Source organism: Camelus bactrianus, chromosome 3 (genome assembly GCF_048773025.1).
Source record: "Camelus bactrianus isolate YW-2024 breed Bactrian camel chromosome 3, ASM4877302v1, whole genome shotgun sequence".
Lineage (NCBI taxonomy): Eukaryota > Metazoa > Chordata > Mammalia > Artiodactyla > Camelidae > Camelus > Camelus bactrianus.
In genome coordinates this window covers 15080760-15224938 of record NC_133541.1, presented here as the reverse complement: position 1 = coordinate 15224938, position 144179 = coordinate 15080760, and positions in this window count along the sequence as shown.

Genomic DNA, 144179 nt, shown 5'->3' with positions numbered 1-144179 from the left:
GATGTTAACAGAGTGGATCCTGAGTTCTCAAGACAAGGGAAAAAAAATCTTTTCTTCTTTTTTTTAATATGACTTGATGGATGTTAACTAAACTTATTGTGGTTATCACTTCACAATATATGTAAAGTCGAGTCATGCTGTAGACCTTAAATTTATATAGTGCTCTGTGTCAATTATAAATAAATGTGAATCTCAAGAAAATTGGAAAAATAAAATAAAATACCAAAAAAACCCACCTCACATCAGACCCTCTGCTATGCTATTTCTATATCTCACCTCAGTGATGATAAATAACAACCAATAATTACACATGCATGTGCCATGTGACTGCCTTTATAACAGTCGTGGGCACTGGCGGGATGGTCACACCAGTTTCACAGCTGTGGCCATTAAAGCCCACGAGAGTTCTCTGACTGCCCAGGGGCCACAGCTGGTGGTCTGTCTCACCTCAAAGCCTGCGCTCTCTCACTCTGCTCTATTGCCCCCTGGTTCACCTCACAATTTTAAGGCACCCTTCTGCCCTTCGTCTTCAACTTGTGACAAGTTTTTGGCTTCTTTTAGAGCAAATATCTTAAAGGAAAATCAATTGCTTGCATTGTGCCTCTGGGAAGTGACAAGACATGACATGAGGAAGAGTATCAGATATGCAGGCCATTCATTCAGGCAAGAGCAGGACCTTGGCAAGTAGTAGGGAATTACCTTGGCGGGAAGGAGCCACAGAAGGTGACAGGGAATGTTTTCAGTTCTTTAAAGAGTGCAGAGGGAAATGATTGCATTTCATAATAAAGTCAAAAATTCAATTTTTGCTCCCCACACTGATGAGAAAATATTAATGTTGGCAGAACTTCAATTAATCAAAATCCAGCAAAACAATATACTTCATAACTGCAAATTCACTTTTTAAACTTCACTTCCAATAGAATGAAGTAAAATGCATTAAAATATGTAGGATTATGGTTTCATTACAGAAAGCAAATTCTATTTTTAGTTTCCACTTACTGTTCTGTAAATATATATAGTGGTGGGCTGAATCATGGCGCCAAAGATATGTCAGGATTCTAATCCTCTGAATGGTGGATATTATCTGATATAGCACAAGAATAAATATTATCTTTATTTAGATGTGACTAAGTTGAAGTTCTTAAAAGGAAGAATTTCCCCAGGATTATCAGGATAGGTCCCAAACGCAAACTCTATGATCCTGACACACATAGAGGAGAAAGCTTTGTGAAGACAGAGGCAGAGATTGGGATGATGTGACCTCAAATCCAGGAATGCCAGCAACTCCCAGTACCCAGGAGAGGTAAGAAATGGATTCTCCCCTGGAGCCTTTGGAAAGAGTGCAGCCTTGAAAAATTGTGGTTTGGGATCTGGTCTTAAGAAATGTGAGAGAATGAAATTCCATTGTTTTTTAAGTTAACAGATTGGTGGGAATGCGTTACAGTAGTCATAGGAAACGTACAGATTTTGGTAGCAGGAAGCAGGAAGTAGGGTGCTGCGATCACAAGTACTTAAGAGTCAGGTTTAGAACTAGGTTTTAGGTAATGAGAAGAGACTGGGAGGTGCATCATAGCCAAAAGAAACTAAGACATATGTTTAGATATTTTTAACCAAAGATTTATACATGTTTTTATCAACATGCCCACAATGGACCTTGCGGAGAATACTAAAACTCACAGTAAAACAGAACAAACACCTAGAAAAAAATTAGGCTGCAAAAAAATAAATAAATAATACATGAGAGAAAACTGATGAATCAAACCATTCATTCATGTCAACCACTTTCCTAGTGGCTGCATAGAGTATAACCATTTTCATAACACTGTATAATATACAACTTTGCCTTACCAATATAGTTCATACATACAGATTTTCTTAAATTTCATAATAGCTTTATTTTCTTGTTAAAAAAAATTCCCCAGATTTGTTAAGGTATATTTGACAAAAAATTATACCTAGTTAAGATGTACAGTGTGATCCAGCAGTCCCACTTCTGGGTATATATCCAAAGGAAATAAAAGCACTATCTTGAAGAGATGTTTGCATACTCCTGTTCACTGTGGCATTATTCACAGTGGCCAAAATACAGGAAGTGTTCAGAGACCAATAAATGGATAAAGAAAATGTGGTACATACATACACAATAAACGTTTTCTTAATGTCAGTTCCCATGTTGAATATCATAATTAAACATTGTATGCTTTTTAAGAGCTTTTAGTACTTCTCCTAAGTTTTCTTCAAGAACATTTGTACCAATTACTTCTGACAATAGACAAAAGATTAAATAATTCTTATATGTTCTACCCCAACCATGAATGGATAATATTCTTTAAATTTTTGCCAATTTGTAGACTTCACCATTTTAATTAAATCAATTTGATTAGTAGGGGGATTGAAGTAATTTTAATATACCATGTCTGCCTTTGAAGATGGAAAAGGCATCACGTGTCGAGGAATGCAGATGGCCCCTGGAGGCTGGAAAATGTGAGGAGAATCCTTCCCAAAAGCCTCTAGAAGAAAAGAAACTTTGATGAACTTTGCTTTTAGCCTGGTGAAATCTATTTAGAACTTCTGACTTTTTGGATTTTAAGGTAATAATTTTGGATTGCTTTAAGATGGTAACTTTGTAATATTTGCTACATCAGCAACAGGACCCTAATACCACCTACTACCTACATATCTATAATTGTTTCTGTGTCTATATAATTGTTCTAATATTAAGCTAAACATGACCTCATTCTGTTTCCAACTTTAGTCCAGTAAAACAGGATAATTCTAGCCTTTACTTTTTTTTTAATTGAAGTATATTCAGTTTACAATGTTGTGTTAATTTCTGGTGTACAGCAGAGTGATTCATACATTCATACAAAAGTTTTTCTATTTTTTTTTTTGTTATAGGCATTGCAAGGTATTGAATATAGTTCCCCGTGCTATAGAGTGGGATCTTGTTGTTTATCTATTTTTTTGTATAATAGTAACTGCAAGTCTCAAACTCCCAATTTATCCCTCCATCCTCCTCTTTCCCCTCTGGTAACCACAAGTTTGTTTTCTATATCTGTGAGTCTGTTTCTGCTTTGTAAAATAAGTTCATTTGTCCTACTTTTTAAGATTCCACATGTAAGTGATCATATCATATGGTATTTTTCTTTCTCTTTCTGGCTTACTTCAGTTAGTTTGATGATCTAGCCTTTCCCTTTTGATGATTTGAAATTCCCCTCTCTGACAATGAGAAGGCTGCCCCCTTACAAACCATCATCCATTTATTTGTTCAGAACTTAACACTGCACCCAAATGTTCATAGCAGCACTATTTACAATAGCCAACACATGGAAGCAACCTAAATGTCCATCAACAGATGACTGGATAAAGAAGTTGTGGTATATTTATACAATGGAATACTACTCAGCCATAAAAAGTGATTAAATAATGCCATTTGCAGCAACATGCATGACCTTGGAAAATGTCATTCTAAGTAAGCCAGAAAGAGAAAGAAAAATACCATATGATATCATTCATATGTGGAATCTAAAAAAAAAGAAGACAAATGAACTTATATATAAAACAGAAACAGACTCACAGACATACAATACAGACTTGTGGTTGCCGGGGGGAGGGGGTTGTGAAGGGATAAACTGGGAGCTCAAGATTTGTAGATACTGACTAGTATATATAAAATAGATAGATAAACAAGTTTATACTGTATAGCACAGGGAAATATAGTCAACATTTTGTAGTAGCTTATGGTGAAAAAGAATATGAAAATGAATATATGTGTATTCATGTATGACTGACGAATTGGGCTGTACACCAGAAATTGACACAATATTGTAAACTAACTATACCTCAATAAAAAAAAACTTGTATTCATGTAAAACAGTTTTAAACTTGTTAATGTGTAATCCACATGAAAAAACACAAATACCAACTGAGCAATTGTCATATTCAAGAGTGAACTGAATCAAAGTAAAAATTTCTCAAAGCTTGAAACCTCAAAGTTTTGAGAAAGCAAGTCTTGTAGATCTGAAACACTCTAAGTTTCTTTAAAAAATAAAAATAAAAACAAACAAACAAGCAAACACACACAAACCATGGAACAATGAAGGTCTATTCAGAATTCTTAGTCAAATATAAAAATTCATCCCTGTCCAAAGTCCAGACTAAGGCTATAATCTTTCCACCCAAGCTTTTTTTTTTTTTTTTTTTTTTTTTTAACAAGCTTCGTATTAGCTCTCATTAATTTAAGAATGTGAGGCTTTGTGAGATGGCAAATAAATCATTCTTAGTAATTATGCCAAGGAAAGAACTTTGAGTATGGTTACAGACATGTGGAAGTGACTGGAGTCAAAAAAGTAAGACGATCAAAAAGTGTATGAGGAATGACATATTGCCAGTGAAATACATATCTTAAAACCACCATTTTCCATGGGAATGTCAAAATGACTTATGGGTCCTCAAACTTGAGAAAGTAGGAATTAGGAGAGTGATCATTAGAAATAATTGACAAGGAAGTTAGTTGCTCCCCAGCTAGGTTCCAGGGACTATGGACAGGGTAGTCCCTCCCAAGAGAGCAGATCATGTTCTAGTTAAAAAACTTTCTCTTCTTCAAGATGGAGGATTTGATGATCTGTCAAAGGAGTTTATCCAGTCTATGTACAAAAATGTTTCTGCATTTCCATGCTTCTCTTTTAAATTGAAACTTTTTAGTGCTGTTATTCCCCCCACCCTTACTTCCCTTTGGGGCGTGTATTTTAGGTCAGAGTTTACCAGATCATGGAGAAACCCACAGAGAAGTGTCGGAAGATCCTGGAACGTGTGCACGATGTATTGATTGAATGGGATTTGGGGTTGTTTCCTTTGAGAGAGCTTGAGATTGCTCGAGACACAAAAGGAAAGGCACATGAGGATATCTGTAGAATAGAGGGCAGATTATAGCAGACACTGTCCACCAAAAATTGTAATCTCTTTTCCACAGAACGTATTTATCGCTTGTAATGACTAACCAATCAGGAAGCCCTTTTCCCAGTTCCCTGCTTCCTCTTCCTCACATCCCTCCCTCTCGTTGGGGTTAAATGACTAGTTTGCTGCAATGAACATATGCTGAAGTGGTGTGTTTCACTTCTAAACTGTGGCTGGTGCGAAGTCTGTGTCCCAGGCATCCTCACTTCGTTGCTGGTCAGCTGAGTGTTCATGCGTAAAACTGCCTCCAAGGTCAGATGTGGCAGATGTCAGTTTCCAACTCTGAATAGAGCAGAATTCCTCCCTTTCCTCTTTGTCGAAAAACCGTATGGGTCTGCAATGGGGGCAATAATTAAACTGTTGTTGTACCAAACCTTTTAAATGTAGCAGTCTTTTTTACAGCAGCTAGTATTATTACATAAATATTACAATAATGACACAACATGTTGGTTTCATTTCTCCTTCATATAGTGGCAAGAATCTATATTTTAATTTTGCATTAGTCCTATCAATTTGTAGCTTTAGGCTAACCACAAATAAAGCAAATAAATCAACATATTTTTAATGCTATAAAATCATTGTTGCATACATATATATGGGCAAGTTTGTAAGATGGAAAGAGCTTTCTTATTATTATATATTGTATTTCAAAAGTGGCACACATGAAAAAGTCTTTATTTGTATTTAATCAGAGGGTATTTGATTGATAGCTGAGATGAATTAAATTGCATTGTGATTTTGGAACAAGGGAAATATGCACATCTGTGACCATCTTATAAATGGTAGCAGCTACCAAAATTACATTGGGCTCTTGAGGGTTAGAATGTTATTAAATTAGGGAATGTTTAGCTATTATTTAATAGCAGCATAATCAGTCAAGAGAATACACGTGATTTGACAGTGATCTTTCGAATATGTGTAATCTAGAGTTTATGTGTGCAAAAGATTCAGGCAAAATTATTACATCAGTCACAACATTTTTGGCTATACTTTTTACAAAGGAATTATGAATGTTTCTGTCTATCTATCATCTATCTATCATCTATCTATCTACAATCTGTCTTAATATTTTTTCTGCAAATTGAAAGAAAGTCACTTAGCCTTAGATATTGTCAAGATAATTTACACTTCATAGACGTGTATGTAAATATTGGGCATACTTTTTTACATATTTTTCTTTTGTATGAAATGAAAGTCTTATGACATTAGGTAAAATAATACGTTTACCTAGATTGCCACTACATTTAGTACAGGATGAAACTTCAGTTTCCTTGTCCAAAGAAGTATCGCCTTCTACAAACAAATCAAAAAAAAAAAAAAAATTAGTCGACCCTTAGTACTCAGATGCTGGTTTGCATGTTTCTATGAAACCAAATACATACAGTCAATCTCATAAATTAAAAATTGAAGGCATTTAAAAAGAAAATATTATCTCTGGGAACAGCAGAAATAACTTAAAGTTAAATGCACTTGTTCACAGGTGTTCAATAGACTAAAAACTGAAAAGTTCACTTTTCAATGTCTCACACTAACCTTATTTAAGTATCACTGAGACACTTAAATTTGATTTTATTTTCTTGCCTCTCCGTCTCTGCTTGCCATTTGATCAACAAGCAATCACCACTTGTTCTTGAACTATTTTTTCTTGAAGCATGTTTATGGTTTTTAAAATGTATTTATTTGGGGAGATCTTTCATTTGAATCACCCTGAGGAAAATGGAATCAGAGAAAGATTCTTTATCTTTTTAGTTTATAACTGTCATAAACATGCTCTCTATTAGCTGTTATAGCATGGCAGACAAAAATAAAATTTAAAAACAACCAACCAAACAAACAAACAAACAAAACCTTAAGAAGTTCCTTTAAGAATGCATCCCAAGATCAATTTGTTGGCAGCGCTCATTTCTCCTGATTTTCCTTCTCTTCTCACTGTGTCCCCAGAGGCCTTTCCCCTCTGTGCCTGTGAAAACAGTGTCATTTCCTTTCCTTAAAGGCATACTAGTTGTATTGGACATGGCCGACCAAATGACATCATTCATCTCTACTTACCTCTTAAGAGACTCTATCCCCAAACACAATCACAGTCTGAGGTTCTGGGCGATTATGACTTCAACATATGAATTTGTGGGGTCCAATTTAGACCGTAACAGATAGATATGTATGTTTTTAAAAATTTTAAAAATATTTAAAAAAAAATAATAAAGTGTAAAGAAAGTAGGAATTTCTCAGATGCCAGGAACTAAGGGAAATCAATAACACTGAAAAGCAAGAACACTAAAGTCAGTTTTCGGCATAAGAAATTTTGAGTTTTGTTTTCTTGGCCTTGTGAGAAGCAGGGGGCATGAAACAAATTGCAGAGTTCATACAAGTTCTGGAGTCTAATAGAAACCACCTCCTGTGGAAATATGATTAAAATTTTACATCCTGAATGCAAAAGAAAGCTAAAATGTAAGTGTACTCCCCCAGAGGAGATATAAAAATTTTGGTTTACTTATTTAGACATATGGAAAGGACAGTTGAAAGTGAAAGAAGGTTGATAATTTTCTTTTAATATTCAGTTCTTAGATGGGAATTGCTTAGCAATTGCTTATTTTAATTATTTGAAGCATAAATTATATACAGCATAGTCTACAGATTGTATAGTTTGATAAATTTTACATAGTTATACACCCAACACCTGACACCACAGTAATGATATAGATCATTTCTAGCACCCAAAGGCTCCATAGTGTTTCTTCCTTATCAATACCACACTCCCAAAAGGCAACCAATAGTCTCACCTTTATTACTGTTGATTGGTTTTATCTGTCTTTGTACTTTAATTCAGGACTGGGAGAAGGGCAAGGCAAATGATGCTTTTGGCCTCTAAAACTTCAGTGATCAAGATAAATATTTTAAAGTAATATTTTTTAAAAAGGAAAATTATTGAAAAAAATCTACATGACAAAATACGAAAACCCTAGATTTTGTATTGAAAATCAAATCTTTGAATTTAGCTATGTTGGGGGGGTATACATCGATAACTCAAAGGGAACCTTCATTGCTCTCTTGTTTAATGATGAACGGTTTTTATTTGCTTATTTCTGTTTGACAGCATTCTTTTGTGAAGGGTCTGTCCATGACTTTGACCATTTTTAAAACAGCATTTTCTTATTAATCTGCGGGAGTTCTTTATATATTCTGAATATAAATTCCTTATCAGGTGTATGCATTGAATATGCATGTTCTGGTTTCTTTCTTTTTCATTCATTAAGATTTCATCTTAATCCCTTCAACCTATAAATATATTACTTACTTGCAAAGATGCTGAAGATGTGATTAAAGATTAATTTAAAGGTCTTGAGATATAGAGGTTATCTTGGGCTGTCTGGTTGGGTCCAGTGTAATCATGAAGGTCCTTATAAGAGGGAGACATAATCTAAGAGTCAGAGAAAGAGATGTGACAACAGAAATGAGGGCCGTGATGACACTATGTTGCTGGCTTTCAAGATGGATGAAGGAGTCATGCTGAGTTATTGATTCTCCCCTGGTGTTTTCACAGGAAATTCAGCCCTACTGACACATTGACTATAGGACTTCTGACCTCCAGAACTCTAAGATACTAAATCTGTGGGCTTTTTGGCCATGACATTTGTAGTAATTTATTAAGCAGAAATAGAAAACTAATACAGATTTTGGTCCCTGAAAGTGTGGGGCTGCTGCGAGAAAGATCTAAACATTTGGTTTAGGACTGAATAATGAGTAGAGCATGAGGAATTTTGAGGAGCATGATAGAAATAGTCTAGGTTGACTTGAACAGACTGTTAGCAAAAATATGAATATTAAGAACTCTGCTAGTAAGAACTCAGGAAGTGAGGGCATGAGGGCATGATAGAGAAAAATCTACATTGTCTTAGAGAGTACTTACATCAGCATACACACGGTTTTGGTAGAAATGGGGACATTGAAGGAACTGCTGGTGAGGACTCAGAGGGAAATGAGCAACATGTTTTTGGAACCTGGATGAGAGGGAGTCTATCACACAGTGGGAGAAATCTTATTTAGCTGAATTCCATCTGGTAGTTATATAAAAGGCAGAACTTGTAAGTGATGGACTTAGATAGCTAGCTGAGGAGATTTTCAAGCACATTGGAAAGGGTGTGACCTAGTTTCTTCTCATTGCTTATACTTAAATTCTGCATCCATAGGAAAGGAGAGGAGAACTGTTAAGCAAAAAAGCCGCCATGACTTGATGATAATGAAAAGGATGGTAAAATTAGGAGATGCACTGTCTGAAAGCTGAGGATGTGGCTGGGCAACTTTGGCTAATGTCTTTGAAGGACCAAATTTAATTACCAACAGTCTCTATGAACAAATTCAACATGTGATTCATAATGCCCTCAGCCACATCAGCATAGAAACCAGGAATTGCAGGTAAGATTATCCAGGAAAGATCTATGAAGGAACCTTTTATCTAATGCAATGAATTTCCCTAAAACACACAGGAAACTCAGAAGGGTATTACAACTGTTACACCAACAGAAACACTGCAAGCATGGACTAAAAGACAAAGAAGGAAAACCAAAGAAATCTCTAAGATTCCCAAAGTTCTACAGGAAGGGAACAGGTGAATACAAATTGTCTGATGTAAACACATGACGTCTTCATGAAAAAGGAAGGATGATTCCAAGGCAAAACCATGAGCCAGAGCATGGACCTCTGAACCACAGAAGATTATTACCAAACCTTGAAACTGTTAGCCTAGGCTGATTTCAAATTGATGAGTGACTCCTTTTATCTCTCATTGTTTTCATTTTTGAAAGGGTATTGTATACAACTTGAATACTACACCTGTCCCGCCATTGTATTTTGGGAGCAAGTGACTAATTTTTTAGTTTTATGCTCAACATATGGAGTGCAATTTTGTCCCAGGGTCAGTCTGACCAGAGTCTCATCCACATCTGATTTAGATTATGAGATTTGAGGCTTTTGAACTGATGAATATTAAAGGAAATCTTGGATAAGGAGTTGATGCTCTAATGGGTTGAGACTTTTTGGGATATTGAGGTGAGGTGAATGCATTTTATATGTGGATGGATGTAAATCATTAGGGACCAGAAGACATCTCTGAAAATGTCTACATTTTAATTTTTTGACTCTGTGCATATGTTACTGTCGGTGGAAAAAAATTGCAGATATGATTAAGGATCTTGAGATGCAGGGATTATTGTAGATGATATAATAGACCCAATAAAATCATAAGTGTCCTTATAAGAGGAAGTCAAGAAGACAGAGACAGAAAGATTTAAGGATTCTATTCTGGTGACTTTGAAAATAGAGTAAGTGGCCATCAATCAAGTAACACAGGTGGCCACCAGAATCCAGAAAATACAAGGAAATGAATCCTTCCCTAAATTATCCAGAAAGAACACAGTTTTTCTTGTATCTTGATTTTAGGAATTCTGGCTTTCAGAATTATGAGATAATGTATTTGTGTTGTTTTAAGCCTCTATATTTATGGCAATTTTTACAACATCAATTGGAAACTAGTACTCTCAGGTTTAAGAGACATTTGTTTACTTCAAATCCGTAAGTGTATTTCCCTCCAATAAGAATTTTATTGTTTTTGCCTTTCACATTTAGTTATATAATGCACCTCAAATTGCGTGGACAGTCACATAACCCAGAACTATATCACTTCAATACTCAGTTACAATGGTGTTTTTGTTAGGAACAGATTACTGCACCTTGTCACTCTGTTTCTAGACTCTGTCTTTATTTTGCTGTATTGGTCCATATTTCTTTCCTTACACTTTATTAATTATTGATATCTTATCTCTGATAGGAATTGTTTTCCATTTTTTATGTTATGATTTATATTTGTCCTAGTTATTCTAAGTCCTTTGACTTTACATATATTACATGTATAGATAAAAATGGGAAAAAATAGAGTTTTTCAAAAATAAAACCTACTTAAAAACATTTCAAAATACTCTTCACCCATAATGTTCCACAACACAGAAGGAATGATAAACAAAGATGATGGCAAATATGTCATTAATTCTAAGTAAACATTGACTGTTTTAAACCAGAACAACATATTTATGAGAACAAAATAAAACTAAAATGCATCACAACAATGGAATATATATTCCAGAGAAAAAGGTTAAAGTATTCTGAGTTGGATGATATGATTGAGAATGCTAATGATTATAATCCCTTTTCATTTCATATGCTAAATAAGCCTATTAAAATTTATAGGCTAAATAAAATATTAATAGCAGACTATATAATTTTTTAACAAGTAGAGGTAAAAATTTAATGTAAATAATAATCCAAATAAAGCAAATAAAAGAGAATAGATAAAGAGAAAGCTGAGGTAAGACAAAAAGAAAGCCAAAAATATAAAATATTAAAAATGAACTAAAATGGGTGACCTAAATATAAGGATGGCTGACTGATACCTGGTGAGCATTGATCTTAGCTTCACTAGGTAACTTATATTTTAACCTTTACATATTTTCAAATGATATGGTCTCTCACCACCATACTGTTCATTCTCAAAACCTCAGAGTCTATTAGTTTAGCTTCTGATGTGGAAAATACATTTATAATAGTTAGTCATTAGATTATTTTGGTCTTATTTTTTAGTCAACTGGTTTCTTTTTCTTATAGTCCAGTATTTGCAACATTTTTACTGGCTCCGTATGGTGGCTCATATCCATTTACAGATGCTAAGAGGAAAAAGAAACTAATAGTAGACACTAATTTTGAGAGTACAAAGCATCATGGAAACACATTAAACACATCAAAAGAGTATTCTGTGTTGAAATGATAATAAAATAAAAAACCAAACCAAATCTAAAATTAAGTTCAAGTAATATATGTGCTATAAAATAGTGACGTTATCAAAAATTTTTTAAATATAAAAGAACCTTAATATTACCTAGTCAAATATGATTGTTTAGACAAGTGATTTATGGCTGGATTTTCGTAGTAACACTCATATTTTTGAAATTTCAACAAAATAAATTATAATATAAGAAAGTTTGACACAATTTCTACTACTGAATACAAAGTAAACAACATGTTCATTATAAGTTGCAAATTTTATGGCCACGTTGAGATAGACCTTGTTGAAATGTAATTGACAAAATTAGGTTAACCATTGGGACACGATGTAAAGTTTATTTTTTAAGACTTTTGAGGACTAGAAAAGTGTCTGAATCTCCAGCACAGTTGCTTATATAAAATGTTTTATAGATAAATACTTGCTTAATAAATAAATAGTTCTGTTCACAGATCCAAATGATAGGTTTTAAATCAGATTTTCAGTTGTAATGCTTATGATGTTACAGGTTTTTTCATAGACAGTGTTTTTTTTTTTTTTTTTCCCCTCAATTGATTAGAACATAAAACATTACAGAACACTTAAAATGTGGTGGGGATTGATGTTTTTCGATACTAAATTTTTAACCTGTTAAGTTTATGGAATCATTTTTAAAATTCATGTTTTACTTTTACAAAACAGCACAAAAATGTGGAGAATTGACACCAAATACTTATAAGCCAAGGGGACATTTCTTGAAGTTAGATAAATGATTGAGCAATATTAAATTAGCATCCATTTAGTTTAAAACTATCTATCATTATTTTAACCAACGTGTTTTGGTAGGCAAACACTGTATACATTTTGTGAGAACAATGAAAACAAAGTTGATGTAAAACTCAATTGATGGTAAGGAGCTGTGAGTTTCAGTTTATGTCCCTCCTGATACTGCATTTTGTTTTACTATCAAGGGAAATGTTCTCCACTTCCATGTGTGAAACACCCACAAATGTTAATGCCTATAAAATTAATTTCGGTCTCAGTCATCTGAATGTCCCATTTGGATTTTTCTGCAGAGAAAACAACATATGCTGTAGCACTGTTTTCCTTGATTAGTCTGACTTCTACAAAGCATTCGTTTCCTTTCTTAACACACTTGTTGCTTCTTCTGAAATATTATATAGTTGAGTTGTTCAAAGCCCCAGTAGAACAAAGTATATAAATTTCAAATTTGTTTCCACAGAACTGCTTATAATGGAGACAATCTAGTTCCCCCCTAAGGTTTGATCAACATGTTTTTTTCCAATGGAATTTACCAGGCTGTGTTTATAACACTATGTTTTTAACACAGTGACACTGATATTTCTGTGTTACTCTGGGAATGAATAATACTCGATTACATTCTTCACTGTCATTAACCCTTAAAATATCACAACAGAATATTATCTAAATTAACATTTATATTTTGGATGTGATATAGACACATTTGAAATGTCACATGACAAAATATTTGTCTACACCTAATTTTTCATAGACAAGAGTGAAAAAATGAAAATGTAAAAGCAAAGTATACATAGGAAACTATAGTTAATATCTTATAATAAATTATAATGGAAAAGAATAAAAAAGAATATAGATATATACACATATGTATGTATAACCAGATCACTTTGCTGTACACCTAAAACTAACAAAATATTGTAAATCAACCATACTTCAAAAAATTTAAATTTAAATTAAAAAATTTTAAAATAAATGAAAAAAATACACATTAGTCTTCTTTACCAAATAGACTAGAGAGACAATAATTGACTATTGGGATAAACCAGTTGATTATGAAAGACATTTTTCAAGGCTACTTGTTATGAGAGTTTCAGTTTGTTGTTTTCAATAATTTTGATAATAGTTAAGCACATCTGAACATAGAATACTAATTTTAAAAAAGTGTTTTAAAACTACACAATGGGCAAATAAACAATTTTTAAAAAATCTTAGGACACTAATTCTGTCTGTTTTAACTATGTATTTCTAATGTGACACACAGTGAATAAGGAAGAAATGATAAAATATGAGGCATATGGAACAAAGTATTTCTATTGCCATCAACCCTTCACCAACTTAAAATGCCTTATTTGACGTTGACATATATCCAAATTCAGTCCATCTACTAGGAGCAAACTCAGGGATTATCTCTCAAAGTGAAATTTCCCTGTACCTTTCAGCTGTTTTAAATTCACAAAGAAGAGCTACTCTAAACTACTCTACACTATTAATTTCTCTCTCTCTCCCTCTCTTTCATCAGATTTACAATATTTTGTGAGTGCTCAGTAAAATCAGACTTGAAGGACCAGGAAAAATGTTTATTTAATCCATGCATTTCTAAAGCAACTAAGACAGATATATCATATTATAACTATAATATTTGCTGGGTGACTATGAATATGTCAAGGGACTGATAAAAAGCCTATACTAGAGAGTTATGACCTCATTTTTAAAAATTAAAGGCAAACTTGGGGATCAACACAATATAATTACGATAATTTGCATATTTCTTCCAAATGTGGTCAGTTAAAAAATACATGCATTAGGGCATCAAAGAATAAGAGGTCTAAATTGAAATGTTGTGCTTCAAAATTAAATGGTAGACTAATTCATATACTAGAGCATGTTTTATTATGTGAAATAAACATGGGGAAAATTGTGTGTACCTTGTAGAAACGAAGCTTTGGCCTAGGTGTACCTCAGTGGGCGCGCCCGCTGCACAAGACAGATTGTTGTCTGAGTGGAAGACTCCATGGCTGGAGCTGACTTAATTCCTGACCATGGTAAAAAAGGTAGCTCCTTATATAACATCAGTGAAATGTGTTAGAGTAAACTCTTTGGCAAGATTGAATTTAAAATAATTCTGTGCAATCTGTAAAACACTCCTCCATCTCAAGCCCTGTAGTTGGCATCACTAACTTCCTATTAAAATATGGGCAGCAGTGCTGAGAAAGTAAAGAGAATGCAAGAGCACCAAAAGCCAAAAAACTGAAGTCATAAACGAGAATCCACAAAAGGTGGTTGGCAGTGGTTGATGGCTAATAGGTGTGTGGGGGAAAGAAGACAAGGCATATAGAAAGGGCAGGTGCAAGGGACAGCCCTTTTTTTCTGAATGCATTGTCTGTAAAAATTAATCTGGAAGCATGTTATTGCACTATTCATCATAAGCTTTGCCTGTATTGCCAGCAGAATATTATGTATGTTCATTTGTCATATCAAACACACAGTAATGCCATAGCTAACGATCTAGATACTGACATAGATAATAAAGGCATTGGATTAATTCTGCTCTCTGATGTAATCTTTGTATTCAGAGCTTCCATCGTCCAGGAAAATAAATAGACAAAAGTAGCCATCCCAAATTTGTGGGAATATATTCTAAGACAAAAGGATAATTTCTATCATCTATTCAGATGTTCCAAATCTTTATGTCAATGGTAATAGAAAATAGAATAGCGTTGTGGTATGGAACCAATGTAATTTAAGAAAATAACAAAAATAACTGACCCCCAAATTGTTTGAATGTAGTCCATGCTAGGAGTCAGAGTAGTGGGAATGCAGTATTTTGTATCTGATCCTTTAAGACAACTCACATTTCTGACTCTCTAAGTAAACCAGAGGACCAGGTAATCCGATGGGAGGTAATCTAACATCAGATGATCAGATGCACAAAATAGCACTACTTGCTTGAAATGAGTATTCCTAAGAGTTGCCTTCTAAGCGAGGAAAGCTGGAGTGCCCACGTGACCACAGATGAGCAAAGGACACTTCACCCACTGCACCCGCGGTTCACTGGCAAATGTGGATTCTGCAGTGAAAATGAAAAATTTTAAGTATAAAAAAAAGACAAGCTTTTAGAAATTATCGAAGAGTGTGAAAAATAATGCATGTGAATGGAAAAGTAGGAGTATATTCTAAATTCTTTTCCCCTAAATACAACTAGGGATTTTTTTTTTACTGTTTTCCTTAAAACAAAGAAAAACAAAAGTAGTGTATTTTAGACATGAGCTCTCCACCATCTAAAGGTAATGAGAAAGTATATGGATTACTATTTTTTTTTATATACATACAAGATGCCATTCAAATATAAAGACCACAAAACTGCTTTGGGGATTTCAAGTGAACATAGCCAACACAGCTCAGTGGTAACAGAAACGAACTCTAAAGCCTAGTGGCTTGGGTTCAAATCCTGGCTTTGCCATTTGACAGCTGCCTGAAAACTTTTGGTAAACCACTTCAAGAAAACAAAAATTTTCAAAAAAAAAAAAAAAACCACTCCAATTAAATCATAAAAAAATGAAAACTATCAAAATGGGAAATTTAGAATACATATAAAATGGTGTGGGTTTAAGTTAGTTTGTTAATGGACAATGTTAAGTATAAAAGATTGGTGCAAATATGGGAAAAACACAGTTACTACTTCTGAGGGGTGACCAGTTGTTAAAAAAATGATACATATATAGACAATGTACCCTAATAAAGATCATATTTATTTGCCTTTATCACCAACACACAGGAAAATTATGCAGATTACAATAGATTTTGTACCTACAGAGCCATCTGAAATACATTTGTAATGTTATGCTTCCTTTTGCTTGTTTTAATTAGTAACTGATGATTTTGGTTTTGCTTTGTTTAGTAAAACTCTAGGGCTTGTGCCTAGCCATAGAGTATTTTATTTCTTATTTTATGTCTTCCTTTTTATCATGTATTTGTCTTGATGATTGTTGTCAATGACATACTCACAGCAGTTTCTATGTTCTGTTTTATTTATTTCTTATCCTTCAGAATCCTCCCTACCGAATAATTTGTTTCATTCACACGGGCACATTTAATCATTTTTCCATCAGTTTAATTTATTTTATTTTCAACACAGTCGTAGTCAGAGTCTTCTTAGTTGTGCTTTCGTCCCTGTCACACCATCTGCACTTTTCAGAAGTGATGGAGTAAATAATTTTTGTAGAATCTCTCAAAGCTAAGCAAAACAGAGCAAGCTCCAAGGAATAAAAAATAACTAGATGGCTGAGACAGAAAATGACAATGAAGCATCACTAATATTTGTCAGTAGTGGAAGGAATTGACAATATTTTATTCTGGAGTTTACCTTGGTTTGAATGTAGAAGAGTCAGTGAAGTATATGTTTATCACCATGGGGAATATTTGACCTGATACTTAACATTTCTACCAACACTTTGTGATCTCTTTCTCCCTCCCTCCCTCCATCCATCCATCCATCTGCCTATCCAACTGGAATGCTTTATTTCACCAAATTTAGATATAAAATTGGGTTATATTTTGGTTAATTATCAAAGTATATTAGCTCTGAGATTGTATCAGTTGTAACAGCATAAATTTCATATTTTCCTCTCTGTCCAAATGAGCATTTCTGAGATTCTCCTAGGAGTGTATATCCATCCATTCTGTTCGCTTTTTCTCATCTTTCCAGTCCAATGCCCTACACTACACCCTTCACCATTTTTCCCCCTCTCGTGTTACATGTCTATGGCACTATATCCTGTCCCTTCATGGGGCTTTCCTTGGGGAAGTCTCTCTTCTTGGTCTCCAGAAGGCTCCCTTCCTGCATAAGCTAGCTGCGTACTCTAGGATTTCAGACTTTATCATGCTCTCTTTTTCTCAGACTGTATGTTCACCTGGCTCCTGTTTCATGTCCTCTCCAATTAAAATCATCCATTTAACACCATAGTATTTCACACTGATAATGTTCTTTGCCAATAACTGTCACTATATACATATATATTTATATATATAAAGCACAGACAGGCAGAGAGAGAAGTACATATGTCCCTACAAACAATCATGCACAGCTAAATGTGTGTGTAAATATGTAAACATACTGTGGGCAGGTTTGTGTTTTCTATAAGAACAATGACCATACAGTTTTTTGGCAAGATTAGGACACTTGGCTGAATGTGAAAAGAGTGCTATTAATAATTATGCTATGATTGTGATTAAATCAAACCTGAGCAGGCTGCACTGAAGCATATGGTCATCCTAGCCATGGGTGGATGTTTGTTTCATATGAGCTTAAGTAACAGCTTCATGAAATATGTCCCTCCAAGAAAAGGGTGGTCTCAATGGAGACACATTTTAGACTCTCAACACTTGTTAAAGGCTCTAAAAATGCCATTGTTCTAGTTTTAAATATTTTAAATTTCAGCCTCAAGGTTAAATAATAAACAGAAAAATAACTTTCAACATCTACAGATAGTTTTTCTCAAAATAGATGTGATCATACCTCAGGACACTAACATTTTATTAAAGTTGCTGGGAAATGTTGATATATATGTAAGTGAAAGTGCATTACATACATCATATTATGCTCTTATCTTTTCACTTAAATCAGGTCATAAATATGATGCCATGGCAATTATTACTTTTATATCTGGAGGCTCTGGGGAAGGTACTTCCAAGCTCATTCAGGATGTTGGCAGAATTTAATTGAATTAAACTTAATTCAATTTCTTGCAGTTGTAACTCTCATTTTCTTGAAACATGACCTCCTGGATCTCCAAACCAGCATAGTACATTGAATTTTTGTGCTTCTAATCTCTCTCTGCTTCTGCTTTGAGGGTTTTACCAGTAAAAGTATTCTGGAATACATATATATATATATATGAAAGAGAGATTTTAAGGAATTGGCTTACAGGCTCATTTGATTATGGGAACTGACAAATCCGACATCAGTAGGACTGGCTGACAGGCTGGAACCTCAGGCAGGATTTCTATAATACAATATTGTTTGTAATATAGAAATTGTTTGACCAAACATCTAAGCATCAAAGCCTGGCCAAGACGACACATAAAATTAACCATCACAGGACTTGTATGAGTACACTGGGTCTGCCCAAGCAATCCAGAATAACCTCCCTATTTTAATGCCAACTATTCAGTAATTATAATTACCTTTTCAAAGTCTCCTCTGCATGGAATTACTTTGGAAGCTGTCATTATACTTAATACAATATGACTTAACATACTTTCAATTTTTTTAACAGAGAGCAAAGCACAAACGATACTGAAATGTGGTAGAAGATGACTTCTTATGCACCTAAGAGTCAGAGCATAGAGTGGTCTAAGGAAGTCATGATCGCTCTAAAATATCAATGTGTTTTATGAGATTTAAAGGATCTTTTAAATGGGGCAGGGCACAACACAACGACACTCAGACAGATGAAAGGCAGGTTATCACTTATGTACAGCTCCAAATAAGAGAAGGCTGCCAGGCCTGGACACACAGAAGTCTACACAGAGAAAGGGCAACAGCATACTGGAGCTGTGGGGACATTGTACATATGGGAAGTGGGGTGAAATTAGCTAGTATCAAGGGCTCCATGTGGTTTGGCTGATTTAAAGAATTGCAGTAGGCTCTGAGTCACAGGGACTGTCCCTAACTACCTGGCCCTTGACCCTGGAGCAGTTAAGGCTGGTGTATGGTGGCCGTGAAGTGTGAGAGTTCCATTAGAGGAGTGGGTAGGAGTGTGGACTTAACTGACTGCTCAACCAGGGAAACTGACAACTTCTAGCGAATCATGACAGTACAATAAAAATGTGGAAAAAAAAAAAAAAAACCTCTGTTAAACAAGAATATGATGTTCCTTGTCTACATTTTTCTAAGATGTTGTTCTTGCCTGGATTGTTCAAAGTAATTCATCACTGTTGTCTGCTTTCCATTAAGCAGGACTGGGAAAAAGAAAAAGGGAGAAAGTGCGTTCTCGGTAGACATGATGGAGAAGTTGCACATATTGCTTTTTCTCAGAGAAGACTGAACAGATCTTGATCACATATCCAGATCAAACTATCAAGCATGCCAGGAATTTACAATCTCATCTTGAATATTTGCATAGATCAAAGTCCTATAAACTATCAAAACGTCAAAATAATGAGGGACAAATGCTAGAGTTGGTAACAGTGGTGATGAAGAGAAGTAAGTAGATTAAATACATTTTTGTGGTAAAAGTCATTGGGCACTAAAGCTTCTTGGGTAAAAGGTAAGAGGGAATATCTCAGTATTCTGAGTTATACAATGGGATAGATGATGAATACAGATTGAGATGGGAAACACTGGGTAACAAGTCTGAGAATTAGATTTAGAAAAAGAGAAGCACAAAAAGGCCTTACAGAGGAGGCTGAGAAATCCCTGACAAAGGCAATTAGCAAAACCAACAAATTCTGATGTCAGAGAATATAAGAATTTAAAAAATATGAAATCGAAGTCAGTGGTATAGAATGTTGAAGAAATATTATCAGAAAAGAAGAAATGATTGATACATGTTGAAAGTATAAGAAAACAATGAACCTACAATGATGATTACAATCCTTTCACAAGCAGTGAGTTTAAGTTGATTTTGTGACCAAACAATGTGACTACATTACAGGTAAACAACTAATGAATAGCTGTTTCCATCAGTGAGCAGGAAACACTTTGGTTCACACCATCCATGTCTAATTAAAACATGCTGTAAGATTCTTCCGTTTTAATCATTATTAAAAAGAGTGTTCATGACAAACTATGAGTGCAATTTTTGACATTCACTCTTTTTATTCTTAAACTATGCAAACAGAATTAAAAATTTTCTAAGCAGCATAGAAATGCCCTTTTAAAGCATTGATTCTTCCAATTAACTCCAGGAATCCAAGAATATGGGTGAGTCATGAATTCATTTTGGAAAAAAAAATGTATTTATTTTAACTAACCTCTGAGTGCATTTTAGTATTTCTTTCATTTATCAATAAAGGGCGGGGAAATCACAGCAGAACCTTTGGTTTAATGGAAACCATAAATATTTTCATATCAGATATTACATAGATTATAATATAGCATATATGTTTATCCCTATTTTGAAATTATGTTTTTATTACACCTACCATTAATTTATTTTACTGCATTTATTTAAAAAGTATTTACATTAACACACCATATTTAAAATTTGACATCTATACTTCAGTATAATTAGTTTACTTTGTAATTCCTTGTATTTTATTTCATAGATTTAAAATGGGAAAGCATCCAACCTATTTTAGCAACGGGCCAGAGGGCTTCATGTCACACAAAGAATATGACTCCTTTAAATCAGGAGGCCACCAAAAAGAGCCTCATGGCCCATGAGTAAAGTATGTGTTTATATTTTAAAAAAATAAGTGGCTTTTTTAAAAAAAAAATTTAATCATTGTATATCTATGTTTTTTGATAAAGGATTTTACAGAACTTATGGTGGTATTTTGTGGAAAGCATCACTTGTAAACGTCATTAATAAATCTACTTACTCTGAATTCTTTATTTCTTCCAGAGACCACTTTAAGGGTTATATCGCTTTTCCTCCAAATAATACTGGATAGTCTCATTTCTTTAGGTAATATTGAATTCTGGAATATGGGCCCCATTTCTCACCTCATTTTTTTCCCTACGGCTATACTCATAACTTGAATGCTAACCTCTAAATTAGGTCTCTCATCGGATAACTATAGTTTTCACACTGTGAAAATGTTTTAAAGTGACTTGCAAGCTATAAGGAATCTAACATGCCAGGTTAGCTTTCAAAATATTTCACTTTATTTGAATGCAAAGATTTAAACTTTTCCAAATAAAATATACAGTGTTTCTTTCCTGTTCAGACAGTGATTAAAATAAAAGTAATACAAATTCATAATTGTGTTTTAGAGATTAAGAACATTATTAGAATTTTGTCTTGAAACGTATTCCTTAGTTCAGATCAGTGTGGCACCCAAATAAGGTGAACTTACCCTTCCTCATAGTATATTTGCAATGACTGGAGAATTTTTAGTTGCCATGACTAAGAGTGGTATTAGCAGCTAGTGTCTAGAGGTCAGAAGTGCTACTAATATTTTGCAAAGCACAAGAACAGCATCTTACAGCAAAGAATTGTCTATTCCTCAAAGTCAACAATACTGAGATTGAGAAATTCTGGTTCATATGGTTGAATCAATATAATGAATAAGAAAATCAGTTAGAAGTCCCAATGAATTAACACACATTGCCTTATATGGAATTTCTATGTCCCCTATTAACATCTCTTAACTGTTTCCCTCTCTAATGTCAAATCAATATTTACATACTTGAGTGTGTTCATGCATCTTCCATAAAGAAAGATTTTCATCTATCATATTTCTCCCTTGAATTACCATCTACATCATACTTACCATGGTCTGTGCATCCCACTGTCTCCACTCTTCTAACTCTTACTTACTTCTAAATTGGTTGAGCCTCAATATGCCAATGAAATGTCTCTTGCCAATGTTAGTGAGCTTCTCTTACTAAACCTGAAGGACATTTTCTGATTTGTTTTTCTTGCTTAACCATCAGGTACATTGACGTTCTCTCTCTCTCTCTTTGTTTCTCTCTCTCTCTCTTTAAATCAGGACCACGCTATGTTTATCTTGAAGTATTTTCTTATTTGCCTCTCAAGGCACTGCACCTACCCAGACTTTTTTTTTTTCTTCCCCACTCACTTACATTGACCTGAAACAAATAGACTGCCAGATATTTCACCAGCAAAGATGAGTTTGGTCAGAATCAGCCAAGAATTGCAATTTGGGATCTGCAACCCTGGTAAGCCATGGGCAAGTCCTCTTATCAGCAAGGGAAGGAGAACGCTTCTTGGAGAGGAAAAGGACTTTGGGGGGGCTATAGTAAGCAAAGAGTGCATGGTTTTTTATTGGTTGAGTCCTTCTCAGGGAAGAAGAGGAGTTTTCTTTCTTCCTGTTGGGCTGGACTATCGTCACAGGGGGTGAGCGCTCCCCCTTCTGGTCTCACCACTCTATTTAACTGAGATTTCTGTTTAGTAATTTTTACACTTACTTACATGCTCCTTCTCTGCCTCTTCATCCATGTCCTCATTCTCACTGATCAAACGCAATGTTGACTTTTCTGGAAACTGGATGGATGCCTCTCCTTTTCTCATTCTTCCTACAGCCAGAGTTGATAGCACTTGCTCTGGCAACTTCACATATCATCACCAGAAGGATCCCAAATCCTATTTTGATCTTTATTTTCTGTTTTAGAAATAGACCTAATTATCAAATCATCTGCTTGTGACTACAGTGTAACTATCTCCCAAAGAACATGTCCACAGTGGGACATGTTCTACCTCAAACATGCTCCTATGCCCGTGTTTTATATCTTTATAAATGACACTATGACCTGATTAATGATTTAAACCAAATATTTGGGAGTTTATATTAAAATATACTCAATTTATTGGCCTAGCTCAACTTTATATCTAATCAAGTACTACCAGTCAGACTTCATAGCAATCTCTCAACTCCGTATAATGTCCTATGTTCCCCTTTGCCATGGCTCTGCCATTGCCTACTTTCATTGTTTAATCTTGATTTCTGCAAAACCCTCTGAATGCTCTCTTTGCGCCTTTTCTGCTTAAAAATGATAATTGTCCTCTATAGTCTCACTGTAAATGTCTTATCCTGGTTTACAAAGTCCCACACACTATAGCCCCTAATAACTTTAGTGCCTCAACTTTTACCAACTACTCCACCTCACTCTGTTTTACTGATATACTTTGATTTCTTGATCAAAGACTGAACCCTCTTCCAGGTGACAGACATATTATTCTATTATCTTGGAACATTCTTTTCCCCCATTGCCAAGCTAATTCCAACTTACATCTACTTACATCTTAAGCTCCAACACAAGCTTAAATTGTCCTGGAAAGATATTCTAGTCCCACCATCTTAAATCTGGCTTCAGTGTTCATCTTTCTAAACATCCATAATACTCTCCTTTTCTCTCATCTTAATTTTTATCATATTGTATTTTAAGTGTCTATTTGTTTGTTTATTTTAGTCACTAACTTAGAGTACTTGGACTATTATATGTACTGTTCACTATTTTATTCTCAACATTTAATACATTCTGCTTCCTCCAAAATAAGTCCTTAAAACCAATTTTAATTTTATTCTTATTCATAAAACTTTTATCAGATTTTTTTCAACCTAAACTGATACTACCTTCATTTAAATTCACAGCACTAATGATCTTCCACACTTGCTCAAACCAAATAAAACACTGAGCACCTGTGCTTAGAAAACTATAAGACATTGACACAAGAAATTGAAGCTACCACAAGCAGATGAAAAGATATACTGTATTCTTGGAATGGAAGAATCAATAATGTTAAAATGACCATATTACCCAAGGTTATATACAGAATTAACACTATCTCTATCAAAATACCCATGGGCATTTTTTACAAAACTAGAGCAAATAATTTTAAAATTTGTATGGAAACAAAAAAGAGTCTGAATAGCCAAAACAATCTTGAGAAATAAGAGCAAAGCTGGAGGAACCATGCTTCCTGACTTCAGACTATACTACAAAATGACAGTAATCAAAACAGTATAACAGTGGCATAAAAACAGAAACACACACCAGTGGGACAGGAAAGAGAGCCCAGAAATAAACCCATGCACTTATGGTCAATTAATCTACAGCAAAGGCCACTTCCCCCCACTGTATGTGTGTGTGTGTGCACACACACACACATGCACCCACACAATGGAATGCTTTCAGCCATAAGAAAGAATAAACTTTTGCTGTTTGCAACAACATGGATGGGCTTGGAGGGCGATATGCTAAGTGAAGTAGGTCAGATAGAAAAAGGCAACACTGTATGTTATCATTTATATGTGGAATTGAAAAAATACAACAAACTAATGAATATAACAAAAAAGAAGCAGACTAACAAATGTAGAGAAGAAACTAGTGATTACCAGTGGGAGAGGGAAGGTGGGAGGGGAAATATAGGGGTCAAAGGTAAGAGGTACATACTATTACGTATAAAATAAGCTAAAAGGATATATTGTACCACAGAGGGAATATAATCAATATTTATAATAACTACAAATGAAGTATAACCTTTAAAAACTGTGAATCACTATATTATACACCTGTAACTTATTTAATATTGTACAGCACCTATATTTCAATAAATCAAATTAAAAAAGAGAAAATTCCTATATGTTATATTTGTTTATAGAAATGTGTGTGTGTGTGTATATATATATATATATATATATATATATATATATATACACATATACATATTATTCTTGGTAAAGCATTTCAAATTTATCATTATTTCCTAGAAAATTATAGAAATTAAATGAATTTTCTAACTATTCAATAAATTCAATCAAAAGCATACCTGGTGGATAAAATTCAGAAATTGTAACTCATAATAATGAACTGGTTCTCTATCTTTCATAAGATTTCTAAAACACATTGATTTTATTAAGATTTTTTTAGGATTTCACTTATATAAATGGTACATATTATCTATGATAAGAAATTATATATAAAGAAAGGAGAGGTAAATGTTGAGAATTTGAAATGATCATGGCAGGAGGAGTTAAAAACAGCTTATCTGTTAGCTTGTATAAAGAAATAAGGACTAGGATAGCACAACTCCTGCAAATACACAGATGTACAAGAATTTTTTATTTTTTTAATGAAGTATAGTCAGTTTACAATGTTATGTCAATTTCTGGCATACAACATGTTTAAGTCATACATATACATACATATATTTGTTTTCATATTCTTTTTCATTATAGGTTACTACAAGCTATTAAATATAGTTCCCTGAGCTATACAGAAACTTGTTGTTTATCTATTTTATATATACAGTTAATATTTGCAAATCTCTATCTCTTAATTTATTCCTTCCCACCTCCTTCACCCCTTGGTAGCCATAAGATTGTTTACTATGTCTATGAGTCTGTTTCTATTTTGTAGATAAGTTCATTAGTGTCTTCATTTTTCTGTTTTTACATTCCAGATATGAGTGTATCATATGATAATTTTCTTTATCTTTCTGGCTTATCTCACTTAGAATGAAGATCTCCAGGCCCATTCATGATGCTGCAAGTGGTATTAATTTTTTTTGACTGAGTAGTATTCCATTGTATAAATATACCACAACTTCTTTGCCCAGTCATCTGTCAATGGACATTTAGGTTGTTTCCATGTTTTCTTGGCTATTGTAAATAGTGCTGCTGGAAACATTGGGGTGCATGTATCTTTTTGAATTAAAATTCCCTGTGGATATACACTCAAGTATATGCTCAGGAGTGGGATTGCTGGATCATAGGTAGGTCTATTTTTAGTTTTTTGAGGAATCCCCATACTATTTTCCATAATGGCTGCACGCAACTGCATTCTCATCAACAGTGTAGGAGGGCTTCCTTTTCTCCACATCCTCTCCAGCATTTTCCATTTGTGCACTTTTTAATAATCTATAAGAATTTGAATTATTCTTTTCCTGACTAAGAAATTGAACTGCATGGTGCAAAATTAAAGTCAATTTAATAAGTACAGTCACATAATTGCTGAATTAAATAAAAACAAACAAGCATTTGTATTTCATGAACAAGAATAACACAATCATTTTTATGCCATGCTATTAAAGTATTTGTATTGCTGCATATTATGTATAATAAGTAGAACAGATTATAGACAAAAAAGCTTAATTACTCTTTAAACAAACATTTTTATTTTAGAATGGTTTAAGATTTCCTGGAAAAACAAAGGAATGTCAAGATAGTACAGAATTTGCATATATCACACACCCAGTTTCTCCTATTATTGACATCTAATATTAGTGCTGTATATTTGTTACAGTTAATGAACCAGTACTGATAAATTATTATTTGCGAAAGCCCATACATTATTCAGATTTCCTCAGTTCTTTCCAGGATTCCATACTACATTTACTCGTCATGTTTTCCTAGGCTCCTCTTGGCTCTGCTTCTCTCTAAGAGGTAGACTTTGTCAATTTTCTCTGTTGCTTTCTGTTTTAAATTTTATTGATTTCTGTTCTTATATGTATTTTTTCTGCTTACTTTAGGCTTACACTACATACCTTTTTCCATGTTTTCTAAGGTGGAAAATCAGGTTATTGATTTTAGACTTTTTTAATTTGCTAATCCATGCATTTGATGCTTTAAATGTCTTACAAAATTTTGTTGCAACTAAGGAATTTGACGTAGGTAGCCCCTGACAGTTGGTTTTTCTGTTTTGTAATGCAAGTGCCTGACTTAAGATTTGATGGCCAAAGTATCTACTTCAAAGAGGCATCCACTTTAGAGACTGCTGTCTCAATAAACACATTGCCGGCCACAGGACTAGACTAAGGGCCAGGCCACCTTCCCTCACTGAGGTTCCTTTGTTTTAGAGATTTGGTTGATTTCAGTAACTAACCATTTATACTGCTTGTTTTTCTCTCTTCCTGTACTTTCATGTTTTAAATTCACCAACAAAGAGTGAGCCCGTGAACCCGAAGCCTCTACTTTCAACTCCAATTAAAGAAAAATCCCAGGTGTGCTGTGAAACTTCCAGGACTTACAGGTAATAAAACTCTCTTTCAAAGTTTCCTGATGGCTATTGCTATTGGTGTCTTGCAGTCACAATAAGAACCACGCACACTGGACCAGCCACAGCATTGGTTATGGATAGTCTGAGACCAAAACATTAGTGTAAATTATACTTTCATTTTGTTAAAAAAATTCCTTTGAGACCTCTTATTTGACACATATATTACATGTTATGCTTATATGTTATTTGTTAAGATTATGTTGTTTAATTTCCAAATATTTGAGGATTTTTACACTGTATTTCTGTTTTGGTTTCTATTTTAAGTCCAGGTCATGAGAGATGTACTTTGTATAACTTCTGTTCTTTCACATTTGTTAAGTTATGTTTTCTGGCTTATAATGTGGCCTGTCATGTTGAACTCTCCATGCGTGCTTGAGAAGAATATATATTTTGCTCTTTGGGGATGAAATATTTTACAAATGCCAATTACATACAGTCACAGTAACTATTTAGAAACTATCAATAAATTGGCCTAAATCTTTACATCAGGCCATCACTCATTCTCATTTTAGATGGAAAAACTTGGATTCTTTATTCTTGGATAATGTCTCTCTTCCATTGTCTTTCAATGTCTTCCCAGGCTGAAACAAAAAAGGTGAGAAAAGTTACTGCCAGTTTGTACAGATCTGTGTACAAATTAGAGTCAACATTCAGTCAACTGGGCATAGGAAAATGTGGTTGTTGACTAAGGAAAAAGTGGTCAGACTAAGAACATTGGGAGACTAAACAAGCTTTTCTTGGAACTCATCTCCAGAACTTGACTTGGCATGGCACCACCAATGCTTCATTTGTAAATAATGGTCATATTTTATTTGGGGGCTATGTATACAGATAGAGTCTGCTTTATGACAGACAATTCATGCTTATAGTTATCTGTTATCCAATGTTTAGATATTCATTCTAGCAACCCATGAGTTATGTCTCAAAGAAGAATAATTACTTGCCAAGAAGGCATAACTTTAGAATAAAACTATGGGGGACTATTGTTATGACTTGTGTCAGGGTTTACCAGTGTTCACACAGTGTGCTGTTCTGCCTCAGACATCCTGTGTAATATTGGATCTGCTAGATCAGAGAATGGAGTGTTGAAGCTGAATGCATTTCCACCTTAAACAGAGAAACCTCTTTATTTTTGAACCCTATCAAGCCTAGACACTTTTCCACTTATTCAGTAAAATTATGGGAGAAGCATATCCAATTTTGTATATGTTGTTTTCAAATTCTCACATCTTATCAAGCATTGTATCTCCAACTTAATGGTAGGAAGTTTAAAGTTTAGAAAGCAATATTACTTAGAGCACATCCATTTATGCAAAATAATATTTAAAGACATATTTTTAGAGTAGTTTCAAGTTCACAGCAAAATAGGAAGGTACAGAGATTTCCAATATACCCTATAGTCCTACACATTTGTAGCCCCCTGCATTATCAACATCCCCCACTAGAGTGGTGCATTTGGTACAACTGATCAACGTATATTGACACGTCATAATCACCCTAAGTTCATAGTTTACATATGGGTTCACTCTTGGTGTTGTATATTCAATGAGCTTGGACAAATGTATAATGATGTATTCATTGTCAAAGTATCATATAGTATTTTCATTTCCCTAAAAATCTTCCAGGCCCCATTTATTCATCTCCACATCCCAACTGCTATGTTCTGTATGTTTGTGTCCCTCCAAAATTCACATATTGAAATTCTAAAGCCCAAGGTAACGGTATTAGATTTGGAGACTCTGGGATGAGATTAGGTGATCAGTGTAGAGCTCTTATGAATGGGGATTAGTGGCCTTTTTAAAGAAGCCTCAGAAAGATCCCTTGCTCCTCTCACCACTTAAGGAAAGAGTGAGAAGTAGTCAAGGAGATCCTCACCAAAACCTAATCATGCTAGCTCCCTGATCTTGGATTTCCAACCTCTAGAACTGTGAAAAATAAATTTCTATTGTATATAAGCTCCTCAGGCCATGGTATTTGTTATAGCAGCCTGGATGGTCAAGGATGCCAACTGCTGGCCACCACTAATACTTCAACTGTTACTTAAGCCTCATTTATTCAAGAACTGATAGATATGTCCAGGCTCAGGTCTAAGAATTAGGTGATTGTTATCTTGGTTCAAGATATTGTTGGAATTTTCATAGTTATACACATCAGGAAGGACTTTGGATTTTATGTATTTTGTCATTAGAGGCATAGGAATGTAGTACTTAACAACAGAAAACTATACCAGTTAGACAGTTCTGAATTCATACTATGGTAACCGTATCTAACTTACTTCTACAAGTTTTGACCTCTGTCATCCCTGAGAAAGCCACTGAGTTCAACTCAAGCACAACGCCTTCTACTCTAATTCCAAACCATTAAAGCACCACGCAAATATATTGTTAACTTTCACCAAAGTATTTCTCAAGATTTTCACAAAAGCAGTACCCTTTATTGGACTTTATTAAGGGACACAGTGCAGGAATTAATGGAACGGGCCCCATAAATAATATACTCCAACATTTTTACTGAAGAATCCAGTAAGTAATTGACAATGGAATTCCATTTAATCATGGGCCACTGTTAAGCATATATTTTGGTAAAAACAGGATGAAGAATTAGACAAAAGCATAACAGACATACAAATCATGCTATAGCTTCTGTAACTAAGTGCAAAAATAAAATTTTCAGCCTAATAGATAGTCAAGTCTTTCTTTATTTGATCATAGAATCTATTCTTGCAGATATATTGAAAAAAATATAAATTAGCAAAATTTTGCAATTGCCTTCTCCCTAATTCTTGTCCTTGGGTGTTTAACAGTCAGTGGCCTTGAGGTTATGCAGGTATGTGGCTCTATTTGTGCTGGGCAGTTACATAAGTGGGGGAACCGGGCAGATAGGCGGGGGAGAGGGAGGATGTTTCAGAAGGTGGTGCTGTTTCCTCCTCCAATACAAAGGGACTTTACTTCTAAACCAGTTAGAACCCCACAGCCATGACTGCACGGTAGCAAATAGGATTCAATAGGATGCATCCCAATGTTCATTGTATTATAATTAGCATTACAGTTAGGTTTTTCTGTGTACATCATGGGTCAGAGCAACGCACAGAGGAGATGGGCACGCCTAAGGACTCAAGGGACATAAGTAAACCATCCATCAGTCACAAGAACACACCTAAAGCCAGGATGTAAGGCAGGAGAAACAAAGAATGAGGCCATTTTTTTTTTTTCCTCTCTTGGGTTGGCCTGCCTTTAATTCTTGAAGGTGTACTATACTGATTTTTGCTCTACTAATAAAATTTTTTGTTCATATCACACTTTCCGTCTTCCATTTAAATTCTTTTTCTCAGATAAGACAAAGAATCGAGGTTGTTTCTTCCCTTCCTGCGGTAACAGTTTTATCTTGGGAGAGATTGTAGATTGTTGGGAAGATGCAAAAGGAAAAGAGCTCCCTCTTTCAATGATGTTACGGTGCCTTTATTCAAGGATGGTTTTGGGAAAGGCTCCTGAAATAGTCAGGAGAGAGGCTTTGGTTGTCACAAATAATTCAGTGGGAAATAAGCATTTAGAGTCTTGGCCATTAGAGCATTCTGAGGTCTCCTTCACAGCCCTGTGATTAGTATAAGAATCTCTTATCTGCTCTTATTTTCACACAACTTCCCTGACAAGAATGTGCCTTCAAATGTTCTTATTCTCAACTCTTGGGTTAAAATTGATGCTTTATTTTCGGTTATCTCAGCCCTGTAGCTGCAACTAACACATTCTTTTAGAACTGCCCTAGAAAGCCCCTGGGCTTTAGTAGGCATTCATCCAAGAATATAAGGATGCCGGGCTGTCATTCTCCTCCTTCAAACCATCCGGTGCTTTTCAAAAATGCCATTTCATGTTGAAGTCCCAGATTTCTCTGGGATATATTCTATAGTAGCTGACACAGAATTTCCCCCTAAACCTTGACTCCAATGATCACTTGATTCTAGGTGAACACGGGGAATAATCTAATTATCTGCCTCATTTCTTAAGCCAGACTTCCGACAGGCTTGGTAACAAATCCCAGATTCCTTCCGTTTCCCAGAGGGTCCAGTGCCTGCACCTCTCCCAGCAGCTTTGTTTTCATTCTGATAAATGCTCTTGGTTAATAAAAACCATAACAAAAACAAACCCAGATACTGCATTTTTATTTATTAGAAGAAATTATTTACTTTAAGAGTATCACTGGGAGAAAACATCATAGTGAAGTTTGAAGAAAGGGAGAGATTAAAGATAAGACAATGTGTGGGCATTGTACTGAAAAATGTTTATATTAGTTCAGATTGTCAGAAATGACCAGTGATAGAAAATACCCAAGTAAATCAAGTAGGGTTTTCTTTTTAAAAGGAAAGGAAATGAATGATGCCAGTGTAAACAAGGTGGAGTAAGGACCTCAGAATATCCAACCCTCCACAAAAGATTCAGGAAGAAACTTTGACCTGTCACCTCATTTCCTAAGAGAATGTAAATAGAGAACCTGTTTCAGGAATGGAGAGATCACCGTGGATAACTGAATATGAACCAGGTGTGTGCGCAGGGAGGAACCTAGCAAAGTCTGTATTTAAAATTAATTTCTGTGTCCCATTGTCTCTGCCTGGCCCAGCAAATAGTTGTCTGGCAAACATTTGCTTTTCTGTATATAAATTGCCCTCCTCACCTTTGAAGTCCCAAACTGCCCCCCTCAACAATCATTTTTGTCTTTAGCTGAAGATGCTGTTCAAGGTCAGGGTTTCAGTCATTTTGGTGAGTTACTCAGTTTTCCTAGGTCTCTCCCACGTACATGTTATTAAAATTTTGTTTGACTTCCTGCTGTTAATCTGTCTCATATCAGTTTGGTTCTCAGGACAGCCAGAAGAGCCTAGAAGGGTAAAAGAAAATTGCTTCCTCCCTGACACTCTGATACTCAAAGGTTTTACCCAGTGAACAAACATATTCAAATAGATATCTGCTCCGCGGTCTTCTTTCCTTACAATAACTTTGCACAATTGCCACCTTTTTCTGTGTCTTATATTAGGTGATATGAATTGTTTTGCACTTTCAACAGGGATTGGAGAACAGAACTGCTTTCCTAGCTTCAGGGACTCAGAGTTTCCTTTCCAGGTGTTTTAAGAGGTGATAAAAAAAAGTACGTCTTAGCACTTTTTGCTACTTGCCTCCTCTGTTTCGCGTTCTCACTTTTTTATTTGTTCCACCTCTTTTTCTCCCCTCTGTTATCTCTGTCCGGTAGAATTTAGACTATACTCCTAACACTATCTCTGTAAGACAGGAGTTTGTCCTCAAAGGGAGTTTTTGTTTGTTTGCTTTAGGAATTCATAGTCTCTCGTCAGGTTTTGCTCTTTCCAGATCTCTGGTCCTGTTTTACAACCCCCGTAAAGGGGAACTTGCAAACTTCTGTCAGTTCTAATTCTGCGCTCGGATTATGCTACGTGCTTTTTGGCGACAATCTGTTAGATACTTTTATGTTCTCCTATTCTCAACACCACCAGAAGTTTTTAGTTGAGTTCCCTAAAAAATGTTGAATTAATTGTGAATGTGACCTTATTTGGAAAAAAACATATGAGGTCCTTATAATAGGCAGGCTCTGGTCCAATATGACTGGTGTCCTTATAAAAAGGGGAAACTTTGTACAGACACACACACATACACACACACACACACACACAGAATACCATGTGAAAAGACACAGGGAGAAGACGGCCATCTGTAAGCCAGGATGACAACAGTTATCACAAGCTAGGAGAGGTGTCTGGGGTAGACCCTTCCATGCAGGGGGGAAGAGTCTTGCTACGAATCTAAATATCATCTCATAAGTCACAAACATTTTGCTCATTAGTGCTTACCTATGATAGGCGACATTATCATACACAGTGTCATTAGTAAACGTTCCAGTGCTACGGAATGCACAAACAAGTACTGTGATTCTGTAAAGCCAACTTTATTGTAAAACCCATTTACGTCTCACTCGTTCATTACTATTTATATCAGAGTTAGAAGACATTGTCAAAAACAGGCATACTCTCCTTTGGGCATAGAGAGACTAGACTACACAAATCTTAGTCAACAGTGAACTTAACCTGAGTGGACTCAAATGTGTGAGGTGAAACAGTGAAAATAGAACATAATTTCTTATCGACAACATACAGAAGTGCCTGAGGTCTTTATTTCACATCAATTCAACAATATTTATTAAACTGACATACTCCCTTTTCACTTGAAATGATTAAAAGACACCAGCCATATGGAAAAACTATAATTATAAGAGTGAATGATTTAAATTTTGGCATGCATCAGAGAATATTTCTAAATGTCATTTTCCAAACACCATAAAATGCTGTCACTTGGAGAAGAAAAATAAGGATTTATAATGTCAATATTTGAACTGATCTGTTTCTTATTATAGGAAATTTTCATTTAGTTACCCAAGGAAGAAATACAACAATCGGAGAAATAATTTTTGTGTGTAACTAATAATATCTCTTATGTAGGTGAGCAGATTGTAAGCCATCACAAAAGGCCATTGAAGCCAGACAATTTCACAGTTTTTCCGTAGGTTTTGTGTATATGTATGTGTGTGTGTGTGTGTGTGTGTGTGTGTGTGTGTGTGTGTGTATGGGCATGCATACTATTTTTGCAATGTTGTTTTAAGAAAAATATGTCCAATATTTATACAGAATATTTCAAAAGTAATTTAAATATAATTTAACCTACATTAACATTTGCCCAATTTCCCATTAAAAATAAATCTAGCTTTTTCTAATATACTTTATACACTTGAAAATGAAAACTAAAATATTTGAAGTCTATATGTAAATAGAACATGCAAACTATTTGGTGATATTTGATATTATATGAAAGACATTACTGAAGAATTATTTTTAACTTATATATAATATTAAATAAATTAGCAAATTATAATTTTTGGTTTTGTTTGTTCATTCCCTTAAATAATTCTTCTAATGAAATTTGTTATGAGATTTGTAAATCTATTAATTAGGATGAACAGTTTTATAAAGGGCAGAATTTTATAAACAGATTAAAAAGTGCCAATGGGAGTATTTGGGAACTTACAATTCTTTCAAGGTTCATTCATAATCACAGGCAGTCCTAAATTTGGTAGTTGGTAATTCAGATCACTAACGAGAGAAAACAGGTTTTGAAGCACAGTTAATTTCTCTAAACATATAGATCTATTTTTTTTTCCCAAATACCAGAACTTTATAAGGAAATGAATGAAATGATGGTATGTAACCGATGACTCTGGCTAGTCATTTCTGGTATAAATTTACAGTCTGGTTAAACAATCATGGTAAGTACTTTTTAATGACAATCAAAGTTTGGGGTTAGTTGTCTTTGTTGTAAACGCACATCACCATCAGCAATAAAAACATTGATCACCTCTGTGTCCACCAGCTTATATCTTGATGAAGAGTTGCTAATCTTGGTTTCCTCTGTGTCATGTCACAGACTGCTGTATTATTCCCAGTTGTGTCTAAAGGAAGATGCAAACTCCCTCACTGGTTGTTATGGTGAAAATAAACCAATTAATGGAATGTTAATATTCCTCTCTACATATGAACGTACAGTTTGTAAATAATCTGAGTCTCTTGCCTGCTGCAAAATTTCTAACCAGTTTCCACTTCCAAGGTATGGTAGAATAAGCATAGGCTTTTTTTTTTTTTTAATTGCAAGATTGTTTCTTTTTTTATTGAAACAAATTTATTTACAAAACAGAAACCGACTCACAGACATAGAAAAGAAATTTGTAGTTACTCACGGGAAACCAGGGGAGGGATAAATTAGGAGTATGAGATTAACAGCCATACATCACTATATATAAAATATGTAAACAATAAGGATTTACCGTATAGCATAAGAAACCGTATTCAATATCTCATAATAACCTATAATGGAAAAGAATCTAAATACGCCTAGACTTTTAATACACCACTGAAATCAGCCTATACCTTGTAGGATCCGAAAATTGTCTGTGGACTGCAGGTGGCACTCAATACTTTGTGATACGGTATCAAAGGGGTTTACAATCTTTAGAGGTCAACGTGATTAAATATTTTATCTGCACTTCACCCGTTTGAAATGAGACACACATAATAATTTTCAAAGGAATCCCATAATAATTATATCACACTCTGAAATGCTGCTCATGCTCTAAAATAGCTATACTGTTTAATTAATCTTAGACTAATATAATTTGCACTAATGTTTTTATTTGTTAAAGCTGTTTTTTATTGATATTATTGAGCTGTGTTATAATTCCGACTGGCAAAGATTGATCAGATTCAGCAACTCTTCACTATAGCATAAAATCAGTGATGGGAAGACTAACATAAATGGAAAATGGCCAACAGAACTCCAGTATCTGCTGGGATAATGAAGTTTGTGCCTCCAAAAAGTTCCCAAGTCACCTGAAACATAAAAATTTGCATATAAACCTGATTATGAAAACATGGAGGAAAAGAACTTAATTGAACTGGAGGTCCATTTGCTCCAACTCCCAGTGTCTTTTCTTGGCAGCCATGTAAATAGTGGCAGGAAGCCATTAAAATTTCGTATCATTTTCAAAACAGCATTGCTTGCTGCTGCCCTCTAAGAAAGCAATTGTAGTTTTATACAGAAGAAGCACAAAATAACACTTGCAAGTTTAAAATTAATGAATTATAAATCTAAACGGGGAGAAGAGACCATAAACACTGAGCATCATGGAAAGATGCATTCCTGGTTTAGGAAAAAAAAATTCTATTGCACTTGCTCCAAAGCTTGTAAAAAATAGCTGTGAATGTTACAACAAATTTCAGGCACTGAGAAAAAGCAGCATGAGCTGTTGGCAAAACTCTTTTATCAAGCGACATGTTGGGCATCACCCAACTACTATCACGTTTGTCTGACGGCAGATTTTTTGCTTTACACTTGGATGAAACCAATTATGTGCAGAGTATGAATCAGCTTTGGCACGTCAGTAATGCGTATACGAAGACGACGTGGTCACCGGATTTTGATCTGGTCGTCGCTGTATTGCTATAGGACACAAGGTTTATTTAGGTAACTATGTTATGAACTGCATGTCTGATAAAAAAATTATTATTAGGATCAATATCAATGGAATTGTAGTTTTAGGTACAGCAAATAGAAAATTATACATATTTTGGTCACAGACTAGTGGTGTTGGTTAACAATAGACTGACTCGTCTCCTGATATTTTAGTGAACTGAGCATTTTGGAAGCCTTTGCTTTTGGTTTACTTAAAATCAGTAGCCTGATTATCTGGCAAACTTTAATTAAATGGGTAATGGGCACAGGAAGCACATAGAATCTTACTCTACAGCTGCCTAGAGTGAAGAGAACTTCAATTACTGATGCTCTTTGAATCCAAGTTTATTAATCTCAATATGGAGATAATAGTAAAAGTTAATGGGTCACTCTGAGAAATGAAATGTATGTATTGTGTCTAGAATATCACAATATGAAATTTCCTGGTAATAAAAGTTCACACACATGTTGATATCTACCTATATCCATATATATGAGTTATATATATATATATACACATATATATATACATATTTTATATATACTTTATTTATGTATTTATTTATTTATTGAATTATTTTAGAGGGAGTGTGCAAAGTCAGAGGTCAGGGGGATGGTCATACCTTTAAAAAAGAAACCAAACCACACACACCATTCTCTTCATAAGAAAGCCTTTCTCTTCTGTCTCCTCATTTTAACCTTAAAACTTCTTCTGTATACTTCTAGGGACCACAGATTGACTTCCCAGTGCTTTAAAAAGATTGGGAAAAATAGTATTAAAGAAATTGAAATCTATAAATATGATCTAGATGAGACAAAAAGTTTAGTAAATTGGAATCTTTGAGTCTAGAAACATGTTCAGCATGTTTGAACCATGTATTTTAAAATAACAAAGATTATTATTGATATATATTAATGTGGCCACCAAAACAGAAATGGGTGCATATGCTGTATACAACAATATTGCAAATTATTTAATGTGCTTGGGTTTTACTTCACTGTGCATTGATTATATAAAATACAACTATTGAAGAAAATTTTTAAATAAAATTATACTAGGTCTAGTTAAAATATTTGACTAAATGAATTGTTTTCAGTTACATCTAGTATTTGAAACTCCACTTTAATATACTTGTCACGTATGCCAGCACATTTATTAATCTTTACGTATTAATTCAATATGAAGTTTTGTAACAGAAGTTTAATATAAGTTTATTTGTAATTGGTCTTATTATGAGAGACCAAAATTTAAAAGAAAAAATATAGTTCCTTTTGCTAAAGCATAGAGATCTATTTTAAAAGCCCTATTGGCACTTTGAAATAAAGTAAATCCTCAAAATATAAAATATATGCATTTTATCATGACAAAACCAAAAATTAATATAAAAAATCTAATTAATTTATATATAAAATTATGTATCTTTAAATATCATCTTGTAATAACTCTCAGAGGAATAAAGAATCTCAAGATGGCTTCCTAGTCTAAGCATTGAACTTTTAGCTTAGTTAGCATTTTGTTAATTATTGTCAAAATGAATGTACTTTCTGGTTTGAATAGAAGACTTTCATATGCTTAGACAATTCCCTTTGAAAATACTCATAAGATATATGTAATTTCCAAGTGGACCATAACAATAATAACTTGTGGAGCATAAAAATTATTATGAAATATAATTAATGACTGCTATTATTAAAAATATGCATAGTCATAAAATGGCAGTAGATCACATAAATTCAAGTCCTTGTGTCAGTAATTTTCACGGGAAAATTTATCTATGGTGGGCCAGGCCACTATTCATCTTTTTGCAATGAAATGTTTGTTCCTTGCTCAACAAACAACCTTCTAAAATAATTGAAGCTTGTAGGGGCTTAATTATGAACAGATTGACTTGATCATATTACTGCAGTTGCAATGAAGGTACACATGCTTAGAATGTTAAATTTATGACATGTTTTTAACAGACTTTCAATGGAGAGTTTTGTGTGTGTGTGTTCGTATGTGTGTGCGCACATAGGTAATTCTTGAATTCAAGGCCATTCTTGTTCCATCTATGACTATACCAAGTTGATCTCACAAAAGTTATTGAAAAACACATCCAATTAAAAAATGGGTGGAAGAACTGAATAGATATTTTTCTAAACAAGACATACAAATGACCAGCAGGTGCATGAAAAAGTGCCCAATACCATTAATCATCAAAAAATGTAAATCAAATATACAAATGTGAGATCTTACCTCACACTTGTCTACTACTTAGAAAGGCTACTACCAAAAAAAAAAAAAAAAAGCTAAGAAATAACAAGTGTTGGTGAAGATATGAAGAAAGGGGAACACTCATGCACTGTTGGTGGGAATGTAAATTGGTACAGTTATGGAAAACGGCATACTGAGTTTCCCTGAAAAAACAGAACTACCACATGATCCAGCTCCACTTCAGGGTATTTATCCAAAGGAAATAAAATTACTATCTCTAAAAGATATCTGTACCCCTATGTTTACTGCAGCATTTTTAACAATATCCAAGACATGGAAGCAACCTACATGTCCACTGATGAATGAACAAATAAAGATGTTGTGGTGTATATACACAACGGGATGCTATTCAGCTATAGATAAGAAGGAAATCCTGTCATTTGTGACAACAAAGATAGACCTTGAGAAAATTATGCTATGTATAATAAGTAAGACAGGAAAAGACAAATACAGTGTGATCTCACTTATACATGGAATCTAAACAAACAAATTCCTAGGCAGAGCAAACAGAAGATTGGTGATTATCAGAGGTGGAGGTGGGGAGTGGGCAAAATGGGTGAAGATGGTGAAAATGTACAATCTTAGAGTTATAAAATAAGTTCTGGGGATGTAATGTACAGAACGGTGTCTATAGTTAACAATACTGCATTTTATATGTGAAAGTCGCTAAGAGGTAGAGCTTCAAATTTCTCAATAAAAGAAAAAATTGTAACTATGCATTGCAATGGATGTTAATCAAATTTATTTTGGTGAACATTTCACAGTCTATACATATATCAGATTATTATGTTGTACACTTTAAATTCATGCAGTTATCTGATAATTGTATCTCAGAAAAGAAGAGGAAAGAAAAACACGTCTTATCTTTGCTGTCACACTTGCATCTCTGTTGACATAATTAGGCTGATCAGTTTCCATAAGTGTGCAGAGGCATTCATCTACTTTGAGATTATCATTCACTGTTTATAAAGCATCTTTTTTTTTTTTTTTTTGGTCTTTCCCAATGTGACCCACTAGCATTTTTGGCCTAAACCCATAAAAATTGAAGGTTTATGGCACTAGCTCCAATCTCTGAGCAGAACCAGGCTTCCTTTTCCTAGGTGAGTTGTCTGCTTTTGCTCAGTTCTAGTGAATCTAAAACCCCTTATCTCACTCTCATCCTCAGTGACTCAGCAGAGCCCAGAGCTATGAATAAACATCCCATGTTCCACCAGTAGACTCTTCTCATTATTTTATTTTTCCAAAAAGGAAACGAGAGGGAATGTTAGAAGTGAACATTCAAGCCACAATACCCCTTCTTAAGTGATTCTGCGACTTGTTTAACTGTAGAAGTGTATTCTGAGATACATTATGTGGAAAATATCCATGCCTCCAGGGGATTATAGCTCAGAGTGATGACTAGAAATCACTCAGGCTTCTATATTATTTTCCAAACAAAAGAATATTTGGGATGTGTTGTCTCTTTCTCAGTGATGCCGAGAAAGTTAGCAGTAAAAGACTCAATAGCATGGCCCTAGGTGATCGGCATGTGTGCTGCAGATGTGAGATGAATATTTTTGCAAACTCTGTAAAACGAGGATCTAATCCTGAGTAGCTCTCTCAGTGTATCTAATTCGATATTTAGACTTTGGGTCTCAGCTTATGATCTCTGTCTCCTCTTGGTCTTACCACTACTTACTTTTTTTTTAATTAAAAAAATTTTTTTTAAATTTTCCTTGAAGTACAGTCAATTACAATGTGTCAATTTCTGCTGTACAGCACAATGTCCCAGTCATGCATATACAGACATATATTCATTTTCATATTAAGGTTAGTTTCTTATTTCAGCACCTACCCAACTCCATCCTGGTTCTCTTCTTAGTCTTGCACTCCTGTTCAACCACATATTTTTACTGAATCAATATAAAACCTCCTATCTTCAAAATTAATTAAATTATTGACATCCATGTGGAGATGCTTTCCCCTTATATTAATTTTGTTTTGATAATCAAGTAGTTCTTATTTTTCTTAATGTCTTTTCTTGTTCTTGGAATTTACATTTCATATTAGTTAGCTATTAAAATCAGTGTGTACAATTACACATGTAAATTCTAACACATGCCGTTAGTGCCCTGCCTTTACAGCCTGGATACTCTTTGCTAATGTGTCTTCTTACTGCAAACACCTGTCCCTCTGCCCAGAGCTTTTCTCTGGGCTGCCTGAAGTTCAGACTAAGAATGCTGAGCAGTTAATGCCCCTCGAAGCAGCCCCTACCTATGACAGAATTGAATTGGTACACAAACATCTCAAGTTTTGCCTCTCTCGGTGGGGTGACTCCGAGGCATGTCCTGAACCATCTCTTAGATGTCCCCAGCACTGCGGAGCCCAAGATGCACCCAGCAGTCACCCATTCATCAGTATCCCTTGCATTGGCTTATTTCGTTCACTTCCTGTACCCCTGCTTTACCTTACTAATGCTTTCTGAAATCCTATCCCAGATAAATCACTCACCTTCAAATCCTTGTCTCAGAATCATCCCAAAGGAACTCCAACCTTAAACATATCTACATACATACACAAAGCACTTACACACATATACAAACACACACATAAATATAAGACATACTCTCCTAAGGGCTTAAGGTCTACAGCCTAACTGACATGAAAGAGGGTGTTCAAGATATGCAACTACTATATATAAAACAGATAAAACAACAAATTTCTTCTGTACAGCACAAGGAACTGTATTAAATATCTTGTAGTAACCTATAATGAAAAAGAATATGAAAACAACAAAAAAGAGTTAAAAGAAGTGAGATTTTTTTCTAATATATATAATATATTAATTCTAAACATTCAACTTTGTTGTTTAAACAATCACATATATTTAAGAATTTCTGAGATTCAATGATTAAATTTATTTTGGTTTCAACTAGAAATCAGATGCTTCAGTTAAGTATTTATACTCATTGTGTGTTTTAAAAGGAAAAATGTCTGCATTTTAGAGCCAAGAGTTTGAGGATTGCAAGTCTGTACAGATTTGCTATTCTGTGAAAGTCCCTCTCTGCTGAACAGTTATTGTGCAGTGAAAAAGGAATATCAGAAACAAATGCTTTCTCAAAGAAGTGGACAGTTCTTGATTATTTTCTAAGCCTTCCATTTGAAAAAGTTATATTTCACTTTGATGTGATGATAATAAATCACTGTAGTCAGTGTAAAGTATTAAACGCTTAGAAAATAAAAGTGCTGTGGATGGTGTCCTGAGTCAGCATGTCTTGTGAATACGTATCAAAATACGTCTAGAAAAATCTCGTAGGTAGAGTGTTTATTAAGCAACTATTTAGCAATTCATATAAATTAAATGGTTGGTAATCACTGGAACCTTAATTCCATCTAATTTATCACAACTTTTACTTTTCCTTTTTTCTTAAGATGTGGTATGTGGGTGAGTTAAGCCAGGGAAAGAAATGTATCTAATTCGAGACCTGATACCACATAACAACTTTTATTCCTTCTGTAGAGTCTTCATTGAGCCAGTAACCTTTTGATAGAGAAAAGCATTTGTCAAGGCTCTAAAATCCTTGTATTAGCTACTATCTTAAATTCCTAGTATTGGACACAAACAAATTGCCAACCCAAACTATTTGTCATCACTTTCTGCTGGTTATGTATCATGTACTAACTAAAGCAGACAGCAGACACATCCCTGGTCTAATTAAATACTGCTAATTAAAATTTGTGCTCTGAATATTTTTCTGAACTTATTTTCTAAACCCTTTTGCTTTTTATGATTAAATTACCTTTTAGCTTATACAGATGGATCTTTTGAAATTACCTGCTTTTTTTTAAGCCATGATATTTTAAATCATAATGGAGAGTATTTAGCTAGGCTTGGGTAGCATTCGAGTTTATTTCCAAATTATATTCAATTCCCTTAAGATGGGCTTCTGGTTTGCAATAGTAACTATGTACTAACATGCCTTGATGAAGAATTTTCTACCTTTCAACTAAACATCTAGAAAATTGTAACTAAAAATTATCTCTCTTAAATACTAACACTTGAGAAAGGTAGCCTTTATTCAACTCTTAGAAAAATATACACTGAATAAAAAAGTGAATGGACCTTGTCATTTATCTGTTTTGTAAATAGTAGTTTGTATAGCACAGGGAACTATATTCAACAGCTTGTAATAACCTATAATAAAAATAATATGAAAAAGAACATATATACATATAACTGAATCACTATCTTGTATACCCGAAACCGGCACAACATTGTAAATCAACTATGCTTCAATTTAAAAAAAAAAGAAAAAGATAAAGAAAAGAAAAGTAAATGGAGAGATGCTGAGTGAAGAAAATGATGATATACTTGTATTTTGGCTCAGGAAGAAGAGTAATCCTGTCTCTGTGAAAGAACAGAAGAGAACATGTGTTTCTTCCCACTGCTTTCCTCCTTTATCCTAACTAGAACACCCACTGAGCAACCAATCCTCAAAGTCAGAAGAGTTGCATTCAAGGCCACTAGTGAAATATTTAGAAATGGTCCCTGTATTATAAATAGCCATAAAACAACAGGTCAGAAAGCATGGAGATGGGAAATACCAGTGGTACGTGGAAACCTGGAAGTTGTAGTCTCTTCAAGTACATGGTAGGGATTGGGGACAGACTGGTGGTTGTTTTGATGACACTGCTAGGAAAAAATCTCAAAATTCTGCAAATCACGTATCATTTATTTTTATATGATTCACCAGTTCACAGTGACTAAGAACTAGTTAGTGGTGGGAAGTATGAAGGGCTTCCCATAGTAGGAAATAAAGATGCTCTAAACATATTGCTCAAATTCGCCTGTGAGATTTTCATCCTCTTTTTGAGAATGAGTTATGTCAGAAGGGGACCTTGTTCCCAACACTTTACAGCATAGATGCAAAGCATTTGCCAGTAACCACCCACAACTAGCAGATTTGTATGTATTCCAACCTTCTTACAACCTCTCTAAAGGAAAAGTGATTGGCAGTGATAAGAATCAATCATAACTCCATTACCCATTTGTAGAAGATTGAATGAGCAGGCTTTCTGTGTTATTTAGAACCAGCACTCAGTAGCAAGCTGGCAGAATTTTTACACAGTGATTTCTCCGAAAACAATGAAAGCATTTCATATTCAATTCATTACAATAGTTTGAAATTCATATATTGGAGAAAGTTACACATGGATCTCACTGGGACTTAGCGGAAAACAATAAAGAGTAACACTGATGATTTCTTAGCCCTATTTTTTCTCAAAGAGATTGGGGAAAAGTCATTAAATGTTTAATGAATGACAAGATCACTAGCCCACAAAAGAAAGATTTAACAAGAGGATTTCTGAAACAACTTTCACCATTTCTTTCTTTACATGTGAATTCACGTTAATATATACGTGGGATTTAATGCTACATGTAAGTTTATTTTGTTATAATTTATATAGATAACGTTATAATATCAATATTTTCTGTTATAAGTGATATTTAGGACATAATTTCTAAATCTGAACCAATAGTCCATCTTATGGATATGCAAAAATTAAGATGAACTATTCTCCTGTTGTTGGAAACATGCTTTATTTTTATAATTACTGCTTTGAATATTTTTAGATAAAATATGTTCTTAGCATGAATAACTAAAAGTAGAATTATTGAGATGAGAGTACCATAGTTTTTTTTAATACATATTGACATATTTCTTCCATGAAGACTAAGCAAATGAGTTTCCATTTCATTTAATTTTCTTCTGAAAGATAATTTGTATCTTTATCTCCCATAGTCCAGTCTTTCTTTCCTCACTCAACTCTGTGTTGTATTGACTTAACCAGTCAAATGATTAATAACAAGTGCTTTTAGTGTTTGCTAATTGTCAGACATTGTACTAGGTGTTTTAGATCCATTAATGCATTTAAATTGCATTTATACAAATGATGACTGAGACACAAAGAGACATAGTAAGCTTCCCAAGTACCCCCTAACAGATAAATAGCAAAGTTTTGGTGCAAAAGCAAAGCAACTGGCTCCAGATGTTCTATTTGAGGACAACACTGCCTGGTTTCCGATTAAAGTCCCAAAACATGAGTGTGTTTGTGTTTTGTGGGACGTGAAGATCACTGCTGGGTAGGGGATTCACATACACATAAGGTTTCATGGTTCTGAGAAGTGTTTCTTGGCATGAGATCTTGAAGGTCTTCCAGACAACCCTGTTTATGGTGAGCAGAACAGCAGGGTCTGGAAGGAAGCCAGTTACCTGGAGGAGACGTAGCCAGACCTGGAACAGTCAACCTTACCTGCTGCCCCTGTTGATATTAATTTTACACAAGTAAACCGGACAATAAGCTAATCTCTCATATGAGCTGCCTCCTGGTTTATATATGTCTGGGATTCTAAACAGATAACACAGGTGTAAAAACCACAAAACTACTAAAGAAAAATATTTAGAAGACTTAGGAGACAGAATGTTTAACCTATGTTTTTAAAACATCTTAGGAAGTAAATGCCCCTGTATTATATATACCATTTAAGTATGTAGAAAATAATGGATGATGTATAAAATACTTGTCAATTCTTAAGATAATATCATAGTTAGCTAGCAAAGTAAGATGAATTTAACAAAATGTGTGTGAATAGACAAAGTTTATTTTAGACTCAAAGGAGTATTTGTATACGTTAAGAGACAGCAAACATTTTATTAAACAGTAAGACAAAATGAAAAGATGTAAATACTTCTCAAAATACCATGTAAGTGTACATGATTACATTTTAAGCCCTAATGAGAGGCAAGAAGAGTCGGAGTGATTCTAAATTTCATTAAAAAAATATAAATTTGACAAGATGTTCATTCTTCCCAACTTGATCTATAGATTTAATGCAGCTCAAATAAAAAGCCCAGCAAGTTATTTTTTCAGTATTGATAAACTGTTTTTAAAATTTACACATAGAAGCAAAAGATCTAGAATAGCCAACACAATATTTGAAAGAGAAAAACAGAGAAAACGGACACTAAGTTTAAGACTAGAAAGCTACAGTAATCAAGATAATGTGACAGCACAGACAACTACTGGTTGTTGTCACTGGACCAGAACAGAGCACCCAGAAGTAGACCGGTGACAAAGGAGCAAAGGCAATGCAATGGAGAAAAGATAGTCTTTTCAACAAATGGCGCTAGAACAACTGAACAAACTGAATCTAGATACAGACATTTTTCACAAAAATTAACTCAGAATGAATGAGAAGTCTCAGTGTCAAATGCTAAAGCATAAAATGCCTAGAAGATAACATGGAAGAAATCCAGATGACGTTGGATTTGGTGATGACTTTTACATTCAGCACCAAAGGCAAGACCCAGGAAAGAAGGAATTGATTAGCTGAATTTTATTAAAATCACAAGCTCTGCTTTAAAGAAAATATACTGTCAAGGGAATGAGAAGACCTGTCACAGAGAGGGAGAAAATGTCTGCCACAGAGTTACAGATAAAGTATTGTTATTCAAAATCTATAAAGAACTCTTAAAACTCAACAAGAAGAAAATGAACAATCCAATTAGAAAATGGGCCAAAGGTCTTAACACACCTCACCGAAGAAGACATACAGATGACAGATAAGCCTGTGAAAAGCTATTCTACTTCGTAAGTCATTGGGGAATTGCAAATTAAAACAAGTTAAAAACGATTTTACACCCCATGCGTATTTTCAAAGTCCACTTGAAACATTAAGTATTTTGGGCTAAATATTTACTAGCGGCATATATTGCTTCAGAAACAGCATGAATAGTTTTGAATATAGTGGCGAAAGAATCAAACAAGCCACCAACTTCAAGTAACTAACAATACAGGGTCACAGATATTTATTCAGCTGTGAAGCATGTTACAAAGTCAAACACAGTCTAATTCTCATTCTTTTCGATATGTTTGTTAATGTGTTGGCTTGCTCTTGTGATTCCTTACTGAAAGCTTCTAGAATCTATTATTTATCATTGTTATAACAGAATTTTCACAATGGTTTTGGGAAAGAGTCTTTATAACTCACTATACTGGGTAATAGCTGGGTCCTCTCCATTTGAAAATTTTGATGTTAGTCTAAGAAATATAAGAGGATTTCAAGTGATGAGTTTCTTCTCTTCAATTTTTGTGTTCTTCTCTTTCTGTAATACATCTTACACTGTTGTTGAAATGTCAACATTGATTGATTATCTATGGGTCTTACCTTTTCCAAAACTTTTCATCTTTGTCATTTGATTCTATGTTCTGGAAAATCTACTCACTGTAGCTGCAAAAATTCCATTTTTTTCATATTGTTCTGTTTCTGACAGTTCTATTTTTAATCTGAGGTTTTTTTTTTTTTTCTTATGTCTCTTTTTCTACTACTTCCATTTCCATTGCATTAATTTCTAGCTTTCTTTCTTTCTTCTTTTTTTCTGTTTTTTAACCTAGTTTTTATTTTTTTTTAATTATAGTTTTTTTCCCAGCTACCTGTTAATCCTTGATAATCTGTTAATTGTTAAGATTGACAAATTCTTGATCTGTTGCCATCATGTCTATGGCCGTGAACTTTGGGACATCCTCTGGACATGGGCAGCCTCCCTCTGAATCATTTCAGTGAATATAAAAGCTTTAAAGAAAAATTGATGACGTGTTTCTCTGATGATAAATTTTGAAGTGCTTTGTGCAAAAATAAATGAAGTGGCAATTGGCCAATTTTGAGTGTAGTTCTCAAATGCCTTTCATGTTTCTGCTGTTTGCCTTGTATCCCTGTCCAGCCACCATGAGAACAGACTCGGGCTCGCCTAGCAGTGAATGAGAGATCATATGGACAGAGTTTGAGCCTTGTTGAGGCCTCCTATCCTGGACAGCCACCTACCAAGCCCTGGGAAGTGACCACAGATAAATGAGTGAGACAAGCTACAACTATAAGAACCTCCCCTCAACAGCTGAGTCCACCCCCAAATATCAAAGTACAAAATTTTGAACTATATATGGCTGTTGGTTTAAGACACAAAATCTTGAGGAGCTTTGTTTTACAGCAAGATTTAACTGATACAGTGGCCCATACACCATCCACACTTCTGTAAATAGGCTCTGGGTAATTCAATCCTTATTAGATGATATTTTAGTGTAAATTCAGTTCCTTCCTTTTTCCCAATTGGTGTATCGGTGATTGGTAAAATTCTTAAGATACATCCCAGAAAATGCGAAGGGACCACTGCATCCCTCAACACCACGCATCTCCCTTTACCTAGATCATTTGCTTCCTATAACATTTTCTCATTGCTAGTATACATTTTGAGGATAAAATTCTCTGTTCTTACTTTTTTAATTTTAGGTTCACTACTTATATTCTCATTTTGTACATCAGATGATTTTGAATAAATTCTCCGAGTCTAATCAAATTTGTATATATTGAGAGCACTAATTTCCAGAAGGCTTGGTACCATGGAAGATGCTGGAAAGACTTCATTATCCTCATTAGATTATACCCTCTCTCATCTTTGTATATTTGCAATGGAATGTGGAGAATTCTAGCAAATTTTATGGCATATCTATTTCAATAGTATTTCGTGTTATGTTTTAATAGGCAACAAGCAGATGATTCATTTTTCTACTATTCATGCAACACAGAGAGCAAAAGTGGTGGCATTGCATTATACATACACGTTTAAAATGCAAATATCAGTAGTGACAGAATGCACATATGAGATGCTTTTAACTAAATCTACCCACTATTATTTACAGATTAAAAATTGAAGGGAAAGTGTTTTGAAAGACTGTTATGTTTCTCTTGTATTTAATTTCAAGTGTCCTGCCCAATGGCTAACTCTTGTCTTCATAAAGTCATTTGAAATCCTTCATAAAATACATTTGGCTATTCAACAGTAGGAATCACACTGACAGAAACTGAGATGCTTATTCAAGAACTGACTCATCAGGATTTATATATGCAAAGATTTTATTGACCTCAGAGTCAATGGAACTTTAGGCAGAAATTTTGCCTGAGCAAACACAGCTAAATCAGGACCCAGAAGAATTAAGATAGTGCCTAGCTGCAGTACAGGTTGGAAATCTTCCAGAATGAATATGCAAGTTGAAAGTAGTCTGGTTTTAAATGTCAGACTGAACTGCTTGCTGCTGCTCCTGAGCAATATTAGGAGAAATATACATCTATTGTTAAGGGATGAAGACATTTTCTAACATAGAATATCTTTATCCAGGGATTACATTAAATCCAGTGCTTCAATTTTAGCTTACAGTTTGGGATTGGTGATGTCACTAAAGGATTTGATTGTTTCTAAAAGGATACAAAATTTAGGCACAGACTTGTGGTTTTCCGAAGAAGTAAAAAAATAAAAAATAAAGCAGTGTGTATCGTAAGAGTAACCAAAATGCAAAGCTGAGAACAACTGAAGGGCTTGAAAATGGACAGAAGAAATGAGTGCAGTTATTTCAATCTGAACACAAGGTGGCTCTCTGGCATGGGGGTATAACAGCTCAGGAGAGCTAACTTTGATCAAGAAATTAAAATGAGTCACATACATCCTAAGGGCTTTATTTGCATTGATTTATTTAACATTCACATTGACCTTATGAATTAGGTGGTATTAATATCCCCAACTGACAAATAGGGGAACTAAAGTAAGAAAAATTAAGAATTTGTACAAAATTATATAAGTAGTCATTGTCAGAGTCAGGATCCCAGTCCAGAGCATATGGCTACAGAGCTCGTCTCTCAGTGAGTAGATGTTTCCTCTCTCAACGCCAAAGTCCATATTTGGCCTTTGATGAATGAGGACAGACTAAGAAATATACTAACTTTACGTCAATGTTCTGAGTATTTAAAAATATTGTCCAAATTCCATTGCACTAAGAAAAAAATATGGTCTGTGGGAGTGAAATATAAAACATTGGTTTGGAAGCTGTTCCTTCTCTGCTAGGGAAGTCAGGAGAAAAGACCTTCAAGTGGTATGTTAATGATCTGGACCAGATCTGCCTATACACATGCTAATGGCATTTAACAGTGAAAAGAGGAGTCTCCATTCATAAAGATTACTTTACCAGGATAAAGCCAGTATCTTCAGATTGTAAGCAAACATAGCATTTTATGGATTTACAGGATATGACTGCATAGAGAATGAGCCAAAATTTGTCCTAGTGCAGAAAAGAAAAAAAAAAAAGACACAAGTTTGGTAGTTCTCATAGATTTCACACTTCTCAAGGAAAACAATATTTTGTCTGTGCGTTGAATTTTGAACCATCTTTTAAATCAGTAAGTTTGGAGTTGGGAAACATTTGTGATTCATGTAATTTATCTTAGCAATTCAAACTGTTGTACTAACAGTTGGCAGCAGAATTGTTTTTTGAACTATGAATTATAGTGAATTATAATGAAGTATGAATTATAGTGTTCAAGACAGGATTCAGTAGGAAAAAAAAGGAAGGCAGTGGGAGGGGCAATAATTTGATATCTTCATAGGTCTCTATGCATCTTCTGTATGAAGAGGTGAAAATCTGTGTGGGAGCCCATGATTGGGTTAACAAATTGTCACAATCCCAGCCACTTATCTCCTTAAGGAAAATGTGCTTAGTAACTGCCTTGAGGTTTTAGCAACAACCCAGGCCCCCGGCTATAAATGCTGGGTGTGCCTGTGGTTAGTCTTCTATCCCCAAAACAGCCTTGGGCTGGAAAGGTAAACAACTTATAGAAAGCTGCAGACCCAGAGGTGAGAAGGCTGGTTAGCCAATGACCGGTAAGACCCCCTGAGGGGGCAATCTGGGACAGGCATAGTCGCCTGAGTCCAGGAAAATCTTGTCAATCAGCTGATTCTCATACTTTCTGCCCTGATAAGCTGAAAGTCTCAACACAATTATGATTCACCAAAAAGGGTCTTCTGACCTTGAGCCAAACACCAACAAAAAACAAAGCCTTTGTACTCATTGTGATCCCACCCTGTCCTTCCCTAAATTCCTGCTTCAACTGTACTCAGTAAATATGAGAGATTTGAGAGGCTCATGGAGTTGGCTCCCTCTCGCTCTCTTGACTTTTCCCCAGTCTGGAGTAATTCATTCCTTCTCCGTGGGACTTCTGCTGGCCAGAACCCACAACTGGTGACAAACTCACAAATCTGGAAGCAGGTTAAAAGAGAACACATTACCAATGTGATTAAAGAAAATGGATTTATATCTTGGGAAATTAGCTAAGTGAATAAACAGAATATCAAGGGAGAGGAAGGTGGGCAAACAATTTTCGGTGGCTGTTGTCAGAGGCTTTGTTGAAATCTAGAAGATTTCAGAAAATAATTATACAAGGAAAATAATTATAACTGATTTCTCTTATAACTGTAAATCCTTCTAATGTCATCACATTAGGGATAGCAAACGGTCTGTAGGTTTATAGATATAATAGTTAAACAGATAATAAAATATTTAATAAGGCTGATTTGAAACTCCTTATGTGGTTTGATACTAGCTGAAACCAAAATGACCAGAAAGAAAAGTGTATTTAGTCTTAAAAATTTTTGATACTCAATTGAATGCCTTCATTGATACATATAAATATGTTAAATAACTATTGATAATAAGAGAAAAAGAAAAACTGAGCTAAGAGGAATATCAAAGTGTTAATGTAGGAATATGGTCGTGATTAACGTGTTTTGCACCAGATTTAATCTGGTTGTTGCCCAGGTGTTACTGGCTTATTCTTTTGCAGAGAATGTTGAAAGACAAAGTTATAAAAGACGTATGAGAAAGATGAGGTAAGGAAATACTCACTTGCTCAGGGGTTGGACTGGGTCGGCAATAGTCCTAAAAAACCTCCTCACTGCTGAGGACTCACAGAGAGAGGAAGACCTTAAGTTTGTCTTGTAAATATGACTTTTATTCTGAAAATCCATATGCTTTGAGTCTGAGGCACTTAATTATCATAATATTACAATTATTTACACATTTACAATTTCTCTGACTTCTGGAAATCACTGCTAGTCTTTCGTTAGACATATTTCATTAATCTAAATTTCCATTTTTTGGTCTGTGTATTCTAACCTTTTACAAAATATTTTTAGTTATTTGATACTTGTGCCAAATATAATAACATATTTTCAGAACACCTACTATCATATATATTTCACTGCCGAAGAAATATTTTCCATACCTATTTGCAGTATAATTTGTTTTGCTAATGCAATAACATTCATTTCTCTGAAGATATGTATAAAGTAACCATGTCAAAAAAATAACGCCTTCACAATCTCACATTTAAATTTTAAAATACTTCCTGACCTTTAGTTGCTTCCCAATTGATTCATTAGACCAAATTCTCAAAATATATCTCATTTGAACAATATATTTTTATTATGCTATATTCTTTCTAACACTCTAAACACCCCTCTCTTTATAGAAATTTAAGATTCTTATCGTGAAATTAAATAGACACAGATATTCTTTGTGAACTTACTTCCCTTTATTCTGGTATAAAATATTCTTATTGATCAAAATTAATTGAATATAGTATGCATGTGTATTGTGTGTGTATGTGTGTGTGTATATATATATATATATATATATATATATATATAGTGTCTATTACTATTGCAACATTTTGGTTGTTTTAAATATCTTAAAAATAAACAATTAATTTAAGTTACAGTTGTGTATATACATACATCATATTGTCACCAAGAAAGGAAAATAAAAGACAACATGAAATAAAATATACAATCTGTATTACAGAGGTAATTGTGAATGCTGTATGTGAAAAAAAAAGGTGGATTAGGGAGATATTTTCTTTATAACTTCCCACAAGTATTCACATAGCATTAGTTTTATTTCATATTTCAGTAATAAAAGGAGGGGGGAAATTGTGAGAGAGAGAGAGAGAGCAGCAGGTTGAAATTTCACTGACTCTCAGGTCTGCTAAGTCATCCTGGTTTGGGTAAAATGGATGCTCATCAAGAAGAAAAGACAGTTGCCATAAATCAAATCCTGTAAGGATTAAGTTCTGGATGTCAGATTGTGTTTATCAGACATGGTTACAGGCCAAAACCCATGTTGTAGGTTAATATAAAAAATTCGGTGAAACAGCTAACATACATCAGGAACTTAGAAATGAACACCCAGCTAAAGCTGAGGCTGCTTGGTTTCCATCTGAAGTAGACAGGCAAGCATCAGCTCTACACTGAGCGCCTCTTTTGCTGGCTCCTTCTAGGCAGCTCTTTTACTGTTTTCTAGGTACCCGTTCTCCTGGGACACTATTTTGTATGGTGCTCATTGTAGCTGTAGGTGTGTCTTTCAGCAAATACTTGTGTAGATCATAAAGTAATGTGTGTGTATATATGTATGTGTTTATACATATGCATTATACTATACATATAATAAGCACACATACATGTTATATCAAAAAATCTAACATGATACATTTGTTAATTACAGATATATTTATGTATATGAATTATACATATAATTTATGCATATACACACAATATCATTTTAAAATATCATCAAAAACAAATTGACTGTAAAATGATCAAGACCTCTGTGTGGAAAACTTTCAAGACTGCCAAGAACTACAAAGCAGCATTTAGCCATCACTTAAAGGGAACCCAAACTAACAAGAGGATAAGTGCTCATACCTTAAAAAATTCAGTATCATTAAGATTTCAAAACTTGTTAGATTTATTTATGGATTTAATGCATTCCCAATCAAAATGTCAGAAGTTCTCCCTTTCCCCCCCCATCAAGAAACTGACTATTTTAATCTAAAACTTGATGGAAAAGCAAAGGATCTAAAATAATCCTATTTTTTTAAAACGCACATATTTGGAGGTCTTACATTACCTGCCATGGAGATTTACAAAGAAGATATACTAATTTAGAAGCTGCAATATTGATAAAGGAAAGATAAATGGAAGAAAACTGAGAGTCCAGAAATAGACTGGCTCATCTGTGGTCAATTGTGAATCATGACACCAAGACAAGTCAATGGGGGAATGAAAAATCTTTTTTTAACAAATGATTCTGGAACAGCTGTATGGTCAAAAGAAAAAATAAATAAATAATCTTGACATCTACCTAACTTAATAAAAATATTAATTCAAGATGGATTATAGGCTTACGAAGTAAAACAGGAACCATAAAACCTCTGCAGGGAAAACTATCTTCACAACTTGGTAAAATAATATTTCTTTATACAGGAAAATTTAATCATTTTAAAATGATGATTGGATTTTATCAAAATAAAAGATGCCTACTTATGAAAAGGCAGCATTTAGGAAAGGAAAGGCAAATTACAGACAGTGAAAAAAAATCTGTAATTCATATTGCTGAGCAATGCATTGTATATATAAAATATTTTTTAAATCCATTATCAATATACAAACAAGCTATTACATGTGGATAATAGGCTTAAAAACACCATACAAAAGAAGATCCAGAAATGATCAATAAGTACATGAAAATGCGGCAACATTATTACATTGTCAGTGAAATGAAAACTAAAAACATTACAATGCTCAAAATCAAAACAACTGGCAATACTGTTGACAAAAGTAGGTCACAACTGAAACTCTCATACATTGCTGATAGGAGTGGAAAACTGTTTATCAACTGTGAAAAATGTTTTATCTAAAATAATTACATAAGAATATTTATATAGCCTTTATCACAATAGCCAAACAGTAGAAATCAGCCAAATAGATACAACTATTCAAATTTGGGGAAATAGAGAGTCAAATTTTGGTATTTTCATACATTGGAATATTGTTCATCAATAAAAAGTGAATCACATATACACATAACAACATAAGTGAATCTTAAAGACATTATGTTGAGCTAGAGAAGGCAAATAAAATAAAGTATGCTTCCACTTATATGAAGTCAGAAAATAGACAAAATTGATCTTTGGTGTTAAGGATGAGAAGGTGGTTATCTCTGGATGAAGTGAGGACTGCACTAGACAGCAGTAGACGAAAATGTCTCAGATGATGGAAATATTCTATATCCTGTTTTGGGTGGTTTGCACAGCTGTCATAACAATCAAAATGAAAACTTACACATAAATTTTATTTTAGTAGCAATATATTTCCCTGTTAAAAATAACAGGAAGGCTATAACTCTCTTTCTCGTCATTTAATACACATGCTTTGTTGGTTTTATTACTGTTCTAAAAATTAATATATGTCCATCACACGTATTTTTGAAAATAAGCAACATTTCTTTCATGAATATAAAAAAGCATTTCTTTCTCATGAAAGACAGTATTGCTAAATAACATTTTTGGTAAACAGATCCACAAAGATATTTTTGTCTTCTAAAATTAGAATTAAATCTAACTATATTCATTTGGGCTTTTCTTATTAATGTATTTTAACATAACCACACATTAAGATATATTCTTGTCCCACATATGAGTTTTTGAAACTGTATAATACACCATTTTATTGGCAAGCTATAAGTTAAATTAATTAAATTCTCTTTGGAGGTGTGCAGTCTGTTTATAGTTTTGTCCTGACTCTTGATGGAATAAGTTCCATCTCCTGGTTCCTTTTACTTGTGGCCAATTGATTAGATTTTGGCATCACCTCCCATCATGCCAAACAATATGAAGCCACTAATGTCATCTGGGATCTCCCCTGCTACTTCTTATCTCACTTTCTGTGGCATTTAATAGAGTTCAACCTTCTCTTTTTCTCCAAGTTGTCTGTGTTGCTGACTTTGATGACAGCGTTCTTACTTAGCTTTCTTTCTGTGAATGTTCTTTCTCCATTTATTCAATGCAATCGTTTCTACCATCCATGTTTTATAGGTGGATTTTCAGGTTATCTCTCAGACCTCTGCCGTGTTTATATCCACACGGTTTCTGGGTTATATTATCTGAATGATATTATCTACTTCCATGTCTTCAACTACAAATTGTTACAGTGGGGATCCTAAATCTCTTTTCAGATTTTTACCACTTTTATTTAAGCTCTGGCCCACTGGGCAACATCTGTAAGCATTTTAAGCATTAAGCTTTTCTTTTAATTCCCTGTAAAAGTTGTTCTTATTTTTCTATCCCCTACTTGATAAATATCTGTTGACACAAATCAGTATTGCTATATTTAATTAATTTGCAATAGGTAACATCTCAGTAGTATCTCTTAAATTTGTTTCCTCTTCTTCATTTGTATTACCAGCAGAGTTACCAAGTCATTATCAGTAATACACAAGACATCTGCATGTATAAAGTGGCTGGTCACAGGCTGGGGTCCATGGCAGCAGGCAGTGCACACTTTGTCTCAATGTAGCCTCCAGGAAAACAAAGACTAACCAAATATAAATAAGCAGAAGTTATGTACTCACAACTTTTTTTAGCAACAGTGTCAGCCGGCTTCACTTGTGTTTTGCCGAGATCCAAAATCAGTCAAGAGAGTGGAAAGCTTTATGTTGGAAAAGGGAGGGTTTCAGGTACTCTCTACATGAAGGTTGTTGGTGGGTGAGGCTGGAGGCAGGCTAATTAGAAGTATGGTATCTTAAGTGATTTGTTTGGGGACCACAGTTAACTTTTTCTGGTTCATCCTCATTCATAAATGAGGACAAAAAATATGAAGGTTGGCAGCTGTTTTCCAAGATTGTGGTCTGGTCTCCTGGGCTGTTACTGCAGAGATTGTAGGTCAGAGTTGTATGCCAATCTATGGTCTGGCTTTCTTTCATTTGTGTATTTAGCATCTCATTCATTGGCCCTACAAGACACTGTCTCAAGCTGGTGCCATAACTTAGTCTTCTAGAGGAAACTTCTTGTATTGGATCCACGGATTCTATCAGACCTGATACTTAGGGGTTATGGAGGACATAGCAAGAAAAATGAATTCTGTACACATTCTACTTTTCCTAAGATGAATTCCTAAGATGGGCAACAGCAAAGCTGTGTGGAACAAAGCATTACAGAAATTGACAAAGAGAAGTTTGGGCTAAAGTGTAGGAGCAGAGCAGCCAACCAAATCCAACACAAGAATGTGTTCCTTTCTTTTCCTATTGGAGGAATTCCAGTGTAATCAACCCCAACTGATTTGTTGATTCCCCAAGGAAATGGGCTGTTAGTATTTATATTTGTAGTTGGCAGTTTGGACATTCAGCAACGGCCACAGCCAAATCCATTTTGGGTGAGGAGGATATCCAAAATGTTGAACCCATGACTATTCCCTAATACTCCTCAGGGTCACATAGTATATGAGTCCACTGAACAAAGCCTAATATTTGCATGGTGAAAAAAAATATCTACTTGACATCCATAAGAGATTATCTTATTTGTCCTGATAAAAAGCTTCCCCTGAAGCACTGATCTTTTATAAACGTTCGCATTTATACAGATATCTTCACATTCTGCCCATTCAAAAAGGTCATCTGTATATATCTCCCTCCTTGATCTTCATATTAGAGGTTTCCAATCTTATCTCTTCCAAATCCCTGACAACAAATATGTGTAGACATGTAATAACTCTACCATCCTTCCTTCACGGGGAAATTAAACAGCCAGACACACTGCTCACATTTTTGCCCATTGTTAGGATATTCCTTTCCCATTTTTCATCAGAGACATCCTTGAGTGGGACTATAGTGCTATCAACCTTCCACGTACGGGTGGGTCAGATGATAGGAGAAATCATTTCCAAACTAGTCATGCTGTTTTTCTTCTTCAGATCATGAAAATTCCAAAGAGGTCAAAGGTATAGGATGAAGAAGAGAAGACAATGAGCAGTAGTAAGTATCCCTTGCTCACGTAATTTGAAACGTGTGAGTCAGGATGTGATTCTGAAGATTCAGGAGTCTAAGCTCATACATCACTTCAACTGAAGAGGAAGTACTGGAAGAGGAAGTGAACAGATTCAGCTCTGTTACTCAGTGGGCAAGACAACTTCCAGTTTGTAATGGGCAGGCAGGATGTGCGGTCTTTTGGGGCCCCATAGTTGCTTATTCTAGTTCTGTTAGAAAATAGTAAGAAAGAAGGAGCTGTTTTTGTTTTGCTTTGTGATCCTCTGAATCAAAAGAATCTTCCTTGCAATTCTGTCAGTGTCTTTTTGTCAGTCATGTAAACACAGCAAAAATTCATCAAAATATTAACATGAATCTGTCCACCATTCTTATTCTTACATTGGGGATATCAAAATTAATGGGTATTACAGTTTGTTAGACAATTGAGTGAGAATTTTGTGTACCCATTGTATGGTGTTCTGATCTGATATTCACTTCTTCTAAAACCATGGAAATCTGACTTTTATACTTCAATAAAACCATTGCCTCTGAGAGCACAACCATTCCAGAATTTTTCTTCTGCTCTTTCTACTTTCACATCTCAAAGGCATGTAAGTCTGTACACAATTCATCTATGTCTGACATAACTCTTGCTCTTCTTTTGGCCCTAATTCCTGATAGAAGCTGGTTTGATCTTGGACTATTCTCTCTCATTTACCCCCAAATAAAAAAAAAAATACTAAGTTAATTATCTATTCTTAAATACCTTTGAAGTATCTTTCTCTTTCTCCACTGTTGATATCTTGCTTAATCCATCATATTCTTTTTGAAGATTATTTTACTTGCTTTTTGAGGATTGTTTTGGGTCCTCAGTCAAGCTATGGTCTAACCCATTATCCACTGTATAATCAGAGAGGTTTTTCTAAAGAATAAATCTGATGAAGTGACTCCCCACACTATATTTATGGTGGTTCTAATTAAACTCATTATAATGTCATAACATTTTATTACAGTCTCAGCATTATTATCTTAATAAGATACTTTTGTGAGTGAAAGGGAATATAAAAATAACTTATAAGATTAATTGATCTATACCAGAGAGACACCAGAGGTCTTCAGGACTATCCAGGAAATATGATCATTCCAGTTACTACATAATTTTTCATGGGTACCTCCCAGCACATGAAAGTAGAGCAGATAGACATTAAGCAAGTCCTTAACAGAAACTCTCTGCATGTGAATTCTTCCCATAATCTGACTTTTAAAAGCATTCACTTCTCTATAAGTAAAATTACATTATATTCCCCAAATTTTATACAGTAATTTTGCATACTGACACCCAGGATAAGAATCATAATAAAAAGGCATAACTAATGAAATGAATGTACTCATATTTTGTCATAATTTATGGATATACTGAATGCCCTAATATCTACTATCCAAAAATCACGTATTAAGCAACAGCTGTATATCGATAATTTACCAAAATAGTATTTACCACTCACTTGGCCAACAACAGAAAATACTCAGATTTAGTTTAAAGGCTTTTTTTTTTTTGTAATAACTTAAACCACATTGGCTTTATTAAAACAAATATAAATCTTTGAATCATACCCAGAAGGTAAAATAAAACCAATTCTCAATATAGTATTAAAAAAGACTAATACATAGACTCTTTCAAGTCAATAAGAAAAGACATGTACTGTAATAAAAAATGTGGGCAGAAGACACAAACATATAAATAACAGAGGAAGAAGAAAGTAAATATAAGAAATACTAATAATAATAATTTAAAAAAAAGCTTAAAAGATCATCCTTGATGAGAAATGTTTCACTTATTACAATGGTATGATTTAGGAACGTTTAATACATCATCATTGGGATAGAAATCGAAAAAAAACTTTTTAAGAAATTGACCAAATGATTCAAGAGCCATAAAAATGGAGCTGTTGAAGTTAGGAGATAGTTTCTCTTTTAAAAAGCAGTAGTCTTCGTAATCGTAATAAAGACTCCTATCGTTGGGAATCCCATTTATTTAGCACTAACCAAACTGTATGTTTTTGAAGAGTCCATTTTTGAGGAAGATGGTAAAAGCCAAATATTATCTCTGACCTTAGAAATGGAATGAAATGTTTAGCATTTACAGTTAAGATGGATCATTGTTTTCTTACAAAGGCTTAAGTTGCATGGCATTATCTGTAAACTAAATATAAGAGCAAAAAAATAGACAAAGATTTCACCCATCTCAAATCAGAAGGCCTCAATATTGATACCTTTGTCTTTGAACTTTTAAATGGCTTACAAAAGCATCTTAAAACTGCATTCAATGTATCTCTTCTCTTAAAGGAAGTAATAAATAGTCTACAGTATCAACTTATTCTGGAACATAGCATATACAAACCCATCCAAGAAAATTTTAACAAGTATTAGTAAAATTAAACATCTAAGACATCTTAGAAGAGTTATGGACACTTTTTTTGGTTTACTTAATGCTGCATTTCTGCATCATATTTCATTATTTTATTTCTGTGTTTCACTTAAATTAATGACTTGTGAAATTAGAGATACTGTGTTCTGAGCCATTCTATATATTATAAGTAAGATTTCTTTATCTTTTCCAGATTTTGAAAGGCTGGAGAATATGTGGCATCATGACTATGTAAAGTGAATTCCGTTCCATCAAATTAGTGTCAGAATCATGACCATTTATTGTACAAAGGCCTTTTTCTATGTTGGCATATACCCATTTTTAGAATTACCCAGAACACACGTTACTATCCTGGATTTCAACATAAACATATCACAAATGTCCCACCTGCTGAAAATGAGTTGGAAAAATATGCATTCCGTTGTACAATGATTTGTGAGTTTCTAGACAATAGAATAGCTTATAAAAATTAGTGTGATATTTCAAAATGCCTTAAATCCATTGTAATGAATAATCAGTTTTAAGCCAATTAGTTTTTTTAACTTAGCTGAATAGCATGCATTGAATCTCGAAATTGTGTTAATATTTCTTTTGAGCCTTTTGGAATATGTGAGTATTCAGTATGTTATACTAGGATTTTCAATGCATGTCTTCTCAAAATCATAAAAATGCAATTCAGCACATAGCTAGAAACGTATTAGCAAAATATGAAGTGTAAAGACAGCGTATATTCTATGTGTGCCAAAAAAATATAGTTTAAAAAATGCAATCCCACCAGTGCCTCTGCTACAATGAGTCTCTTCCTCAATGTCACACTTTTATGCATAAAACTTAAGTGTCATGATAATTTACTGCAACTTGATTATGTAAAGCCACTAATAATCTCTTTTGTCAGGTGATCATCTCTTTTAACATTAAATTAAATAAAGTGATGCTTTCAATATTACATATAAATAAAAATAATACAAAAAGACAAATATAAAGCAGAGAGCCTCATGCAAAAATATAGAACCACAGCCTGACTCAAAATATGCAAGGCATGGTAGAAAACTTTGAGTTAACTGTACTTCAGTATTGTGCTTTTCAGTGTAAATATCAACGTTCAAATGGTGTGATGCATGCTAGTCTGAGGATCTTTCATTTTCCTTTCCTTTGTGATGTTAGTACCCAGCTTATTAACGGGTTTGATACTGGCTATTATTTTGTGGTGAATTCACTTGAATGGAAAAAAGATCACCTTTTCAATCCATTAATTTCCAGTATGATTGGAGCATGCTTATAAATTAACTCTTTTTTAAAGGTGCTATAGAGTTATGTTGCTGGTAGCAATGCATGTTTACTGCAACACATAACTTATTTTATTTTCAACTATAATACTCTCTAATGTTTAATTGATATCCTTGGCAATTCTCTTTCTCTGCTAATGCACTGACTTTAAATGGAATATTTTAAATCAAAATAATGAGGTGGTTTGTTTGCTTTAGGATCATTTCCCCTTTTAAGAGACATAGACTTTCACAAAACATCTCCTGCATGTAAATGTGGCTCACATTTTTGAGTTTTCATCCACTTATAATTGTCTGTTTGTCTCAGTTAAAAAATAAAAAGAAGGAAAGAAAAAAGACCAAGTTTCACCATTTACTTTTAACATGAACAAACTGAAGGAGTAAGAGCATCTCTTTCAAAGAAAGGATATTATCTTCAATGTATTACATAATTTGAAATAATTTGCCACTAATGTTAAATTGATTGAAATGATAAATTAGATCATTACAGCTATAAATTATATTTTTAAATTATAATAATTAAACAACAGTTTCATTAAATGATAGCGGTTTTTCTAACAGGCCTGAAATTGTATAACAATTATACAATTACAACTAATTATAATTATAAATTAATGCAGTTAATATTTATGTAAAAAAGCCTAAAACATACATGAAATATTATATTTTCATTGAAAGGAATTTTTCAAGTGAAAAAATATATGCTGAATCATGGGTCATTTTTTTCCTTCATTTATAAATAATTTAAATTTTAAAACAAATCATTTTCGTTTTAAAAAGGAATTTGTTTTTGCTTAATACAATTGCTAAAATATTAAAGTAAGACATTTGCAAAGTTATCAGTTAAATATAGGACCTTTTTTACATAGAGGCAGCATTATCTTTGTAAACAGCTAGCAAGTTGCCTAGCTCTTAAATGCTATCATAGGGAATAAAGCAATTATATGTTTTTGTTTTCTCATTTAGCCAGATCCTCTAAATCAGTGGTGAAAATGAGTTTTGATTATTAGCAGATCTGTGGCTCCTATCTGAATCCTTCCCTCTGTCATAGCCACAAGAACATAACACAGGGACTAGTTAAGGATTTGAAGCCTGGTCTCTTATTTTTCCTTAATCTCTTCCCACGAATAAACAAAAGCCACATTCCAAATTAGAACTTTAGCAAGTGTTACAGCAAAATGATGAGCTATTGGTAAGTGAAAGAATTAAACTATCCTTTAGTCAAATACTATAGAAAGTATCACTTGGAAAATGGTTCTATAACTGATGCTTTTGATTTTCAGGTGACTCAATTATAAATTGCTTCAAGAACAGTAAGTAGCTTAAGCCAAATTATTGTGCTTCAAGAGGAAGCTGTCTTTGCTTTTGCATTTTTCCCCTTGGTGTGTTTTATTAGGCCATCACTCTTTGTCTAAAAGTCATCAATGTATATTTTGCTGGCCTTAAAACTTTCTTTTATATGGCTCTCTGTCTATTCGTAAATGTGCAGGAGATAAAAGTGAAACACATTTGATTAACATTATTTGTGCCAAATATCAATTTTATAGTAAAGTGCTTTGAATGTTGTGGGTTCCTTGTAATCACCAGGTCTTCTCCTGTGGGATATTGAATCATCATCATCCGAGTCTTAAAGTTCATGAAAAAAAATTGTAAAATCAGGAGATTGCAATTCAAGTTATCTTAAGCCTAGAGCTACTGTGCACACAAAGGTAACTTAGTAATTAAGAGATTCCTAAAGTATTTTTGTGGGGGAGGGGAGGGAATGTAGAGGAAGTACTCTTCTAGATGGCATTTCAAATACAAGGTTTTACATCTTCCTTTTCCTTTTCTTCTTCCTTCTCCCTTCTGAAAAGTTCATTTCAAAAATGATTAAGTAGTCCTCTACAGCGCAGGCATCCACTCGTGTGGCAGTAAATGAGGCGGGGCTGCCCTTGCGTATGACAGGATGTTAATCCTCAACAGGAAGTGCTGGGAAACAAGCTGCTGAGAAACAAGCAACTAGAAAACAAGCCTCACCTAGATTTCCATGAGCTTAAAATATTATTTTCACACTTGCTTGCTTAAAACGCACATGCTTGCTTTGTTTTATTGTTTTACGCAGTAGATGACCTATAACACATATTATGCTAGAGAAAACTTGTAAGGAGAAATCCTGAGATTGACCATAAGGGCAGGAAGGAGGGCAGATATTTCCTTATGGTAAAACAATGGATGGTCCTGGAAAGCCAGATCATCCATCAACAGAACTTGGTTCTGGCATGAAAGCATGCTGTTTAACCCGAGGGAAGTATTTGCTATCTCGAGATGTCCTGGAGGCGATAACAGGATAGACTTAGAAATTTTGCATACCCCGAGGAGGGTGGTTGTTCCTGGAAGGGCCTTAGGCCTGAAATTAATCAGTTAAACAGCAAGCAGAACGTAGTTCTTATCACATGAAATATCTAAAGCCCCACCTCTTTGATCGCATTTTTTTCTGAGCTGTATACTCCTAATAAATATGATGTCGACCAGGCTTTTGGGACTCTAGATGCACAAGGTCTTGAGTCCCCTGGTCCCACCTTTGCTCTTTACTTTGTCTCTTTGTTTCTTAAGACTTGTGTCGCCCATCCTCAGACATGGTCCCGAACTACGCTAGATGCAGCAGGAAGAATAGGCGTTGACTTGGGGTGGGGATACCTGCACGAGAAGAGGTTACTTCCCTGTTATATTATTAGAGAAAAAACTGTTAATTCATGTTCTTTATTGATTATTCACCTGCTTTTCTAAATTAACACATACAAATTTAAAGAAATCAGTAACTATTCAAAGATGAACATAAACATTTTCCTTTGATTCTAAATAATGATGCAACTGCAAAACCAGCCCAAACTGATCCTATGCTGTTTCAAACCCAATAGTGAATAATTTTTCAGAGACAACAGAGCAAAATCTTAAATCATGCAGCCCAAGCACGCACAGAGGGGAAAATTTTGTGCTTAAATCACATCTGTGTTACCTGAGAGTAGGTTCTTGTTTTGTCACAAAATGAATTCAGACATGAAGGTCAGGACAGCAAAATGAGGATTTATTAAGTGGTAGTACCATCTCAAGGGGAAAGCAGGCAGACTCAGGTGAGTAGCTGCCCTGAATTTCTTTGGCAAGCTGGTTATATGGGGTGTAAAAGTGAATGGGTAAGAATTCATTGGAGAGGGAGGGGGTTTGGGTCAAATTTCCTGATTTTCATCCCAGCTCCACCTTCCTGTGGGGAGGATGGATTTTTGTCCTTATTTAGTCTTGATCAGAACTGGCATGGGATCAGTGCATGATGGGTATTTCTAATCTATAGGAGTAATTTTATTGTAATGTGGACATAATGAGCAAATTTTACATCTGGATGCCAGAGATTCCCATCTTTTCCTGCCTCTCTTTGCTTGCCTCCAGCACACTTGTCACCCCAAAATGTGTGGTGTCCTGTCAGTCCAAGGGTTCTTGCTTTTCTCTGTCTGCCCAAGGACCCCTGTTGTTTAGAAGATGTATGGTTTCCTGTCATTTGGTCCATGTCACCTTTCTCTACTCATAGCCAGCTATCTACCTGTTCTAACATCTGGGACCAAAGTTCCTTCCTTCTCAGGGAACCAAAGGACTAGGATATGATGTGAGCTTGAATGCCAGAAACACCCATTGTCCAGGAAGATCCGATGCTGAAGCTCCCTTTACCATGCATTACCATAAATGGCCAAATTCCAAAGCCCACCAGTAGAAATCTACCCAGCCACTCTTCAGTATACCAATTCTCCCCTAACACATCAATATTTGATGGCACCCCAGGTTTAGGCTTTGCCTCCTGTCTCCTTGCCATCTACCTCCCAATAAAGCTTTATTTTTCCCTCAAAAGCCAATGTCATAGTATTGGTTTCCATGCACATGCACACTGAGCAGAGACCCCTTTGGTTGGTAACAATGAAGAAATTTCATGAACCAAAGAGAGAATGTAAATAATATTTGCTATAGAAGTTACATTACTAGAAAAAAAATTAGTCTCTAAAAAGTGACTAGAATAAAATGATTCGCCTCTTTTTCTTTTTCTTTTTCTTTTTTTTTTCTGACAAATTAAACAGCTCTTGATTAAAGTGCTCATTTAACCATAAAATCTGCATGGATTTGAGATCCTGCTAGGAAATGCAAAGTATCAAATTACATATATTGAACTTTCTCATTGAGTCAAGTTCACTGTATTCATTTTAAGCAATTACAATTTAAATTATATCATAAATCCCTCAGTGTGCAGAACTACAATTCCAAAATGATATACTTTCTTCACTTTGTTCAAAAAAGTGTTAATATCTTTATAGCCCTCAAAACATCATATAATATTTTTATACAAAGCTGACTTTTTAATAGGTCAACATATTTTTTAAACTGAGGAGATAAAAATTATGTTTCTTTATATGTTATATTCTCCTCCTTTATTTGTTTTCTGAGACCAAAAATTAGTACATTTCAGCATTCCATTTGGTTTCGATTTTAAACCAAGTTCTAATTATATGCACTCCAAATTTGTTGTATAGCTGTCTTCTTGACTTCCATTAAAATAGTAGTTCATGACAAGTAAAGTGATTAATGGGACAGCAGTATTATAGGGCTGTCATAATGGTAATGTTACAACTATACTCAATGATGATGACTAAAATGTTACCTACCTAAATTTAAATAAATAACTTCCCAAGTGACCAATTAACTGCTAATAGTGTTACTGAGGCTATTGCCCCCAGGGACAAACCCCTGCCCTGGCCTCACACAGAAACTAATTACTCTTATCTAAGCTTCAAGAGGAAGCTGCATAAAAACACAAAAAAACTAAAAAACAGAAAACAAAAACGAGTTAGAAGGAACTAAGTCTAAGATGGTGGAGGTTTGACTTCCAGTGGACCTTGAGCCTCATTATATGCTTTTCCTTGTATTTGAAGTAATATCAAAATATAAATCTGAAATGTCTGGAAAAGTCAAGTTTTAAGGAAAGTTTTATTATCATTTCACACGTGATTAATGGTGATTTTCAGAGCAAAGAGCAGGAGGAAGTACTGAGTTAAATAGGTAGGTAACCAAACTGTTTACCATTCTCTTTCCTTTTAGTATTCCAGATTTTTGGCCATATGTAGTCTTTGAAATATTTAAAATGTGTTTAACTTTTTTTTTTAATTGTTGTTTGGAGTTGATTAACCAAGAGGAATTCATTTTCTATGTGTTTTAACATACACAAAACAAATCATATAATTTAAAATTCTATTTATGTGAAAAAAAACCTTTTAGTCGAAAATCAAGCCCTGATTTCACTATTAAATCAAACTAAACAAAAATAGATAAATAAATAAAATCTTTCATGAAGCCTGCTATTTGTTATGATGCAGGAAAATAGATGTGGGGCTTGAGGAGGGCCGAGTCCCATGTCTCAGTTGAGCCCCTGGGATGTGCCCCACCAAGTGTGGGTCCTTGGCTTCATGCAGGAAAGAATTCAAGTGTGAGCCACCATTGAGTACAGGTAGATTTATTTAGAGAGATACATACTGCATAGAGTGTAAGAAAGAGAAAGGCAAGGAAACAGGTGTGGGAATTGGATGCTCAGGTTAAAGTAAAAGTAGGTACACACTCCATAGACAGAATGCGGGTCATCTCCAAAGGGGAGAGAGAGCACAAAGGGCCACTAGGCATGGTGTTGTCACTTTTTATGGTCTCAGTAGCTTCACATGCCTACAGGTGGGGTCAATCTAACTGCCCTGGGGAAGGGGCTGGGATTCCCAGGAATTGTGCCACTGCCCATTCTTTGGCCTTTTGCGGTTAACCTTGGGGCTGTCATGGCGCCTGCGGGCATGTTATTCATCATGCTGTTACAATGAGCAGATAATGAGGCTCAAGGTCTATTAGAAGTCAAATCTTTTAATCCTCAAGGCCAACGAGGAAGTGAATCTTCCACCATTTTGGTTGCTGTCATTCCTGGAGTGGCTGTGCCCTGCCCTCTTCCCTCCCATCTCAGTTAGCTAACAGAAGATATGCAATATTTTAAGAATACAAACTAATATTTTTATAATACCTGTTACTGAGTTACAAAAAAATAAATGATTAAGTAATAGATCACATTTATAGTGTGCCTACTATTTGATAGAAATTATTTTTAAGGGCTTTACATATATAAATTTACTAAATTATAATAGGAAACATTAACTCCATTTTATTTACAGGAAACTTAGTAAAGGAGAGGTTAAATAATTCACCCTTCACCCAGGATCTTGCAACTAGGAAATTACTGACGAAGAAGCTGAGTAGAGGCATTCCTACGTAAGAGTCTGAGCTCTTTAAACGTTTCCGACCCTGCTTTCCATCAACAGCAACTAATTTTTCCTGCTATAAACCTTAGTTAATTAAGTAACATTTTTATAGAAAAACCTATGGATCTATTCTAACATGCATTGCTTTTAATGATAAATCATTTTATTAAATACAGTTTTAAAGTACCCAATTACACAGTAAATATAATTCAGAATTAAAATTCCTTGAAATTAGACTAGTAAATAAAAAGTAATATTCTTTCATTAAAGCAGAGCCTTAATATGCTATTTCTTTATTTTAAAAGCTCACCCCTAGACTCCCAGTTATTAGCTCTGCAGGTAAGGGCTTTCTGAGTCACCACCTCATCTTAACAAGTAAACATTTGAACCAACTGAAAAATTAACAACTCTTCTTGGGTCCATAAGAGAGCGGAGGACACAGGGCAAACTGTCGCCACCAAGACTGAAGGGACAGATGTCAATACAGGGAGACACAGCTTATCAGAGCAGAGAGCTGTTAGCAGAAACTGACTCTGGAGCCAGTGCTTGGGTAGGAGAACTTGACCTGTAACTGGTGAATCTCTGGAGGCCCAGTGTAGCCAAATTTGAGGGATAAAAACTTCAGGGGGCTCCAGTGATAGCAAAGGCCCCCACAGTATTGTGAGATGCACCTCTAAGGGTTCCACCAGGTTCCCACAGTAAAGTCAAAGAAAAATCCCCTTGGGCTTCCTGAAGGGAAAGGGGAAAAGAAGCCACGTTGAAACACACAAGAACACTGCTCTTCCTAATAGGCCTGCCCTCAGGGGGAACAAGTCCATCAGAGATAATCCTGCAGGGTATTATCAGAGCCTAACTAACCGGGGGAAGGGAAATATCCAGCCCCAGTCCCTGCTAGCCTTTGTCAAACACCTAAGAGGAGGGGTGGAGTAGATGTGGAAAAAAAAAACAAAAAAAACAACAAAAAAAAAACAAAGCAAGAAACAGGTGAAGTTCACAATCCAAAGGCATAGTTTCACTGAAAACTCAGATGTCACCACAGGGTGTAGATCACTTCCCAGTCACCCCACACCTCACCACCAGATGACTAAGGTCCTACTTACAGGAATTTATTTTACCTAGTACATCATATCTGGCTATTAAGAAAAAAAAATTACAAGACATACCAAAAGACAAAAAAACATAATTTGAAGAGACAGCAAGCATCAGAACCAGGTATGGCAGGGATGTTGGGGAAAGTGGACAAAAACAGATGGACAATGTCAGCAGAGATATGGAAAATCAAAGAAAGAAACAAAAAGAAATACTAGAAATCAAAAACACTAAAGAAATGAAGAATGACTTTGAAGAGTTTATTAGTAAATAGGACAAAGTTGAAAACAAATTCTGAGCTGGAGTACATACCTGTAGAGTCCACAGAACCCCAAAATTAAAGAGAACAGACTGAGAAAAACAGAACATAATATTCCAAGGCTCTGAGACAACTACAAAAGGTGTAACACATTCAGAATTAGGAACACTAGAAGAAGAAGGAAAAGAGAAAGGCACAGAAATAAAGATGTTCTTTATTTCTTTATTTAGCTAAATTTTCTGCCATTTTATATCAAAGGATGCCTTTTCTCTAGTTTCCACAAATATGGTCTTCATTTCCTTCTGAACCCTCACAGTTAGTGCCTGTAACCTTCATCTTTCTGCCAACATGCTGCTTGTAATGATATATGTATTCACCAAGATAATGTAGGTTTTCTATACTGTAATTCTCATGTCCTTGTGAGTCCTCGATAGCATTGCCTTTAAAAACCACATTTTTAATAGTCTGTATAAAACAATTTAGGTGTTTCAACATATGTCTCAAAATCCTTTCAGCTTCTATGTATTATCTAATCCCAAAGCCACTTGCGCAATTTTAGGTATTTTTTTTAGAAGCACCCCAGCTCCTGGTACCAAAATCTGTATTACCTTTAAATGTGCTGCAACAGATCACCACAAACGTGGTAGCTTGATACAATGGAAATGCATTAGCTCATAGTTCTAGATGTCACTAGGGCCATGCTCCCTCTGGGAACTGTAGAGGAGGATTTGTCTCTTACCTCTTCCAGCTTTCAGTGGCTGTTGACACTAAGTGCCTTGTGGTCACATCACTACAAGCAGCCAACCTGTAGAATTATCAGCTTAATAAAATAGTTGTTGCTTTAATTGAAAAAACTTCTGTTGTGCTGTTGTTACATAAATTAACCCATCTACTCCATGTTAGGAATTCTTCAAATAGTAGAACGTCTTTCGATTTGTTTTGTTTTATTTTAATTTCCTTAAGACTTCTGATGGCAGACTTCACTCTTGTTGTGGAAATGTCAATGCAGCCCCAGGTACCAATGAGGACTCATTTTTTTTGGCCACAGAAGGACCAAGTGTATGTGGTATCCTGGCTGATTTTAACTTTCTACACCACTTCCCTGAAGGAGGTGCTATATCGGGTCCCACGCTGGCTAATGATTTCAAACTTCTTGATGTGTTAACCATGCCACAAACTAACTCTAAGCTCAGAGAAAAGAGCTAATTTACTAAGTTTGGGTGGTTTGCTATATATAAAAAAATAACAGACATACATTTAACGTGGTGTAAATGAATTTGAAATCAGCTAATCTAGCCTCAGCAGTCATCTAGTTGCAAAAGGACCTCAACATCATCCTCCAGGGGTGAAAAATCAACATCAGAAAATACAGGGAATATCTTTTAAAGCACCTGCATTTCTTCCCAGTAGGTATAAGGTATCAATTTTTCTAATCTTTCATAAATAAATATTTAGTTTTCAACTCAATTTACTCCTCTGGAAATAAGAGGGTTTAATTACTACCAAGACCCTGTTATTTACATGTAAATTTAAGAAATATACATACTGACCATTTTACTTTAATTCTATGTCTTTTTAAATTCCCTGGAGTCTGGTGGTAAAATCTAATCTTGTGTTACAACCCTAAACTTCCAGTACGCTATTGCAGCCTCTATACCTAGGATTTTACTGTTCACAATAAGAACATTGAACACATGTTCAATTCTCTCTCTATTTTTCATATGAACTTGTCCTAAAAAAGATTTAAGGTACAGTTTCCATTGTGAATGTCCACTGAATTGTCAAAGATGACTTAAGAATTGGCCGTTTAGTCAATCTGTAGAATAGCCTCTCATTTTTAGGCCTCTTGGCTACTAGAATGTATTTGTAAAAGGAAACTTTCTTAGACTAAATGTGAGAACTTCTAATGCAGAATGTCTTTAAAAGATAGATGTATTTTGGTTTCATTTTGAGGAAAGCAACTATTTTCCAAATATTATGTTTAGACTCCATTTCCATGTTGAAAAGCTTCCAGGTGCTTTTGAAAGAGAGTTTCTTGCTGCCTATGATATTATGGCCTAATTCAAAACCTTTTACCATGAAAAATAGCATACTGTAAGGTAATAGAAAAAAATCCTTGAATCTCAATGCTTTATTCCATTTGTAGTCCAACAGAACACTTTTCTAAAAGAAGTACATTTTCTTTCCATTTATTTCTAAACATGTTAGTTACTTGCTTTTCATTTATTTTTTCTCTTTCTGAGCAGTCTTCAAACTGCTGAGGAAAGAACTTAATTAAATAGAATATCACTCAAGAGGAAATTAGTAAATATTTCCATAAAGCCAGAGTAAACCAAGGTGAAGTCAGAAATTATTGATTATAAGTTAAATTGATTAAGACTTCAGTCATTCTTTGATTGATTTACCCACTGAAAATAACACTCTGAACTACAAAAAATGTCATAAATGTTTGTAGATCTTACCAGTAGTGTTCCTTTTATTTTTCAGTATTTTCTATTTTTATGCTTTCTTGTACACATTCATTCTTGCTTTAATGACTTATTTATTGAGGAAAAAAATCCACATATCACAAAGTCATTATTCTCTTAATACTGTCAAGATATTTTATCTTTGAGTTTTGACAGTTTGTCTATGATGTGTTTTAAGTTTGTACCTCCTTTTTAAACAAATTCATTGCAATATGATTGACATACAAAAAGCTGTACATACTTAAGGTTTACAATTTGATCAGTTCGTAGATAAGTATACATTTATGAAACCATCACATCTATACCATAAACGTACCCACCGTTTCCAAAAGTTTCCTCTGGTCTTATTATTATTATTATTATTATTATTATATATATTTTATGATGAGAATGTTTAATATAAGATCTACCCTCTTAGAAAATTGTTTAAGAATGCAATGCAATATTTTTAACTATAGATACTACGTTGTACAGTAGAGCTCAATGTCTATATCTCTTTGAATGTATCCTCTCTTCAGTTCAATAAGCTTCCCAGATACAGATGAAAACTCTTCATGAAAATTGAGAAATTCCAGCTGTACTTTCTCGAATATTTTTTCTGTTCCTTTTTTCTCCTCTTCCTCTATGAATCTTATTTTGCATGTGTTGATAAGCTTCATGATGTCCTACAAGTCACTGAATGTTTCATCTTTTTTCCTTATTTTTATTTCTGTTTCTCTGACTGGATAATCTCAGTTGATCTATCTTCTTGTTTGAGGATTCCTTCTGCTGCTGGTTCAAAAATCTGCTATGGGGGCCCTTAGGAATTTTTAATTCCAATTATTTTAGTTTCAAATTCAGGATTTTTATGTAGCCATTTTAAAATAATTTACATGGCTATATTCATATTTTTTAATCTGGTGAAACAAAGTGCTTATACTTTTCTTTAGGTTTTTTGGATACGATTTCTTGTACTTTCTGAGCATACGTATGGATAGTGATTTTAAAAGTCTTTGTCTCATAATTCCAACGTCAAATTTTCCTCAAGGATAATTCTTCTTGACTGTTTATTCTTGTGTGTAAACCACACTTAAAATACTTTGTGTGTCATAAATTTTTTGTTGAAAACTAGGCATCTGAAATACCATAATACAGTAACTCTGGGATCAACCCATCCCCCCAGGCTTTGTTGTTGCTGCGGTTTGTTATTGTTGTTTCTGGTTACTTGTTTAATGGTTTTTCTGGACTAATTCTATAAAAATCCATATTATTTATTTATACAATTATTGAAGTCTTTGCTTGAGTTAGCTTAATAGAGACCTAATGATTGGACAAGTTCTCTTCAATGTCAGTAGCCAATAAATGCCTCAGTCTTTGCTGAGGAACTGTGTGTGTGTGTGAGTTGGGGCACACTTACAACACTCCAACAAGCATTTTACAACTTATTCCATCCTTCACTTTCTTCTTGTACAAAGACTCAAATTCAGCTAGAAATGAAATAATACAGTGTTTCTTGAGCATTTGCAAAGCAATGCAAATGTGCATGAGTTTCTAGGACTATATTAGAACTTTTTAAAGCCCTCCATTTTGTTCTGATTCTTCAGTTTTGCCTTTTATATTTTCTTATCAGTATCTTACAATTCCCATCTTGTAATGCCACTATAGGCAGTTGCAGTGCTAGACAATTGTTACTGTCTTTTGTTTTCGCTTTGACAAATGCCCTGTGGATACAAGACTCATATAGATTTTTAGTGTACAACGTGGTAAAGTAATATACGTACATACTGTGAAATGATTACTACAGTCAAGTTAATTAACACATCTGTCGCCTCACATAGTTCCCATTTTTTATGTTTTATGAGAACATTTAAGATATACTCTCCTAGCAAATTTCACATACACATTACAGTATTATTAACTATAATCACAGTACTGTACACTAGATCCCCAGAACTTAATCATCTTATAACTGAAATGTGTACCTTTTGACCAACATATTCCCGTTTCCCCTCAACACCAGCCCCTGGCAAACACCACTCAACTCTCTGCTTCTAGGAGTTCGTCTTTTAGAGATTTTACAAATAAGTGAAATCACAGTGTTCTTCTTTGTCTGTATGGCTTATTTCACTCATCACAGTGTTTTCTAGGCTTATCCATGTTGCAGCAACTGGCAGGATTTTCTTCTTTGTCATGGCTGAATATTATATTGCATACATATACCATATTTTCTTTGTCTATTTATTTATCAATGGACACAGGTTATTTCCATATCTTGGTCATTGTGAATAATGCTGCAATAAACAAAGGAATGCAAATATCTCTTTGAGATTCTGGTTTTTTTTATACCCTGAGTTGAGATTGCTGGATTATGTGGTAGTTCTATTTTTAATTTTAATTTTCTGAGAAAGCTTTATACTGTTTTCAATAGTGACGGTACAATAGCTTTCCCAGCAAGATTACAAGTGTTTCCTTTTCTCTACAACAAAGCCCACATTTTTTTATCTCTTGTTTTTTGGATAGCAGCCATCCTAGCAGATGTAAGGTGATATCTCATTGTGGTTTTGATACACATTTTCCTTATGATTAATGATGTCGAGTGCCTTTTCATGTACCTGTTGGCCATTTTTATGTTTCCTCTGGAAAAAAAAAAAAAGTGTCTGCTTGGATCCTGTGCCCTTTTTTTTTAAAATCAGGTTATTTAATCTATCAATCTATCTATCTAACTATCTATCTACCTATCTATCTATCTATCACTATTGAGTGGTATGAGTTGCTTTTATATTTTGGGTATTAACTCTTTATCAGATAGATATGTACAAATCATTTCTCCCATTCTGTAAATTGCCTTTTCCCTCTGTTGTTTTCTTTGCTGTGCAGAAGTTTTTAGTTTGATGTAGCCCCAGCTGTCTTAGTTTTTGTTGCCTCTGCTTTGGAAGTCAATCCAAAAAATCATTGCTAAGACCAATGTAAAGAACATGTTTCCCTGTGTTTTCTTCTCAGAGTTTTATGTTTTCAGGACTCACATTTAAGTATTTAATCTGTTTTCAATTTTTGTATATGGTATAAGGTATAAGATAAGAGTCTAACTGAATTATTTCACATGTGGAAAACCAGTTTTCCTAATGCCATTTATTAAAAAGACTATTCTTTCCCCTTTGTGTATTCTTGAGGCTCTCATCAAAGATCGGTTGACCACATACATGGGTTTATTTTTGGGCTCACTGCTCCGTTTCATTGGTCTGTGTGCCTGTTTTCACGCTAGTACAGTTGCCTCTGTCTGTTTGGGCTGCTGTGACAAAACACCACCGATTGAGTGGCTTACAAAGAACAGAATTTTATTTTTCACACTTCTGGAGACTGGATGTCAGGATCACAGTGCCATCTTGGCTGGGTGAAGGCTCTTTTTCAGGTCACAGACTTCTCCTTATAACCTTTTTGGAGGAAGGGAATAGGACATTAAGATTTCAACAAATGTATTTTTGGGGGGTGGGGGGGACACAAATATTCAGCATATAACAACCATACTTTTTAAGCTATTATAGCTTTGTAATATGGTCTGCAATCAAGAAGCATGCTATCTCCAGCTCTGTTCTTCTTTATCAAGATGACTTTGACTACTTGAGGCCTTCTGTGATTCCATAAAAATGTTAAGATTCTTTTTTTCTATTTCTGTGAAGATTTCCATTAGAATTTTGATACAGATTGCATTGAATCTATGAACCATTTTGAACAGTATAACTATTTCAACAGTTTTAATCCTTCCAACCCATGGGCATGAGATATCTTTCCATTTATTTGAATTTTCTTCAATTTTTTCCATCATTTTTTTAGTTTTCAATATACAGTTTTTTTGTTTTTTCCTGGAAAGTTTGTTGCTGGTGTATAGAAACAAGACTGATTTTGTATATTGGTTTTTTAATCTCGTAACTTCACTGAATTCATTGATCAGTTCTAACAATTTTTTGGTAGAGTCTTTAGAGTTTTCTACATACAATATTACGTCATCTTTAAGTAGAGATAATTATACTTCTTCCTCTCTAGTTTGGATGTTTTTTACTTCTTTTTCTAACTGCACTAGCTAGGACTTTCAATGCTACATTAAATAGAAATGGCAAGAATGAACACCCTTGTCTAGTTCTGATATTAGAAGAAAAGCTTTCACCTTTCACCTAAGGACAGTGCTAGCTGTAGGCTTGTCAAGCATGGCTTTTATTATGCTCAGGAATTTTTCATCTGTACCTAATTTTTGACAGTTTTTAATAATAAGAGGATGCTGAATTTTGTCAAAGACTAGTTGTTACTAGTCTTTAGTTAATTTTTGAATTCTGCCAATTTGACTGTGATAGTGTTTGCCAGATTTTTTTTTTTCTTTTATAAAGGAGAATATTTTCAGAGTTCCCTTTACTGCTCTTCCTAAAATCTTTCCCTCCCTTTTATCCTTCTTTCAGTGCACATTGATAGAGAACCTAACATATTTTTCCTGTGTGCAAATACTGTAATGTACCATATGGCACTTATGTTGGCCCTCAGGGCAATTGAAATCTTCAAAGATAAGCACTTCTATGAAAAGTCACCTTCTGTTTGCTTCATCACGTCTTAAGTCTCACAAGTTCACTCTTTTTCTCTGAATTAAAAGATCATATTTGTATTTAAATTAACAAATATTTGAAAGAAGAATTTATAACTAAATGACCCAAAGTATTAACTATAGAATGAAAGTAAAATTTATGAGAATTTAAAAGTTTTATTTGGACTTATTAAAAAGATCTGTGAAACTTACCTGAAAAAGTACATTTTCAACAAAATGGGAAGGAGGGAAAAAGCAAGATCAAACTTACAAGTGACTGAGAAATTAGTAAGATCAAGATAGATCATTAAAGTTCTTTTTCAAGAGCAAACAGAAGGAAAAGAGACTAGAGTGTGCCAAATGTCTGTTTATAAAATGAAGGCAAAGGTATCCTTTCTTACTATCTTAGACTTTTTCAAAGGCTATGTGAAAAAGACATAAGACTGCATAAGACAAATACATGACATTTCTCAAGTTTGAATGTTATTTTTATAAATTTGCATAGTTTCCAAAAACTTGCTCATCATTTAAAATGTACAAATGGAAATAAAAAGTGAATCTTTGCTAACTGCTTTAACTTGATATGTGAAATATGTGACTGCCTAAACAATCCTACATTTCAAATCAATGGACATCTACACAAAGTATCACTTTCATGCTGTACTTATGTGTTCCATGTTTACAGATTACCAAGTTTCCAAAACTATTGGAATATAGGAATTGGGCCCTGATCACTGTAAAACTAGCTAAATGCCTGATTCAGAGTAGTCTTTTAATACAGAGTTTTAAATTAACCAAAATTTCATAAAAGGCCTTATTTGTCATTGCTTCACCTACAATGTGACTTTCTCAAGCTGCTCTATCAGCCAAAAGAGATGACAGAATATTTTCATTGAACCCCAAATTATAGTGCCATGACTACTTAATTAATATCTATTTTATTACGTACACATTAGAAAATTTCTTATAAAGTAGAACATATTGAACATATATTAACTTTATAAATATTGCCATATTTCATCTGGAATATATAAATGTGTTAACTATCTCATGCTTTCATTACTACAATTCTGATCATCAGCCTACAGTTGGTGACAATTATTTGTCCTGATGATTTGGGGTACAGCATGGTTATGAGAAGGATTTCTTCAGCATCAAACTTCTCTTGTGATTCTAGTTAATATTCAGTGGCATGACATCATCAAAGATACTGATTAAAAGGCCAATTGGTGGCAATTATACATGTAAACCTTACTATGTTTCCTTGCATATTTTTAATGAGACTTCTTTCAAATCAAACCTAAATCTCAGAAAACTTGTATTCTCCTCTTAGAGGAGGCATGTTGATCAAATCACATAAACTTTCTAAGGATTTTTTTTTTTTACTTTTCTTAATTTATGTTTATTTTCTATTGCATTTGGTAAAACTGACATGATGAGTTTTGAGTAAAAGAGGGAAATGTTAATACGATCAACTATAGAGAGTCATTATAATACATATTAATAATAAATGTAAAATATGTAATATATAATTATGCTTATAAGAGATATCTTAATTTACAATGTAGTATTTTGTTTCTTTGCAAAGGCCTTTTTCATTTCAGTGCGTGGGTCTTTAGTAGCGTGTTTCACAAGTTGACAACCGCGTTTGAGATCATAGGTATGTCTCAAATACCTATGGGGGGTGATTTAACATGCCAGCCTTTATATACACAAACCTGAAAACTTTAAAGCATATGCAGCAAACTGCTTTTATGTCTAAAAGATTATTTTGAGGCACCTCTAGCTATGCAGAGGTAGGATGAGAAACAGGAAGAAATTTAGTGAACATGTTGATAATGCCACCCCCAAAGACCCAGGCAATGCCAACCCCATAGCTTGGAATATAAGCTATAAATATGCTCAGAACTCTCAGAAAACTGGCTCCTTCTTCTCTAGAAATTAAAGACTTGTTAGAGAGGATAATGTTATGCCAATCAAGGTGAATCTGTAAGGAAGCAATCTGGGTTAATGACTTAAGCTTAATACAAAGCCAGAATCTTCCCAAGGGAGGCTGGTTTTAGCACAGAGAGAAGCTTATAGAAGGGAGTCCTCTGGATGTTAGATGTGTCTTTCCATGTCTCTCTATTTCCCTATGCTACTGCAAAGGACAGTGTCAAATACAAAACTGATTTCTAAATAATGTTATCTAAAAAATAAAAACAGTTCTGAAAAGGTCCAAATTTCTACTTTACAAAACAAAAAGAATGCCTGCCCGTTTGCTGTCATTCGACTAGCAAAAGTATGCTAGTATATGATAAAGACTCCACTGTCCACATTTAAATGAATAAAAAAATTAAGTGAATGAGCAAATGAATAAAGGAATGAATAAAATATTTTCAATGCCACATAATCCTGTCACTCAGGCTTTACCAGAGTGAGAGTTTAAGTGATAAACTTCCCCTCTTTGGTCCCGTAAAATATACTTAAGTGTATTGAATCAGTGATAATGAGATGTTACATTTAAAGATGTACCTGAGAAGGTAATGCTTTGGTTCCTGAATATATTTAACTTTTGAATGATGTCTAAACATCTTGAAGATGCTAGCTGAAAAGATGATAATAATATAAATATAGTAAAAACATCTTGAGAAAACACAGAGTCAATTTGAAACAAGCTATGTGTCTTAAATGCTCAAATTCAGGAATATTCTAAGTACTTTCCTTAAGTATTTTAAGGTTGTCTTTTTTAATTTCTTTTTTTTAAAGTTAAGTATTGTTGATTTACAATGTTGTGTTAGTTTCTGCACAGTGATTCAGTTATACATATATATATATTCTTTCTTCATATTTTTTCGTTATAGGTTATTATAAGATATTGAATATAATTCCCTGTGTGCTATTCAGTAGGATCTTGTTTTCATCTATTTTATATATAGTAGTTTGTATCTGTTAATCCCAAACTCCTAATTTATCCCTCCCCTCCACCTTCCCCTTTGGTAACCATAAGTTTATTTTCTATGTCTGTGAGTTTGTTTCTGTTTTATAATAAGTTCATTTGTATCATTTTTTTTTTGATTCCACATATAAGTGATATCATATGATATTTGTCTTTCTCCATCTGACTTATTTCACTTAGTATGACAATCTCTAGGTCCATGTTGCTGCAAATGGTATTATTTTATTCTTTATTATATATTATATACATTATGTATATATACACACACAAACATATTTTTGTTATATTTCAGGTTCTGTACTAGTCATTTGGGAAATATGAACATGACATGTAAGATTTCCACAGAGAGCTGATACATTGGGTGAGGGAAAAAAACGTATACATATACAATTCTTACAGAATCAGCTAAAAGCATTGCTAAGGTTTTACTGTGAATTCTTGGAGCTAATCTGAGTCTGCTATTGAAACTTTGCAAATAACAGCTTCAGATCTCCTAATTTCCCACTAGACGTATTCAAATATCATGGAATTAACTGTCTCTCCTGTGCTCAGTTAAGAGTGTGTGTTGTAAGAATTAAAGGATCACACCTGCAGAAAAATAAGGACAGATGATACCAGTTAGAAGAGAAAAATAATTTCTCAGCTTTACCTGACTTCAAATAAGCCATTTTGTTGCTTTGCACTTAATAAGGAAAATATCCATTTTCTTTTGTTACTACTTCAATGGTAAGTCAATTTATATTTGATGCAGTAAGAAAGACTGACAGATAAGGAAGGGAATAAGGAGAAAATAAAAAGGATAAGATGAAAAAAGAAGGGAAAAGAAGTGTGAGAAAATGGAGGGATAAATGTGGATGATTGTGAGATCATAAGTTAGTGACTATCTTCTTCATCTTGTAAGCCACTTGTCTTGTAAAGCACCTTGGGGACTGGCACAATTCTAGATATACAAACTAGCCATGGGTATACCTCGTGTGTAACAAAGTGGCATCCATTCTGCACAATGATTTGCATCACCTCCAAATTGCCTTTATTTAAATGTGCATGCTTGCATAAGAATGTTTCGTTGGTAGCAAGAGGGCTGTGAAACAGATATCTAAACTAAAATAAATAGTTTGCTTCATGGTTGAATAAAAATGTATCTATTTACTAAGCTATAGATTCTTCTTACAAGAGCTCAACTGAGTCAAGATAAATAACATACTCAAAACAATATTTATCTAACTTTTATAAGAAAGAATCATTTTTCTTTACAAAGGATTAGATACATTACCAAATAATAGTTGCATTTATTTGGTTTTGTAAAATTTTAAAAAATCAGTCTTCAATAATTACAATTAACCCCTTTAATAAAGAAACTAACCTGAAATCCAAGTAAAACATACATAATAGAATTTTATTTTTAGACAAAAGTTAAATATGACAAAAGTCACTTCCTTCTTATTTAAATAATATATACATTTCATATGATTGTATTTTCCTATAACACCACGAGAAAAGTGTCCAAGGACAGCTGAAGACTTAAATTGCCTGCTTCCTTTTAGCATTAGTTTGAGCCTCTAGGTTAATAAAAAGATAATATGAATGTGTATTTCTCTTGAAGCAACTATTTGTTTAGGATTATATAAAATAGTGAAGTTAGAAAAAAATGTATTCAAAGCACAAGGAGGGGGAAACCAGTATATCTGTTACATCGAGTTCTTTAAAGACAAAAACAAAGTGGTATGTTTTCTCCACTACTCAGCAAAAGTTCATTCCAATTCAATGAAATATAATTATCTGACTATAATTTGAGAATATTTCAGAGAATATATTTTACTTTACTATTTTCTTTTCTGCAATATCTTGCTCAACAAAGAGATATCTTACAAGTAATTTTGGCTTAAGAAAAACACAGTAATTTAAAAGGGCCAGAAGATAAAACAGTTGTTACCTGCTCTCTCTTTCATAATTAAGATATTCAACAGAGATAATCTAGGATATGAGATAAAAGATTAAATACATGCTAGACTGAGAAGTGTACAGAAACCATAATTTGCAAAACAAACCACCATGATTCTCAACAAATCAGCTCTTTCTGTTGATGGAGAATGATATAAATTATTTCACTGTAAACTGTATTCTGGTGTAAACATCCTGTTCAGAGCCCAAGTAAGACCACACACAAACACCCGTTTTAATATAAATCGACTGCAATTTGGTTCTAATTCAAATATGTCAAGGACTTCTGACAGTCCTAGCAACTTGCCTGATTTACAAATCTATGGAAATACGATCAATTCATTTTCTTTGCCGACTCTTCCCTAACTTTCTCCAACTAAGACAGATAACTCCATTAGATGGTGTCCTCCTTGGCTTACTATTTAAAAACAAAACAAAAAACAAAACAAAAACAAAAACATAAACAAATATCGAGCTTTGTATAATCATCTGGTGTTCCTGACAGTCTCTGTAGGGGAATAGACAATTTCATGAAATGCAAAGATTAAAAAACACCTTCATATCATTAATAACAAATTACAGCTTGTTAGTAATGAATACTTTATGCTAGCAATCATTGTGTTGAAGTAGTAGAAATATTATGAAGTACTAATTTAAAATTCTTTCTTCATGCTTTATGCCTACATTTTGTCCAAGTTCCTCAACTGAAAAGTGATATTTTAATTTTGATGTGGATTCTTTTAGATCTGTTTTGTCTTAATAATGACTGCTTTGTTTTAAAAAATAAGCAACATAGAAAACATGCCAAGAACAACTTTAAATACACAATAGAGAGTCTGAAATTACATTTTAACTGTTAAGTAAAGAGCATTCTGGATGATTTACTATACTTTTAGAAAACAGAAAGAAATAGAATGAAAAAAAAATAGAGTAAAAGCAAGAAATCAAAAAAAAAAAAAGGAAAGAAAAAAAGAAAAAGAAGAAAGGAAGATGTTTTATTTAAAACTGGGGTCATACTATAAATTATTCTTTTAATAGAAATTGTGTTTGTTTTAGTTGAATCTAAAAAGAAAAAGAAAGCAAATTAAATGTTTAGAATTGTATTTGTATAAATATTTGTATATTTGTTCTTTTTAAGGGATCTGTATTCCTTAAGGTATCTCAAAATTTTAGGAAAAGATGTGAAAAATATTGAGAGGTTGGAGGTTTTAATTATTTCAATTTGAAATATGGACATTTTTTCATACCCCAAGCCTTCATTACTGATGTACAGAAAATGTGCACTTTTATTTAAAGTTTTATTGCCATGGATGTTAAGTCTATATTTGGTTTACATTTTCATAATTCCTTTCTTCATCTGTTACTTGACTGGCTTAATAGTCAAAAACATGTTGTGTTTGTCTCCCTGCTTTTTTTTTCTCTTTTCTCGGAAAGATCTACTGATGGTTTATTTCCTTTTATTTCTTGTTTTGATATACAAGTGACTGCCTAGTATTTTCATGCTTGAAATGACGACTTACCTGGATATATGGGTCTTCAGTACCACTTCCTTTTATTTCCTTTAGAATTCCATAGCTATCGTGCTATTATTTCCTGCCATTGAGCACTTCCATGGGTAAGTCTAAGGCTACACTAAATCATAACCTTCATTTCTTCCTTGCATCTGTGAAATTATTTAGTTCTTCAGTTTTGATGACATTACCAAGCTATTTCTGGGGAAAAAAAATTCTTCTGCAACTGTTGTCTGGAGCACTGTGTATTCTGTTGTTCTGTAGATACATTTAAAACTTCATTTCTGGGAAAATTTCCATCCATTTTAGATGAATTTTTTTTTTTTAGATTCTACTGGATTTTCTACATTGCAGATAAAAGTAATTCTGATGTTGGTACACCTATTGTGATTTTTCTAATTGCTTTGACCTTGGACTTTTTTCCTCTGCATTCAGATAATTTTAATAAGTCTTTTCTCTACTATGTCAGTAATTCCATTTTCAACCACATCTGCTCTGTTGTGTGCTATGCAGAATACATTTATTATTTCTGCATTGTTGTAATTTCATTTTTCAATTTGTTTCCACGGCTCTCTAGTTCCCATGTTCATCCTACTGTGCTGTACTGCCACCAAGTTTCTACACTTTTGTTTCATAAATTACTGTTTGTATTAAATTCTTACAAGTCACTTGTGGATCATTTTCTTCTATTCATTTGGTAATTTCATCTTGGCTAAGGCAGTCACCTTTTTTTGCAAAATTTATTCTTTAATTCATGATAATCTTAATGTTTACATTGCTGTCAAACCTTTCTTTTCATCTTGCAAATATGATATTTTTATAGAAGTTGACATAATTCTTCTTTCTCCCTTTTCCTTCACTTAAATCCTATTTCCCCTCCCCACTCCTGAAAATAATGCTTGTTGACTTGTATTGTTTAGATGAGTGTGTGAATGAAAGGGGGCAGCTCAGCTTTCTGTAGGCGTTCTTAACAGAACTGGTGCCTAAGATAGCATATAATATTGAAAGTCATTTAAAATAATATCAGTGCCACAGGAACTACATGGGGATCTTGCTAAAATGTGAAAGGGTGCCCATGATTCAACATCTGTTATAAGCTCTTAGGTGATGCCAGTGTTCTTGATCAGAAAAATCAAACTTTGAATAGCAAAATCTTTGAAGGATTCACCACATGAAACAAAGAAACCTAATTCCGTGAATGGGCTATCTTAAAAATTCAATGTATTAATAATGTATATATAATGTATATTCATTAAATAATCTTTCAATAAGTTAATTGATGTAGTTCCATAATTCATCTAAAATTCCTGGAGTTCATGCTTTTATCAGAAAATTTCAACCCCTTATGGGACTGTCAGTCAGTACAAAACTCATCCACAGTCATTTTCACTCTCTGCTAGTCACAGATGGAAAAGAAAAATGCCCTCTGCGGTAGCTTCTCAACAGTTTGGTGTCATTTGTGACGATTTTCAAGATGAACACATCACTCCAGTATCTTATTTTGAGTGGAGGGTGGAGGAAGGACAAAATTAGGCTTTCCTTAATTCCATTTCTGATCTTAATTTTCATCTTGTGAAGTTTAAAATATGTGACATTCACCTTGCTAGTTTTTAAATCTTAAATTCTACTTCATTTATTTGTTAATTTTAACAAGTACTAGGGGACCACATTTCAGTGAATAAACTCTATTCTGAATCTATTGAAAACCAAAACCATTTTTTCACATCTTTTGAATGCATTCAATTTATTCATATACACATAAATAATTGAACATATAGATAACATTATACCATTCGTATAATTTTGTATTTTTTATTTGAAATACATCTTCATGATATTTATAGAACAGTATATACAAGTATACTTAATTTTTTAATGGCTAAGTATTTTTCCATTTTATGAAGTTCACTCTTCCCTTGATAGTCATGTCAGTCATTCTAGTTTTCAATCAATAAGTAATTAACCATGTTACATTATATTTCTGCAAACATTCAATTATTTCCAAAGAATGCATTTCTAAAAACAAAAACCTTGGTCAAGTATGACCACATTGTAAGACACCATAACCACTGCTCAATTACTTTACAATGATGTTCTTCTAATGTATATTTTTACCATAAATAAGTAAATATTCACTTGTCATAACTTTGTCAGAATCATGTATTATTTATCTTTTGATAAAGCAATGGGTGAAAAAAATAATAGCTTTTATTATAGCTGACTTTTTATTAATTTCATAATAATATTTGAAATAATTTCATATGTTCATTTCCATTTGCATTTTTATTATAGGAACTATGTGCTCATAAAATTCTATTACTATTGATTGTTTTCCTTTTCCCAAGTGATTGTTCGGAGATTATTTAAATTTTAATATTAAACATTTACTTTTTTTATATGCATTGAATATGTTTTATCAAATATATTTAATGATATATCAAAATTCCATGTAACCAAATCACAAACTCAATCTCAAGAATCAACTAAAAATAAAAATTTTTAAAGCATGTTACTTTTCTCAGAATATTCTCTACCTAAGATCACACAGTGGCATTGTACCTGACTGTATCTTTCAATATAGGCTATTGTGAGTTGAGCACCAGAAACTGTTACAGAAATGCAGGGCGACAAGCTCATTGTCTCATGGTCGAATTCACAGAGGTGAATACACAATTCTAGATTCTCCTTTCATAAAGTATACAGATACGGATGCATTCCTTAAGTTTACAAAGTGCAGCGTGGCATTGCATCTATGTAATGTCCCTGTTTTGTGTTCTTCAGTGTGTTAGTCCGCTTGGGCTGCAGTAACAAAATATTATAAACTAAGTGGCTGAAACCACAGACATCTTTTCTCACAATTTTGGAGGCTAGAAGTACACAATTAAAGTGTCTTTATTCTGTTTTTGATGAGAGCTCTCTTCCTGACTTCTAGGTGGCTGTTTTCTCAATGACTCCACAAGGTCTTTCCTCTGTATTTCTTGTGGGAGGGGAAAGAGAAAGAGAGAGACACGGATCCAACAGCTTGAGGGCCTCACCTCTGTGTCCTCATTTAACCTTAATTACTTCCATAGGGGCCGCATCTCCAAATAGAGTCACACTGCTAATTAGGGCTTCAACATATGGATTTGGGAGAACACAAATACTCAGCCTATAATACAGAGTCCCAGGAAATGTTCAAATGCAATCATATTTGTTCTAGTTCTGTGAAAAATGTCATGAGTATTTTGCTAAAGATTGCATTAAATCTGTAGGTTGATGTGGGTAGTATGGACATTCGCAGCAATGTGGATGGACCTAGAGAATATTATGCTTAGTGAAATGTCAGACAGAGAAAGACAAATATCATATGATATCACTTATATGTGGAATCTAAAAAAATAATACAAATGAAGCATTATAGCAAAAGAAAAGCAGACTCATAGACATAGAAAACAAACTTGTGGTTACCAGTGGAAAGAGGGAAGAAGAGAGGGGCACCTTAAGGGTGTGGAATTAAGAGATACAAACTACTATGTATAAAACAGATAAACAACAAGGATATATTATATAATAGGGAACTATAACCATTACCTTATAATAACTTTAAATGAAGTATAAACTATAAAAATGCTGAATTACTGTGCTGTACACCTGAAACTAATATAACTTTGTGAATCAATTATACTTCAATAAAAAAGCAATCAACTTTTTAAGTATAAATTAGTGTTAGATAATACATACAAGCAATTATCTCTGTTGCATGATCCAAGTAACATCAATGACAATGATAGACATAAATGTTGAACTGCAGTCAAAGACTTATTAACATTTCAGCTTCTCAAAAATTTTTTAAAAATACTCAGGAATATTGCCTGAGTCTTCAACAAAGTTTGTAACAAAAGCACAGAAAAAGTTAGTTTGATTTTTCATGTGTGTGTTCAATTTATACGTTGATTTTTGCCACTGAATTAAAAACATTTCATCCAAAATTGGAAACATTACCTTGCTAAAAATAATTTTTAAGCAGATGTTGAGATTTGCAAAGTATCTCTGAAGGTAAGACTGCTTTGCTTTATACAAGTGAACAATGGCAGTAGAGTCAGGACAAGAGAAAAATAGAATCTCCTTTTTCTTTTTCTATTTTTTTTCTTTTCATGAATAAAAGGCATTCATAAGACTATTCTTCATGCTAGATTTTAAAATATCAACATGATCAATCACACATAAGCTGAAGCAAAATGTTAAGAACAGACTACACCAGAGGAAATTTTTCATTTAAGGCTACCTTATTTATTCATTCTACAAGCCTTACTCCTGGTAAAGGAGAAGGTGAAATGAAAAAAGCTATATATTTTACTGAGGATATAACAAAAAAAAAAAGGATACAGAAATGTCAGAGGACATATTCCAAACCAGACTGAACACTCTCATTAGATTTGGTCTCCAACTTAAATAAATGGAATAAAATCATTCCTCCATACAAAAGTATTCATTCTACATTAATAATAAATTCTAAAAAAAGCTATCATTCCTGGGAAAACATCAATTTATATTACTGTTCAGTTGTGTTTCTCATCAGAAAAAAAAATTGGCAACATAACCTTGAAGTTAATTAGTTTTCATAAAGAAACATAGAAACCTCAGTAAATATTCCACATAAAATAATGGATTAAAATCCCCTGAAAATTATTTGGTAGTTAGGAAATTTGCTGATCGATTTCTCATTGTTTGTCAGCTTTAAAATCTGTCTTTTAAAGTTTTATTGACATACAATCAGTTACAATGTATTAATTTCTGGTGTGCAGTATAACGTCCCAGTCACGCATATTTATATGAATGTTTGTTTTCATATTCGTTTTCATTAAAAGTTATTACAAGATATTGAATATAGTTCCCTGTGCTAAACAGAAGAAATTTTTTTCCTATTTTTATGTATAGTGGCTATCATTTGCAAATGTCAAAAACCCAAATTTATCCCTTCCCACCCTCTTCCTCCTAGTAACCATTAATTGCTTACTATGTCTGCGAGTCTGTTTTTGTTTTACAGATGTGTTCATTCGTGTCTTCCTTTCTTAGATACCACATATGAGTGATATCATACAGTATTTTTCTTTCTCTTACTGGCTTACTTCACTTAGAATGATGATCTCCAGGTCCATCCATGTTGCTGCAAATGAAATTATTTTATTTATTTATTTTATCACTGAGTAGTATTCTATTGTATAAATATACCACAAATTCTTATCTAGTCATCTGTCAATGGATATTTAGGTTGCTTCCACGTCTTGGCTGTTGTATATAGTGCTGCTATGAACATTGGGGTGCATGTATCTTTTCAAATTAGAGTTCCCTCTGAATATATGCCCAGGATTGGGATTGTTGGATCACATGACAAGTCTATTTTTAGTTTTTTGAGGAATCTCCATACTACTTTCCATAATGGCTGCACCAGACTACATCCCACCCCCCAGCGTAGGAGGGTTCCCTTTTCTCCACATGCCCTCCAGCAGAGGGAGGACCAAGATGGCAGAGTAGAAGGATGCCCTTAGCTCACCCTCTCCCGTGAATACGCCAAGAGGGACATCCATGGACCCACCCATTCACTCAGAACACCTGCTGAACTTTGGCACAACCTCATCTACTTCAAAACACAAGAAGATTCCTCACAAAATCTGGTAGGAGGGAAAAAAAAAGAAGAAGAAAATATATGAAAGGAAATCAGTGCGGTACCTATCCCGTGGGGAGAAAGCAACAAAGTAGGAATAGCTCTCTTTACGCAGGATGCCTCCTCTCCTCTCCAATGGAGAGAGGATGGAAGGGGAAACTCTGAAGCTCAGAGGAGTTCACAGCAGCTGCTTGGCTGACAGAACTGATAGAAACCTGAGATGGATCTTTTATGCTCTCCTCTGAGATGCTGGCGCTGTGACTTTACGAACTACATTTCTCAGTTTGGACACCCATGCCAACGTCCAACCGGCAGCCTTGAAGAGAAGGCTGAAGGATGGGAGAGGAAACTGCCTCCTGTTTGTTTATTTATTTACTTACTTATGTTTCTTTCTTCTTTTTCTGTTTTTAAATTAGCATCGCTCCAAAAAATAGAATCGGCTCCAATCTCCAGCTTCTTCCGCCACTCCCAGTATCAGCCCCGTCATCCTTCACTGTGGGCACAAAGGTATCTCCATTTCAGAGATCTGAACACCCACCCCAGGCACAGGGCCTCACGTAGGACTCCTGGCTTCTGCTAAACCACCTCTTCCCTCATCTCTCTTTTTATCACTTCTTGTCTCTGGCTCAGCCCAGTTTTCTGTTTGGTCTCTAAGTTCTCCACTTCCCGTAAAGCCATTTTGCTGTATGAAATCCCCTCTGTGTAAAATCTCTTGTGTGATTTATCTTCTCCTGAAAACATCATGGCTGATAAAGTGCCTTCAAAATAAAAGTTGAACTGATTCAGCAGCACAATTTCAAAGACACACATAGACCAAGTTAGCTGTTTATCTAGATTTCTGCACTGACCCTGAGTCTCCATTTATCTCAAGTAGCTGGCCCTCCCTTGGCAAATCAGCCGAGTTAAAGGCAAGATTAAGCACCATATTACATGTGGGTACCAAGGCAAACCTGCTCTAAAAGGGACAATTACCAATGATTTATTAACCTTATAGTCTCCATATGAACTGAGTGTATGACTTTATTTTTCATTTAGAAATAATACAGAAAGCTGCAAAAGCGATCCAGTATAAAGCTTTTATGTAGCATTCAGGATTGACAATTTTGAATACAGGAAGCTGTCCATTGTCGTTTGTTGGGAAATAATTCTCTACCATGTTTCTACTATCCTGTAAAGTCTTTGGAGGGAGAAGTAAAATCTTGGAAAGAGGTCAGTTGTGCTGACTTCACCATTTGCCAAGAGAGATTTCCAAAAAACATTTTTGTGTATACATTGATATCTCTAATTCCATACAGCATTAACCATTTTCAGTAAAATTTTAGGATGTTATATTTTTAGTTAGGATGAAACAAATACTACATGAAAAAATTGCTTCTTTGACCTTCATCCCAAATTCCCTCAAATAATGTGCTACACTGCAGCAACTCTTGTGAATGTTTGCAGAGGCTGGTGGTGCTTCTCACACTGACCTTTTGAAATTATTGAAAAATAAAGGAAAATAAATCTCCCCCCTGGAAATTCTAAACAGTCTCCTATTTTCAAGTGACCTTATTTTGTGCCCGATCCTCTCACCTCGTCTGTGAACAAAAGTCAGTGCTTCCCACTCTGCAGAAAGCAGATCATTTATTTCCTTAGCAGGAGTTCTCCCCCATGTTATTAATGATTCATATAGGTCATGTTCACCAGGGGCAAATGTTTCCAAGTTTGCTGTATCATAAAGCAGTAACTTCCATTTTATATAAATACAGCTTTGGAACTTCTTATTTAAGACAATCAAGGGTGATAATTTAAGTTCTATTGACTTCTTGATTTATTGGATGATAAAGAAATAAAAGGGAGGAACATAAAGTAAAGGAGAAGTAGAATCCTGGAAACTCCACCCAGGGCCAATCATCTAGGAAACTGTCACAGAAAACCAAGGAAGTTTTTTGCTCTGTTTTTTTTCTGTTTTTTTTTTTTTTAACGTATCCATCACTTCATGTATTTACCTCGAGTTCTTTTTGTTTGTTTGTTTGTTTCTTTGGTGAAAACACTGGGGTTCTACACTCCGAGCAAATTTCAATTATACAATACAATGTTATCAATTATAGTCACCATGTTATACATTAGATCCACAGTCCTTATTCATCTGATAGGTGAAAGCTGGTACCCTTTTATGAACCTCTTCTTATTTCTACTCTCTCCCCAGCAATTCCCTGACAACCACTTTTCTATTCTGTTTCTAGGAGTTCAACTTTTTTTTTTTTTAAGATTTCACACACATGTATGTGATACCGTGTGAAATTTGTCTTACTCTACCTGACTAATTTTATTTAATATGAACCAGGTTCATTCATGTTGTCACAAATGACAGCGTTTCTTTCTTTTTAAGGCTGAATAATATTTCATTGTGTCTATATACTACATTTTCTTGATCCATTCATCCACTGGTGGGCACTCAGTTTGTTTCCATACCTTGCCCAATGCTGTGATGCACATAGAAATGCAGATACCTCTTTCAGATAAAGGTTTTACTTCTTGTGGATATATACTCAAAGGTGGGATTACTGGATCAAATGGTAGTTCTAATTTAATTTTTTGGAACCTCCATATTATCCTGCATTGTGGCTGTACCATTTTCCAGTCCTGTCAACAGTGTACAAATATTCCTTTTTTTCTACATCCTCTTCAGCATTTTTAACCTTTTGTCTTTGTTTTTGTAAAAGTATAGTTGTTTTACAATGCTGTGCTAATTTCTGGTGTACAGCATAGTGTACATTCATTTATGCATATATATATTCCTCTTCATATTCTTTGTCATTACAGGCTATTACAAGGTATTGAATATAGTTCCCTGTGCCATACAGTAGGACCTGTTGTCTATCCATTTTATATATAGTAGTTAGTATCTGCAAATCCTAAACTCCCAGTTTATTCCCTCCCCAATCCCTGTCCTCTCTGGTAACCATAAGTTTGCTTTCTATGTCTGTGAGTCTGTCTCTATTTTGCAAATAAACTCATTTTTTTTTGAGCTTCCACATAAGAGATATCATATGGTATGATATTACTTCATTTAGTATGATAATCTCAAGTTCCATCCATGTTGCTGTAAATGGCATTATTTTAGTCTTTTTTATGGCTGAGTAGTATTCCATTGTATATATATGTGTATACAACTTCTTTATCTAGTTGGCTGTCAGTAGACATTTAGGTTGCTTCCCTGTCTTGGCCATTGTAAATAATGTTGCTATGAACATTGGGGTGACTGTAATTTTTCAAATTAGAGTTTCCTCTGGATATATGCCCAGAAGTGGGAATGCTGGATCGTGGTGGAAGTTTATTTTTAGTTTTTTAAGGAATTCTCTTTAGCATCTGGTCTTTTTGATGATAACCATTCTAACAGGTATAAGATGAAGTCTCATTGTGGCTTTGATTTGCATTTTCCTGATGCTCAGTGACACGGAGTACCTTCCTGTGCCTTTTGGCCATTTATAAGTCTTCTTTGGAAAAACATGTATTTAGTTTCTTTTCTCATTTTTTTTAATCAGTTAAGTTATTTGGGATGTTTTCCTTTTAAATTGTAATAGTTCATTATTCTTTATATATTTTGTATATTAACCCTTATCTGATAATGTAGCTTGCATTTTTTTTTCCATTCCACAGTTTGCCTTTGCATTTTGTTGATAGTTTCCTTTGCTGAGCAGAAAGTTTTTATTTGATGTAGCCCTGCTTCTTAATTTTTTTGCTTTGTTGTCTTTGCTTTTGGTGTCAAGTCCAAAAAAAAAAAAAAAAATTACTGCAGAGACCAATGTGTGGTAGCACCTTCCAGGGAGATGCTAGTGACCTGGAGCTGGTTAGAGGGGATGATGGAGGAGGTGTTCACCAGTTTCCCTGATCTCCGAGGAGGTTTGCAACCATCCTTAGATATGTGTTGAAAATAGAAGCCTGACCCTCAGGCAGGTTTTAAACTGTGTAGATAGATCCTTTTCAAGAAAAAAATTGGGAGACAGTGACTTAGCCTGTCCTTCTGTGACTTTTGCTCATAACAGACCGTAGTAAACTTCTAACCAGGGGGTGTGGCAGCGTCCCTGAGAGAAGACTGGACTACTACCCAAGAACTTTTTTTTCTGGTTTTGAATTTGATGTTCTTGTGTCTTGTGCCTCTACCAGAACTCCCACTGATGAATGTCTTTTATCAAATATTTTCTTTTAACCAACCATAGTATTCTGCAACATTTTTTGTCCACAGAATTGCTTTAGAGAAAAATGACTAATTCTACAGGAAAATGCTCATGGAATTCATTGAATTTGTTGTGTACTCCATCATAATGGATGAGTGGCTTTTATGGTATATAAGAATGGACCCTCAAAAATTAAAGATAATATGTTATACATTTGGGTGCTGTCCAAGAAGATACAATGTATGCTCCCAACAAATAACAAATGTTATGTGCTTTGTCCACCAGCCATAATAACTACATCTGAAAACTAATAAGAAATCGATGTTGAAATACACTTTTTAGTTTTAAACAAAGGGCAGTATTAAATTGTTTTCTAAGAAAATATCTAAAATAGTTAAACTGCATCAGTAAGCTTACACATATCTTTAGCAGCTTCAAGTGCATGTATGATCTGCTTTAGCACTTGGATATATTAAATTTTTAAAAATATTTATTCTAAGATAATATTTTCTATTTTACTAATTCTAAGAGTAACCTGTTGAGAGAAATCTGAGACAAAAAGAGAATTATATGGAGGAAAATAAAATAAACTCTCAATACAGAGGTAACTAGTAGAATTTTTGCTTTTATTATTATACTATATGTGCTTTATCTGAGAAACTCTATATCACTTAATAACACATTGATAATGTAATCTTGTATAAAAATTTTGAAAGTCTTTCATGTTCTTATAATATTTCAGTAAATAAATTTAACCATTTTACCACTATTGACATTTATATTACCTACGCTTTCATAAATGTTATTTTGCTGTCTGTGATTATGCATCCGACTATTTAAAAGTTGTTTGAGATAAATTAGCTAATTAGCAATAGAGACATTCCATATGTGAGTACCCAGATATAGTTTTAGCTGTTGAATTAATTTTGTTTTGTTATTGCTGTCTTACAAATATTTTAGACATTCAGTCTAAGAAGGAATAATTTATGATCTGATATACAATGTATATTTCAAATGAAAAGGCTGCAACCTTTCATATTACAGAACAAAAAGACTATAGTATGAAAGTGTCACAATTAATGTATTTGATCATCTAATTGTTTGTAAACAACATTGCTTCTGTAATAATCCATTAACTCAAATCTTTCCTATTAAGAGCATGGGGATATTATTTTGTTAAGGACCAGGTTGTCATGGCAATGAGACCTTTTATCTCAGGCTATTAATTACGGAGGCACTTTTTTGTTTCTTAAAAATATTAGTCGACTTTTTAATGATGGCTATTCTGATTGGTGTGAGGTAATACCTCATTGTCATTTTGATTTGCATTTGTCTCCACAAACAATAAATGCTGGAGAGAGTGTGGAGAAAAAGGGAACCCTCCTACACTGCTGGTGGGAATGTAGTTTGGTGCAGCCACTATGGAAAACAATATGGAGATTCCTCAAAAAACTAAAACTAGACTTAACATTTGATCTAGCAATCCTACTTCTGGGTATATACCTGGAGGGAACTCTAATTCAAAAAGATACTTGTACCCCAATATTCATAGCAGCACTATTTACAATAGCCAAGACATGGAAGCAACCTAAATGTCCATCGATAAATGACTAAATAAAGAAGTTTTGGTATATTTTATAATGGAATACTACTCAGCCATAAAAAGGAATAAAGTAATGCCATTTGCAGTAATATGGATGGATCTGGTAAGAGTCATTCTAAGTGAAGTAAGCCAGAAAGAGAAAGAAAAATACTATATGATATCACTCATATGTGGAATCTAAAAGAAAAAAAGAAAAAAAAAAGGACACTATGAACTCATGTACAAAACAGAAACAGACTTGCAGACATAGTAAACAATCTTCTGGTTACTGGGGAAACTGGGTGGGAAGGGATAAATTTGGGCGTTTGAGATTTGCAAATGTTAGCCTCTATATATAAAATAGCTTAAAAACTCAAATTTCTTCTGTTTAGCACAGGGAACTATATTAAATATCTTACAATAACATTTAATGAAAAATAATATGAAAATAAATATATGTATGTATATGCATGACTGGGACATTGTGCTGTCCACCAGAAATTGACACATTGTAACTGACTGTACTTCAATTAAAAAAAATTATATAGACATAAAAATCAAAAGGTTGGATGGAATAGTCTCAAAATAGTACTGAAATGTTTTCCAAGTCCATATATTCTGACCAGTAACACATGTGAAGAACAGTCTATCTGACATGTTAACTGTTGCTGCCAGCAGATCGTTAAGGGAATTGAATCAAGAGGCAGAACTTGCAAGGACGTGGGCTTATATTTGAGTTCAATATAAGCCCAATTATTGACTGTAATTGAGCAGCTGCCAATAGCTTGATAATTTGATCTAATATATGAGAATGACTGTCTCAGCTCTCTGTTCTCTTAGCATCTCCGAGTATTAAATCTCTGTATTCGATCATCTGCATGAATAATCTCATTCTCCAAAAGAAATGCCTTCGCTGAATTTCAATTTAACTTTGTTCCCTCCACCATTATTGAGTCTATATAAGAATCATTTATTTTTAACAGTATATCTGTGTCAATTTAAGAACTAAATTTGAGGGTAATATTGAACACGCTATCCAGTGGCTCTTGCATGAAGCTCACCATCTCGATGTTTCTTTGAGTTAACTTAAGAGTTAAATGTATGCTTTCAGGTTGATTGTGTGCTTTATTTTGTCAGATCATGAACATTGTTTATTGCTGTATGACGGTCCATGGTCTACAGAGTATATCCAAAACATTGTCTCATTTATCCTCACTAAAACCTAATGGGGTAGAAAGGTCAGACATCATGGTCCCAAGGCAAAATACAAGTAAATAAAATAGTGAGCCACATAGAGTTAATCTGACTTCCCCTAACTCTCATGAGTGTCTAAGTTGGATTTAAATTTCAAATACTTCTTTATACTTTACTTCTAACTTCAGATATAGTTTATATCTTTTTGTAACTATGAGGGAAAGTAAATTTACTATCCAATATTAAAATTAACTTATCTCCAGTAGCTATGTTTCTTCCATGTATCATCTATGTGCTTCATTTTTAACATGAACCATTACACTTTATTTTAAATGAATAGATATTCAAACAGTTTATAAACGTACTAGACTCAGATATTCATTTTCTGAAAAAGAAAGGGAAAGACACTAAAAAGTGTCAAAAATACAAATTTGTGTGTCATAGCTTAGTGTTCCCCAAACTTTTCTTACACACTAGTAGTAACCACTTCTTTTGAAACCTCCTTGATTTCTTCCCAATCTACAAATGGAAAAATATAGATGAAATGTATCTATACAAGAGAAATTCTTCTAACTGAGGTAGAAAGAATGGACAAAACTTGTTTTCTGTGACACATAACCAGGCTTCCCACACTCCTTTAAAGTTAAATATCACCTGAAATGTCTGTGGTTCAATTATAAAATCCAACTTGGAGGATTCATCTTAGGGTACATTGAAGACCCCAATTAACAAGATCCTCAGGGATTGCAAGATCCTAACCAAATTCCTCAATGATTCTTATGTTCTTGAAAGTTTGCAAATTATGCTCTTGAGTGATGAGCAAAGGGAGGGTCCACCAAATATCCCATTTTTGCCTGCATGACTTCTAGGGTTTCTTTCCCAACACAAGACGAATGAGTGGACAAACACAAACAAACAAACAAAACCCTGCACTTATATGCAGCCACATGAATTATTAAAACATTAAATCCCACTATAGCAGGAAATGCATGAGGACATCAATGGCTAAAGTCTCTCTCTTTATGTTTCCTTAATAACAGAAACTTAATTTAACATTGACACATAGATGAGAGCTATACAAACAGGAAGACACAGAGATGCATGTATAGAAAATCCTTTTTTTTTCTATACTATTCTCAGGGACAAAAATCCTTCTAAACATACTTCCATCATCCCTCATGGAGTGCTAAAAAAGTTTGGTCCTACAGTATTTACTTCTTTGGGGTACGTTTCTTTCTTACAAAACAAAACAGGGCAAAAACCATGTACGTAAAGATTATATCCTATCGCCATAGCAACAAGAAGTGCAGTATCTGCAGGACAGGTTTGACCTGGAACTTAGTCCTACATGATACGATCACCACCATAATTTTGATAACATTTTTGTTGTTATTATTTTTCAGGGGAGGAATGAGATAAAGGGAGATTATTCTTTCCTCCTCCAAGTACTTTTCCCCTTCTTCCTCATGGACTTTTTTTTTTTTTTTTCTGTATTGGAAAGTTTCACCTGAATTGACAGATTTAATTTTATTTTTAATTCTCAAATTTATTTTTTTTCTCTTGCTGTACTACAGATTTCTCATCTAAGAAAATACTTTGCACTACACAAACACAAAGTCGCAAACTGTGAAACGTAGCAGGAAATGAGCAGAGAGCTGTGGGGGAACCAGGGAAATGGAAAATTGTCTGTGGGGAGACCTTACTCAAACAAACTTTGCTTTGCTTTCTTTGCCTCACAAAAGACTTAACTCTCTCCAGGATGGAGTCTAGAGCCTGGGTGCCGATGAGTTCTATTCCGCATCCCTACCTAGTATTCCAGTTAGTCTCAGTCAAAAGTGGAAGCCATGAAATTAAGGCTCTGTAGTATGGAAATGTGAAAACTGATTTGCTAAGATACTAAAACAAAGTTAATAGTCCAGTTCAATAAAATAGCTATTTGTAAATGAAAATAGAGAGTGTTATAAAAGATCAGAAACAAACCAGAATGTATTTGTTGCTTTGTAAAAGAAAGCCATGTTACTTGGAAATGAGTTAGGTAAATCTCCACCAACAGAACATGTGTGTAGATACATAGATGAGCACATTGTAATCTCTTTTTGATGAGGGATCAATTGCAGGTTTATATCACTTTGGTTGGTTCAGGAGTCTGTGATCAGTTAAGTAACATTCTAGCAGATCTAGAATCTTGGACTACACATGCATATACACCATAAATTTAAGAAGAGTTTTCTTTAGAAGTGAAGTAATAGAATCTAATGGAATTCACAGAAATCAAATCTCAAAGAAGCTATCCAGGCTCTAAAGCAGTTCCAGGGTCAGAGAAACTTAAAGGAGAGTGAGCAACAACTGGTTCTTGGTCAAACCCTAAGATGATCCTCTGGTCATAGTCCTGAAACAATAAGAAATAATGTAGCAAAAAATGGATGACGTGGAATAGGAATCACTTAGAATATATCCATACAAGGCTTCTACAGAAGACAGTAGAAGGAGCCCACATTTCCAGCTCAAATCATTGTGTCTGAAATCTAAGACCAGAATCAGAAGTAATCATACTGACTTTTTAAGGGAATCTAGAGTGTAATTTGTCTTCTGTATTGATCTTATTTTATGTTGCTTAATCATTTTCCCTTTTCTACAGGTGAATTTAAAAATTCACAATTTTCTTTTTTGCTTTTCTCTGTTATGTATTGTATATATTTGGGGGAGGTTTAACTTTCATTTGGGTTCTAAGATCTCATGCCAAAAACAGCAGCAACCTCACTCAGCTGAGGAAAGAAGCCAGCTTGGACTTAGAGCTCAATGTCACAAATGCACATGAAGTTTCTTTTCTTTCTTTGGGATGTGTATTAAAAAGAAAGTTGCTTTATTTTGAGAGCATCAACTGTATATTTTGTGTTAGTTTCTTAGGACTGCAGTAACAAGTTACCACATTTGATTTTTTATTTCTAACCTCTAGAACTATGAGACAATATGTTTCACCTAGAGAAGTGTCTCATAGATGTAGATGTTAGAAACACAAAATCAAGTTGTTGTTGGTGTTAAACTTTCTCTTCAAAGGCTCTAGGCAAGGATGCTTCCTTGCCTCTTGCTAGCTTCTGGTAAATGCCAGCAATCCTTGGTGTTCTTTGGCTTGTGGGTACATCGCTGCAATCTCTACCTTATTCTTCATGTATCTGTGAGGCTGTGCATCTTAAAGTGAAAATTTCTCTCTCTCTTTTTTTTTTTTTAATAAGGACACCAGTCATTGGATCAGGGCTTACCCTAATCCAGTCTGATCTCCTCTTAAGTTGATTACACCAGCAGCAATTATATTTCTGGGTAAGTTCACATTCACAAATATGTGGTGTTAGAACTCAACATAAATTTTTGTGGGTACAATTCAACTGGAAACAGATTTGTATAGATAGAAAAACATGTGTACCTGAGTTGGCAAGAAATACAAACAAAAACTCAGAGTGATTATTGCTCTCAGACCTTCCCTATAAGAAATACTTAGGAAATGGTTCACACAGAACTGGAAGGACACTACATATTAGCTTATTTCCATACAAAGAAATAAAGAATGTTAGGAATGGTAAACAAATATGTAAAATAAAATACAGCATAAGTGGATTTTTGTTTTTAATTCTTTCTTCTATCTGACTTAAAAACAACTGTGTAAAGGAATAATCATAAATCTTGTTGATGGACTCACTGTCTACAAAACTGTAGCTTACACAGCTGTTCAGCATAACGGAGGGGGAAGAGAAAGGAGGTCTACTGGAGTAAAATATTTATATGTATAGGAGTTAGTTTTTATGAATTCAAACTAAGTTGCTTTATATTAAGATGTTCATTAAAACTTTGGGGCACTCATTAAGAATACTATTTAAAATATATTACAAGAAACAAAAAATAATTTTCTATGAAATTATCCATTTAGCATAAAAGATGACACCATGGAAGAACAGATGAGCAAATAAATGAATAAATAAATAGATATATAAAAACAAATACCCTATATCTCCTTCTGAAACCTCTGTTGAAAGATTCTTCCCTTCCTCTTTCATCTTCTAGTCTCTCCAGATGTTCTTTGGCTTATAGTAACATAACTCTTTAATCTGACTCCATTTTTAAAATAACTACCTTCCCTCTGTCTGTGAGTCTGTGTGTCTGCACATTTTTCTTCTCGGACTGACAGCAGTCTTATTGGCCTGCGGCTCAGCCTAGAATATGACCTTAATTTGATTGCATCTGCAAAGCCCTCTCTCTAAATAAAGTCACATTTATACTTGTGATGTAGGGATTAGGGCTTCAACAGACCTTTTCAGAGGGCACAGTGAAGCCCAAAACAATAGCCAAAATAATCTTGGAAAAAGAAAAAAAGAAATTGGTTGGTCCCCCCACTTCCAGATTTCAATTATTACTACAGACCTACACTAATCAAAATATTTTGGTGCTGGCATGTATATACACATATAAATACATACATACATACATACATACATACATACGTACATACATACATACGTACATAAACAGACCTGCAAGGCTCAAAATAAAACCTTACATTTATGGGTAATTACTTTTTGTTCAGGATGCCAGGAGTCTATAATGGGAGAAAGAATAGTTTCTTTTTTTCCCCACAAAAATGCTGAGAAAATGGCACATATAAAAAGCATTATTAACAATAGCCAGATGTGGAAGACATTCAAACATCAATCAACTGATAAACTTAAATGCAGCCTAGCCATAGGATAGAATGTTATTTAGTAATGAAAAGGCATAAAGTTCTGATACATGCAACAACGTGGATGTACCTTGGAAACATTAGGCTGTGTGGAAAAATAAAGCCAGATACAAAAAGCAAAATACTATGTGACTCTTTTTTCATAAAGTGTTCATGATAGGTAAAACAAAACGATGCAAGTAAACTCAGCTGACAAGGGCTATGAGGGAGAAGAGAATTGGGAGAGAATGCTAATGGGTTTGGGGCTCTTGTCACAGTGATTGTAATATTGTAATTAGATTGTGGTGATGGGTACACAATTCTGCAAATATAGTCAAAATCACTGGATTTTACACTTTATAAGAGGCTATTTTATGACACTTGAATTCTATCTCCGTATAACTACTGTAAAATGAATAAGGGAGAATGAAACATGTAATGACACTTTATAAAGCACTCATTTATTTGATATTTTGTCATTATTTTCATATGAACAATAATTCTGACTTATTTTAACTTTGCCCATATCAAAGTCATGCATGATTTTGTTTTTCGATATGCCAGAACCTGAGAACAGTTCTATGAAGCATATTGTAATAATTCAAAAAATTGTACTTATATATTATCTCTGCTTTGTGTTCATGTTTCAAAGAGAATTTATACAACTTCTTACTTATTAAAAACTGCTAGTTTATGATCAAACCATTGGTTGCTAACGAATATCCACTGCCTACTTCCTTAGTGAGGAATCTAATTTAAGTTAGGACATCAAATCACCCATCAAAAAGAAACAGACTTTTAAATTGCTGGTGCAACTTGATCACTTTACCAATAAAAAACAACATTTGTTGGTTCACCCTTTTAAAAATGTACCTTTTAAGTAATTGATGTTTAAAGTTGGCATTTGAAACCAAATCACAGTGATTGTCAGAATGTTTTTACTCCTTCAGTCAATAGGTACTTGTATCTGGCATTTGTGAGATTACCTTAATTATATTTATTTTATTTTTACTGCATTTTCATCTGAAATTTTGTATTAAAATTACATATGTACTGTGGCAAATTTATAAGTGAAAGTCATTGCAAGCCTTTGCTCTAAAATGTAATTATGCTATCTACTGGAAAGAAACTATTTGAACCAAAATAAACAGCCATTTTGCTAGCTAATATAACTTTCGTTCTTAAAGAAATTTTAATCAGCTGAAATCTGGAAATTTTTTCTTTTTCTATATGTCCAAAAAAGTTATGAACAAATGTTATAAAATTATACAGACACTGTATTGATAAGCAACAACCAAAATCAATTGAATTCTAAATTTATTGTTATAATTGTATCGAAGAGGTTTTAAAAGCTTTATTCATATATGTAGTTTGTTTCTTTTTTTACTATTATCTTTAAACAAATTTTTAAAATAAATACAAATCATTAAATAGCAGCAGTCACTTTAAAATATCCTTCAAACTTGATTTATTTATTTTACATTTAAGGACACATATAACTAATTCCACAAGACTTAAAGAAAAGTCTGCCTTGTTTTGCAAAAAAAGCAGGTATTTCTGATAACAGAGAAAATCCTTATGATAAACATTGTTTTAAATGGCTTCTATTACAAGCATTTATGAATAACATCTACAATAAAAAATAATGACACATAAATTACTATTTAAATTATATAAAATTAATATGTAATATGGAACTGCAACTAAATATCCTATAGGAAATTTCAGTAATCACAAATTATAATAAAGAACAATCCTTTTCCAAAGTTCTGAAATATATGGTCCTATTTATGAACAACTTCCCTGGTCCAGAGGAAAAGATAGCTTGCATTGGTAATTTATTTCTCTTTCTATTCAGACCATTCCCCAATGTTAAATTAGCCCTGTGACTTATGTACTTTAAATTATGTGACTATGTTCCTATTATGAGTTTATGACAGGGATATGAGAATAATACAAAATGTAGTTTTGACCAAGTTATTAAATAGAGTTCACAACACATTTTTTTCATTTAATTATTTTTTAATGGAGTAGATAACATAAGTTAAAGCTTTTCTCTGAACACTGTCACTTTATGCCCATAAGTTACTGCAAATTAATGAAGTTTATCCAAAACTCATTCTATGCCAGAAGTTGTTTGGCTCTGAAGTTTTTATAGAATTACAAAAACATTCATATCTTCTCATCCTTTGTTTTTTGGTAATAAAGCAAGAAGTATGATAGCAGATGATTAAGTAATCTTATTTACACAATCAAAATGACAAAGAGGGAAATAAAAGTTTTACCCTGATCAAGACCAGCTACCTATATTTTGAAGCCTAGGAAAAATGAAAATACAGAGTCCTTTGTTTAAAAATCTGACAAAAAAATGTAAGTAAGGGTAGTACAATATAAAGCTATTCTTTTTTTCCGTGCTTTTACCTACTCAACTTTTAGCAAGTTTTTAATTTGCTATGTAATGTTGTCCTAACTAAAGAAAAAAATCAAAATGTAAATTATCAGCATGGATTTGTACCATTCATCATTGTACTAGGAAATACTAGTTTTGAATGCAAACATCGGAGCATTTAGTTCATAACTAGAAGCAACAAAATTACACAATTTATGTTCATTGGCTTGTCCATAGAGCGTGTCTCAAGCTGGCTAGAGAGGACAAAGCCAAGCTAAAGATAGGAAGGTTGGAAGCTGGGAGAGAGAGTTTTTGTGGGCACAGAGCAGGCTGAGGGAGGGTTCTCTTGAGCATGGGAGTTTTTGTGGGCTGAGTGTAGACCTTCACAGGTGCCTGGAGGCCCTGCCCCAAGATAAGATTGAACGTGATAGCTGACCTGCTGTGTTCCAGCTGGGGTCATGGGAGCTAAGCCGAACATCTCCCTTTCCCACAGACCTTCTGCCCTAAGCCAGTGACGTTGGGCAACCACCTCCAACGGTGTTGCAGCCACCTGGCCCAGATCCTCCCCACACCACTGAGACTAACAAAAAGCAGAGGTTACTGGGCAGGTGTGCAGCAGGGAGGGGCAGGCTAGGCAAGGCCAGTTCATCCCAGAGAAAGAAACGAGGTGGACAACCTCTCCAGGTAGAAGAGGAGATCATAAGGAGGTATAACCATGGGTGAGATGAAGCACCAAAACTTTGGAACATGTGCCCTTGCCTCTGCAAACATCAATTAGAAAATATAGACTCAAGGATAAAATTAATAAGAATTTAAAGACAGCAGCCACAGATCATTGGCCCCAAGCATGTGGCCCTTCTGGGCCCTGTGACACTAGACTGTTCATATTATCTCTGAAACCAGACTTAACCTTGACATTGTAAAATTAGGAGCATGTTAGGAGAAACCAAACATCCAGTGCAGTCTGTTCAGAAGGCAATGAGAATGTTGAAAGAGACAAGACACCTGCTTGGAAGTAGGTTTTAAGAGTTTCACAACCTGTCAACTTTTAGACTTGTGCCCCTTGACATTACATTAGAAGCAATGCTAAATTCAGTGAATGTACTTCTTGTACATGCCTGGTTATTGGCCCATATTAGAGTTAGAACAAATGAAACAAGGTCCCTAATATCCAATACAAAATTCTCCCTGGGGAAACATTAAAAGTCAAAACATTTAAACGCATTTGTCAGACACTTAGAAACATTGGTAGTTTTTGGGTTTTTTTTTTTTTAATATTTTAGTTGATTTGTTCACTACAAGTTTGCTACTATTATTAGTCCAAATGACATCACAAATTTATTTTCATTAAGCTTGAAAGTATTTATATTTACAATATTATATGTATATACACATATTTTCACATAATTTATATTACTTACATAATATTAAACCAAGCTTATATGTGCTATGTTAAATCCATATAAAGGACAGATAAAACAGGCTTATAAACCTTAGACACATACACACACTCCTTTTTATGTGTACGTGTTTCAAAATTCATGTATACATCTCATCTGATGTACTTTACCATCAATAATTATCAATGTGAGTAAAAATTTCATCTTCTAATTTTAATAGACAAATTATTTGATCCACTCACAAGGGCATTCACTACTTTAAATCCAATGACACTTATTTTATGCCAGTAACTATTCATTTTAGAAAATGAAATACAAGTTCTCAAAACACTGATGCTTTCATAAAAGATTACCTTATAGAAAGAATTACCTCCAGGAGAGAGTAGGTAGTATTGAACGTCCACCTACCTTAAAAATGATTTTCTTTATTTGATAGTATGCAACATTCTTGAGGGGCTAAAGTCATTTTTATGAGGATATTTTCATTCTGTGAATATTTGCGCTTCTTCAGGACACAGACATTTCGGAAGAGAATCACATTAATGAATTATATCATTCGCATCTCATATAATGTGTTCAAGTGGCAATGAAAGCAGATAACAAAGGGATTTAATAAACTAAAGGACAAGTTTTTGTGATGTAAGTCATAAGGATGCCTACTTTTTGAAAGATATCAGATATATACACTATGTTATTACCATCTGTCCCAAATGACCTCCATCTGCCCAGTTAAATCATTAAAATGCTCTAAAACTGCCAAATGTTAGTTTTTTTTTTTTTCAATACATGGCTGACATGTTGGAAGGAATTCTAACCTCACGGAGTACTGTTGTGAAATTTGTGTTTCTCAAGAAAACAAAACCAAAAAAGGCAATTTTTAACACTTATTGTCAAAATCACGTAATTTAGCTACATGGCAATTTCATTCCCAGAAATACCTCTACAAATTAGTAACAGAGTGTATAAATGGCTGGATTGTAGGTATGGACCATAGAAAGACCCAACAACCTTCACAGAATATCGACAATGTTACAATCCCTCCTTTTTTCCTGCTTTAAAAGTAATATAGTTTCAATGCAGATGAATTAGAAGACTCCGAAAAATACCATAAAGAGAAATTAAGGGCACCTGATATGATCATATATTGTGATTTGATTGTAACTACTGTCAACATGATGGTATATTCCTTTACAGGCTGTTTTTCTATGCATATGCAGACATATTTTCATATAATTAAGATTATATTAAATTAAATTAAATATTTTTTAAAGCATCAGCACAATGGCTGTCAAAAACCATTAGAAACTATGGAAAATAAAATGAGATCAGTATCCTGTATGATTAAATCTGCCCCTGTTTGGGAAAAATTTAAGGAAAGTTCTGTTACTCATGCATTATTTTAAATTGTACAAAAAAAATTCATGAAGGAGAATATTTATGAGGATTATTCAGAACTATTTATGGTTAATCAGGAATGCACATGCCAGTTTATGTTATGTTTATGTCTCATTTTCTGATTTTATTGAGAAATTATATGTTACATGTTTTCCAACTATAATTATGTTCCTTTATGCTTCTGGTGTCGAGAGAACACCGTAAATTATTGTTGGTGGAAGTCATCAAGAAAGTGTGACCACAGGTTCGAACTTCCAGCTGGACCCAGGCAATCGGAGGCTCCTCGTCTTCTTAGAATGTGCCTTCTGTTGTCTTCCCTACTCCTGGAAGCTGCTTTAGGGGTACAGCCTTGAGATAGGAATGTGGTATTTCTATCTGGGTACCCATGACTGAACCCAGTTAAGGCTTTTATATAAGCATTAAGATTCTGTCTGGTAAATGCAGAAATCTATTCACCTTGTGGCCGCCCAAGATAAAACTTGCATGTAAGTTCCTTTGCTTAATAAAACTGCCGCTTACCAATCTGGGGTGGCTTGCCTCTTCATTCCATCTCCACCCTCCAGGTATAGGGTCTGTTTCCTATCTCATCCAGGGATGCTCCTGAGGACATTTGTGAACCAACAATTATCACACACCTTTATTAATCCACAATTCTCCAATACTATGACTCAAATTTACTTTGGTTTATGTGTAGATACATGAATTTTCACCCTCACCTGACCACCTCTCACTGATCTCAGGAACTTGTCTCTGTGCTGTTTTCCATAGTATATGAGTTTAGCTTCTTGTTCATTTGTTGTTCTTTAAATCTCATTCCTAATCTCTGGAACACAGGCTGAAAAGTGTAGTGGATTGTAGCCAGAATTCAATTTTTTCCAAATGATCAAATAAAACTTCAGACGAAGGTCTGCAACAATGTAATGTAGGAAAACTGTGGATTTGCCTCAAATTGTCAGAGTGAAGCCAAGCACCATGACAAAAAGCAGGTATCACGTGCTCATTTATGAACTTTGTCATTAAAGAACCGTTTAATGGAAATAACACATGTTTATACATAAAGCAAGTGGCAACACGCATGTTGTTGATCATAACTCAGGTAGACAATTATATTTCGACATTCAATGAAAACAGTACCTGAACTCTACCTTCTAATGTCTGCCATTATTTAGGTGAGAACAAAGGTAGCGTTTTTTTTTTTTTTTTCAGTAGACCATACAGTGTCTGTCACCTGCTCAACTCTTTCTTTGCAGCTCCAAACAGCCACGAACAATATGTAAATTACCTTGTGTCCCTTCCTTTTAGGAAAACTCTCTACTCCCCCAACACGTGGCAGGCACTGATGGGTTTTCCATCCCTATCAGTTTACCTTCTGCTGAGGGTCATATAAACATGAAGCCATGGTGTCTGACTCATTTCACTTAACACAGACACATAAGATGCATCCATATAGTTGTGTGAATAAATAATTTGTTCTTTTGATTGCCAGGTAGTATTTTATTGGACAAGTGTGTCACACTTTATCAGTTCACATGTACAAATACATTTTGGGTTTTCAGGTTTTGGTGATGATGATTAAATAACTATAAACATATGGAAGACTTTGTGTCAGCAATGTGCTTAGTGTACATTATATAATGCTATTAATGTTCTATCCAGTGTAGGTATGTCTCTTTATATAGATTTTTAATAGGGAAAAATTATATTTCTCATAGATGTATGGTAAGATCTATGAAATCTAAGTTTTAAGGAGTCATCATAAATCATGAGCTTTTTCTTAAGGAAAACAAACTTGAAGTATGATAATGGCTGTCTGCTTTTCAATGAAAGACAAAAAATTTTAATATTGTATTATTGAAGATTAAATTGTGTACAGTATGATGTTGATTTTAGAGCACTGGGAATATAATTCTTAGTTTAAGCATCATAAAAGACATTATTGAAAAATGATCACTTCCTTTTTGGCAATCAACTGTCCATTTTGCTTTTTCATGATCCGTCTGTGTAAAAAGAAATATAAAATTATGGTATGGTTTTAACTGTAATGACAACTGTACTTTTATCCTTGAAGAGCTGTTCTCTTGACTCTTTGTTCTCTTTGGCTCAAAACTAAAACTTTTCAAATAAGAGACTTGCATCTACCCTTTTGACTGTGTCCTGTAAATGGGAAAATGGGCAATTTGTTTCTCACGTGAGGATGATGATTTATCTTTAATGCCCCATTTTCTGCCCTGTGGAGATAAACACATTTTGTGACTAAAGAATGATGGTGACTCCTTAAGCAGTGATCAACATTAACACCTGTTTCTCCTGTTTCCACAACAATTCAGAAATAATAGAGTGGAATTGAATTGCTTTACTTAACTTCAGGATATAATCTGTGAGATTATTACACAAAGGCTGGACCATTTATCTTTAGACAAGATTTTCTATCAATCTATAATATGTTAACTCTCATTTTATGGTGAGATTTTTATTCCATTACTCAAAAAATGTCTAGAGATAAAATTGTATGACATGTTTGAGTCATTTACATAAGGGTAGAGAATATAAAACTTTATTTCCAAAATATTGTAGAACATAAACATTCTCAATAAGAAAACAATGTTACAGAAACTCCGTGAAATGAATGGAAGTTCTAGGTACTCATTTGAACTGGTGAAATAATACAGATAAAAACATGTTTTGAGATTGCACAGAAGGTATTCATTTATACTTTACCTCGGCTATTATGCCTTTATTTTCCTCATTCATTCACAGATCCAAGTATCATCCTAAAATGTTTTTACTAATTTATTTAAAAATGCTTATAATGGATATTCTAATAGCAAGACATTTTGTAGAATAGGATGGTAGATTCAATCATCATATAAATGACTTATTCAAATCAATTTAAAAAAAATATGCCATAGTGAGGTGAAGATGGTTCTGCAGTCTATAAAACCTAGAACAAGTTAAAGTTTTATAAAATCCAAAAGTGGTTTTTAAGTGGAAACAAATTTGATAATGCATCTACCCAACTTTTTTTCCCCTAAATATATTTAGGTTTTAAATTAAATGTGCTTTCTGAAAGAAAATATTAACAACAGATAATTTTAAGAGAGTTCAATCCCCACATTTGGAAGAAGATGAAGAAACCTAAAAGGTTAAATTGCATTCACCAAATAACTCAGCTAATGTATGAAAGTCAATGTTTGAATGGAGTACCTGATTTCCAATTAAGTTATATAGTGAATGCTTATTATTATTGACATGCTGCTTTTTAATTTTTCTCATAAATGAATTACTCCCTCTGTTATTTGGACCATGGATACTCAATTTTTAAAATTTAATAACACAATATTTATATGTGTTTTAGGTAGAGGTGGGTTTACTTAAACTCAATTTACCCTAATATTAAAAGTCAATAGCCACACTATTGGTGGAAAAATTTTTTTAAAGTAAGAATTTTTAAAAGCTTGAGTGATTTTAAGAAATTACAAAGGATCTTTAACCTTCCTTCCATATATTCATTTATCCCCCAAAGAATTTTGCAAGCTATAAACAGTTTGAAGCAATTTTTATATAGATGCAATTTATCTCTTAGGAATGAATATTCATGATTAGTATTTTTTTGTTTGTTTAAAGTTATGTATAATTTTAAAAAAATCTGATTACTAATGGCATTTAAAATACTTTGCTTAGTGTATACCATTAAGTTTTTGAGGCTGCACAATTATATAAATAAAAATATTTTTAAAATATTTTGTAAGGAGTGTTGCTTTACAAGTTTTGTTATTTTTGCTCCATTTTTGATATCAACTTTTTAACTTTGATAATTGGACTAGAAACATTAACTCCACGTATGTTTATGTAGTCATACTCTCAAGAGTCTCAAAGGTATTTTATTTAGTTACATTATGAAAATTGTAAAAGGAACTGTTAAGTATTTGTTTGGATAATAACTCTTGACAAATCATTGATGTAGATATGTAGAAAACAGAGAAAGACAGAGAGATAATGTTCAGCAGCTCTGTAATTTACCATAGGTTTTTGGTTAAATTTGGTTAAATATAAAACTGATAAAGACCTTAAAGAATTTCTTGCAATGGAGAGTGTTAATAGCTTGCACCCCTGTCTGAATCTTGAACCATTCAAGGTAAACGGAAGTAAGGCTAAATGAAATCAAAATGTGAGCTTTACAGCTCATGGAGTTGTTGGCCTTGGTGCTTAGCAACAAGCTTCCTTCCACTGCATCCCCAGTACACGACAGCCTTACTAAGTCAGCCACATATGGAGCTGCAACTTAGTGCTAACTTTACAACACAGCAGAGGGCAGGTCAGAACACGTTCACTGTAGGCTGAGACATCCTAGGGAATAAAAGGGGGTGAGGGGAGATGCACCACGCTAGTGCATTTTCATTTTCCAAAATTACCAATTATGTGTAAGTCACTCATACCTCCCCTAATAAAGAAAGAGTGAATTAAAAAAGAAAAAACAATAATAGTATACTAATAGATATTTAGATGCCTTTCTATATTGTATGGGGTGTTTCCTTGTCGATCCAAGTTCAAAGGAAGTATTTCATCCAAAGCAAAGCAGGAAGACTAGCAAAAACAACCAAAAAACAAACGAACACTTGGGGATACCAGAACTGTTTTTGTTATTTTTTAAAGAACCTCTTGTTTACAGCCACAGGCGCTCTGAGTTAGAAGATAATATTGAGGAGAAGAATATGAAAAACACTGAGTACTGAGTGAGGGAGTTGCTCCCCAGTGACATATGTGAATCTATTACAAGAACAAAATACACGCTAGGATATTTTTTATAGATTATGCTTTCAGTATTTTTAGAGTCTGGAGTCCTCTTATGGGCCTCAACTGACAACAACAAAAAAAAGACCTGAATTTATTTTATTTATCTGAGAAATGGAGTGGTAACATTTTTTTCCTCATGGGACACAAGTGTTTTTCTTTTGAATGAAGGAAAAAAAAGATACAATGTCAAGAAAAAATAAATTCCTAAAGTTAATAACTTACAGTAACCAGTGGATATTGACTAAAATATTTAGATATAGGTAATAATATAAATTTAATATGAACATTAAGAATTATGTTAAAATTTATGACCCTTTGTTTTTTCAAAAGATTAACATTTTAAATGCTCTCCTTAAAAGTAGCTTTATTGTATAAACTCTCCAGCTTCTTATTTGTCTCAGTTTTTCAGAAGACATTAAAATACGTCACATTATTAAAGAGAAGCAGAAAAAAAATGTTTTAGCTAATAAGATTAAATATACAATTTATTTAATTAATAGAGCTTCACTGAACAACTTTTGAAAATTAAATATTTTGTTAGGCATAAATGTTTTTGCATAATGTCTTCTGATAGAAATTTTTTAAGACTGTGGATATTTTGGAGTAAATGGTCCCAAGTAACCCAATTATCAAACAGTACACAAGTATGAGATGATCTTGGTGTGTCAAATTCACTTTGATAACTATTTTAGGTGGCTGCAAAAAGTAGCATCATCATAGCGAGAGGCATTTTGACTACTGAGGAGTCTTTAGAAACATTAAGGTACATTTCCCACCATCAAAGATTTATGTGTAAGAAATGTATATTCATTTTGTTTTAATTAGAGTGCACAACTTGTCTGTGGTGTCTAAACTTAGAATGAGTTTGACATCACAACACAGCTTACATTCTCTAAGGAAAAGTTAAAGAAAACTAAAAAATTTCTTTTTTGCATCTCCAAACCACAAAGCAAAACATTCCAATTTACTCTGGTTCTCAGTGGGATATTTATTTCTTCAGAGTCTATCATATCACATCATTTCTGCATTCTAAGAAGAAAAAATTATGGTTCAAAAGTTCACATTTCTACCATCTTTGCAATTTTTATTTAGATCGGTGGGTCTACAACTCTTCTAAAATAGAGCTTTACTAGAAAATAAGTTTCCATGTGTTGCCAGATGAAATAAACTGCTTCAGGGAATGCACTAAGATGCGGAGCATAATTGTGCAAGGTAAATAGTCAGCAAACATGTCAGATCTTTGTTACATTTACTTGTTAAAGGACCATCATGGAAAAATTATTTTTCTTTTAAATTCTTTAAAAGGCCTAATAGCTGTTGGATACAGGAGCATTTTATCCTTTCTACATAAACAAAATCAAATATTATGTAAAATATATGTATAATATATTTTGTCCCCATGTATTTTAAATAAACCTGCCTGTACTGATCATATAATCAATATTGAATTGTTCTAGGATAAACATATTTTTCTAATTTTTTAATATCAATAGTTATAAGAGATAATAAAAGTTGGATGACAGTAGGTCTAAACTAAAAGAATTATAAAATAAGTTGAGTTATAATTTGGCCAGACATTGACAAAATTGCTATTGATTATAATCAAAACCATTACTGTCCTTGGCATTTACTTTGCCTTCAAGGTTTTTACTTGATAAAAAAATCTAAATTTATCTTCTTAATTGCTGTCAACACTTCCTCTAATTTCACTTAAACTTGGTATTTATAGAACATTCCACCAACAACAGCAAAATACAATTCTTAAATGCATGTACATTTTTTTCAAAATATACTATGTTCTTAACCATGAAATCAATCCCAATAAATTTCCAAAGATGTAACTTATACAAATATTTGGACCTAATAAATTTAAATTAGAAATAAACAACAACAAAAAAAACCTCTTTAAAATCTCCAAATCGTCAGAAACAAAATAGGACATTTCTAAACAAGCAATGAGTCAAAGAATATTTCAAAAAGGAAATTAGAAATAATTAGTAATTGGATAAATTTGAAGCCACAACATATAAAAATGATAGTATGACTCTAAAACTGCATTTAGCATAAAATTTATAGTATTAAATGCCTATATTAGAAAAGGAGAAAGATTCTAAATATAATAACCTCAGCTTTTACCTTAAGAAACTATAAAACAAAGAACAAGTTAGCCTAAAATAAGCAGATGAAAGGAAATAATAAAAATGAGTATAGTAATTGCTGAAGCAGAAAACAGACTTAGAGATAATCAATGAAAACAAAAGCTAGTTCTTTAAGAAGGTCAAGAAAATAGATAAACTTCTAGCCAGATTGTTCAGAAAAATAGAATAAACACATGTCACAAATGTCAGGAATTAGAGAAACTGACACAGATTATTCTGAAAATACCATAATAATAATATGTCAAATGGTAATAAGGGAATATTAACAATGTTAATAAATTTACAACTTAGGTAAATAAAGAGGAAAAATCCCTTGAAATATATCTTACTAAGTATCAGAAGAAAGCTCTAAAGTCAGTAGTCTATAGTTATTAAATGAAATTAATTTGTAATTTTAAAATTTCTCACAAAAAATTACAAGCACAAATGATAAATTCTACTAAACAGTTAAGGAAGAAATGATACCAATCCTATACAAAACCTTCCCCCAAATTTTAGAGGTGGAATTGCTTCCTAACTCATAGATGAGGTTGCAATTCTACTGATACCAAAATCAGAGAAAGATGCTCCAAGGGAAGAAGTATCCCTCATGAACATAAATGCAAAAATGATAAACAAACCTCTAACAAATAGAATTTAGCAACATCAAAAGAACAGGACACTGTTATCAGATAAGTTTTATCTCAGGAATACAAGTTTAAAATAACTTTTGAAAATCAATGTTATTCACCATATTAAAATTCTGAAAGAAAAAACACATGATCATCTCTATAGATAAAGAAAATACATTTGACAAAATCTGTCACCATTCCTGATTTAAAAAAAAAAAAAATCACAGCAAGCAAGGAGAAGAAGATATGTCTTCAAGATGCTAAAGGACATCTTTGAAAAAGCTATAACCAAGATCATATTAAATGGTGCAAGAATGAATTATTTCCACCTAAGCTCAAGGACATCTGCTCTCATCACTTCTATTCAAAATTGTATCGGAAATTCCAGTCAGTGCTGTCAATAAAAGAAATTTTAAACTCATTTTGCCTGGGAAACATGCTTATCCTTCACCCACCCTTCTGTCTGAACACTGGTGCTGATCGTCTATGCAACCCTCTCCCATGAAACCATGTTCCTAGGAGTGACTTGAACTCACCTTCATTGTCAGTGAAAGATTTCTGAGCTAAGTTAATCCCATGATTCCAGCCACTTATTATCAGTTTGTAACTAGACATGCAACCTGATTCTAGCAACTATGACACCAGTGGACACCTGACCAGAAATTTCTAGAAAGGAAAAGGTTTTCTTTCATTAGATAATCCACAATAAGAGAAACTCTCTTCTTGTTTTTGTTGTTTCTTGAGCAACCATAGTCATCCTGTCTCAGCCTCAGGACAAAGCCACCACTGACACCGATGGAGAGAGAAGAAAGTTACATTGCAATTTTGAGTTGGTAAATCATCTAGTTCTAAAGATTTCTCTTTCCAGACTTCTGTTATATCTGATATTATATGTCTTTATATTTGAAGCCAGTTTCAGTGGATGACTTTGCTTTCTGCTACCTGAAAATATTCTCAGGTAGATTTCAGCACCAGAAAATGGGGGGTGATATATAACAGACACTGAAATGTGAAATTCCAAGAATGGAGGATTGGGCTGGAGGAAGTTAAAATGCTACATTTTCTGATTGAAAATTGGGTGACACTTGTTTTGCATTTATCAGAGTTGATCTCCAGATACAGAGCAACAAGTGGGTCTCTGAAGTGGTGAAGCTCCTCCTTGATGTGGCCACAGAGGATAATAAACAGAGAAGGAAGACTTTGCCCAGAAGGCAGAGCATTTGTCCATGTTGGACAATTTGACTTTCAGAGTATTCCACTTAACTCTTTCATATTTGTTTTTTTAAACTATAACTATTCTTTTTTTTCAAAATTGAATATATATTCCTGGTAGAAAAATATGTCTAACTATGAATCAGAATTTAAGCAAATTTTGGGGCATGAGTCGTAAGAGAATACTTTTCGTTCATTTTTGTGGAAAGTTTGCTATCTCCCAAGAAAGAACGATAGAAAAGAATGATTTATCATGTTTTTTTCCCTCCAGATATGATCATGTTTAGATGATGCTTGGAAATTTAGATTTCAACAGCTCTCAGAAATCTAGCAACATATGGATGAATTCAACACTGAGATAGAGCAAAGAGAAATGTAATCTGGGTTTAAAGATGGTGTTCCATCACAGAATCAATAAATTTGATCCCTGCCCTGCCATTTAACTATTTCTGACAGAATTTATGTAATCATATTGATATTTGATATTGTTTACAACCCACATCCTAATTAACATAGCTAGCAGTGTTTGAGAAATGCTCACACTAATGGTGATCGAATAAATCAGAATACATTTCTTCTTCAGGCAATTTGTCAGTATGTGATATGTCTAGAAATCTCACTCTTCATTCTAATTTTAATCTAGAATCTCTCCTAAGGAAATCACTTAAACTGAAAACAAGTATTTATGCCAAAATGTTCACAATAGAATTATTTATAAAACTGCAAACAGATAAAAATATGATAAGCATCTATAACAGACTGTTGCTCAAGAGATGCAGCCATAAAATTAATGTTTACTGCTTTAAAAAATGGTTATGAAATTAATTGAATTCATTTTGGAATATACTTAGGGTATAGAGTTTAGTAAGAAATACAGGACAATAATTCATTTATATAGATTTATCTCAATTGTGTTCAATATATAAAGAAATGTGCATGATGCTAATAATTATATTTGAGTAATAGAACTATAAATAGATTTTTCCAAGTCTTTTCAAAATTTTACACACTGAGAAAATATTATTTTATTACAGAAATAAAGTATATACAGTATTTTTGGCTTATCTTGGATCATCCAATAATGAAAAATACATAATTTGGCTAGTGTATTACAGGCATTTTAATTGAATAATATTAGGCTTTGACAGTTCAAAATCCCAAGTAGAGTTTGTTCATATTTTCATTTTATTTTAGCTTATAAATTATATAATGTGGTCTTCATTCGCCATATGAGTACGTCTCCTAGGGCACTCTTCTCACTAACCATGGTTGGTACCAATTTCTGCATTCAGCCAAGGTTTTAGCTTCAAAAGTTCTTTTGATAAACACTTCACATCACTCTATTGAATTAAATCATATTAGGAAAACGTGGACCAGGTTAGATTTACTTGTCTGCCTAGCACTTGAAACCAATCCAAAAGGAAAGCAAACCCTCTGCATATGGCTCAAGTACAATTAGGAACCAAGGTTGCATGTAAATGAGAATGCATAGGCAGCTTCACCATCTGTCTGCAAAGTCCTTCCTGATTTGCTTGTCGAAAATGTTGTAGGCTTAGTTACAGCCGGCAGCACCGGGGGACAAGTGAAGAAGACAGCTGCCTCCTCTCTGGAACAGAACATGGCAACACTCACTAATAGGAGTTGGGACCTGTCTAACCTAATCACAGAAATCTCGAATGGTTTCTCAGCAGTCTATCCATCTATCACTGACACAGCTGAATCCTTAAAAAAAATTTTATGCATGAGTGAAAACGAATCCCTTTTAACTCTATTCAAATGAGATTTCTTGCCTTTCGTAGATCATAGGCAAATTAAGAAAAAAAAAAAAAGAGAGAGAGAAAGAAAAAGAAAAGGTGTTTCAAGTGCATTTGGCTTTAGATTACACCAATAAAATATTACAAAAATACATGGGTATAGCTTTTACATAAAGATATATAAGAGATATCCAATTTGTATTATAGAGACTGAAGTCACTTCAAATTTAGTGTAAATAACTTAGACTCTGTATCATGATAACTTGAACTTGTTCAAATTCTGATAGGGTTGATAAAGTGAAGGCGTGTCCCAGCCACAGTATACCATCTAGGTGTGAACTAATAGAGAAATGACTCTCTCACTGTTTCACAAAACTTCTGTTTAATGGCAAACAACCATTCTTTCCATCATTCTTTTCAATAATATTTTTGTTGACTATATCACATAAAACCATAGGTGTGTAGTTTTTTTTTTTTTTAATACCAGTTGTCAACCCAAATAGAAACATTCCACAAAGCAAATGGGCTGTCAGCTAGTATTTGTCTTCAGAGAAAATTACTTAATATATGTCATCTCATCTGTAAAATGGGGGAAAACAGTACTAATACAGTGATGTTGTTAGTATTAAATAAGTGATAGTAAAGTTTCTAGCATATAAGAAATTGTGCTCAGATATTCGTCAAACGAATTTTTGAGTTCCAACTATGGAATATTCACTGGTCGTTAATTTTATTAACACATCCACATTTCAGCCATTTTTCTAGTATTATCAAACTATTGTTTTGCTAAACAGAAGTCTATATGTGCCACAATTAGAACAAAACATCATGGATGGTCAAAAGAGCAATGAGTCTAGCATATAGTACATAGATGATCTACATAATCTATGCTAATCCTTGGGAAATTTTTCTATTTTTAAGCATAATAAATTGTTAAAAAGAATCATTAAAAATGTCAACTTTTCTCAGTGGGACATTTGTCAACTATGGGAATTGGGTGCTTAACTGTCTAATATTGCCATGTGAATATTGTATATGATTGTAAGGCTTTTGTCACTAAAGTTTTTATTCTGATTTTTCATGATCAAAGTTCACATGATATTGTATAGACATGCTTTGTAGTGAACTATAGTAGCAATAATTTCTGTACATGATCAAGTGTTTACTGCAGCATTTCTTTTCCTGTTCTTTTTTTTTACCCAAACGGTTAGTATTAACAAATGACAGGAATAGAAAACTCAGATTTTAGAAGGACAACTTACAGGACACAGATCTGTGATTCTTTGGATGTGACACTTTTGGATGTGATTCTAAAAGCTTTTATTGAACATTGTCAAATTTGTAAGCTTCATGGGGATGGACATCATACTTATAAAGCCCTTCTATACGTGCTACCATAGACATGAAATTCTTGACCTTAATATTGTCTTTGAAAATGTTAGATTGAGAATTCTGTTAACTTACATTTTAAGAATTGGCGTATTGTATTACTGCAAGAGATTTGATTTTCAGCACAGTGCAAAGTTATATCAAATGCCTATATCTTTTTATTTTCTAATTCCATTTTGTGTTAAAACACATTTTAAATGTAGTTTTCTCATTTAGTAAAAGTTGTCTAATTGAAAAAAAAGTCAACTTTTCTGATTTAACTATAATTATTCTCCTGTGTTTGCATTTCAGTGAAGTAGCAATTGATATTTAATTTGAAGAACATTTATTCTACCTAAAAATATACACAAAGTTTTCTTCATAATGTAATGTAGAAGATCCTCTAAAATCTACCCAAAAGTGACTCTCAAGTCTGTCTCTTATTACCAGCAAAACTCATACCTTTATTAGTTTATACAAATGTTTTTTCTGTTTTCTTTTTTTAATTATTCTTTTATTCTGGTAAGGTACTTAGCTACCCTAGTTAGCTGCCTACCCAATATCAATTTGCTGCCTTATTCCTTCCCATTAGGATGGTGATTTTGTTCTGTTGTCCATCACTCCACCACAGAAGGTGATCCTTACCAGATTCCAGGGACATATCCTCACTGGTCCAAGATCATCATGACACATTCACTTCTGTTATTTGTCCTATTTGAAAGAGTGTGTGACTGATTATGACTAATGAGTTATGATGGAAAGACTTCTGTTTTTGTTTTTTTTTTTCCCCTGGAAATTGTGTGCTTGAGTTGACCCTATGAAACGAATTCAAGAATAAAGAATCTCTCTTCTCTCTATGGATATGATTTGGCCTGAATGAAAAACCTGGAAATACCTGGAGAAATGTCCCTTGCTCTCTGTTAAAGCTACACTAGGAAAGACAACAGAAACAACAAGCAAGAGATGAAATCTGAGGATGTTCAGAGCCTGCCGGATATTAATGAGAGCACCCCGTTATCTCAATATACATTCTTGTATTATATGTAAGTTTGAGTCTAGTTTTCTTTCATTTTCTACCAAGATCATTTCAACTGCTAATTGTTACTCCAGAGCAAATTAGGCTTATTATTTATGTTCGAGACTAGGACAGCATTGGCACTGAGGAAATTGGGGAACTGGGAAGTGGTAGATTAAAAAAGAATGTATAGTAGATGCAAGAGAGTATCAAGCCACCTCCTTCACAGCTGCATATAACACACGCCCAGAAACCCACCTGGTATTTCAAACAGGTGCTTGGAGCTAACATCATAGCATAGGAATCGCTCTAAACCTTTATCTTAATAGGATTTATAAAGTTAAATAGGAATTAAAAATGTTTCTAACACTAAATTAATAATCTCATTTGCATAGGTCTAAATTTGCATGTGTGAGAATTTAAATGTAAATCTTAAACTTTTACACATTTTTGAAGACTATCACAGTATCTTATGTAACATATTGCAGAACAAAATTACTTATTGAATTACTCAAAACCAAGTTATCTACCCTGTTAATGACCAAATTTCTTCCCCAAATGTTGAAAGCATTAGGGCCTGTTTTTGCATTTCTTTTTTTTTTTTCATTCTTATAATACCAGGTTTCACATCTGAAATTTCCAAAAAAAAAAAAAAAAGGAATGTTATTAAAACTAGATTAGAGCCAGCAGAAATAGAACTCTGTGAAATTACTCCTGTATTTTAAGATTTCAGAGTCTACATTAATGTCACTTTTTCACTAAATTTACAGTTTCCCTAAGAACTTTGTGGCAAGCATTATAGATTGATTACCTCAAATTCACTCAAAACCCATTTCGCTATTGTAAACATGAGAAACTGAAAACGTACCTTCCTTGACTCCGTGGAGTTTTTCGTGAATAGCATCAATGCCTAACAATGAGGTGTACGAAGCAGTTTATGTTTGGGACTTCTTAGAGGATTAAAGACCCAAAGTTTTGATTATTTGTGCTTTTCTTTTTTTTCTTTCCCTTCTACCTGTGTGGAGCACAGACTTTTCCCAAGAAGAAACTTTTCCTAAGAAGAAAGCTTTTCCTAAGAAGAAACAATTTTGAGATGTATTTATTCCCCAGGTCATAATGTGTACTTTACATTTCAAATTTAATTTTTATGTTCTTTAAGATCATAAAAAGAATTGTGAATATATTGTAATTAAGCATTTATTTACAGAAATATAAAAGCATCCCTATCTTTCCATAAGAGATAGAATGTTTTACCTGGTGACATAAAAGTTCAGAATCAAGGAGACAGAATGTAAGTCAGTAACTTGAGTATCCAGCTTGCTGGCAACTCTGCCAACTCCCAAGAAAGTTGTCAATCCACGATTGATGATGAGTGATATTTTGGATTCACTAGCTCCTATTTGAAAAGTGTCCTTGAGGCATTCTTGTTGAAAGATCCATGATGTAAAATTTCCCACTAAGTAATGACTACATTACTTGAAAGAATTTGTAGCAAACTTCCATATCAAATTCATGCAATAAATGTAAAGAACCTGAGAAGATACGACATCTTGACTTTTCAGAAAATTAATTTGGCATACAATTTTCAAATGTATGCTGTAGTCAGTAGTATGAATAACACTTTTATCTTCCATTCTTTTACTGTTTCATTTAGCTGTGATTTCCAATTCACACAAGAACCGATCACAAAACCAGTTCTTTCCCTTGATAGGAGGATATTGATTAATATTTTCATTCCCATTTAAAGGATGGTTACCTCAGAAAAGTAGTTCAGTCTGATTTACTGAATAAAATGATGATGGTAATGACACTAATAAGGATGGTGATAAAAGCAATTAATACTTATTAAAAACATGCTCTGCAATTTGCATTCTCCTAATATGACTTCCTTATATTAATTTCATTAATCATCTCATAACTTTCATTTTAACAATTAGGGAAATGAATCAGGTAGAAGAATGAAATAACAGAATCAAGATTATACAGCTAATAACAAGAAGTAATGATATTTGAACCCAGGCAGCCCTGCTTGAAAGGTTATTTGGCTGTTTTAATACTTCTTCCTCAATTTAAATTAGTCACTTTATTAAAGCAACAAATTGAATTATGCAAATATATATGAATGTTACTGTAAGACCTTATAAAAATAAAATATTCAATTAGATAAGTGAATTCTACACCCGTGTTTTGAATGTATGAACTAGTAATATTTTACCAGACATTAGAAATGAGATTAATTTCTACCAAAAAAAAAAAAAATACACTTAAAGAAACCTTTATAATTTTGGAAGAAAACAGACAACTTTTTTGGAAAAAATTCTATTTATACAAGGAATTCATTTAATATTGTTGCTCAATTAAATTATATTTCTTTATATCTATGCTCGCTTATTTGCAAATCTGAAAGAAAGTTAGTAGCTTGAACACCCATTTGATTAACTGTTTGCTGACCTTGGGTCAGTATCTGTACTTGGCCTTTTTATTTTCCATATAAGACTCAACTCCCTGTTGGACTAATTTAAACAAATTCATGCAAAATATTAATTAGGTGTAGGAGGGAAAGTGAAAAGTGGTAAAGTTTCTCTGTAGCAAAAGATCAGCTCTCTGCCTGACAAGTCTATGCCTTTTCCTAATGTGGCCTCTTCACATAGTTCTCTTAATCCCCAAAGATAAATCAATCATTCGTAGGCTGCTTCACATATTTCCTCTTTGTCTGATTAAGACTAACTGTTGCCTAGACACTGAATTTTGCAGCAAATTATTCTTTGAAGAACTGGAAATTGAAGGTAGGAAGCTTTATAAAGAGTACGGCCATATAGAACACTGCCTTTGAATAAATGTAGACTACCACACATGGAACGAGGAAGAAAAATGGTGTTTGAATGTAAAAATATTTGTCCCAGGAAACTGACAATATGCAAGCAGCCAATACTTATTTGAATATTATAAATGTGTAATGAGAGGCCAGTGTGACATACATTTTAAACTTGAAGTGTCCTGTATATTCTTTTATATTTGATGGTTATGACTTTGATTTGCTATAATCAAATTTGTATAGCATTATTTGTTTCTAAAGACATATTTCATGACATTAATTCTCTTCATCTGGTGATTCTCATTCTTTGGCGAGTAGGGCTTCTTTCCCTGCCTTCTTCAGCTGCATCCATTGTTTCTTCCATTCTCAATTCTTTCCTTAATTCTTCCCTCTTCCCTTCTTTACATTTTTCTCTTATTTTCTTTTTTTTTTTTTTTTTGCTTTCTCCCTTGTATTCTTCTTATTATTAATTTAGTTTGCTAAATAATTAAAAAAACTTAATATTCTATATAAAATTTAAGACAAACAGTCAGATAAAAGAATAGTTAATATGTTGTATGTCACATTCTAAGACAAAAAATATTATTCTGTCTACCTGGGAAAAGAAAGTCATGACATAAAATTATTCTAAGAAATGTTCGTATGTGTATTGCACTTTTACAATACTCTCAAAAATGCCACCAACATTTTGAAATTATAATAAAAGTAATCATGCAATTATTCTTTCAGTAGAACCCTAAAATTTAATGGCATTCAGAAATTTGGAAGTTTTATTTTCCTTAAAAATGTTATCTTCCTTACTGTCATTTTGAATTTATGGTTTTATTATTATTATTTTTAAAAAGCTTAGCCTTATTTTACTGAAGAAAAATCCCTCTATAACTTGATTTTATAGCATTTTTTTTCCAGAGCATTTTCCCACATCAATGATACTTTGCTGAATCATTTTAATAATGGTTAATTTTAAATTCATTATTTTTTAAAAAACATTAATTCACATAAACATCTGCTTTAAAGATTGCCTATAAAATGACATATTATTACTTAGCTGATAAGTCAAATTTTCTTCTTTTAAATTTTTATTTTCTTATGTATGAGAATGAACACGTTCCATGGCCTGAATGTTTGTGTTTCCCCCATAATTTATATGTTAAAATCCCAATGTCCATAGCAATGGCATTGATAGAGGGAGTCTCTGGATGGTCATTGTGTCATGAGGGCAGGGCCTTCATGAATGAAATGAATGCCCTTATCAAAGGGACCCCACAGAGATTCCTGACCCCTCTACCATGTGAGGGTAGAGGAAGAAGGTGCTGGCCATGAACCAGAAAGAAGGCTGGCTAGGGCCCTCACCAGAAGAGGACTATGCTGGTCCCTTGACCTTGGACATCCCAGCCTTCAAAACTGTGAGAAACGAATTTCTGTTTTTATAAGTTACTTGTGGTACTTGGTTGTAGCAGTCTGAATGGACTAAGGCAACATGAAAGAACAGTGCTTGTTCTGAGCAGTGAGGGTGAGGCAATGGGTGAAAGACTAAGAAGAGTCATGCTTTATTTAGTGGGAAAAAGACACCCTAGACCAAGTGTGACTCTGCCTTTGCCTAAAAAATCTTAAAATCATGTCTCAGAAACGCAGCTTTCAAGCATCTCAATTGTGTTCCAGAACTAAGCTCAAAACTATTTACTTATGAAAATGACCAGGATCCAATAGGAAGAATTCAAAATATCTGTATCTAATAAAATTAGCCGGCATTAGCATAGCTCATTGTGAGAATGTCAACCAATCAAAATGGATGCAGGAATGGCAACAATGATAAAACAAGTAGTCATTACAACTGTATTCCCTACATTCAAGAAGCTAGAGGTAATATATACACTGTTAAGAAGAGGTATGGGATTTAATTTTTAAATACAAAACCCATTTCTAGAGAGAAAATTTTCAATGTCTGAGATGAAAAATAAACTGGAGTAAATGCTCAAAGAGACATAAGAAGAAAAGATGTGTGAGCCTGAAAGCAGAGCAATAGACACTGTCCAAAATGAAACACACATGGAAAAAAAAAGTAGAAAAATTTAACAGATCACATAGAGCTGTGGAAAAACTTCAAGTGGAAATATGTGTGCAATTTACAGCCCTCAAAGGAGAAAGATAGAGGAATACAAGAAAATATTTGAAAGAATAATGTCCAACATTTTTCATATCTAATAACAAATCAAGATCCACTTACATGAACATCTCAACAAACTCCAGGCATAAAATCATGCAGAAAACTATACTAAGACATATATTAGTCACATTTTGCTTAAAATTAGTGATAAAGAGAAAAACAAAGACACCAGGGAAAAAAGGCATGTGATATACACTAGAAAAAAGTAAGCATGTTCAAGATTTCTCATCAGAAACAATGTGAACCAGAAGACAGTGGCGCAGTTTCTTTTAAATTTTGAAAGAAACAAAACTATCGCTCTAGAAATTTTTACCCAGAAAAAATTGCTTTCCTAAGTGAAAATGAAATAAAGACTTTTTAAATATTCATAACAGCCAAAATACTATATTAATAGCAGCCTTGCACTACAATAAATGTGAAAGGAAATCTTTCAAGCAGAAAAAAATCATACCAGATGTAAGTCTGGATCTATCTATATTCAGAAAGAGTACTAGAAATGATAACTACGTAGGTAAAGGACTTTGTCTTCATTATTTAAATCTCTTCAGTAAGCAATCAACAATTACTTAAGCAAAAGTAATAACATATTTTGGGATTCACCACATTAATGAAGTGAAATTTATAACAAAAATAACACAAAAACCTAGAAGAAAATGTTGGAAGTGTAGGTATCCCCTGCTTTCTGAAAGTCTGTATTAACACCTATTGACAGATGACTGGATAAAGAAGCTGTGGTATATTTATACAATGGAATACTACTCAGCCATAAAAAATAATAAAATAATGCCATTTGAAGCAACATGGATGGACCTAGAGATCATCATTCTAAGTGAAGTAAACCAGAAAGAGAAAGAAAAACACTATATGATATCACTTATATGTGGAATCTACAAAAAAAGAAAAAGACACAAATGAACTTATTTACAAAACAGAAACAGACTCACATACATGGAAAACAAACTCATGGTTACCAGGGGGGAGGTGGGTGGGAAGGGATAAAAATGGGAGCCCAAGATTTGTAGATACTATCTGCTGTACATAAAATAGATAAATAACAAATTTATACTGTATAGTACAAGCAACTATATTCAACAGCTTGTAGTAACCTATAATGAATACATATATGTATATGTAAGACTGAAACCTGCTTTACACCAGAAATTGGCACAACACTGTAAACTGACTATACTTTCATAAAAAAAGAAAGTATCCCAAAGAGTTTTAAGTAAATAAAAGCCTTACTGTTAAAAGAGAAAAAAGAAAAGAAAAGTAAGAGACACTGGAAAGAGCATCACCCTTACTTGCCACAAGAAAACTGAACAAACTGCACATAATGGCTTTTCTTGAAACCATCAGAGAATTGAGGGCACAGAACAAAGTACTCAGAAATACTGAGAGGGACGGAAAACTATAGGGAGACACTGGGCCTGACCATTTGCTTTCCTGGGACCAACATCACCAGATAATATAAAAGTAAGTAAAACTAAGCTAAAAAATTGTAACAATTTCCTGATGCTGCCTATGGGCTAGTGAGAGAGTGTGAAGCCACAGAGGTTATCAGGCATCCTAGAATTTACTCCCCCTACAAGCTTTTTCTCTGTGAACATCACCAGATACTCACCGGACAGATCAGAAGTTAGTCCTGAGAATACTGTTTCCAAGGTGATGACCTGGGTACTGGAGCAGCAAATCCACCCAAAATCTTCTCCCTTAACTCCAAGGAACAAAAGGCTTAATCTGGGAGGAAAGATGGTCAAAACACGTGTCCTGAGAGCACGCCTGGAAACCCATGAAAACTAGAGGAAGGAAACAGCGACCTCCAACTAAAATCCACACAGACCTTTTTTCCTTAATCTGTAGGAGGAAAGGCTTCAAGCCCCCAGCTGGAGGGCACTGGGACCTCCACTTAGAACACAGCTCTGCAGTCACCTTGATTTTAGCCAATAGATGCATCTTGGACATCTGACCTCTAGAACTGTATGACAGTAAATTTGTATTGTTCTAAGCTACTGGATTTGTGGTAATTTGTTATGGTAGGAATAGGAAACTAATACAGCTGTCATTCTAATATTTTACCAAAATTCTTTTGAAACATACGCACTATCAACCCACACTGGAAAATTTGATCATGTTTTTAACTTTTTCAATTCTTACGTGGAAGATTCACCGCTAACACTAACTCTAGTTCCTCTACTATCTCTGCCTTTGTCTCACTCTCTATAATTCCTGTCCTTACCCCTTATGTCTGTTTTTCTTTCTTACATACAATAATAAAATTTACTTTTTTGATCCCAGGATTAAGTTCCAACTTCTATTTGTCAATCTAAGACACCGTCAAGTGTCTTTAATTAAACTCTCATAGCATATGTATTATTTGTACTATTCAGTCCCCCACATCACATGTTAGTGGATTTGCCACTTTTCCTTCATCAGTGTTTGTTATTTATCTGCAGGGGCATTTGAATTTTGTCTGTGATTTAAGTGCAATTCTCAGTGTGTCATTTATGCTCTGAATTTATTTTTCTGGGTAAATTTTGTTTTCGTAGATCCATCTTGACCTGAGTTCTGTGTATTTTTAAATCTTTTTACAACAGCTATCAGAGGTATCACGCTGCATCTTTTATAATATAATGGAAAATGAGAATGAAAAGGGGACATTTCATGCCCACAGACAAAAAGGGTAAAAAGGTGACCATGAAACACTGTAAATACAATTTATAGCACCCAGTTGTAGTTATGTTTTATAACTGCAAACTGTTGTAGTCTGAACTTACTGGAGGCACAAAGCAAAGGGCACTTCTTTTTCAGGTGCCTTGGGTCCCCAAATAGTTTATATTAGGCCTTGCTGATTATTGCAAGAAACATGAAAATGTTAAAGCTGAATCTTATAGCTATAGCTTAGAAGCCTGAAGGATGGAACATTGATAACTTTTGCAATAACTTCAAAATTGTCAAACTGCTAGTTATTATGAAATAAGAAAAATATATATCAAATATTTTCTTATGGCCAATCTATATAGATACGTTGATCAATCTGTCCACTTAAATATACAAGTTGAGTTTACTGTGAGAAAGTTTGTCACTGTGTATCAATATCAACTGAATTTATGAAAAGATTAGAATTATTATGATAGTATGGGAAAGGGACCCCTGATAATAGAAGAACACTGATGCCGGAGGAGACAGCAGTGAAGTCAGGTCTCCACCAGGCTAAACACCAATATCAGGGCAGGCAAGTCTTTCTGCGTCTTTGGTTGTTTGTTATTATTAAATAGGTATTGTTCAGGGATCCAGCCTCTTGATTCATTTATCATCATCATCTGAAGTAGATTATGGCTAATGATGGGTAAACATGCAGCGGTGATTTGGATTTGTGGGGATGTTTATTTGCCTGTTGAACATGAAGTTTTGTTAATACAGTCATTTTTCAATCTCCCCCAAGTTGCAGTGATTTATATCCATGTGGATTTTTTGAAAAGTGGAAATTAATTTCATGCCATCAATTTACTTTTCCACTGAGTAATTTAAGATACAAGATATTAGTTTAAAATGTAGGAAGAAAGTTAAATCCTAGAAAAATAATTTAGCCATTCACTTGAACTTTTTCCATTAAAGAGAAAGCTTTTCAGTGTAGATAAATTCTTAATTTTGTATAATAAGATAAACATCTGAAAATTACATTTCCTCCCATTCTATACACATCTGTAATTATGAAATGTATATTATTTTTGCCTTATTTTATTACTCATATCAGTTGATATTCTTTTAGAGATGACTTTGTCATCAAATACATTTGTAAAGCCCTATACTGACCATCTATCACAGTAGATATTATTAAAGTTTTTAAAAATTACTGGTACAAAATAAAGAATTCTGCTTTTAATTTTGATGCTAATTTTCACTGTATAAAGATATACAAATGAGTTTTGAGATCCATTCTATTCATTGAATTAACAACAGAAGTTAATCCGAAAACAGAATATTGATTTTATATTTAACCCTCTGTATTCATAGTATTAATTTTCACTAAAAATGTTGCTTTATTTAAATTAATATATTTTTCATTTCCCTATGCAGTATTTTAACTGACTTACCCAAGTACAGAAGAAACTTAACAAAACATACCTATTAAAGCAACAAGTTTACATCATACCTATGGAGAAGACAGAAACATAATTATACATCCTCTTCAGTAAGGACGCTGATATTATTATTTCTACTTTACCAATGAAGTATTTGAAGTTCATGGAAAATAAGAAAATTATTAAGGATTAATAAATGTCAAAACAAATATGGTGCTCTCTAGATCATGCTAGAACCTCTAAATGTGTGTAATTTTTGAATCTCATACATAAAATACATTAGTCCTTAATGCCTTTACTGATATATGAGACTCAACATGTGTCTATCTTAGAAAAACTATGTATATGTTGCCCACAAAAATGGAGGTTTAAGAAAAAGAAAATGGTTTTAGAAAAAAAAACTGCTTTCCTGTTAGAGATCACAAACTCTAGACCTTGAAAAAAATTTATGATGCAATATTTCACAGTCTAACATTCAATAAAGCAAGTCACAACTCTATGCTTTTTCAGTCATTTGATGAGGGTTTTTCCATGATAGGGAAACCCACTTTCCTAATGCCTTTCAGCTGTGCAGGGCAGAAAACCTAAAGAAACACTTCTCCAGTGAAGACATACAAATGGCCAACAGGCACATGATAAAATGCTCAATATCACTAACTTATTAGAGAAATGCAAATCAAAACTACAATGAGGTATCACTTTACACCAGTCAGAATGGCCATCATTAAACACTCCACAAATAAATGTTGGAGAGGGTGTGGAGAAAAGGAAATCCTTCTACACTGTTGATGGGAATGTAGTTTGGTGCATCCAATATGGAAGAGTATGGATGTTCCTTAAAAAACCAGACTAAAAATAGACTTACCATATGATCCAACAATTACACTCCTGGGCCTGTATCCAGGAGGAACTCTAATTCGAAAAGACACCTGCACCCCAATGTTTATAGCAGCAGTATATATAATAGCCAAGACTTGGAGGCAACCTAAATGTCCATTGACAGATGGTGGATAAAGAAGTCGTGGTATATGAATTCACTTAATCTTAATTATTTCCTTAAGGGCCCCTTCTCCAAATACAGTTACACTGAATGGGTTAGGGCTTCTACATTTGAATACTGGGAGGACATATTCAGGCTATAGCAGAAGACTAGGCAGTGCTCTAAGCCACGAGTCTCTATTCTCACATTCTGAGGTGCAGTAATGTCAGATCATTCAAGACATTGGGTTCCACAAGCTTAGGATCCTGGGCTTTGCTCTCTTTTCTGAGACCCTGCATCAGAGTCTCCTCAATTAATCTGGGAATTTATTTCACTCTTATGAGTTTCATCTGATATGTTTAACTTATCCTCATACAACTGAGAATGTGTTTTGCTGTTCAAAGTGTATTTTCCAAAAATATTTGTAAACATTCGCCACCAAGGAATTACTAGAAATGCAAAACATGTATCTAAATTACAGGAAAGCTTATTTCAAAAATGATTGTTAATGTAGCATTAGAAGACCTTGTGCCAAATGTCTGATTAATACCTACCATTTGGAGAATCTGCTTCATGTTTTTAAAATGTAATATATTTTATAACTGTGGTAACTATTGAAATTAAACAAAATCTTGCATAAACATCCAACATTTAAAAATGAAAACAAGAAAATAAAAATTACAGCACTCTACCATCTGCTTACATTTCTGCTTAATGTACAAAATCATAATCTGAAGACTGGAATTATTTTTCAAGCTATATAATTAAACTTTAAAACAAAAGGACTTCATTTATAAAATACTAATGCTGACTTAGATGTTATTGGCAGTAAACTTCTGGACTTTGGGAGGAAGGATAGCAAAGTGTGGAAGAGAATATATCATGAATAGGAATCTAAGCAAGCATGACATAATTTTTTGAATTTAAATGTAAAGCACTCTATAGCAATTACTGGATTAAATATATTTTACTAGGAGTGGTCTAAGGGACTAATTTTACCAAGTCCAAGCTCATACCGCTCACGGCACGACAGGCCAATAACTTAGGAGATGAGGTGTTGGGACAAGGTGTAGCTATACTATTCAGAAATCCTGCAGACCAAGAAGATGGCAAACTAATGTCCTAAAGAACCGTCTTGCCCAGGTTTGGATGTTAGTTTCTTTTACAGAACAAAGAGGTGGGAGGTGAAGAGGTAAAGTAAAAATGTCCCTAAGTTGTTGCAAATACTTCCTGGATTCAGCCAGACTCCTGCAGCCGGTCACAGGTTGGCTGGATAGGGAAGTTTCCTGTGAGATGATGAACAAAGGTATTTCAGTTGAACCTTCAGGCGGGCGAGGATGGGCCATTGTGTATACTTTCAGCCATAGGCAACATCTTTTTGGTGATTAACTTGTAGAAAAAACAATAGATTACAAAGGTTAAAGGAAAAGAAATGGATCTAATATGGAGTCAGATTTGTTATTCCTTATTACACTAATTCAAATTTTAATTTATTGCATTTTCAAACAATAGAAATGAACAAATGGTGAATACATAAAAAAATGCATTAAGTCGAAGAAGGCAAGTAGAAGATAGTGAACACAGCCCTCACCTTCATTCTGTGTTACTTATTGATGTTCTGAAAACAGTTACTTTGTGCTTTGCCTTTAAATTTTATTTTGCTAAGCTCCTCTCCTAGGATGCATTTCTTCCCTCCTTCCTTCCTTCCTCCCTCCCTTCCTTCCTTCTTTCCTTCCTTTTTCTCTCTCTCTCTTTCTTTCTTTCTGCCCAGATAGCCTAATTCTGGATTACTTTCAGAGAAGATGTGTGATGTTCAGGGAGGAAGAAATGTTTAAGCACAGAGGTCAATGATTGTGTTGAAGTCAGCTAGAACACCCTAGCTCACAGTAATATAGCTCTATTTCATGGAACATTTATTATTACAACAACTAAATACAGCATTTCTTCAACATGGCAAAACTGATAGAATGCCTCCTGTGAAATATTAATAACTGCATAGTCTTCATCTTGCACATACATCTCCATTAATATCTTTGAATTTTTCAAAAATATTTTTTGAATTTGTACCTTATGGTGGAAAACATGCACTTAATGTGGATTCTGAGTGAAATTATTACTAAGGCATTTTCAGATCCCTAAACATTTTATAAGAAGTATTTTCAGACACCCTATATCATTCTGAGTTTCTACAAAGTGTTCTCCTTGCCTGTCTCTGAACTTGAATGTGCTTTCTCACAAGCGCATTTGCATCGGTGAGTATATGATAGTTTATTCATGTTTATTTTCTTTTGTCACTCCCTACTGGAGAACACACACACAAAGGGATGCTGATTTCAAAAACATCCTTGAAAATTTATACACAGCCAGAGTACATGCTGTTACTACAGTTATAAATAATGAAACTGAACCCTTCGTGGATTATTTCCCAAAACCTTTGCATGTCTATTCCTTTTCTTTTTTTGCATGTCTATTCTGATGCAAGGAATTATATATCGATTTCTTCAATGAGTTTTTATTATATCTAAATGTATTGACTCTGTATCTGCAGATACACATATATGAATATGCATGCACATACACCCCCGGCATACACATAGATACAGATGACATCGATGATTTATATATAGATACAAACATGGTTTACAGAAAGTAAAGGTATTTGTCTTATTTTACAGTTGAAAACTAAGCAATAACTCAGAAATCAGAGAGGAAGAACATATGTTTATTAGCATTGTATACATTAACTACACATAACATGCCTACTTAAAGGTTATATAGCATTATATGCAGAAAATACTTCTTATTCATTTTTATTTCTAAAGTGAATTGAGATTATTTTGACACATTTATCTAAAACATGTCATGAGTGTTTAAAATGATTGTATATTTTAATATCTCAAGTATGTTCATTTGGTAATTCATATACTCTATTTAATATTAACTATTTAATTTTATTTTTGACAATATGGTCTGTTTATTTAAAGAAATTTGCCATAAGTCTTACATAATCATGCAAATTTATACATTTTGGGTATCTTTCTAGAAATACTTGCTTTATAATTATTGCTTACATTATTAGGTTCAGACTAGTCCAAAGATTTTATAGTTTCTAAATGGAGTGCAATTTTGTTAAAATGTTTTTTCAACAGATTTTTCTCATTTGTTTATGTCTGCAAATATTTCTGTTCTCTCATAGTTCTCCATAGCTTTGGCTAAAATAAACATTCCGTGTTTAAAATTATTATTCCTGTACTTTGTTCTCAAAGTACTTGTCTTCTAGTCATCAGTGGCTCTGATTAAAAAGCATGGTTCTGATATATTTGTCATTAATAACCATGATTGATTGATTTATATTGCCTTCTGCAAGCTATTTGGGTCTTCTTTTTATTGTTAATGAAATTCTAAAGTTTTACTAACTTATTTCCAGTGTTGCTCATTTTATTGCTTAATTTATTCTGTTGGGCACTCAATGATTTAAGTGCTGTTGTAGGTTGTAATAAAATAAAAATAAATATACATTGTATGTTATATATTATCTATATCAAATACATATTTTAAAGAGAAGAATATTAAGATTGTATTAGTCCTATTAGATATTAAAAATTTGTAAGATAGCTGTAAGAATTTAAAATTACAGTACTGACATAAAAAAACTAAAAAAAATTCAGAAACTATAAAAATATAAAAATTAGTATGTTATAAAATATTTGTATAAAATCAGTGATTTTTTTTCCAACAAGTTGATTAGCAACTTGATGGCAATCTAGAAGAAGAATAAAATGAGTGCAGACAGATGTCAACCGAAATGACACAGCAGGCTCTACAAAAGAATTATTTTCCTTAAAAGCAATGAGAACACTGGCTAAAATTATCAGAATCAAGTTTGTTAGCATTTTGGAAATTAACCAAACTTGCAGCAATCCAGGAAGAATTTATTCAAGAAATGATGAGTCTTGATAAGAAAAGTGACTCTTGCGCTGTTTTAACTTGTCCTAAGCCATCATCACTCTTGAGCTCCATGACTGCCATGAAACCCAAGAGCCTGCAATCATGGGAAACAAGTAGACTTGCAGCCACGGGCTGAAGCAGAATGTAGTTGAAATGCCTTTATTATTTGACCTGTCTGGTGGTTCCCTGGTAGACGTCACTTAAAAGGTTGTCTTTACTTAATGTGACTCAAAGCTAACCCAATGTGAAAAGCCTTTTATTCAGCTGCATTAAAAATGATAATAATAAGAGATAGTTACATAGCATCTTGAATTCCAGTAGATAAGAGTTGTGGGGCAAATAAGAGGCTAAACCAAAAAGCTTAATATCTCCCCACACAAGGAGAAAAAAAATTGGTGGTGGCCATCTTTGACTAATTATTTGTCCCGCATCTCCTTCATCTCCAAGTAAACTTACTGAAACTACTACATTTCCTTCCTGCCTTCTTCCCTCCTTCTTTTCTTCCCCTCCTTCCAACTTCCTCCCTTCCTTGTGAGAACACTTAATATGAGATCTGCACTCTTAACTGATTTTTAGGTGCACACTATTGTATTGTTATAATACTTCTCCAGCTCACGACGATCATAGTATATACACTGCATGACACACTTTGCTGACTGCGGCTGATCCAGTGATAGAATTACCTAGTCCACAGTTAGCTAAATAGTTTCTCTAAAAGAAAGTTGAACTTTACATTAGCAAGGGAACCTGGAGAAACTGAGAGGTGTTGATGCTAAGGTTAATAGCAGTGTTTAGAGAGGCAGAGTTGCATGCAGATACCCCGAACACTCCAGCTCTTGTCATTAAATTTTGGAATTTCAGCATTTTCTTCAATTTGGGAAGATATTATACTGTGCTTCCTATAATTTGTGTGCATAAAACTATGTTTTATTTGCACTTTCATTCTCACATCAAAATTATTATTTGCAGAGTGTTCTTTTCTTTAAAGCATTATTAAAGTTTCCTTTTCTTTCTCACATTATGATTTTTATTATAACCACAAATTTATGGAATCCAGGGCACAAATTTTAATAGTGATCTGTGGCTTATTATGTTCTGAGATCACATGGAAATAAGGTTTCACAGAAGAATAATGTGCATACACTTTTAGTTCCAAGAATCGGAAATACAATTATTAATCCCAAATGTGCACTTCTTCCTAATAGTTTTAGGAATAAATACAATTAAAACCAAAATTGTACTACCAAAAAAAGATGTTGCCTCCATATGTTGGTCGTTAACATTCACTGAGGAAAGAGAAAAAAAATGGATGAAACAGAAGGAAATCTACAGAAATGAATTCACCCTCACAACCTAATTATTGGAATATTAGGATTTTTTTTTCACTGCAGATTTCAACTCATTAGAAAGTTGTGAAATTGATGTCATGACCAACATTTATTTTTTGTAATTTTCAAAAACCAGCTTTATTATGAAAGGTTGCAAACCTACAAAATGTAGGGAAAAACAATATAATGTACTAAATCATTCACATTTAATAACTAGTATTTTGCCACACATTTCACTCATCTCATTTTTTTCTTAATTGGTGTAGTAATTTTAAAAAAGCATAAATATTTCATTTTATCCATAAATATTTCATTAGGCATTTCTAAAAATCAAAGATATACAAAGATTACCTAAATGCAATTCAATTATCCCACCTAAAAGTTACCAAAAATTCCTTAATATAATTTACTACCTTGACTATACTTACATTTTCCTGATTTAAAAAAAAATTATTTGTTATAGATGGACTATTTGAATTAAGAATAAAACAAAGTCTAAAATCTCAGTACTCCCCATGTGGTTATCATGACTATTATATCTTCCTTATTTGGTTAGCTTATTTGTTTGTTTCCATGTTACTAATTTCTAGAAATAACTGTGTCCGATTTTACTAAATTTCCCCTTCAGTCTATATTTATCTGGGTAATTCCCACTGATGTCATCTAATATTTTGCTCTCTATATTGTATGTCTTGTAAACAGGAAGCTAGAAATAAATATTGATTAAGCCCAGGTTCAAATCATTTTGGTAAGACTAACCCAGAGGAAGTGCAGTACAATTCACAACGTATTGCATGAAAGAGGGGACATCTTTATAGAGTTGATCAGTTTTAGTCAGATTGAGACTGATCAGTGGTAACAATGTCATCTCCCAATTTAAAATTTCTCCTTCATACTTTCCTATATATGTTTTGCATTTGCCAACACTTGGCTTACCTCAAAATACAATCCAAACAAGACATTGCTTATTTTTTCCCGTTAGGTTAACTTTATTTGTGGAAAGGAGACCTCTATTTCTTTCAATAGATCTTTCTATTAAATGATAACCAGACTAGATAGATTCATGTTCCTTTTAGGCAAAAGAATGTTAAGTGAAGAATAAATAGGTACTTATGACTTTGGGAAAATATGCATCATGTACATATTATTTTAAGAACAAGACAAGGCCAAAAATAAGATCTCTTTTTGCTTTGACTTCTATGATGGGAAACAAGAGCCAATGGCATTCTAAAGTTAAGTAGCTAATAAATTATCAATTTTAGTTACCTTACCTCTGTAATATGGAAAATTTGTCCCCATGAAGCCAGTTGTCAACTTGTTTGGAAGAGATAAAAACTTTGAAGGCTGTAGAATCATGTGACCACTCCAGACAATTTTGCACAGTTGGGAGTGACAAAAGGGCAGATTCACATCTTTTCATTCTAATCCTAAGCACAGAATGAAACTTAAGGCCATTATCTAAAAAAATACTGTCTAAGGCTGTTATACCTTGACTTCTGAAAACTCAGTTCAGAAGGCAATTTTATGTATCACTGAATTAAAACAATAGTTGAATTGACAATTATTATATTAAATTACCAAATCTTGGGTGAAAGTATGAAAATTGTAAAAGACGTATCTTGGAGTTGTTGGACATACTAAAGAACATTAAAATACAAAAGCTGTCTGATCAATTTTCCACTGAACATTTCTTTCTAAAAGAAGTTAGTAATCATCCCCTTTCTCTAATTGTGAACTCCCAAAGCCTAGCATTTAAACTCAGAATTGCTCTAAGGAGGGTATTCCAGATGAGTGTTAGTTAGAAAACAAATAAGACCAGAAGAAATATCCAAAATTTGTGAATTTATATTAAAAAGGGTAAATTTCAAATTTCAAGAAAAACTTGAAAGTGTTTGATTAAAGACAAATCAAACATAATTTTGATTTGCCAGCAGACATTATATATATATAATTATATATATATATAAAAAATATATATAGCATTGATTATAACACCTCGAGTAGCCAACTGAATCTGACCGTTCAGATAATGTGAACATGGACTAAATAGTTACGAACTCCAAAGTGACATTTATAAGTCAGAGAACTCTGACAAAATTTAGAAGCAAAAAATAAACTAGTATGATAAATAAGAGAGTAAGAATGGATATATAGTGCAAGTCCAAATTTTCTTAACATTCTTTACTCATTATGATGAAAAGAATGTTAAAAAAAAACTCTACTGGGAAATAAATGCAACAATATTAAAGAAAATAATCAACATAGAAAAAGAAAATATTGTTAATTAGATTTAAAGAGAATCTCAGGATACAGAAAAAAATTTACAACAAAAAAATTTTCTATTGAGTGCATTGAGACAGATTTAGAAAATAAATCTATTATAAATGACTTTTAAGACAAAAGAGTAATTGAACACATTATAAGCTTTTTAGAAATTTTAAAATACAATAAATGTAAAAAAAATGCAATAAAACAGGTAAATATAATGCAAAAAAAATATAAGTTATTTGCAGATCATGTGACCATATAGTTATAAAATTTTAAATTAAAAAAACTATTTTAAAGATAAAAAATTAGACATTATGAGATTTTAGCAAAGTGTTTAGATGTGAAACTAACATACTACACAAGTTCCAGCTCTGCATGTAAAACATTTGGAAGTCATCCTCTGTCCTAACAGCAAGTAAAAAACTGAACAGATTGAAAATTCAACAACTCCTCTTGCATCCATAAGAGAAGGGAGGACATTGCAAAAAACACTGACCCTAAGATTAAAGAGACAGATGGGCCAGTGGAGGGAGGCACAGTTTACCTGAGTAGAGACTCATGAGAGGAAACTACCTTGGACACCCATGCTGTGGTGGGAAAACCTCCACTGCAGCTGACAAATTGTGGAGGCACAGTGTACACAAATCTGAGTTCATCAGAATCTAACCTTTTGGGGTCTTCTCAGAGCTTAACTGACCTAAAGAATGGAAATACCCAACCCCTGTCGTCTCTAGCCTTCCATGCGGGAGAATAGAAATAGCCAAGTCTAGCCCATTCTAGCCAACCTGCCCCAAATAAGCAGAGAAGAAAAAAACAAACAAATGAGAAACACTTGTGAAGTTCACAGTTCAGAGGTACAATTTCATTCAAGATTAAGAGCCTACCCTAGGACTACAGAACGCTTCCCCTCCACCCATACTTCAGCAGCACATGACTAAGACCTGTTTACAGTGATCCTCTTTGCCCAATAAACCCTGTGATTATCAAAAAAAAAAAAAAAATGAAAGACAGGGAGCCACAATTTGCAGAGACAGAGCAAACAAAGAACCAAATACAGCAGGGATGTTAGAATTATCAGACTAGAAATTTAGAAATTTAAACAACTATAACAATATTTTAAGGGCTCTAATGAATAAAGTGGGCAGCATGCAAAACAGATGGACAGTTGTCAGCAGAAACATGAGGATCCTAAGGAAGAATCAAAAGAAAATACTAGAGATTAAAACCACTGTAATAGAAATGAAGGATCACTTTGATGAGTTAATTAATAGACCGGATGTAATAAACGTTATGCAACTATATGTTGTCTACAAGAAACCCATTTTAAATGTAAAAACACATACAGATTAAGAAAATGGAAAGAAATAAATCATGCTAGCCCTAACCAAGAGAAAACAGGAGTAGCTGTATTGATTCCATCCAGAGCTGATTTCAAAGTGAGAAAAGTTGTAAGGGGCAAAGAGGCACACCATAAACGATAATGGTGTCAATTATGCAAGGAGACATAGTAATTCTTAATGTGTATACACCTAAAATCGGAGCATCTAAATATGTGAGGCAAGGGGAAATAGATGAATTTATCATCAAGGCTTGAGACTTCAACATCCCTCTCTTAGAAATGGAAATACCCAGCAGACAGAAAATCAGTAAGGATATAGTTGAACTCCACAACCCCACTCATCAATTGGTTATAACTGACATCTATAGATCACCCCATACAACAACAGCAAAACACATACTCTTCTAAAACTCACATGTAATATTCACCAAGATAGACTACATCCTGGCCATAAAATAAACCTTAACAAATTTAAAAGAATAGAAGTCATACAACATCTGTCACGAGGCTCCCTGGAGCCCCTGCAGATACGTGGGAAACACAGGTAGATTCAGCACTTTGGAGATGCTCTGGGTAACTGGTACCAGTGAGTAGGCTTTTTGTATGAAAACAGCAGCCTTTACTTAGCATACTGTTTTTCAGACTGTTTCATTCCATTTGTGGGTCATGAAATCATTTTAGTGGAGAGTGACCTGCATTTAAAGAAAATAAAATAGAAGATTAAGAGTCAAAAAAAAAAAAAAAAAGTCATACAATATCTGCTCTCAGACCACAGTGGAATAAATCTAGAAATTAATAACAAAGAGAAAGCTGGAAAACACCAAACTACAAGGAGAAAAGGAGCACACTTCTAAATATTCATGCTTCAAAGAAGAAATCTCAAAATAAGTTTTAAAATTTTTTCACTTAAAAGTAAAACCCAACTTATCAAAATTTGAGGATGCAATGAAATCAGTGCTCAGAGGGAAATTTACAGAATTGAATACATATATTAAAAAAGAAGAAAGATCTAAAATTGATAATCTAGTTTTCACCGCAGGAAACCTGAAGAAGAAAAGCAAATAAAAACCAAGCTAAACAGAAGAAAAGAAATAACAAGAATCAGAGCAGAAAGAATGAATTTGAAAACAGGAAATCAACAGAGAAAATCAACAAAATCAAAACCTGGTTTTTTGGAAAAAGATCAATAAAATTGGTAAGACCCTAGCCAGGCTAATTAAGAAAAAGGAGGAAGGAAACAAATTACTAACATCAGATATAAAAGAGATGAAATCACTACACATCTCATGGAAAGTAAAAGAAAAACAAAAGGATACTATTAAAGCTCTATGTCCACGAATTTGATAACTTAGATAAAATGGACCAATATGATTATTCCAATTCCTAAGACTGAATAATCTTGGCAATAATATGTTACATAAACTCAATTCAAGGTAGAATGACTTATATGCCAGGAAGTTAGTTAGGGGAGTTTCAATAAGAAATACAACTGCCAATGGGGCCAAAAACACACCTGCCCTGGTCAGCAGGATGTCTTCCTAGAGAGCACGTTAAATGAGATTCCAATTCATAATCTATAGATTTCATGGTAAACCGGGAATTCAGACCAACATAGGAGTATGACTGCCTCCTGCCCTTGATGGATCTAATGCTTGAGTAAGTCAAAAAAGCAGCTAGATAGGAGAAAAACCAGGAAGTAAGGATGGCACCTATTAGCTTTTTAAAGTGTTGTTTAGAACTCTAACTTAACCACTGTTTCATATGTTTTATTCCTGTCATATCAGAAGGAATGCTATGTTGCCTATCAGCCATTCATCATTTTGTGAAGCAAAAATTAAAAGAAAAGCTACTGCCTGTAGCTTTAATTCATCATCATAAGCATCAGAGCCCGCTTTACATTCCTCAAATACGAAGGATAAGTCTGGGTTCCTTTCCAGAGCCACAGTGTAATTCTACTGAAGGCTTCTCTCTTTGAATGGAAACTGATAAATTGGTTGAAAATACAGAAACACAGTTGAACAGTCTTTGTTTGAGAACCGAATAATTACATGGTTTCTTTTCAGTAATGAAACCTTTCTTTTCTCAGACAGAATCAAATGTTATACAAATAAAAGCCTGCAAATCCATATGAACATTCAGAATAAGATGATACAGAGAAGAAAAATAGTAATCACTGTGATGCCGATTCTAACGGAAGAGACTTGGATTCTTAAAAACAGTAGGAAGAAGCCACTAGAAGAACCCATTTCACTTAATATTGTAAGAATTACATATGCACTCTCCCTTTCGGACACTTGCTGTTTTTTGTTTTGCTTTGGTCTGTTTTGTTTTGTTTTCTTCAAAGAGGGTATATATTATTGCTTAAGATAAAAAGTGGAGCTAAAAGTTGGTTCCACATTTATCACCCAAATTCATAGTGTTTTTCATTATTTGCTAATTATCTCCTGTGCATTAGTCATCTCTCTTTAATTAAATTGTAACATTATTGAGAATAGGAACTAAATCTAATAGTTCTTTTTCAGTCTCTTCAGTAGCCAGCATATGTAGAAATCCTATTTAATTTTGTTAATCTATCAATTGAAATATATTTATGGGAAAATGTTCCAAGGAGACTGAATATTATTTAGCAGAAATATCCAGTATTCTGGTTCTGTGATAATCTGTCTCCAAACTGCTTCAAGAATTTATTTCTTGAAAAATAATTCATTTATATTTTAGTGTGCAATCTCTCTTGATTATATTTCCATTTTAACAATCCTAATTGAAATATAAAAGTTTTCTTCACCACAAAGTAATTGCACTTGTCAGGTAGGTGATATATTTTAAGCGATACAAGGTCCTTTCCTCATTTTTCAAAAGTATGAAATATGTGTGGGCCTTTACATAAACAGTTCTTACCTACATTTATCTGCATCAAAGCGCAAGACTCATATTAGTAATTTAAAATCTAATTAAGCAGAACATTTTAAAAACATCAGACTAGAAGATAAATACTCCTTCTCCATCCCACATTTTAAGATATTTGTCCTCAGGATTACTGATTATGCACATAGCTTTATTTGTTATGTTTTCCTTTGCTTGTTTAGTTACAGTCTATAAATGGACTCAACAGAAATCTTAACAGTCATTCCTGAAACAAGCCTGGTAGAAAGGAAAGTTTAATTTGCAAATGAAGACTAACATTAGAGCTGAAATATTTTTTTTTCTAAAGAAATAAAGTGAGTTGGTGAAGAGCTGCAATGTGCTAAGTTGGTAAAAACAAAAGGCTCATTTTTATAGGAGCCAGAACATTCATCTTCACTCTTAGCTTTATCTGTAATGACTCGTGATTGCTACCTTGTAGAAGAAGAGGAAATTTGGTTTTACATGCTGCTTCACCTCCTGCACTGAAGCCTTGGATTGCCAGCCTTTCCAAACTCCAGGTTGATATTTTTAAATTTTTTTCCCACTTATCTAAACCCCTTTCAAAGGCGTTTCACTAAACCTTATTTCTCCTTACTCACTGTATTAGTTTCTACTATGCCAACAAATTACTGCACATTTAGTGATTTAAAACATTTATTTATGTCCCACAGTTCTGTGGGTCCGAAGTCTGGTATCAATCATGCTGGACTCTTATCTGAGCCTCAGGGGGAGAATCCACTTCTAAGCTAATTAAGGTGGTCAGCAGAGTTCAGTTTCATGGGGTTGTAGGACTGGGTTCCCATTTCCTTGCCGGCCATTGGAAGGGCATCATTCTTAACTTCTAGATGCCGCCTGCATCCCTTGCTACCTCGTATTCAAGATCAGCAATGACTGGTCAATTCCTTCGCACATTTTTTAGCTCTCTGACTTCTGTTTTCCTGTTCTGCTTTTACATGTCTCTGTGTTATCTTTGGCCCATCCAGATAATCCAGGATAATCTCTCTTTTTAAATGTCATTAAAGGAGGAACCTTAATTCCATCAATTTATCTTCCAAGTCCCTTCACAGCAGTACCTATTGAGCCCATGCTCCAAAGAATCCTCATATTATAGGCTAAGTGTTCCTATGTACCCTCCTAGCATTTCTTGCTTAAAATCTGAGAAACATGTATTGAAATGTACTGCTTCATACTCTCATCCAATTAAGGCATATCTACTTTGGAGTAAATAAAGGACTAACCCACTGGATAACAAAGTCATACCAGTTCATCGTTGGAAATTAAGAAGCACACATTTATGTGCTGAAGCCAGCCAACAGCAGCATGTGTGAACCAACCATGTTCAATTTTCTGAGCTCTATGACATCACTTCGGTAGCTACAAATCAGCTTGAGTAGGAGTATTTTATAGCATGAGAACTTAACTCTTTGCAGAGGTGAGTTGCCTACAAGTCACTGCAAATTGCAGTATGTAATGTTACGTATAATGATGAAGATTTGCAGAGGGTAAAAGGAGCAGCTAATTCAGGCTGGCCAAGAGTTGGAGGCCAGAGAGTATTTCTTTGTGGAAGCAACACAGTAGACATCTTGAAATTCCAAGTGTGTCTTTTACTAATTTGGAAGTTTAAATATTCCCACTTGGACATGCTATCAGACAGATGAGAGGTGCCTGTCTCTCTTGACACATACTAGCTAAGTAACCTTGAGCAAGTAAGTTAACGTCTTCATACTTCAGCCCCCAAGTCAATTGCTGGGCTTTTTATTTGTTCAAACATTCAAAAAATAATTATTAAACATTTCCATGCATCATGTAATGTTTTTGATCTGAAAATAATATGGTGAAGAGTAAATATTTGTATTAATCCGAAAAGTGCTTAATGTATATTATAGAAAAATTGGAACTGAATACATAAATAAAAATTAGTGATAATTTTGTGTATTGGGGCCTCTATAACAACTTAAAGATGCTAAAGACATTATTTTGAGAAAGCCATATATGTGTACATACAAAAGCTTATGTATACAATTTTAAGAAATTCATGGGAGATCCATCCCGTGCCCATTCATGGACTCTACGTCCATGTGAGCCGCATGGCATGTCTGGAACTTCACTGGGGAAAATGTAGAAACAAACTTACTCTTCATTTTCAAAGACATGGTAGAGAGAACAGGGAATATACTGAGAACAAAATCTGTTTTGGGATGATTGAGTCATAGGATAGAGATATAGGGGGAAAGTACAATATAAAAAACAATAGGGAGCCAAATTAAGACCGTATATGGCTCTGTGTATTAAAGTTGAGAATATAGTGTATCAGGTTCTCTTTTGTGTTCAGAGTGTTTAGATTGCTCTTGTCGACTGAAATAAATGCACAGCCTGAAAGTTGAGAGTTATGTTTTATTTGGCGCACATTTCTGAGAACCCCTTTCAGCCCGCGATGACAGCCTCTCAGATCGCTCTGAGGGACGGCTCCGAAGAGGCAGGGGAGGAACTAGGATATATAGGAGCTTTACAACAAAGACCAGGTAGTTGGAACAATAAAAGATTCCTTGTTATCTAAAGAAAACCAGGCATCTCAAGTCAAAGAATTTAGTACTTTTCTATGTATGTGAGGAAGCAGACATGTAGGCTCATTGAATTCATTCCTTTGACAAGCATCTAGCTATCTAGGGCCAGTGTCCTGTCCTTTCTTATTCTGAGTCCCCTCAGGGTGCACCATTGTGAGTGGCTGCCGAGGCCGGGCTGCAGGCTTGTCTTCCCTGGGGGGTGGGGCAGCCGCTGATGACTTGAAGGCTTCAGCATTCTTTGTTTACTGATATGGTTTGCCGTATTTTTCACACTCCTTTAGTCTTACATGTAGTATCCAAAAAACGACGAGGAGCTCCCTTTCATTTTGAAAGGAATTACCTCTACGAAAGCCTGCAGAATGAATTATATAAGCTCTGTTAAGCCTTAGGGAGGACAGTTTCTTTTTTCCATTAAACTTTTTCCTTTGAGTTGATTTTTCCCCACTTTATTCTGAACAAATGGTAAGTTCTAAAGAGTACTCCAGGTAGGGTTTGAGCCATCTTAACTGAAAGTCTTCAAAATATTTAAATGAAGCATTTTAATTGGCCTGCAGCTTCTTAACTCTTAAATCTTTTCCTCATAAAAACAGTAGAGCTTTCATTACTTTTCACAAGCCTGGAGCAGAAGAATACAAACTTAATTTTGAAATTGTTTTTGGAATGCTAAAGATAAATACAAAGTAGGTTAGTTTTTATAAAAAAAACAGTATCAAGAATTTATCTTTAGGCAAATTAGTAGCCAAATAAATTTCTTATTTTTAGTTTCTTCAGAATGGATATTTGAAAGCCCAGTATTGTTCCATTAAAATAAACAAGGTCAATTTTCTCAATATAAATTTAATAGTGGAAAGAAAAATGTCTCAATATCAAAGATATATTTTAATTTGCATTTTATTTTAAGAACCAGTAAGTCTAACCATTTTAAAATAAGTAAATCAAAGTTTATCCCAATATATTAATATATCTTTATATTGTTCATGCATTAATGCATTTGCTTTCCAACTCCAATTTTGTAAATATTCTATGAAGCTATACTATGTTTCTTTTAAGCACATAGGAATTATTATTTTAATGATTATTAAACTAACCTATGGTTTTAATGATTATTTCATTGCAATAAATGTTAAAAACAGATTATTATTTTTATGTGAAATTAAAGTACATGCAGAAAAACTTATTTCCACTATTTGGCAATAACAACAATTAATATTATGAGTCTCTTCACTTTAGTTTCATAATATGTGTAAAAAACAATTTTAATAACATTTATTTAAGCTATTTATTTCCATTCCTAATTCCTATTTACATCAGTAAGAAAATATCATTTAAATATTTGAATGACATAATAGAGAACAAAAAGTGTAATCTTCATAAAAATTGCCCAAATTATAGGTAGATATTATAAAATAGAAAAATGTACATAGAGAATATTCATTTTAATAAGGAAAATATAAACAAAAAGTTCTTTCAATATATGTCTTCAAATTGGGGAAGGGTGGCAACTATAATATCATCAGCTGATACAGAGATTGACTTAAATAAGGTAAAAACAAGCCCTTCCACTGGTCATGGACTCTTTCTAAGAGTTACAGTTTTTTATTTAACAACATTTTTATGAGGAATTTTATCTAATTTTAAAATTGAATTCCTTTGACAAAATCCAAAGGGACTGATAAAACTGTGAAGCTTTGAACTGATGCTGTAATTGGGCAACATTCTTGGGGAACTTGGGAGGGAATGAGCACATTTTGCAAATGAGAGGGACATGAATCATTGGGAATCAGGGTGAGGATCCTCCGGTGAACTTTCTTGAGTACACTCTTCTCCAATTTTAAATCTGTGAAATGAAAAAGACAAATTATATACCCCATTCACACTCAACCTACTATAAAAGAAAATGCATATCTAACTACTATAAAATTATAGTTTAAAAAGGGTAAAAATGAGAGACATTTTCACAGTATTTCTATAAAAATTATGATATCCAACTCAGCAGTATTGGACATTCCTTGATTAAGTTTTGACCTGAGAATATATAAACACATATTCTCAAAGTTCCCTAAATTGGTCTATAGACAATGCAATTCCAATCATAACTCTGACCTTTTCTTGTATAAATGACAAATTGATTCTAAAATATAAATGGAAATTTAAGGGACTGAAAACAGCAAAACCATCTTTTAAAGGAAGTACACATATGAAAGATTTACAATATATGTTTTAAGACATTATAAAGACAGTGTGAAAGTTTGAGGAAGGATCCATAAATAGATCAATGGAACAAATCAGAGAGTCCAGGAAAATAACTACAACTACATGGTTAACACACACACACACACACATACACCAAATAAAGTTTTTTTTCAACACTTTAA